The following is a 144179-nucleotide window of genomic DNA, read 5'->3' as shown; positions in this document are numbered from 1 at the left end:
CCTCACGAGGGAGGCGCTTGGGCACCACTTGTAAGCATGCTTCACGGCACGCTTCCCTCAGGAGAGCACGGGGCAAGGAGTGCCCACCACCCAGGAGTTCATCACCAAGACCACCCAAGAGCTACAAGACGCGAGAGCCATGCGCGGCGACAGCCGCTCACCAAGCGCGGCTCACCATCCAGGCGAGGGTGCTGAACTGCGCGTCTGCATCGACATCCTAGGGCTCAAAAGGGCCGCATCTCAGGAACGCTTCTGGCCATCGCGTGCGGGCCGCTGTGAGGGTCCACCACACAGCTACGTTCGCATGCCCTTTGGCTTTCCGAGCGTGGCATCGGCCTATCAGCGCAACGTGCAGCAAGTCCTGGCGGCTCAAGAGGCCAGGTTCCACGCCGTTCTGGAGGAGATGGGGACGATCTTTAGGGAACCTCCTGAGCCCCCAGAGCCTCCCGAGGCTCAGGGCCCCGGTGGCTCATGAGGAGCCATTCCTTCAACATGTGGCTTCAGCTACACCAACTCTACTTCGTCTACAGAACCAGGTGACATCTTCCAAGTTCATTTAAGCTGGGAGCGCCCCTCGGGCTGCATTATTCCCAGGCCACACGGGTCCGTCCCTGTGGCATGTATCCCTTTTGCTTATGTCTTTAGCTTACCTTGTTGGGGGCGCCCCTCGGGCTGCATCATCCCCACGCCACTCGGGCCAGACCCAGTGGCATGTATCTTCCTGCATTTACCTAAGCCGATCTGCTCTTCATGCTTAACCTGCCAACTGCTATCACCTGCTCGATCATCGCCTCCCTCGGGTCCTCTACACAGGCACGGCGCTGGTGCATGGGTCCATCCCTACCACGACCGACAAATCTGAGTGGTCAAGCTCTGGCACGCGGCACGTGCCGTGCACGTCACCTCTCCAGGCCCTCAGTGCTTTCACTTCATCCGGACCAACCAGCGGCAGGCAGGTGGTAGTAACGGCAAACCATGTTTCTTCTTGTGCCTGTCCACAGAGACCCCGCGGGAAGGATAGCAGGCCGCGCCGCGAGTCTCCTTTCTCTCGTGCGATTCTCTTGCGCGTTAAAAGGGGGGCTCCTAAGCATCGCGACTCAAGAGCTCTTACTGGCTCTCCAGCCCTCACCCCCTGGCCTTGACCACGACATCACGACCTGGCATACCAGTGGCGGCTGAGCTCACTCGAGGGCCGGGACCTGAGGACGTAGAGCACTAAGAAGAGCTCGGGAGAAGGAAAACTCATACGGACCGGCCTGGCTATGTCGTGTAAGTTGGCACGCAACCCTGGCGCAACATCAAGAATCACCGCGAAGTCAGCAAGATAAGTCTCACCCTTGGATCGGCTAAATATCTGGGCATAGTAGTCGCTCACACCCTGCCGCAACCCCATTGCGGCCAAGTCATCTTCCTTTCTTTCCTTACCATGGTCGCTTGGGCGCTAAGGGGGACCTCCTGAGCATCGCGCCTCAGGGGTTCTTACTAGACCTCGGGCCGCGCACCTCCTGGCCTTGACCACGGCATCGTGACATGGCATACCAGCGACGACTGTAGCCGCCTTGGGACCGGGACCCGTCAGCGTAGAGCAACAAGCTATCGCGAGGAAAGAAAGGGGGGAACGAGCCTTAACGGGACACACGTTCATCAAATCTTCATAACAAGGAAGATAAGTACAAAGGCATTGCAGATCCTTACATGCCCCCACGGGGTGATTCATGATTCTTCGCAGGAAACAAAAGCTGATGCTAAGGGGAATCCTATCTACATCCTTCCATGGAGGACACCATCATCAATAGTGGGCCACGGGAGGCCAGTGCCAACCCCATCCAGATCAGCGGCGACGGCGGCCGGACGCCGCATCCCTGCTCCGAGCGCGGCGAGAGCTCGGGGGAACATAGCTATCATCGCTCGTCTCCGGAGTCTCGTAGAGCTCAAGAGAGCTGCTGGACTCCCAAGGGCTGCTGCTGCTGGCGTGGTCCGAGCAGAGCGCGCATCATCCTCGCGTTCCTCTCCAGAGCAGCACTCCAGGCGGCGGCCCTCGGTGTTGAAAACCTTGAAGAAAAGTGTGGAGGCGCCGTCGTACTCGAAGTGGATCACGAAGGCGCCCCTCGCACGACAGACCTGTGCGACCTCGCCCCAGCCGCGAGTCATGAAGATCTTGCCGGTGGAGACCGCTTTGGTCTCCGCTCCGGTTGCCGGAGCGCTGCAGTCGGCATGCTGCAGCCAGAGCTCGAGAGGCCCCCTCGATGACATCACGTCAGAGAAGAACCGTGGGAAGCGGATCCAGGAGCTCGGAGGCATCGGCACCCACAGCACTAACTCGCGCGAGGAGTCCGCGGCGTGGACGGCATGCGTCGCCGTGGCGCGGCGACCCCGGATGCGGCGTGGGCGGCGCTGCTCGTCGCTTCGTCCTCCCGAGCCGTCGGCTTGGGCGTACAGGGGAAGCGGATACCCTGGAGGAGGCCGCCCGCACCGAGGCCTCGTCACCACCTGCATCATCGCTTCATCGCGGCAATGGATCAACCTCTTCTTCGGCAGGAGTGGCTCCGGGACATCCCGAGGGGCTTTCCCCTTCTCTTCAGCGGAGAACCTTCTGATAGGCGCCATTGGAGCAAGCAAAGAAGAAGCGGGCAAGCGAGGAAGATATGGGCAACGGGGGCTCTGCCCCCTCCCCATTTATAGCAAGAGAAGGCCAATCGGCGTATCCCACGATCATAGGTAATAATGGTTTCCCTTGCATGTCGCAGGGACTTGTCAAGTCGAGCAGTTGCCGAGGCAGCATGGGGAAGCGGAGACGCTCACGACCTATCAACCGCCACGTGTCAACCGAGGCCGCAGGCTTTCGGGGCCCACGGCGTGGCTGAGCCAGCAGGCCGTACAACCCATCTTCATCAACAAAGCATCCAAGACCCTCGCAAGGGTCCAAGCCTCGTGAGGCGGATGACGCAAGACCTCCTCCCGAGCGGCCTAGTCAGGCAGGCTCGCGAGGGGCAGAGATATCAAGGCGAGGCGAACCTCACCAGGCTCTCATGACGTGAGCCATGACGATCGACACTAGGCGGGTGCCAGGCGGGCCCTAGAGCGCGCAGCGTCCTTGTGTTCCTCTTTGGTGCAAAGGGGGTAGGCGCAGCCGCAGAGTACCGAAGCATCAGGCAAAGGTTGCCATTTCGGTGCAACAAGACCAAGACCATGGACTACAAGACGGAGGCCATCGTGGAGCCCAAGACGGCGTCACCACCAGAGCTTTGTGCAGGCGAAGACCGCTTTTGCCAGGATAGCTTGTACTAGCTGTCCCCCTTCAAATTAGCCCGCCATTGTTGGATCCCTTCCCGCTCAATATTTGGGAAGAGGACCAGGGCCTCTATAAATAGGACTAGCCACCACAGATAGAGGGGGACGAGACTAGAGAGAGAGAGAGAGATCATCTCATCTTAGCTTGAGAGACCCAGAGACACACCACAAGTTCATATGCACAAGAACACCTCAACCTCAGGAGGCTGTTCTTCCCTTGTATGGTTCATCATCAGCCCAAGAGGCAATCCACCACCACCACACTGGAGTAGGGTATTACACCACAACGGTGGCCCGAACCAGTATAAACCCTGTGTCTTTCTGTGTTGTGAGTTCGTCGAGTTCGTCCGCAACATCTTAGCGAGCTTGAGCATAGATCGGTAGGAGGGAAAGACTTCGCGCGCACCCCAGTGCTCAAACCTTAAGGGTTTCCCGGAACCCCACATCCGACAGAGCCTTGTGCTTAGAAAGCCAGCCCATCCCGAGAATTAGATCAATATCTGAGTCACCAAGAACAATTGGTTTAGACAGAAATTTATAGTTGCCCATCTTGATAGAAACATCAGGAACCACCAAACTAGAGCTCAATCATTTACCCAGAGAAATGACAGCCATGGGTTTACCCAAATGTGAAGAAGTGAATTCATGCTTGGCAAAAAACGGTCTTGACATGAAACAATGCGATGCACCAGAATCAAATAAGACTTTTGCAGGAATATCATTAACTGGAAGATTACCCATGATCACTTGAGAAGAATCCTCTGCTTGAGCTCCATTCATCATCTTCACCTTAGCATGCTTGGGATTATGCTTGACCACTGCATTGCTTGAAGATCTCACAGGAGGAGGAGGCGGAAGGCGCCTTTGGTTGAAGCATTTGTTCGCATAGTGACCTTTCTACTGACACTTGTTGTAAGTCACCTCTAAGAGAGGATGATGATAAGGAGCACTTCACCTTTGAGCTTGAGTCTGAGACTTTTTCTGATAGCCTGGGTTGGGTGGGAAGATCCATGGCCACCTTTGTTCTTCTACTGGTAGGGCTAACGAAATGAAGGAGGAGGAAGCCAGAACTTCTGTTGCTTAGCTGCCACTTGTGAGGAAGAAGAAGACTGAACTGCATCCCTGATTCTCTTCTTAGAAGCCTCACACTTGAGCTGAGCACCTTCTTGCTTGAGGGCCATGTTATAGAATTGATCGAACTTAGTCGAATCAAGAAGCACGAGAGCTAACTGTAGATCTTCTCTAAGGCCACCTCTGAAGTGATAGATCATGCTCTTTTCATTAGGAACATCCTGCCTTGCGAAGGGAGCAAGTTTCTGAAACTGGATGTTGTATTGGTACACGGACATGCTTCCTTGCTTGAGATTGCTGAACTCCTCACGCTTGCTCTCAGCAATACTTGTTGGAATATGATGAGCTTTGAAGTCTCGGTAGAAATTATCCCAGGCAATCACACGACCTCCTCTAGAATCTTTGTATTGTTGATACCAATCAACAACTTGGTCCTTGAGTTGAAACGAAGCAAACTTGACATAGTCCTCAGGCCTGACATTGCTACATTCAAAATGCTTGTTGATGTCCACGAGCCAATCATCGGCGTCCGTGGCCTCGGCATAGTAGCCGAAAGACTTCGGCTGATTTGCAAGGAACTGGTTGAGGGTAGCAAACTGAGGCTGATTGTTGAAATTCCCTTGGCCTTGATTCCCTTGGTTGCCTTGACCTTGGTTGCGCTCTTGCAAAAGCATCTGTGCATTGGCGTTGGTGGCTGCCGTGGCAGCTTGCCATGCCTCTGGAGGCGGAGGTGGGGGTGGAGGGTTCACCTGACTCCCTTCATTCCGCTCCGGATTCAGACGCGTTGGAGGAGCCTTCCTGAGGAGAGTGACATCCATTAGAATCTTGATAGACAGATAGACAAGCTGAATTAACGGATAGAAATTGCAACATATAGTCTTCACAATAAACATTCGAACAAGGATGAAAGGATGAATTCCAAAGTTAACATCACATGTCCATTAAGTGGAGAAGCCACTTAGATAAAGGTAGATGAACGGAACAACAAGGTATGATTAGGAACAAATAAGTGGTAAGGATTACCCAGTCACAAACCAAATATCTGCGGGAAGAAAAGCTAGAGCTACTTGAATTCCCAACTATAAACTCCCGAAACTTTCTGGTTATGCAATTTGGTGTTGGGGATACATGGAGGCACAATATATATCACACAACTAACAAGCCCTATGCTCCAACTGTATCCATCCATCAACACATAACCAAAAAAACTCCGGAAATTGTGTACCTCAACCTTCGAAAAGCATCCGTTATACGAGTTATGGCAATACTGCCGAACTCCCGCCCCAGTACTGGGTGGCGTCGAGGTTATCTGACCAACAACTGCATAAAAGAGATTTTTGATATCAGCGAACTCAGGTATTCCAGAACTGCAATGATAAAATTGTGACGACAACACCTCGGAGCTCAACTCCTCGGGACACAGCCACAACCCCTAAATGTCAGGAGGCACCAAGAACAATGTTCTCGTCACAAGAATAGCGGCACGACTCCAAGATACCCGCGTGATACTAATTTTTTTTTGTGAAATTTGAGGAGAGAAAAGTCAAAACATCTATGTTAGGAGGCCTCACCAGAGTGACGAAGGGACTCAGGAGTAAAAATAATCCAACTCTCCGTTATATATAATCCTAAGACTCAAACATTTTTGTTCTAGACTCAACAACGTCAGTGATTCGATCAAGCAGGGGGCTACTAAGTCGAGGATGGCTCTGATTAATTACCAACTTGTAACGCCCACTGAGGGAGTCCTGGATTAGGGGGTCTCCGGACAGCCGGACTATCTCCATTGGCCGGACTGTTAGACTATGAAGATACAAGATTGAAGACTTCGTCTCGTGTCCGGATGGGACTCTACTTGGCGTGGAAGGCAAGCTAGGCAATACGTATATGGATATCTCCTCTTTTGTAACCGACCTTGTGTAACCCTAACCCTCTCCGGTGTCTATATAAACCGAAGGGTTTTAGTCCGTAGGACAACAACCACAACATACAATCATACCATAGGCTAGCTTCTAGGGTTTAGCCTCTCCGATCTCGTGGTAGATCTACTCTTGTACTACCCATATCATCAATATTAATCAAGTAGGACGTAGGGTTTTACCTCCATCAAGAGGGCCCGAACCTGGGTGAAACTTCGTGTCCCCTGCCTCCTATTACCATCCGGCCTAGACGCACAGTTCAGGACCCCCTACCCGAGATCCGCCGGTTTTGACACCGACATTGGTGCTTTCATTGAGAGTTCCGCTATGCCGTCGCCACCAGGAAGGATGTCTCATCTCGTCTTTAAAGACGACACTATCACTGAGGGAGATTTGGCTATCGGCCAAACTCTCCGGCTAGGTGGTTTTCTTACGACCGCCTATTTGGCTGCTGCGCCGACGATGACTTCTCGGGTCATCGAAAGCAATCTTCACGTCAACTCAGAACTCGCCGAGCAGTTAGATCCAATGGAGCTCTCTTCCCTGAACGAGCTCTTGGATCGCATCGCCGCCCTGGGAGTCGCTACAGACTATGATCAGATTGGGCCTAAACCCGATCTGAGAGAAATTAACTCTCCCCAGGTCACCCATCACGTTGCAGTGGTGGAGGAACAATGCGGCAACCCTTCATCTATCCTAAGTACTAGATATGTCCGGATTCCCGATCCCTCCAAGCCGGATACCCGCGGAGGGGAGGACGTCACTCAAGGCCTGAACCTAGAATCAGGCAGCGGGCTAGATTTATCAGAAAACATCCAAGAATCCAAACTTTCGAGTTCGGAAACTCCTTGGCCCCCGAGTCTCAGATCGGGTGAGGATTCAGATTCAATTCCACCCACCCACCCAAACATACGCGATCTATCCCAAATTAGGCAAGAGCCCGAAGAAACAGTACACCATTACTGGGCCAGATTCCTCCTAGTCATGAATAGGATAAAGGACTGCTGCGAGGAAGATGCAATTTCATTCTTTTGCAATAATTGCATGGACAAGGGAATCCTCAATGCCATAAGTCGCCACGAAATTACACGCTTTGCCGACTTGGTGTCCATAGTACGAAAGTACTGTGCGATGGAAAGCGCCTGGAAAACCGAAATAAAATTTTGGGATAATCCGGCCCTGAATACAAACCTAGTCCGAAATAAAAGGGTGCATTATCACAATACACCCGGGTTAACTCCCAAAAAGCAAAAGTCCTCAACGGGGCAAGGAACCATACTGGAGGGATGGCTCAACGGACCCTGCAAAATTCATAGTACAGCGGACGCAATACCAACACACAGCCTTAGAGCATGTTGGATACTCTGGCAGGTGGCCAAAAGTGGTGAGGATCTACCCCTCCCAAAAACCACAGAGCACCATCCCGCGGACAAAAATATGGTGTTAACGGTCTTCAAGACCTTCGCATCAAATAATAGACGCAAGCGAGCACTCCGCAGCATGGCGTAACTCTACCACATAGCAGAAATAAATCCTTGGAGTGACACGGCTATTACCTTCAATGCCAGTGACGAACCCAAATTCCGAACAGCCCGAGCACCAGCCGCACTGGTCCTCAATCCAATCGTGGACGGCTTTCAACTCACCAAGGTACTCATGGACGGCGGCAGCGGATTAAACCTCACCTATGAGGAAACTCTTCAAAAGATGGAAATAGACCGGAGCCGCATTGAGCAAAGCAGCACAACATTTAGAGGAATCATCTCCAGTCGGGAAGCACGCTGTGCTGGAAAAATCACACTAGACGTGGTATTCGGCACGCCGGATAATTACAGGTCTGAAGAAATTACATTCCAAGTGGCCCCGTTCAGCAGCGGATACCACGCTCTATTAGGGCGGGAGGCGTTTACAATCTTCCAAGCCATACCCCATTATGGGTACATGAAGCTCAAAATGCCCAGGCCCAACGGAATCATCACTCTTGCTAGTGATCCGGACATAGCACTCCGCGCCAAAAATAAGACAGCTGCACTGGCCCTCGAGGCACTATCCGAAGCCCTAGCGGCCGAGGAACTAACTGCGCTGCGCTCCACGGTGAACAGGAATGATGTGATACTCGATAAAAGATCCAAGTCCACCTCCTTTAAACCGGCGGTCGAAATAGTCAAAATCCAAGTCCATCCAACGGACCCTACAAAAACAGCTTCCATCGGGGCACAATTAAACCCTGATGTCGATGCCGCACTGCGAGAGTTCCTATGCGAGAACTGGGACATTTTTGCCTGGCACCCTTCAGACATGCCAGGAATCCCACACAGGCTGGCAAAGCACAGCCTAAATATCCTAAAAGGATTCAAGCCAGTCAAGCAGGCTCTTCGACGTTTCTCCGAGCCTAAGAGACAAGCCATGGGAGAGGAACTAGCCAAGCTATTGGAGGCCGGATTCATCAGAGACATAAAACATCCGGACTGGTTAGCAAACCTGGTGATGGTACCAAAGAAGGACAAATCCTGGCGCTTGTGCGTCGATTTTAAGGACCTTAACAAGGCCTGCCCAAAGGATCCCTTCCCCCTCCCCCGCATCGATCAAATCATCGATGCTACCGCAGGACACGATTCACTGTGTTTCCTCGACGCATACTCCGGCTACCATCAAATCAAAATGGCAGAACCAGACCAAGCCGCAACGTTATTCATCACACCATAGGGCCCATTCTACTTCAACACAATGCCCTTCGGGCTAAAAAACACCGGCGCAACATATTAGCGCATGATTCAGACATGTCTGGCAAACCAAATCGGCAAAATAGTGGAGGCATACGTGGATGACGTGGTCGTTAAAACCAAGCATGTCGAAACTCTAGTGGACGACTTGAGGGTCACATTCGACAACCTCCGAACATATGACATCAAGCTCAATCCGGAAAAATGCATTTTCGGCGTACCAGCCGGAAAGCTCCTGGGATTCATCGTCTCCAGTAGAGGCATCGAAGCTAATCCGGCCAAAATCCAAGCATTGTCACAGTTGGCTACCCCAACAGACCTCAAACAAATACAAAAATTGACTGGATGCATGGCGGCTTTAAGCCGCTTTATCTCCCGCTTGGGAGAAAAGTCATTACCCCTTTATCGCCTCCTCCGGCACACCGAAAACTTCGAGTGGATGGACACCGCCATGGCCGGACTGAACGAAATAAAAGCTATATTGGCAACAAACCCAGTCCTGGCCGCGCCAAACATTGGCGAACCAATGCTATTATTCATTGCGGCAACTCATCAAGTAGTAAGCGCAGTGCTCGTCGTCGAGCGAGAAGTGGACGGACACAAATCCCCCCTTCAAAAGCCAGTTTACTATGTGTCCACTGTCCTTACTCCGTGCAAATCATGGTACCAGCATTATCAAAAGATAGCGTAGGCGGTATTTATGGCATCCCGGAAGCTGCGACACTACTTTCAAGAGTGTTCGATAACGGTAGCCTCGGAAGTACCACTTAACGATATTATAAACAACCACGACGCGACGGGCCAGATTGCCAAATGGGCCATTGAGCTCCTCCCGTTCGACATAACTTACAATCCACGGTGAGCTATTAACTCGCAAGTTCTGGCTGACTTCGTCGCTGAATGGACGGAAGCCGAACTCCCTAAAGAGTACGACACATATTCAAACTGGATCATGCACTTCGACGGCTCCAAAATGTTGACTTGCCTTGGGGCTGGCGTCGTTTTGACGTCCCCAACAGGAGATACCATTCAATACGTATTACAGATAATGTATACGGACTCCAACAACGCAGCCGAATATGAGGCCCTTCTACATGGTCTCCGGATGGCAGTATCCATGGGCATTCAACGCCTAGAGGTGCGCGGGGATTCGAACCTCGCGATATCCCAAATAAATGGAGACTTCGACGCCAAGGATCCGAAAATGGCAGCTTATCGCAATGCCGTCCTAAAAATGTCAGCTCAGTTTGAGGGGCTCGAATTTCACCATGTGGTTCGGGAAAACAATCAGGCGGCGGATATCCTCGCCCGCATCGGCGCAAAACGCGACGCGGTACCTCCCAACATATTTCTGGAACGGCTCTTCAAGCCATCCATACCATGGGGAGGGGACACCGGTAACAATATTCCAAACGCGGCCAAAATACCCGAGACCGAACTCTCTGACACAATCGGAGGCTCCGCCACCGAAATAACACAATCAGCCCACGAAATAATGGCCATTGTTGCCCCGTGGACAGAACCATTCCTGGCCTACTTAACTAGACAGGAACTTCCGGAGGACCAAAATGAGGCACGCTGCATAGTGCGGCGATCCAAGGCCTACAGGGTCCATGAGGGAGAATTGTACAAAAAAAGCGCTACCGGAGTCCCTTCAGCGGTGCATCTCCGAAGAGGAAGGGCGAAACCTTTTGGCAGAAATTCATGCCGGACTCGGCGGTCATCACGCCGCAGCCCGGGATCTTGTAAGCAAGGCCTTCCGTACATGATTCTATTGGCCAACGGCCCAGGCAGACGCACAGGACCTGGTCCAACGTTGCACCGGTTGCCAGCTCTTTGCAAATCAAAGCCACATGCCACCCACCGCCCTCCGAACAATCCCCATTACATGGCCCTTCGCGGTCTGGGGGCTTGACATGGTTGGACCCCTTAAAGGGGGAACCCATAAGAAAAAATACTTACTGGTCATGGTGGATAAATTCACCAAATGGATAGAGGCCAAACTGGTTAAAACAGCCGAATCCGTACCGGTGATAGATTTCATATCCGGGGTTGTACACCGTTACGGCGTCCCCCACAGCATCATCACTGATAACGGCATGAACTTCATGGCCGACGAGGTAAAACTCTGGTGTAGCAAAATGGGCATCAAGCTCATTTATGCTTCAGTCTATCACCCACAAACCAACGGTCAAGTCAAACGAGCAAATGGTCTTATAATGAGCGGCATTAAACCCAGATTAGTGCGCTCCTTAACAGAGTCTGACATGCACTGGGTAGAGGAGCTCGACTCCGTACTCTGGGGGCTGCGGACCACGCCGAATCGTAGTACCGGATACACACCATTTTTTATGGTGTACGGCGCAGAGGCAGTCCTGCCCTGTGACATAATTCATGACTCACCTCGAGTGCACATGTATGAAGAAAGAGAAGTCGAGCTCGATCGGCAGGACAATTTGGACACCTTGGAGGAAGAGCGTGACGTAGCCAAAGCCCGTTCCGCATTTTACCAGCAATAGGCTCGCATATACCAAAGCAGAGAAGTACGGGCCAAAACTTATAACGTTGGCGAACTAGTTCTACGGCTGCCGGATAAGAAAAAGAACAAGCTAGAGCCCAAATGGGAAGGTCCCTTCATCATCGACCAAGTTCTGACCGGCGGAGCGTACCGACTGTGGGATGCATCGAATAGTCGCCTCGAGCCGAACCCATGGAACGCAGCCAGGCTCCGAAGATTCTACGCGTAGCACCAGACTTTATTTAGTCCCCTCCCTTTGTCCATTTTCCGCATATGCATCATCTATCTTGTTTCCCTTTCTTTCTTTTATTTTTCTAGGCCTTCAAGGGTCACCTTGTGCCTCACTTGTACATTACAGATGTGCTAGCCGCACTCTTTACACCTGGGGGCTTCTTTCATAGAAGCTTAAGTTATTTACCTGGGCATCACGCCCAACACATGCGTTATACTTCTGCATGTACCTTTTTTCACCATTATATGCATCGATATGACTTAAGTTTTGGCCAAGCTGGGTTGCCTGGCTCTTGTATTTATGCCCTACGTTCCCGTTAATTCAGCTAGGGCATAAGGGGAGCACCTCTGTGATTGTTACCGCCGGGTCAGCCGGACGTGTACCTCAGACTGGGCGAAGCCGAAAGCTAGCGTTCTTAAGAGAATATTCGGTCGGTGAACAAAAGATGACCTTTATTTATTATCCATACCTGCCCCCAGATGTTTTTTCTGCGCTTCTTGTTGCAGTCCGGACATGCACTTTAGGGCATGCCTACCCAGGGAAAGGAACCCTTAATGGAAGTATTCTCTCTGGAAGATGTTTCTTACTACCCATGTAATATAACATAACTAGTTGGGCACTTGTCTGATAAAGCACTAATGACCCCTACGCCTGGTCTCCACGCATGCCCCGGTTCTTACATAACCGAGAGGGTATTCAGATACACTCCGGACTGTCGGGTCCTGAGGTTGAAGCGAAAAGGTTCGCCACGACAAACGATCTACAATCCGGCTAGAAGGCATCATACATGTCACTTTAAAATTACATAGTCAATTTGACTGGTTGAATTCCTCTTCAATGCCATCCAATAGGCTGTCTAGTCTACAGTCCTGTTGGGAATACTTTGCGGCCAATTCTACTTGGCCGTACACTAAACTGACAGGGATCTCCTTGCCATCAGGCCCCACAGGTCCGACTTTGGCCATGTGGTTCGGGTCAGCCTTCGTGTACCCTGTCTTCACCATTGCCCAGGCTTCCCTGGCACCCTGACGGCAGGCCGATATCTTCCATAATCGGAAGCGCCGCCGTGCTCCCTTCAGCCTTTCTGCAAGCTCTCCAAGGCCTTCGGGTATGGAGACGGACAGCCACAAGGCCTGGGCGACGCCTGGCATCACCTGCCGAACTCGTTCGTGCAACTGCGAGAGCTCGGGAAGAAGATCACCCGTCGAACCAGGCATCTCTTAGGCAGGACGACCTGTTAGCATACCTACAGACATAACTCTGTCAACCAGCTTCCTCGCCGAACTCTTTTTTCAAAGTTCGTTCAAGCACTTACTAAATATGCCGCATCGAAGCCGCCGATTCTCCTTAACAGAGTCCGACAGTTGGGCATGAACATCTTTTAGTTCCACGCCCAGCTTGGTGTTGGCATCTTGGAGATCATTATTCTCCTGCCTCACCCTCGTCAGCACGCTCTCACCGGCCTTCAGCTAGCGTATGAGCTGTTGCTTATCCGTATTTACTCCAGCGTCATCTGCAATTTTATCGTCAGATCTGCATATACGCCGCACTCTAATACGATACTTATCATTCGAAGGATATGTTACCAGAGGGGGTCTTTTTGGGTTCCCCCGCTGCGGCTAGTGCGGCCCGCAGTTGGGCTTTGCACTCTTCCAGCTCCTGGGACAGTTGAGTATTCTTTTCTGTAAGAACTTGCATAACAAATGATCCTTAAATCAGTTATCCTAACTGTTTCAAGTCTCAGGGGCTACTGAGATATATAATCATCAAATTTTCTCACCCGTATGTCTTTTACATACTGCTTCGTGGCTCTGGCTAGACCATTTTGAGCGGCACGGAGGTGCGCGTCTCCCGAGTTGAAGGCATCCAATGCCTCTTGGGAGAAACAAGCATCACGAAGAATAGTCCGGCGACGCCTGTGGTTCATGGCACTTTCCACCTCGGAATGGGTGGTGGACAGTTTATCCGCATCCTCTATCGGAGGAGCACCCGGCGCACGCCTTGTATTCGTTCCCGCCTCTGAATCCGGCCTTGGAGCCTGGCTGGTGGAGGCGCGATTGGTAGCCTCTCCGGGTATAGTCCGGCGAGCTCTCTTTTTCCTGAAAAGAAGGCATGGGCATTAATATGCCTCCGCAAATAATGTCTTGCAATAAAGACGGCGCGCCGTACCACTGCGCTGGTGCCTCAATCCGGACTGCAGATCTTTTTAGCCTGCCTAGCCTTACGGCCCCTTGTTGGCTAGTTGCCATAGGCTCGACCTTCTGCCCCGAGGACCTCCCCTGCAAAACACGACTGTTATACGGCAATCAAAAAGCGCAAGGACAGATCCCTTTTTACGTGCTGGGACTTCGGTCTTAGTCACCTGTGAGGCTGGAACTAGCCCAGGGTAATCAGCCATAATGGCCACCAAGGCGTTGTCATTACTCCATTGGTGAAATACCCCGTCGATCAGCTCCACACATATGTCCGGATCCTCCTGGGAGGCCGGGTCAAGGGACCGTCCGGGGTCCTCGGGTTGCGGAGGAGGGCTGTTTATCTCCTTTACTACCTGGCGCAGCTCCTGCGATAAAATCACTAGAATAAATACTTAACTACGGGAATACGAAATGGATGGGCAATAAAAAGTCTCCTCTTACCCAGCCCGAAGGATTGTACAAAGAAAATCCGCCCTGCGGGTTGACACGAAGGAATTCCTCCTATTCTCCCTTGTACAAAGTGGATAAGATCTTTATTAGATCGGCAGCTGATCCTGGCCCTTTGCGGCCATGGCGGGTGGCGTCATCCTCCCCGTTGAAATCCCACATGGGGTGGCCTCTATACTGAAGCGGCTTCACCCCCCGCATGATGCATGTGGCCATGACCTCGATCATGGTCAATCCGGATTGAGCTAAAAAACTTATCTGGATCATCAGGTAAAGAATGTCACTGTCATCTTCCTCCAGGGAGCTCCATGGACGCCAGCTTCGGCGCTTCTTCAAAGGGGCGTTGTCGAACTCCGGAAGGCTGATCCGAATAGGGTCCGGGAGGGGGACATCTTCTATATAAAACCATTCTGAAGGCCAGTCTTCGGACGTCTTCTTTGGGGTTCTGGACAGGTACCCGGTCCCGGCAATACGCCACACTTCGGCTCCGCCCACTTGATATATTGATCCCTTCTTAGAACGGGGCACAAGGCAGAACAACTTCTTCCACAGAGCGAAATGAGCCTCACAGCCCAAAAACAACTCGCAAAGGGCTACGAATCCCGCGATATGCAGCAGGGAGGCAGGCGTAAGGTTGTGCAACTGGAGGCCGTAGAACTCCAGAAGCCCCCGGAGAAACGGATGAATTGGGAATCCGAGCCCTCTTACCAAATAAGGGACAAGGCATACCCGCTCCCCCTTGGATGGGTTGGGACGGCTCTCCACATGCTCTCCGCCATTGTAGGTGGCAAGCCCGGCTCGAACCGGGACCAGGTACGCTGGGGGAAGAAATCCCTTGGATTGGAGCATCACCAATTTGCTGTGCCGGATGGAACATCTCTCCCAATATCCCGGCTTGGAACTAGGGGTGCGAGAGGAGGAGCTGCGTCGACCGGCCATGATGGAATGGATCTCTGTCGGTTGCGCTCCGATGAAGGCTCGCCAAGGGGGGATGGCATGATTTGGATCTGAATCCTTGTCTTTTTAAATAGGCGGCTCATTCACACAGCTAGGGGGGTAAATATGAAAACACCCTGGCTCTTCGCATTCGCTCAACACGTGGAAGGTGGCCATTATTGGGCGAGGAAGCCGAGGAGTACAAACATTCACAAGAAACCGAACATTATTTCGATAGGTACACAGAATTTGGAGAGGAACCCGCCTTGCAATGCCGAAGACAATACTGCGCGCCAGACTCGTCATCATTGAATCCTAGTTCGGGGGCTACTGAGGGAGTCCTGGATTAGGGGGTCTCTGGACAGCCGGACTATCTCCATTGGCCGGAATGTTAGACTATGAAGATACAAGATTGAAGACTTCGTCTCGTGTCTGGATGGGACTCTACTTGACGTGGAAGGCAAGCTAGGTAATACGTATATGGATATCTCCTCTTTTGTAACCGACCTTGTGTAACCCTAACTGTCACGCCCTCGGTGCGGCTATATCTCCCACGTGTTGAAGCATGACTTAGAGTCATAACCGCATTGAAAGCAGTGTCGCAAGTGAGGTAATTTTCACACAACCCATGTAATACATAAGGGAAAGAGATACATAGTTGGCTTACAATCGCCACTTCACACAAATACATGAATAAAGCATTACATCATCCAAATACACTCAAGGTCCGACTACAGAACCAAAATAAAAGAAGAACCCAAAATGCGACAAGGTCCCCGATCGACCCCAACTGGGCTCCACTACTGATCAACTAGAACGAAGCAGCACAAATGACAAGATCTTCATCGAGCTCCTCCTGAGCTTGGTTGCGTCATCTGCACGGTAACATCGGCACCTACAAACTGGTTTTGGAAGTATCTGTGAGCCACGGGGACTCAGCAATCTTGCACCCTCGCGATCAAGACTTTTTAAGCTTATGGGTAAGGTAAAGGTATGAGGTGGAGCTGCAGCAAGCGACTAGCATATATGGCGGCTAACATACGCAAATGAGAGCGAGAAGAGAAGGCAAAGCACGGTCGATAAAAGTATGATCAAGAAGTGATCCTAGAACAACCTACGTCAAGCATAACTCCAACACCGTGTTCACTTCCCGGACTCCGCCGGAAAGAGACCATCACGGTAACACACGCGGTTGGTATATTTTAATTAAGGTCAACTTCAGGTTTTCTACAACCGGACATTAACAAATTCCCATCTGCCCATAACCGCGGGCACGGCTTTCGAAAGTTCAAATCCCTGCAAGGGTGTCCCAACTTAGCCCATGACAAGCTCTCACGGTCAACGAAGGATATACCTTCTCCCGAGACATTCCGATCAGACTCGGTATCCCGGTTCTACAAGACACTTCGACAAGTTAAAACAAATCCAGCAACACCGCCTGAATGTGCCGACAAATCCCGATAGGAGCTGCGCATATCTCGTTCTCAGGGCACACTCAAATGAGACATCCTGCGAGTAAAACCAAACCTCAAGTTGCCCCGAGGTGGCCCCGCAGTCTGCTCGGTCGGACCAACACTCAGAGGAGCACTGGTCCGGGGGGGGGGGGTTAGAATAAAGATGACCCTTGAGTCTGCAGAACCCAAGGGAAGGTGGTAGGTTGTTAGTGCAAATGGTAAAACCAAGGTTGGGCATTGCTGGAGGAGTTTTATTCAAAGTGAACTGTCAAGGGGTTCCCATTATAGACCAACCGCGTAAGGAACGCAAAATCCGGGAACATAACACCGATATGACGGAAACTAGGGCGGCAAGAGTGGAACAAAACACCAGGCATAAGGCCAAGCCTTCCACCCTTTACCAAGTATATAGATGCATTAATTAAATAAGATATATTGTGATATCCCAACAAGTAAACATGTTCCAACAAGGAACAACATCTCCATGTTCCAACAAGGAACAAACTTCAATCTTCACCTACAACTAACAACGCTATAAGAGGGGCTGAGAAAAGCGGTAACATAGCCAAACAACGGTTTGCTAGGACAAGGTGGGTTAGAGGCTTGGTTCAACAATATGGGAGGCATGATAAGCAAGTGGTAGGTATCGTAGCATAGGCATAGCAAAAGAGCGAGCATCTAGCAAGAAAAGATAGAAGTGATTTCGAGGGTATGATCATCTTGCCTGAAAACCCACAAGGAAGAAGAACGAGTCCATGAAGAAGACAAACGGGCGTAGTCGAACGGATCCTCACAACACGACGTTACCAAAAACAACCCGAAGAAGCACACCGGAAAGAAGCAAACAACATAGTAAACAACCAACACATCAACATGGCATGATGCACAACCAAGTATGATGCATGTCCGGTTTAATGAGGCATGGCATGGCAAAGTGCACAAACAATCCTACAAATTAAGTGGAGCTCCATTATGCAACTCCGTTGCATAATGATGAAACACCACAACAATTATTTAGTTCGATCTTGTTTATGTACCCAACAATATTAAATGTTGTTAGCATGACAAAAGGGTGAAGCAAAGTAAAACTACCTATCTAGTCAAGTTTAAATGAGGCCGGAAGCAACGAACAACAATTCCGGAAACTCCTCATATGCATATATTAGGTTTGGTACTGTTCTGCCCTAAACATTATTTTAGAGTTGTTAAACATGCAAGATGATGCCACCATGTTAAACTAGGCAAAATTCTACCCCATTTACATATAAAGTTTGTTAAAAACAGGGCTACGATTAATTAGTTATGAATTATAACATTTTAACATGGCATAGGAGCAAAATAATGCAAACATCATTTTAAACATTTTAACATGGCAAGAAAGTGGCATATTATTAATCTACACATAATTTTAAGCAAGTTTCATATATAAATTATGTTAATATGACGCACGGTTATTAAGTTATTATATGCATGAACAGCAGGGACTTTTCTGTAAAACAGTAATTCGCTGGGTAAATGGACAAATCGTAGATCCGGGAAAAAACAGAGACGGGCTGAAACTGAGCACTCACATTGGGCTTGGCCCGGTTGGGCAGAGAAGGGAGCAGCGGACGGCCTCATCTGGTCGTGGCCCACGCGGGCGCTGGCGCGGAGCTGGGCCTCGCATGGCCCAAGGCCCGTGAAAGCTGGCAGGCTCGTAGAGGGAGCTGGGCCGGAGGAGCGGGCGAAGGGCAGGCTAGATCGAACGAGCAGATGGGGTGGCACGGTCAATGGGTGCAGGCGAGGCGCGTGTTCGTCCTCGAAGCAGAGGACGCAGGCGGCTTGGGCAGCGACGCGGATGCAGAGGAGGCTGGCTTAGGCGCCAGACCGGCGAGGGTAGCGGATTCGGGCGCGGGGAAGGAGGCAGGGGCGCGTGGCTCATCCCCACATCGCAGGATGCAGAGGAACATGAGGCAGAGGCGAGGCAGCACCATGGGACTTGGAGCTCCAGGCATCGGCGTACATGGCGGCTTGGTGCAGCGAGGGCGCAGAGGAGCGGCGGTGCTGGCGGGGGCTCCTCCTGGATCCACGCGACGAGGAGGAAGATGGGGCGCTCGTGCCTGAGCTAGCTAAGCAAGACAGCGGCGGACTGCGTCGATCCGGCCGGGGTCCATGCAATCGGGGCGGAGTGCTCCTCGCTCCCTGCAGCGATGGAGCTTGTGGACTTGGCGTAGTAGGAGTGCTCTGGGACGAACGAGACGCGGGGTGGACGCGGGAGGATGGATCCGTCCGTCTCCCGGTTGGACCTGGTGCAAACGGCGGCGAGGGAGCTGTAGCCACCATGGATGTTCCTGGTACAGAGAGGAAGAGGCAACGGGGCATGAGAGAGAGGTTAGGGATGGGCGAGAAAAGAGACAGGGGCTTCAGGAGAGGATCTCCTTTCCTTGGATCGAGCAGGTGGAGAGCTGCAGCGCCGGTTGGGCAAGGGCACAGATCGAGCAAGGTAGGTGGTACTGCGGGTTGGCTCGGGTGGAGTGGATCGGGAAGGTGGAGGTTGGTTGGGTGGCTGAGGAAATCAAGGAGGATTTGGAATGAGCGGCGGCGGCGAGTGAGGGGATGGATGGGACAGTCGTCCGAGATTTTAGGGTTAGGTTGTTTATATAGGTAGGGGAAATAGGGTAAGGGGGGTATTCGGTCCGTCCGATCGTAATCAAGCGGTCGAGAATTAATTGGTTAGGAAGTCCAATTAACAAAACGGAGACGTTTTGTAGATGTTTGGGGATGATCCGGACCCAACGGCGACGACTGCCCGGGTCGGGTCCGGGGAAGTTCCGGACGCGCACGTGAGGGATTCGAAGCACTATGCAGAGAGGGTTTCGGGGTCTGGCGGTTGTCAGCGGACTGTGCAGAAGCTTTGGGCTGAGAGAAGAGAAGAGAGAGAGAGACCCGGCGACAGTTTCCGGAGACCGAAAACATCCGACGTTAGACCGACTATAATGTCGCTATAGTTATCCGTTGGGCTATCAAACGAACTCCGAATGCGACGGAACTTGACAGGCGGTCTATCTACACTATAATAAGACCACACGTCAACTCTCATCCCATTCCGAGAACATTTTCCGTCCACTTATAAAATAATATTTCGGAAATGCCGCGGGCGCGTGCAAGTGTGTCTGGGCTCAGAACAGACAACGGAGAGAACGAGGAGGCCGGGATGGATGCAAGTTTTGAAAACATGATGATGCAATGCACATGATGACATGATAAGATGCAACACGCAAGCAAATGACATGGCAACGACGGCGAATAACTGGAGGACAACTGGCACATCGGTCTCGGGCGTTACACTAACCCTCTCCGGTGTCTATATAAACCGAAGGGTTTTAGTCCGTAGGACAACAACCACAACATACAATCATACCATAGGCTAGCTTCTAGGGTTTAGCCTCTCCCATCTCGTGGTAGATCTACTCTTGTACTACCCATATAATCAATATTAATCAAGCAGGACGTAGGGTTTTACCTCCATCAAGAGGGCCCGAACCTGGGTAAAACTTCGTGTCCCCTGCCTCCTGTTACCATCCGGCCTAGACACACAGTTTGGGACCCCCTATCCGAGATCCGCTGGTTTTGACACCGACACCCACGATGCGGCTATAGCTCCCATGTGTCGAGGCACGACTTGGAGGCATAACCGCATAGTGGTTTTGTCGCAAGAAGGGTCATCTTCACAAACATCCCATGTAATGAACAAGACAGGGATAAATAGAGTTGGATTACAATCGCCACTTCACACAATACTTAAATAATTCATACATCATCCAAAATACACTCATAGACCGACTACGGTCAAATATGAATAAAAGGAAGATAACCCCAAATGCTAGATCCCCGATCGTCCCAACTGGGCTCCACCACTCATCATCAGGAAACAAAACGTAGTAACAACCAAGGTCCTCGTCGAACTCGCACTTGAGGTCGGTAGAATCGCCTGCACTGGTATCATCGGCACCTGCAACTGTTTGGAAGTATCCGCGAGTCACGAGGACTCAACAATCTCACACCCACGAGATCAAGACTATTTGAGCTTATGGGTAGGATAAGGTAATGAGATGGAGCTGCAGCAAGCGCTAAGCAAATAAGGTGGCTAGCATACACAAATAAGAGTAAGATGAGAAGCTATGGAATGGTCGTGAAGCTAGAAGCGATCAAGAAGTGATCCTGAAACTACTGACATTCATGCATAACCCAAAACCGTGTTGACTTCCCGGACTCCGCCGAAAAGAGACCATCACGGCTACACACGCGGTTGATTCACTTTAATTAAGTTAAGTGTCTAGTTCTCTACAACCAGATATTAACAAATTCCCATCTGCCACATAATCACGGGCACGGCTCTCGAAAGTTTATACCCTGTAGAGGTGTCCCAACTTAGCCCATCACAAGATCTCATGATCAACGAAGGTTATTCCTTTTCCCGGAAAGACCCGATCAGTCTCGGAATCCCGGTTACAAGACATTTCGACAAAGGTAAAACAAGACCAGCAAAGCCGCCCGACTGTGCCGACAAATCCCGATAGGAGCTGCACATATCTCGTTGTCAGGGCACACCGGATAGGTCAAGCTACGAGTAAAACCAACCCTCAAGTTTCCCCGAGGTGGCCCCGTAGGTTGCCCGGTTCGGACCAACACTCAAAGGAGCACTGGCCTGGGGGGTTAAAATAAAGACGACCCTCAGGTCTGCAGAACCCAAGGGAAAAGGCTTAGGTTGGCAAATGTAAAACTAAGGTTGGGCCTTGCTGGAGGAGTTTTATTCAAAGAGAACTGTCAAGGGGGTCCCATAACCTCAGCCACGTAAGGAACACAAAATCAAGGAACATAACACCGGTATGACAGAAACTAGGGAGGCAAGAGTGGAACAAAACACCAGGCATAAGGCCGAGCCTTCCACCCTTTACCAAGTATATAGATGCCTTAATGAAATAAGAGATAAAGTGATACCCAACATAAACATGTTCCAACATGGAACAACCTGCAAGGCACCTGCAACTAGCAACGCTATAAGAGGGGCTGAGCAAAATCGGTAACTTAGCCAAACAACGGTTTGCTAGGAAGGTGGGTTAGAGGCTTGACATGGCAATATGGGAGGCATGTTATAACAAGTGGTAGGTAGCATGGCATAGCATAGAACGAACAACTAGCAAGCAAAGATATAAGTGATATCGAGGGTATGGTCATCTTGCCTGCAATGTTCTCAGAGTTGTCGAAAGCTTGCTCCTCGTTAGCGTACTCAACAGGTTCCTCGTTCACGTACTCATCTCCCGGCTCTACCCAAAGCAAGAACACAAGCAATGGAACAAAAATCAATCACGGTGCAATGCACAAGCAACATGATGCAAGACATGGCATGGAATGCAAGATATGAGGTGCAATGCATATGGGTACTTTGGAAGGAAAAGAATGAACAAGGCATCAACTTGGCAAACCAAGTATGCCGCTGGAATGATGAGGTGTGTCAGTGTCAAAACCGACGGATCTCGGGTAGGGGGTCCCGAACTGTGCGTCTAAGGCGGATGGTAACAGGAGGCAGGGGACACGATGTTTTACCCAGGTTCGGGCCCTCTTGATGGAGGTAAAACCCTACGTCCTGCTTGATTATACTTGATAATATGGGTATTACAAGAGTTGATCTACCACAAGATCGAAGAGGCTAAACCCTAGAAGCTAGCCTATGGTATGATTGTCTGTTGTCCTATGGACTAAAACCCTCCGGTTTATATAGACACCGGAGGGGGCTAGGGTTACACAAGGTCGGTTACAAAGGAGGAGATATACTTATCCATATTGCCTAGCTTGCCTTCCACGCCAAGTAGAGTCCCATACGGACACGGGACGAAGTCTTCAATCTTGTATCTTCATGGTCCAACAGTACGGCCAAAGGATATAATCCGGATGTCCGAATACCCCCTAATCCAGGACTCTCTCAGTAGCCCCCGAACCAGGCTTCAATGACGATGAGTCCGGCGTGCAGTGTTGTCTTCGGCATTGCAAGGCGGGTTCTTCTCCAAATTTCGAACGTTTGTTAAGCAGTGTCCGGTCCCATAAATGTTGAACCTCTTGGCTTCTGCGCCCAATAAGGGCTATCTTCCACGCGTTGAATGAATGCGAGGCGCCAGGGCGTTTTTACATTTGCCCCCCTAGCCAGATAAATAAATTGTCTATTAAAGGGACGGGGATTCTTAGATCCAATCCATACCATCCTCTCCCAACAAGAATCCATCGAAGCGCGCTTCGGAAAGATCCACTCCAGCATGGCCGACCTCCGCAGCTCCTCCTCCCGCCCCCTCAGCCCTAAGCCCGGTGATTGGGAGAGGTGTTCAGTCCCACACAGTCGATTAGTCGAACTGCAGACTAAGGGATTTCTCCCTCCAGCGTATATGGTGCCCGTCCAAGCCGGGCTCGCCACCTACAATGGCGGGGAGCAAGCGGAGAGCTTCCCCAGCCCCTCTACGGGGGAGCGGGTATGCCTTGTTCCTTATTTATTGAGGGGACTCGGATTCCCAATTCATCCGTTCCTCCACGGGCTCCTGGAGTTCTACGGCCTCCAACTACATAATTTTACCCCTGCTTCCCTTTCACATCACCGGCTATGTTGCCCTCTACGAGTTATTCCTGGGCTGCGAGGCTAATTCGGAGCTGTGTAAAAGGTTATTTTGCCTCGTCCCTCGCACACAGAAGGGGTCACTTTATCAGTTGGGCGGAGCCGAAATATGGCGCATCGCCCGAAACCGGATACCTGTCCGGTACTCTGAAGAAGACGTCCGAAGAGTGGCCTTCAGAATGGTTTTATATGGAGGACGCCCCCCCTTCCAGACCCTGTTCAGCGGGGTCTCCCTGAGTTCAGCAACGCTCCTCTAAAGAAACACTGAAGTTGGCGCCCAGGGAGCCCCCAGGAGGAAGACAACGGAGAAGTCCTTTATCTGATGAATCAGATTAAAGCGCTGGCTCAATCAGGATTGACAGTAATCGAGGTTATGTCAATATGCATAATGCGGGGAGTGTAACCACTTCAATATCGAGGGCACCCCTTGTGGTGTTTTAACGGGGAAGATGACGCCACCCGTTGCAGGCGTAAGGGTCCGGACAACGCTGCCGCTTTAGCAAAAATTCTGTCCGAATTGTTCAAGGGAGAGGAAGAGGAGTTCATCCGCATCAAACCACGGGATGGACTCTCCATGTACAACCATCCAAGCTGGGTGAGTTATATCTCCTTACTCCCATTCTTCCCGCATTCTTTGCCGTATGTACTCACCTTGCCATTTTGCGGCAGGAACTGCGAAAAGCCATAAGGGAGGTCAGCAGCCCATCTCCTCAACTAGAGGACCCTGACCGGGCCCTCGGTCCCGGACTCGAAGAAGATCCGTATATATTCGTGGAGCTAATAAACCGGCAGTTCTATCAAATAAGTTGTGATAACGCCATGGTGGCCATTACGGCCGACTATCCCAGACTGCTTCCTGCGTCGCACGTAAGAAAAACCAAAAATCCCAACTCCAAAAACTAGGATCCCCTTTTAGACACTCCACCTACCATTTACATATGGTGTTTTTACAGGGAAGGCATTCGGGACGCCATGCCGAACCCGCAGCAACTCGCCAACAAGAGGCACCGAGGCCGAGCAGGCCAAAAAGGAAGGCGGTCAGGACGGAGACGCCGGCGCAGAGGTAGAAACCCCGCTCCGTGGTTGTCGTCTTTCTTGGAATGTAATGACATCCATGTTTCTTTAACAGAAAAAACGCTCGCCGAATATGTCCGGTGAGGCTGCCGATCACGCTTCCACCAGTCGGGCTCCAGGACCGGACATAGAGGCGGAATCCGACATGGGGCGGACGCCGGATACTCCCCCTACAGAGGATGTAGATAGGCTATGCGCTACAAATTCAGAAGTGGAGAGCGCCATGAATCATAGGCTTCGCCGGGCCGTACTCCGCGACGCTTGCTTCTCCCCAAAGGCATTTGATGCTTTCAATTCTGGAGAGGCGTACCTCCGTGCCGCTCAAAATGGTCTAGCCAGAGCCACAGACCAGTATGTAAAGGATGTACGGGTAAGCAAATATGATGATTATATGTATCAGTAGCCCCTGAGACTTGAAACAGTTAGCAGAACTGATTTAAGGATCATCTTATTGTGCAGGTTCTTACAGAGAAGAATAGTCGACTGTCACAGGAGCTGGAGGAATGCAAGACCCAACTTGGGGCCGCTGTTGCCGCATTGAAGGAACCTCAAAAGTCCCCAACTGGTAACATTTCTTTCAAAGAATGATAGGTACCATATAGCGTGCGGCATGGCTGCAGATCTAATAGTAGATGTTGCAGATGAATCCGGAGAGAATCCGGAGGAGCAGCATGCCGTACGACAGCTAAAGGCTGGTGAACGCATGCTGACTGAGGTCAGGCGGGAGAAAAACAATCTCCAAGACGCCAATACCAAGCTAAGCGTGGAACTGAAAGATGTTCGAGCCCAGCTTGCAGACTCCGAGAAGGAGAATAAGCGGCTTCGACGCGACATTTTCAGTAAGTGCTTGAACGAACCCTTAAAAAAAGGGGTCGGCAGAGATGCTGGCTAACAGAGTTATGTCTGCAGGTATGCTGACGGGTTGTCCCGCGGAGGAGATGCCCGGGTCTGCGGGTGATCTTCTATCCGAGCTATCACAACTGCACGAACAAGTTCGGCATGTGATGCAAGGTGTTTCCCAGGCCTTGTGGCCAGCCGTCTCCCTGCCAGAAGGCATTGGAGAGCTTGCGGAGAAGCTCAAGGGAGCACGGCGACGCTTCCGATTATGGAAGATATCGGCCTGCCGTCAAGGTGCCAGGGAATCCTGGGCCATGGTGAAGACACGGTATACCAAGACTGACCCGAACCACATGGCCGAGGTCGGACCTATGGGGCCCGATGGGAAAGAGATCCCCGTTAGCTTAGTGTATGGGCAAGTGGAATTAGCCGCAAAGTATTCCCAATAGGATTGTAGGCTAGACCGCCTGTTGGATGGTATAGAAGAGGAATTTAGTTAGTCTACATGACTATGTAATTAAAGTGACATGTATAATGCCTTCTAGCCGGATTGTAGATCATTTGTCATGGCGGACCTTTTCGCTTCAACCTCGGGACCCGATAGTCCGGAGTGTATCCGAATACCCGCTTAGTTATATAAGAACTGAGGTATGCGTGGAGACCAGGTGTAGGGGTCATTAGTGCTTGAACAGACAAGTGCCCAACTAGTTATGTTCTATTACATGGGTAGTAAGAAACATCTTCCAGGGAGAATAGTTCCATTAAGGGTTCCTTTCCCTGGGTACGCATGCCCTAAAGTGCATGTCCGGACTGCGAGAGGAAACACAGGAAAAAACATCTGGGGGCACATATGGAAAATAAAAACCATCTTTTGTTCATCGACCGAATATTCTCTTAAGAACGCTAGCTTTCGGCTTCACCCATTCTAAGGTACACATCCGGCTGTCCCGGCAGTAACAATCGCAGAGGTGCTCCCCTTATGCCCTAGCCGAATTAACGGGAACGTAGGGCATAAATACAAGAGCCAGGCAACCCAGCTTGGCCAAAACTTAAGTCATATCGATGCATATAATGGCGAAGAAAAGGTACATGCGGAAGAATAACACATGTGCTGGGCATGAAGCCCAGATAGATAATTAAGCTTCTGTGTAAGAAGCCCCCAGGTAAAATGAGCGCGGTTAGCGCATCTATAGTGTGCAAGTGAGGCACAAGTTGGCCCTTGAAGGCCTTGAGAAAGAATAAAAGAAAGAAAGAGAAAAAAGACGGATAATATATATTCAAAAAATGGACAGAGGAAGGAGACGAACATAGAGTCCGGCGCTAGGCGTAGAATCTTCGAAGCCTGGCTGCGTTCCATGGGTTGGGCTCAAGTCAATTATTCGATGCATCCCGCAGACGGTACGCTCCACCGGTCAGAACTTGGTCGATAATGAAGGGACCTTCCCATTTGGGCTCGAGCTTGGTATTTTTCTTCTCCGGCAGGCATAGAACTAACTCACCAACGTTATAAGTTTTGGCCCGTACTTCTCTGCTTTGGTATCTGCGAGCCTGTTGCTGATAGAATGTGGAACGGGCTTTTGCCACATCGCGCTCCTCCTCCAGGGCGTCCAAACTGTCCTGCCAATCGAGCTCGGCTTCTCTTTCTTCGTACATGTGCACTCGAGGTGAGTCATGAATTATGTCGCAGGGCAGAACTGCCTCTGCGCCGTACACCATAAAGAAGGGTGTATATCCGGTACTACAATTCAGTGTGGTCTGCAGACCTGAGAGTACGGAGTCGAGCTCCTCTACCCAGTGCGTGTTAGACTCCGTTAAGGACCGCACTAATCTGGGTTTAATGCCGCTCATGATAAGACCATTTGCTCGCTCAACTTGGCCGTTGGTTTGTGGGTGATAGACGGAAGCATAATCGAGCTTGATGCCCATGTTGCTACACCAGAGTTTTACCTCGTCGTCCGTGAAGTTCGTCCCGTTGTCAGTGATGATGTTGTGGGGGATGCCATAATGGTGTACAACCCCGGATATGAAGTCTATCACTGGTCCGGATTCGGCTGTTTTAACAGGTTTGGCTTCTATCCATTTGGTGAATTTATCCACCATGACCAGTAAGTATTTTTTCTTATGGGTTCCCCCTTTAAGGGGTCCAACCATGCCAAGCCCCTAGACCACGAAAGGCCATGTAATGGGGATTGTTTGGAGGGCAGTGGGTGGCATATGGCTTTGGTTTGCAAAAGGTTGGCAACCGGCGCAGCGTTGGACCAAGTCCTGTGCATCTGCCCGGGCTGTCGGCCAATAAAAACCTATACGGAAGGCCTTACTTACAAGGGCCCAGGCTGCGGCGTGGTGGCCGCTGAGTCCGGCGTGAATTTCTGCCAAAAGCTTCCGCCCTTCCTCTTCGGAGATGCACCTTTGAAGGACTCCGGTAGTGCTTTTCTTATACAACTCTCCCTCGTGGACCATGTAGGCTTTAGATCGCCGCACTATGCAGCATGCCTCATTTTGGTCCTCGGGAAGTTCCTGCCTAGTTAGGTAGGCCAGGAATGGTTCTGTCCACGGGGCGATGACGGCCATTATTACGTGGGCTGAAGGTGTTATTTCGGTGGCAGAGCCTCCGATTATGTCAGAGTGTTCGGTATCGGGCATTTTGGCTGGGTCTAGACTATTGTTACCGGTGTCCCCTTCCCATACCACCGATGGCTTAAACAACCTCTCCAAAAAGATGATGGGGGGGACCGCGTCGCGTTTTGCACCGATGGGGGTGAGGATATCCGCCGCCTGATTGTTTTCCCGAGCCACGTGGTGAAATTCGAGCCTCTCGAACCGAGCTGACATCTTTAGGATGACGTTTCGGTAGGCCGCCATCTTCAGATCCTTGGCATCAAAGTCTCCATTTATTTGGGATATTGCGAGGTTCGAATCCCCACGCACCTCTAGGCATTGAATGCCCATGGAGATTGCCATCCGAAGACCACGCAACAGGGCTTTGTATTCGGCTAAGTTGTTGGAGTCTATATATAGTATCTGCAGTACGTACTGAACGGTATCTCCGGTTGAGGATGTCAGGACGACGCCAGCCCCCAGACCGGCCAACATTTTTGAGCCGTCGAAGTGCATGATCCAATTGGAGCATGCGCCGTACTCTTTAGGGAGTTCAGCTTCCGTCCATTCGGCGACAAAGTCGGCCAATACTTGCGATTTAATGACTCGCCGAGGTTTGTATGTTATGTCGAATGGGAGGAGCTCAATGGCCCATTTGGCAATCCGGCCCGTAGCGTCGCGGTTGTTTATAATATCATTAAGTGGCACTTCCGAGGCTACTATAATTGAACACTCTTGAAAGTAGTGTCGCAGCTTCCGGGATGCCATGAATACCGCATAGGCTATCTTTTGATAATTTGGGTACTGTGATTTGCATGGAGTGAGGACAGTGGATACATAGTATACTGGCTTTTGAAGAGGGAATTTGTGTCCATCAGCTTCTCGTTTGACGATGAGCACTGCGCTTACAACTTGATGAGTTGCCACAATGTACAACAGCATTGGTTCGCCAATGTTTGGTGCGGCCAGGATTGGGTTGGTTGCTAGTATGGGTTTTATTTCGTCCAATCCGGCTGTGGCGGCGTCCGTCCACTCGAAGTGTTCGGTGCGCCGAAGGAGGCGATAAAGGGGTAATGCCTTTTCCCCTAAGTGGGAGATAAAGCGGCTTAAAGCCGCCACACATCCAGTTAGTTTCTGGATTTGTTTGAGGTCCGTTGGGATAGCCAACTATGAGAGAGCTCAGATTTTGGCCGGATTAGCTTCAATTCCTCTACTGGAGACAATGAAGCCCAGGAGCTTTCTGGCTGGTACGCCAAAAACGCATTTTTCCTGATTGAGCTTGATGTCGTATGTTCGGAGGTTGTCGAATGTGAGCCTCAAGTCGTCTATTAGAGAGTCGACGTGTTTAGTTTTAACGACCATATCATCTACGTATGCCTCTACTGTTTTGCTGATCTGTTTCTCCAAACATGTCTGGCTCATGCGCTAATATGTTGCGCCGGTGTTTTTGAGCCCAAAAGGCATTGTGTTAAAACAGAAGGGGCCGTATGGTGTGATAAATGCCGTTGCGGCTTGGTCGTACTCCACCATCTTAATTTGGTGGTAGCCGGAGTATTCATCGAGGAAACACAATGACTCGTGTCCTGCGGTAGCATCGATAATTTGATCAATGCAGGGGAGGGGGAAGGGATCCTTTGGGCAAGCCTTGTTGAGGTCCTTGAAATCGACACATAGGCGCCAGGATTTGTCCTTCTTTGGTACCATCACCAGGTTTGCTAGCTAGTCCGGGTGTTTTATTTCTCTAATGAATCCGGCCTCCAATAATTTGGCTAGTTACTCTCCCATAGCCTGTCTCTTAGGTTCAGAGAAACACCGAAGAGCCTGCTTGACCGGCTTGAATCCCTTTAGGATATTGAGGCTGTGCTAGGCCAACCTGCGTGGGATTACTGGCATGTCTGAGGGGTGCCAGGCGAATATATCCCAATTCTCGCGCAGGAACTCTCGTAGTGCGCTGTCCACGGCGGGGTTTAACTGTGCCCCGATGGAGGCTGTCTTTGTAGGGTCCGTTGGGTGGACTTGGAATTTGACTATTCCATCCGCTGGTTTAAAAGAGGTGGACTTGGATCTTTTGTCAAGTATCACGTCGTCCCTGTCCACTGTGGAGCGTAGCGCAGTTAATTCCTCGGCCGAAAGGGCTTCGGATAATGCCTCGAGGGCTAATGCGGCTGTTTTGTTTTCGGCGCGGAGTGCTGTGTCCGGATCACTAACGAGAGTGATGATTCCGTTGGGCCTGGGCATTTTGAGCTTCATGTACCCATAATGGGGTGTGGCTTGGAAGATCATGAACGCCTCCCGTCCCAAGAGGGCGTGGTATCCACTACTGAACGGGGCCACTTGGAATGTAATTTCTTTGGACCTATAGTTCTCCGGCGTGCCGAATACCACATCTAGTGTGATTTTCCTAGCACAACGTGCTTCCCGACCGGGGATGATTCCTCTAAAGGTTGTGCTACTTTGCTCAATGCGGTTCCAGTCTATTTCCATTTTTTGAAGAGTTTCCTCGTAGATGAGGTTTAATCCACTACCGCCGTCCATGAGTACTTTAGTGAGTCGAAAGCCGTCCACAATTGGACTGAGGACCAGTGCAGCTGGTGCTCGGGCTGTTTGGAATTTAGGTTCGTCACTGGCATTGAAGGTAATAGCCGTGTCGCTCCATGGATTTATTGCTGCTACGCGGCAGATTTCGGCAATGCTGTGGAGTGTTCACTTACGCCTATTATTTGATGCAAAGGTCTCAAAGACTGTTAATACCGTATTGTTATCACCGGGATGGTGCTCTGTGGCATCTGGGATGAGAAGATCCTCGCCACTTTTGGCCACCTGCCGGAGTATCCAACATGCTCTAAGGCTGTGTGTTGGTGTGATATCCGTTGTACTATGCATTTTGTAGGGTCCGTTGAGCCATCCCTCCAATACAGTTCCACGCCCTGTAGAGGGTTTTTGCTTCTTTGTAATTAACTCGGGTGTCTTATGATAGTGCACCCTTTTACCTCAGACTAGGTGTATATTCGGAGCCGGATTATCCCAAAATTTCGTTTCGGTTTTCCAAGCACTTTCCATCGCACAGTACTTTCGTACTATGGATGCCAAGTCGGCGAAGTGTGATATGTTACGGCGACTTATGGTGTTAAGGATTCCCTTGTCCGTGCAGTTATTGCAGAAAAGTGAGACCGCGTCTTCCTCGCGGCAGTCCTTAACCTTGTTCATCACAAGGAGGAATCTGGCCCAATAATGATGTACTGTTTCATGGGGCTCTTGCCTGATGTGGGAAAGATCGTTTATGTCTGGGTGGGTGGGTGGTTTTGAGTCCGAACCCCTACCCGATCTGAGACCCAGGGGCCAAGGAGTTTCCAATCTTGGAAGTTCGGATTCCGGGATGTTGCCCGATGAGTCTGGCCCGTTGCCTAACTCTAGGTTCAGGGTTTGGGTGATGTCCTCCCGCAAATGGGTATCCGGATCAGAGAGCTCAGGAATCCGGACATAGTTAGTCCTCAAGATAGAGGAAAAATCACCGCATTGTTCCTCCACCACCGCAATATGATGGGTGACCGGTGGAGAGTTAATCTCCCTTTGATCGGGTTTAAGCCCAATCCGATCATAGTCCGTAATGACTCCCAAGGCGGCGATGCGATCTAAGAGCTCGTTTAGGGAAGAGAGCTCCATTGGATCCATCTGTTCGGCGAATTCCGAGCCGACGTGGAGGCTGTTTTCGATGACCCGAGAAGTCATCGTCAGTGCAGCAGCCGAATAAGCGGTCATGACGAAACTGCCTAGCCGGAGAGTTTGGCCGACAACCAGGGCTCCCACAGCGATAATGTTGTTTTTAACAACAAGATGAGGCATCCTTCCTTACGGTGACGACACAGAGGAACTCTTAATGAAAGCACCAATGTCAGTGTCAAAACCGGCGGATCTCGGGTAGGGGGTCCCGAACTGTCCGTCTAAGGCGGATGGTAACAGGAGGCAGGGGACACGATGTTTTACGCAGGTTCGGGCCCTGTTGATGGAGGTAAAACCCTACGTCCTGCTTGATTATACTTGATAATATGGCTATTACAAGAGTTGATCTACCATGAGATCGGAGAGGCTAAACCCTAGAAGCTAGCCTATGGCATGATTGTCTGTTGTCTTACGGACTAAAACCCTCCGGTTTATATAGACACCGGAGGGGGCTAGGGTTACACAAGGTCGGTTACAAAGGAGGAGATATACATATCCGTATTGCCTAGCTTGCCTTCCACGCCAAGTAGAGTCCCATCCGGACACGGGACGAAGTCTTCAATCTTGTATCTTCATGGTCCAATAGTCCGGCCGAAGGATATAATCCGGATGTCCGGATACCCCCTAATCTAGGACTCCCTCAAGGTGACTCCGATCGAAATCGATATAAGGATCATCAGAAACGGATGCACGGTTTGCAAATGACAAGCAAAATAAGAATGATGCAAATATGTGATTAACAACATGATAGCACTTAGAATGCAACAAGTAAGTATGCTACAGAACTCCAACATAGCAACAAAGCATATGGCCATAAAGTACACATGAAGCTTAACAAATCATGAACACTAAGCTACTGCTAGTTCTCAATAGAACAAGCTCAAAATAGCATGGCAAAAATGCAAATGATATCAGCTTCACAGACTTAGAGAAAATACTAAACATGGCAAAAATAGCATCAGGAAGCAATGTTTAGAGCTTGCAAACAACATGCTATAGGAAGATAACATGGCAAAAAAAGGCGTGGAATGCTAGTACAAAACACATAGAACAAAACTCCCTTACTGAACTTTAACCAAAGAGGCATGGAAAATGATGTGGCACCCATGCAAACATGGCAAGTTATATGAACAGTTTCAGACTTGGAAGAAAAACAGAGCATGACAGGAATAGATTCATGATAGCAACTTTACAAGCTCATGCCACTCACTACAAAGCACTACATGGCATAACAAGGTAACCATCATGAAATAGATATATTCAAGTATCTAAGCATGGAAAGAGCAAGTTCATAGGGTACATGCAACGCTAGCAAAACACATGGCAATATTGAATATCATGTTAACAATCTGCCAGGAACAATAGTTAGCAAACATAGAGCAAGGAAATGACATGCTAGAGTACTCTATAATTGCAACCAGAGGCATGAATGGATAGAGAAATACCACATCTACAAAACATGCTTAATGAACTATCTAAAAATGTGCATGGATCTCATGGTAAAAACAAGTTTACATGGCATCAAAATGTAACAGGAAAATGACTTAGCAAAATCACTAAGTTTCTGAAAACAGCAACATTATGAATCCTACTTTGCATGCTTGTGCTAGTCACCACATAGATCACAAAAATATAAGACTTGCACCCCTGTAAAGATGGCATGATGGGGATCATAAAACATGTAGACATCAAGCTCATAGAATGCACACACAAAATGCAATGAAAACGACAGTCACCATGTTCTGTTAACAGACAACAGTTAACATCATATAGCACATTTGCAAAAATGATAATGGCATCAATATGGACATAAACATGCATGCAAATGCAACTAACATTAAGAGCATCACGAGACGAACATTTTGATATATCATATGCATGAAATGGAGCTACGGTCATCGAGATATGCCATGTCAAAGAGGGCATCACAATGTTACGGATCTGGGACTTAGAAAATATGCCCCTTGCGGATCGGATCTAGGGTTTTGGGGCACGCATCCCGAGGCGGCGGCACGAGCTCGCGGAGTTGATGGAGACGGCGGAAGGAGGTGCGGGGGCTCGCCGGAGATGGCGGGGTAGCCAGATCCGGCGGCTCCTCGCCGGGTCGACTGGACGGCGAAGGCGAGGCGCAGTGGCGGCGAGTAACCGGTGAGGCGGCAGAATGGGGTCGGTCGCCAGCTAAGCGGCGAGGAGGCGAGGCACGGGCGCGGCGGAGCACTCGCAGGAGGGCAGCGACGGAGCACGCGCAGGGGCGTGGGAGGCCGGACAGCGGCGATGGGCTCGGCGGGCCGGATGCGGGCTCGCTGGGCTGCGGCGGTGGGCGGAGTGCCACGTGGCACACACTCACTGGTGCGGGCGGTGGCGTGAATTTGTCCGGCGGTGCGCAGACATGTCCGCCGGGCGAGAGGGAGGTTTTAAGGGTTTCGAGACCCGGATTTTCAGGGGAGGGGCATATTTATAGGTAGAGGGAGCTAGGAGAGTCCAAATGAGGTCCGGTTTTTGCCCACACAATCGTGATCCAACGACAGAGAGCATGGAGGGGGTTTAGATGGGTTATTGGGCTGTTTTGGAGGGGTGTTGAGCTGCAATGAAAGAGAGGCTTTACGGTTACCCGGTTAACCATTGGGGTGTCAAACGACCTCCAAATGAAACGAAATTTGACAGGCGGCCTACCGGTGATGTACCAAGGCCACTCGACAAATCTCGACCCATTCCGAGAATATTTTTCTCCTGCTCACGAAACGAGATTAAAGGGGTGCAACGGGGTACGAGAGAGCGTCGGATTGCGAAATGGACAACGGGGAAAATGACCGGATGCATGAGACGAACACAAATGCAAATGAGATGCACATGATGACATGAGATGAAATGCATGACATGTACAAAATGCAAAACGAAGACAAAACCCAACCACGAAGGGAATATCATATCAGATAGCCGAAAATGGCAAGAGTCGGAGTTACAAATATGGAAAGTTACATCCGGGGTGTTACACCCTACAATCACTAGCTGGTTGGCTGCTCCGAGATAAACTGACACTTGTCATTAAGAGCATCCCATCATCCGAGGACTTTGAGCGAAAATCATCAAGTGAGGAAAACCCAAACCCAAACACCTACAAACCCAAAGTGATTGAACATCACTGAAGAGATTGTTCCTGTGTGGAACCGACGCTTGTTACCTTTGAGGACTATGCATCCTCCAGATGGTTAGGCATGATGGTCTAGAGCATCCAAGAGGAAATTGTGGATCGCCGAGTGACCGAGTCTGTGAAGGTTTGGAAGTCACCTGAAGACTTACCACGAGTGATTGGGCAAGGCCTGTGTGACCTTTGCTCAAGGAGAATACGGTGAGGACTGTGTGTCCTCAGGTTTAAATACCTATCCGCTCCAACCAGACGTATGACTGTCATAGCAGTTGGAACTGGTCTACCAAATCACTGTCTTCACCAACCTACTGGTTCTATTTCCTCAACCCTTCAATTTCCTAATTCATATACTGTTGTACTTGATCGTTACTGTTTGAAGACTTTGACTGAAGACTTTCTCAATTCCCTCATTCCTATTTCTTCAGTCACTTTGTCTTTAGCCTGCTATCCTATGTTTACGCTACTTGCACTCTATGCTTGTTTTCATTTCATCATGATGACTGTGCTACTGCTATGGTATGCTTACATTTGAGTACTTATTCCGCTGCTAAGTAGTTCGTTGCTTCGGAATTTCCTTAGTGTGAAATTCCTCAATGACGAATTTGTAAAAATCTCCTATTCACCCCCCTCTAGTCGATATAACGCACTTTCAATTGGTATCAGAGCAAGATACTCCCTTGCTCTATGTGATTTTGTTTTAGCCACCTGGAGTTTTAGTTATGTCGACCGCAAGAATGAAGAAAGTGACATGCCCCATCTTTGATGGTCATGATTATCCCAAGTGGAAGGCCATGATGAAGAAGCGCCTCATGGCGATGAACAGCAAACTGTGGACCATTACTGAGATTGGTCTTACCGATCTATGCATGATGGCTGAGGCTGATGATATTCGCAAGTACACTCTACTTAACCTCACGGCGAAGGACATCATCTGCTCTTGTTTGTCGCAAAACCAGTTCAGGAATATTATGCATCTCAGCCATGTGAAGCTTATCTAGGACCAACTCTCTGAGGTCTATTAAGGTCATCAAACTCATCATGATCCCTGGTTTGAGGATTTCAAGGAATCTCTCAAGACGATGACTTTCGACCCGGAACCATCATCCTCTGCATCATGCCTTATGGCAAAAGGTGCCAAGGTAGCTGAATGCTACCTATCTGAGTCTAGTGATGATGAATCTGGTGATGAATTTGGACCCAGCTATACCAAACTTGCTTCCCTTGCCACTAAACAACAAAGAGTTTTGGAAAAAGTTCAAAACATGCTAGATGAAAATGATGATATGTTGGGTGAAGAAATGGATCGTACTCAAACTTTGACTGAAAATCTTCAGAGACTTCAGTATAAGTTTGACAACCTTCAAAGTCATCATAACACTCTCTTATCTGATCATGATAAGCTTTCTTATGAATTTCTTCAAAGAAAGCAAGATCTTGAGCAGCTAAGGGTGAGTTATGAAGATCTCCAGAAGGAACGTGATTCATTGCTAGCTCAACAGATCAGTTCCTCTTAGGACGAATTCATTCCACCATGTTTGAAATGCATTGAACGTGAATCTGCTAATTCTTCACCTGAAAGTTCAAATGCTTCTATTGTTGCAAATTCTTCAACTGTCTCTGCTATCACAAATTCCTCATCTGAGGATGCTACTAGTATCACTGACAATGCATGGCTAAAGGAACTGTATGTGACAGGCATGTACAAAAGCCTCAAAGGGCATCGGGCTCTTTGTGATGTGCTTAAAAAGCAGATCCTCAACAGGATCCCTAGGAAAGAGGGTATTGCTTTTGAGAGGAAACTCATTGTTGATGGGACTTACTAGAAACCTGAGCAATATCCCAAAACCTTATGGGTTGTTGCAAAGGGACCTCTAGTAGATCCATCCACTTTATCTGGCTTTACATGTGAATCTTCATATTCTTCTAATGAGTCATTCGACTCCAACTATAAACTGTTCAAAAATCAGAATGGTGAAGTATTTGCTAGATATGTTGGCACTAACTGCAAGAACGACCCCCTATGAAGAAAATCTGGGTTCCCAAAAGGTGCCTTGTAAGTCTTCAGGTGAATGCCATCATGATACCACCTGTGAAGAATAGGAACCCCAGATAAAATTCTTCATATGGACCAAAGTCTTCATATGGATCCAAGTCCTCATATGGACCAATTTCCTCACGTGAATCAAAATCCTCACATGAACATCATCGTGCTAACACTTCTGTTTCGCAGGGAAAGACTCAGGGCTATGAATATGTGCATTATTCTTCAAATCATTATGTTCATAAGTCCTCGAAGAATTTCTCTGCTTATTCATATGCTTACTCTAACCCCTCTTCTGTGAAACAAAGTGGATTGGCTTCTATGCCACCTTTCTCTTATGGAGCTCGCAGAATGATGAACTCTTTGCCACCCCTCTAGATGTGGGTGGTGAAGAAAAAGAACTAATCTCTTTTGCAGGGTCAGGTCTCCAGACAAACATAAACGTCTGAAGAATTTGCTGGAGACCTGAATATGTTTTAAAGGATGCAAGCTAATCATGAAGAAATGAATTTTCATTTCTCACGTCCTCATACTGCTATATCTGCTGAATTGTTTGATGAAATTGATCTGATGAACTTGATGTCATATTCTTCATTGATGAAGTATATGAGTCTGTAAGATGCACTAATTCATCTGCAAGATGATCAACCAAAATCTACTGAGTGGGTCCTTGACAGTGGATGTACAAATCACATGACTGGTGAAAGGAACTTATTGATGGACACTGCCTTATCTCCATCACATCAGAAGCATATCACCTACGCTGAGAAAGGCAAAATCAAGGTATTGGGTCTAGGTAAGGTTGCGATCTCAAAGGATCGACACATGGACAAAGTCATGCTTGTCGAGTCCTTAGGATTCAACGTCATGTCTATCTCAATGCTTTGTGATCTTGATATGGTTGTTGTCTTTGGCAAGTATTGTTGTGTTGTGATCATGGAAGCTTACCATTCCAAAGTCTTCGAAGGCTTTAAGAGAGGAGACTTGTATATTCTTGATTTCTCTATAGGACCACAACCTGCTACATGTCTACTTGCAAAAGCTTCAGAAGGATGGCTATGGCATTGACAACTTGGTCATGCTGGAATGAGGAACTTGCACACACTCGCGAAGAAGAAGCATGTCATTGGCATCGAGGGTGTCAAATTCCTCAAGGATCACCTGTGTGGAGGTTGTGAAGCTGGAAAGATGACCAAGGCCAAGCATCCCTCAAAGACTATCATGACTACCACTCGTCCATTTTAATTGCTTCACATGGATCTCTTTGGCCCTACTCATTATGCCACATTCACTAATGTTGCATCTTTATATGGATTTTTTAATTGTTGATGACTATTCTCGTTACACATGGGTGCATATCATCACTTACAAAACTGAAGTGCAGGAAGTCTTCAAACGTTTTTCCTCGAGGGCTTCAACCAACTTTGGTGTGAAGATCAAGCACATCAGAAGTGACAATGGCACCAAGTTCAAGAATACTGGTCTTGAGGACTATCTTGATAACTTGGTATTACTCACGAGTTATCTGCTCCTTATACTCCTTAGCAGAATGGCGTCGTGGAGCACAAGAATACGACTCTTGTTGAGATGACTTGCACTATGCTTGATGAATACAAGACGCCTCCTCGCTTCTGGCCTGAGGCGATTGATACTGCATGCCACATCATCAATAGGGTATATCTTCACAAATTCTTCAAAAAGACCTCATATGAACTCCTCACAGACAAGAAACCCAATGTGAGTTATTTCAAAGTCTTCGGTGGTAAATTTTGGATTAGAGATCCTCATCACAATTCTAAATTTGCACTGAAAGCACATGAAGGTTTTATGCTTGGTTATGGAAAGGACTCGCAAACCTACAGAGTCTTCAACACCTATCACCACAAGGTTGTTGAAACTATAGATGCGCGGTTCGATGAAACTAATGTCTCGCAAAGAGAGCACCTACCTCCTGTGCTAGATGAAATGTCACCTGAGGAATCCATTAAGTTCAAAGCTACTGAGGATGTCATTCCTACCGAAGAATCTGCCGAAGAAGTCATTCCAGAACATGAAGAACATGCTGGTGCACTTGAGGAAAATGGCTCTGAAGAAAATGCTGAGCCCACTCAACGTCGTTAACCTGCTCATCCTCGTGTTGTTAATGAAGTGCAGATTGAGAGAATCATCAACGACATCAAAGCACCAGGTCCTCTCACATGCTCAAAGGCTTCACATTTGTCTATATTTTGTGGGCACTTTGCTTTTGTCTCTATCACAGAGCCCACCAAAGTAGATGAGGCATTTCTGGAGCCTAAGTGGATTCAAGCAATGCAAGAGGAATTACATCAATTCGAGGTCAACAATGTCTGGGAACTTGTCAAGCGACCAGACCCACACAAGCACAATATCATCGGCACCAAATGGATCTATCGCAACAAGCAAGATGAAAATGGTCTTGTGGTGAGGAATAAGGCATGGCTTGTAGATCAAGGCTACACACAGGATGAAGGAATTGATTTCGATGAAACTTTTGCACCTGTTGCAAGACTTGAGGCTATTCGCATATTGCTTGCTTATGCTAACCATCATAATATCATCTTATATCAAATGGATGTGAAAAGTGCATTCCTCAATGGTAAGCTTTAGGAAGAAGTATATGTTGCTCAACCCCTAGTTTTTGAAGATCCAAAGCATCCTGACCAAGTCTTCAAACTCAATAAGGCCCTCTATGGCCTCAAGCAGGCCCCTCGGGCGTGGTATGATACTTTGAAGGAATTCCTCATGAAGAAAGGCTTCAAACCCAGTTCACTTGACCCAACTCTTTTCACCAAAACCTATGATGATGAATTATTCGTGTGCCAAATATATGTTGATGATATTATCTTCGGCTGTACTAACCAACATTACAGTGACAAATTTGCATATATGATGAGTGAGGAATATCAAATGTCTATGATGGGAGTATTGAAATTCTTCTTAGGTCTTCAAATTCGTCAACAGTGCAATGACATCTTCATTTCTCAGGAGAAATACCTCAAGGATGTGTTGAGGAAATTCGGCATGCAAAATTGCAAAGGCGTCAAAATCCCTATGCCCACAAATGGCCATCTATGCACTGATGAAAATGGTATTGACTTCGATCAAAAGGTATACCGCTCCATGATTGGCTCCTTATTGTATCTATGTGGATCTAGGACGGATATTATGCTTAGTGTTTGCATGTGTGCCCGTTTTCAAGCTACACCGAAGAAATCACACCATGAGGCCGTGAAGCATATTCTTTGATATCTAGCTCACACTCCAACACTTGGATTACGGTATCCCAAGGGCTCGACTTTTGATCTCACTGGATATTCCGACTCTGACTATGTTGGTGATCATGTGGACCGCAAGTCAACATCAGGAACATGCCATTTCCTCGGACGATCCTTGGTATGTTGGTCCTCGAAGAAGCAGAACTGCGTATCACTCTCTACTGCTGAAGCTAAGTACATTGCTGCTGGTTCGTGCTGTGCTCAATTACTATGGATGAAGCAAACCCACAAGGACTACGGTATCAATGTGAAGAATGTGCCACTCTTATGTGACAATGAGAGTGCCATCAAGATTGCTCATAACCCAGTTCAGCACTTGAAGACAAAGCACATACAGATTCATCATCATTTTCTTCGTGATCATGTGTTGAAGGGCGACATCTCTATCGAGCACGTGAAGACTGAAGAACAGCTAGCCGATATCTTCACAAAGCCCTTGGATGAGAAGAGATTTAGCAAGTTGCGGTGTGAGCTAAATATCTTAGAATCTTTGAATGTTCTTTGAAAAGGACACACATCCTAACACTTATGCAAATTGATGACTTAGATGTGCAACACACAAAGTAACGTTTTCTTCAATCAATGAAGACTAACCCTCTAAGTGTGAAGAAATTAACGAAGAATCTGATTCTCAGAGCCCTAAGACAATTGTACGCGGCATCTGAAATCATCATTCTTATACGGTGGGTCACGCCACCAACAAAAGTTGTAAATCTTCAATTCGAGTTTTTCTTCGTTTTTTTAAATTCCCCAGTTGTTCAAATTCTTCAACTTTGCATAGTCTTCACTCTTTCCGACCGTGTTCTTCATTGACTATATATATTTGAGTTTTCAGTCCTCTACAGCATTCACTTATTGCTAATTCTTCAACTTGACTTTTCTGCTAAGTGAATGTGATCGGACCCTCCCCCCTCTATGCTAAACTCAACCCAGTCTATTCACAAATTCTTCATGTGCGTTCTATTTTGAAACCCGTTCAAAATCTTCACTGTGTCCTTGTCAGCTGAAGAATTTGCGAATGAAACTTTAAAACATTCTTATCTGAATGGTCGGCTTTTGCCGCTCAAACCATTCTACATCCCTCGATAAGGTTAAAATATTCACCCACGATCTCACACGATCTCCACCTCACTGTACGTGGGCGACACATGTCGTTAGGATGAGAAGCGTCAGATGCACGTTTGCTCATTTTCTTCGGGCGAGCGGTTTTTCACCTCGGTTATAAATACCCCTCACCCTCCTCACACTGCATTTACCCCGCTCGACCTCACTTCCCCTCGCTCGAGCTCTCAGACCTAGCACCGCTGCTACTTCCATCATCGCTGGTGAGGAAGGGCTTCACTGCCTCGACCTCGTCGCTGGTGAGGAAGGGCTTCACTGCCTCGACCTCGTCGTCGTACTCATGCCGGCCCCGGAAATCTCCACTCCGCCACCGTAGCTGTCTTCCGCCACCAAGTTAGGGCATGGAAGATCTGGACAGATGAACTTCTCAACTTCTACTCCCAGTTCTCGTGTTCTTCATCAAGGGTAAATAAAATCTATTTTTACTGCCCTTGTTGATTCTGATGATTTTTACAAAATCTTCAAAAGGTGTTTATTCTTCAACTTCCCCACTAGTTAAACACCTCACATGCATCTGTTCTTGATCTATTTCTCTAAGCAATGTTTTTCCTCAAGATTCCTCAATTATGTGGATTTTTCAATCTATACAACTCTGGAACCTAAGTCAAAGACCGCTTAGTGAAATTCCTCAAGACACTCCTGGTCAAATTTCCCAAACTTGTTTCTTTTGAAGAACTTCTAAGAACGCATGTGACCTCTCCAAATTCTTCGCACCTATACTCTATTCATAGGTACACATGTCCGTTGCTGAATCACTAGCTTCTCATCAACTTAACTCATTTGCAGCATTCCTCAAAGACAAATTGCATACCTCTTCAGAGAATTCTATTATTCAAATTCCTCAGCTGAAGAAAATGGCTGATGGCAAGAGATCTCAGAAGGGAGGGAAGAAATTGGAAGTAAACACTACCTTTGAGATTCCAGATGACACCTATGAGGAATATTGCACTCCTGATGAAGCCTAACATGGCAAGGAGAACAAGAATCAGCGCAAGGTGTGCATGTAGAGGATCGAAAGGAGATGGGCACGGGAATGGAGGGAATACAAATATGTAACTCCAAAGTACACGAAGAAATTTACCCTACACCCTCCTTGCCCAAGACCTCCATTGGCACCTGGCCAAGAAGCTGATCCCACTAGCCTCAAGCGCGGTGAGGACTATCCAAATGAATGGGCCAAACGGCAAGCCAAGTTGGCCAAAATGTCCAAAGAAGCAGTGAGGAAATTCAACGAAGATTCAGCTGCTGCCGCTGCTGAGGCCTCTGCTAGCAAGCCTAAAAAGGCTATGCCCAAGAAGCCTGCGCACAAGCCCAGTTCCTCAGAAATGCCCTCACGGCCAAGCTCATCAAAGCCCTCACAACATATTCCTCAAGAAGCTCCAGTTCCTACTGTTCCAAGACCTTCAGTTGCTGCTAGAAAGTCCTCGACACCTGCGCATCTCACCTCTTGCCAAAGGACCACTGGTATCTCTATTGCTTTAGGAGCATCTACAAGTTCTTCAGCTCCCGCACAGTCCTCAATTGGCCCAACTTTCCTGAAGACAAAGGCCACTGCTAGACGAGGCTGATACGTCTCCAATGTATCTATTTTTCCAAACACTTTTTGCCCTTGTTTTGGACTCTAACTTGAATGATTTGAATGGAACTAACCTGGACTGACGCTGTTTTCAGCAGAATTGCCATGGTGTTATTTTTGTGCATAAATAAAAGTTCTTGGAATGACCTGAAAATCAACGGAGATTATTTTTGGAATATATAAAAAATACTGGCGAAAGAATCAAGGCCAGGGGCCCACACCCTGTCCATGAGGGTGGGGGCGCGCCTACCCCATGGATGCGCCCCCTGCCTCGTGGGCCCCCTGGTGCTCCTACGACCTCAACTCCAACTCTATATATTTTTGTTCAAAGATCAAAAACCAGAGAGAAGGATTCATCGCGTTTTACGATACGGAGCCGCCACCAAGCCCTAAAGTCTCTCAGGAGGGCTGATCTAGAGTCCGTTCGGGGCTCCGGAGAGGGGAATCCGTCGCCATCGTCATCATCAACCTTCCTCCATCACCAATTTCATGATGCTCACCACCGTGCGTGAGTAATTCCATCGTAGGCTTGCTGGACGGTGATGGGTTGGATGAGATTTATCATGTAATTGGGTTAGTTTTGTTAGGGTTTGATCCCTAGTATCCATTATGTTCTGAGATTGATGTTGCTATGACTTTGCTATGCTTAATGCTTGTCACTAGGGCTCGAGTGCCATGATTTCAGATCTGAACCTATTATGTTTTCATGAATATATGTGAGTTCTTGATCCTATCTTGCAAGTCTATAGTCACCTATTATGTGTTATGATCCATTAACCCCTAAGTGACAATAATCGGGATACTTACCGATGATGACCGTAGTTTGAGGAGTTCATGTATTCACTATGTGTTAATTCTTTGGTCCGGTACTCTATTAAAAGGAGGCCTTAATATACCTTAGTTTCCAATAGGACTCCGCTGCCACGGGAGGGTAGGACAAAAGATGGCATGCAAGTTCTTTTCCATAAGCACGTATGACTATATTCGGAATACATGCCTACATTACATTGATGAACTGGAGCTAGTTCTATGTCACCCTATGTTATAACTATTGCATGAGGAATCGCATCCGACATAATTATCCATCACTAATCCATTGCGTACGAGCTTTTCATATATTGTTCTTCGCTTATTTACTTTTTCGTTGCTACTATGACAATCACTATAAAACCAAAAATGCTACCGTTACTTTTGCCACCATTACCACTACCATCATATTACTTTGCTACAAAATACTTTGTTGCAGATATTAAGTTTTCAGGTGTGGTTGAATTGACAACTCAGCTACTAATACTTGAGAATATTCTTTGGCTCCCCTTGTGTCGAATCAATAAATTTGGGTTGAATACTCTACCCTCGAAAATTGTTGGGATCCCCTATACTTGTGGGTTATCAAGACTATTTTATGGCGCCGTTGCCGAGGAGCATAGCTCTATTCTTTGAGTCACTTGGGATTTATATCTGCTGGTCACTATGAAGAACTTGAAAGATCAAAGAACCAAGATTTTCCCCTCAACTATGAGGGAAGGTAAGGAACTGCCATCAAGCTCTGCACTTGATTCACCTTCTGTTTTGAGTAAACTTGCGACACCTACACCTACTATTCATTCTGATATGTCGCAGGTTATTGATGATGCCACTTCTGCTTTGCATGATACTTATGATGAAACTACTTCTATGCTTGATAATACTGTGCCACTAGGTGAATTTCTGGATGAGCAACTTGCTAGGGTTAGAGAGAATGAAATTATTGAAACTGATAATATTGATGAAAGTGATGATGAAGATTCTCCCCCTAGATATCAATTGCCTGTTGTTCCTGAGGGTTATGTTATGGATGAAGAAACTGCTAGAGACTTTCTTGCTTGCAATGATAGATCTGATCTTAAGAAATTATTAGCTAAGCTTAAAGAAAAGTCTTTGAATGCTAGAATGAAATATGACCCTACTTTTGCTACTTCACGTATCTTTACTACTGATAAGGATTATGATTTCTCTATCGATCATGAGTTAATTACTTTGGTTGAATCTGATCCTTTTTATGGCTATGAATCTGAAACTGTTGTGGCACATCTTACTAAATTAAATGATATAGCCACCCTGTTTACTCATGATGAGAAAACTCGCTATTACTTTATCCTTAAGTTTTTTCCGTTCTCATTAAAGGGTGATGCTAAAACATGGTTTAATTCTCTTGATCCTGGTTGTGTGCGTAGTCCCCAGGATATGATTTGTTACTTCTCTGCTAAATATTTCCCCACTCATAAGAAACAAGCTACCTTAAGGGAAATATATAATTTTATGAAAATTGAAGAAGAGAGTCTCCCACAAGCTTGGGGGAGGCTTCTCCAATTACTTAATGCTTTTCCTGATCATCCTCTCAAGAAAAATGAAATACTTGATATCTTTTATAATGGAATAACCGATGCTTCCAGAGATTACCTGGATAGTTGTGTTGGTTGTGTTTTCAGGGAAATAACTGTTGATCAAGCTGAATTGCTATTGAATAATATGTTGAGTAATGAAAATGATTGGACACTTCCTGAACCAACTCCTAAGATAACTCTGAAGAAAAGGGGTATTCTATTTATTAGTCCTAAAGATATGCAAGAGGCAAAGAAATCTATGAAAGAAAAAGGTATTAAAGCTGAAGATGTTAAGAATTTACCACCTATTGAAGAAATACATGGTCTTGATAACCCGGCACAGGTAGTAAAGGTAAATTCTCTCTATAGATTTGATGAAGGTGATATTCCTTGTTATAAGTCTGCTAGCCAATGCTTAGATGAGTTTGATAATTTTATTGTTAAACAAGAAAACTTTAATGCTTATGTTGGTAGACAATTGAAACGCAATGCTGATATGCTTGAACACTTGAGTGATTATATGTCTAGAGTTAAAGGTGAACTTAAACTTATTAGTAAACATGCTTCTATGGTTACCACTCAAGTAGAACAAGTACTTAAGGCTCAGAATGATTTGCTCAATGAATTAAATAATAAGAAAAATGATAATGCTGTTAGAGTTATGACTAGAGGGGGTAAAATGACTCAGGAACCTTTGTATCCTGAGGGCAACCCTAAGAGAATTGAGCAAGATTCTCATAGAACCACTGTTGATGCACCCAGTTCTTCTAAGAAGAAGAAGAAAAATGATAGGACTTTGCATGCTTCTAGTGAACCTGTTGTTGACACACCTAAGAATCCCAATTGTTGGGGATATAACTATTAGGTATGACCCGCCGAGGAGGGGTCGGGTCATCCCTATGACAATTCATCTCAATGAAGCCCAAGTGCTTACAGCGGTTCATAGATAGGCTTAATAGAGGGCCCAGACCAGGAGGCGGCTTAAGGCCCATGAGTATAAACCGCCATGTATGTAAACTTGTATTGTAAGGCATATGTGAAAGGTCACCAAGCCGGATACGTTGTATAAGCCGGCCGGGACTCTGAGGACCGCAGGGCGTCAACCCGTGTATATAAGGGGACGACCTAGCGGCGGCTTAGGACAAGAAACAACAAATCGAGAGCCAGGTCAAGCGTATTCGCTCCCTGCTCATTGAAACCCTAGCAATACCAACTACAAACTGGACTAGGCTTCTACCTTCATCGTAAGGGGCCGAACCAGTATAAACTCCTCATGTCCTTTGTCCTGATTAACCCCTTTAAGCTAACCTCAACGCGATGGATCCACGACTAAGTCCTCACACTAGGACATCTGCCATGACAATTCCACGACAGTTGGCACCCACCGTGGGGCTATCGCATGATGGTTTCGAGTTCTTAAAGGGAAACTTCGAAGGGATCAAGGGATATGCCGTGGGCTGGATGACCAAGAGTCACCGCGGCAAGCTCTACATCGATGACGCAGGCTGGGGCCCTGAGGCCAGCTCAATTGAGTACGGATACCGAGTCCCCTTTCAGCGGAATTCACGTCTTCATCGGCAAGGTCGGCGAACCGGGCCCTGAGCCGGACATCTGCACCGACATCACCGAGACGGTTAAGCGTGCGAGACCCGCCCGGGTTCGGCCCACCATGAATCGTGCCTTCGTGGGATGTATCCATGGAGCGGAACCTGAGGATAGATCGGCATCTGGTGGTGAGACCGTCGTTTATTCTGATGACGAGTCATCTACTGGTGAGACCGAATTGTTGTATCAACTGCAAGAGGGCTGGCTTTGGGGCTGTTCTGATGGCGACAGTATTACGGACCCCTGTGAGCCGCCGAATCGAGTTGCAATTTTCATGGATGGTACACAGCCCGTGCAACACTCATCAACTGCGGTGGAGCTGGTTTCCGGGCCAGGGGCGGCAGCGGCTGCCGGGGAAGGAGGCCCTGAGCGCCCGCCGGCTCAGGCTTTAACTGATTTGCTGGATAAATTGACGACACTGTTCACAACGGTGGTTAACCCGACAGATCAAGATCAACATAACACGGCGATCACAAGATTACGCGATGAGATAGCACAGGCTAAGGAGGAGCTAAATGCAGAAAGTGCTAAGATGACTGAAGAATGGGCTGCTTTGGACACCCAATCACAACAGATTCAGGCGGAGTCTTACTGGCTCATGTTGGATCAGAATGCTTCAAATGATGTCATGAGGAGGAGGCATCAGACCCGTCTGCCGTCGGTTTATGAAGCAAGAAATCTTTTTAACACGCCAGGAGCGGGAACTAGTAACCCGACAGGGGTAAACCAAGTCAAAGCACCTGGGACGGGTACGCCGGTTCAACCGCGCGTGATGGATCCACCTCGTCAGAACAATAACCCGCCACAGCATGTGCCGACGCCACCGGGTCATTACTCCAACCCTTTGGATAACCTGATCGCTGCGGCATCTCGATTGGCAGCTATCCCGGTTGAAGGTGAATAGCCAGTGGCAGTCGAGACACGGAGGGCTAGAGATCTTCTTCAGACAGCGCTGGTTCAACAGTAGGCTTATTCTTATAGCCGTGATCGAGTTCATTCTACCCCTCGTCCGAGCTGGAGTTACAGCAGGCATCTTGATGAGCCGGCTGATTCAAGCAGTGGGCGGAATCATAACCCGCCCCGTGGGCATGACCCGACGGGCGGTGGTGCAAATGCTCAAAACATGGTGGATCAAGGTAGAGCTCGTCGAGAGGCCGAGCTGGCGGCTCAGTATGCGGATCGTCAGCCAACTCCGGTTCGTCCAACCACCTCTATGGAGCTGGGTGTAACCTTTAGAAACTTGGGTGTGCCATGCTTAGTACCAAATCTACGTAATGAGCACCTGCCCAAGGATTTCAAGGGCCCTCGCAAGGTGCCTAACTATATGGCCGATTTAAGTCCCGAGGCATCGATTGAGAGCTATGAGATGGCCATGGAGTTACTGGATGTCAGCGAGTTTGCGTGTGCTAAGTATTTTCCCCTAATGTTAGAAGGGACGCCCCACACTTGGTTGAAGGGGCTATCTGCCAATTCCATCGGGTCATGGGCAGAGTTGAAAGCCCGGTTCATCCAGAACTTCAAAGATACATGTAAACATCCCATGTCGATTGTGGAATTAGCCTCCTATGTGCAAGAAGAAGGTGAATCAACAACCCATCGGGTGCACCGGGTCTCAACAATCGTACACTCGTCGGATCACATCAATGCCGACTCAACGGTGTTGATGTTGGAGAACAACTGCCATTTCACGCCCTTGAAGCAGAAATTAGGGCGGCTCAAACGCCACTACAATGACATGGGGACACTCATGGCGGCTCTGGTTAAATATGCTGACTCTGATAGTACCAAAGACCCTGAGTCTGATGACGACAAAGCGGGGAAGGGGAAGAGGAGCAGCAACGCTAAGGGGCAGCAGTATAACCCGGGAGGCAACGGTAAGCGCAAAGCTGATAACAGTTTTGACTTTGTGGCTAACACCAATGCATAGAATAATGGTCAGCATCATAAGGGTAAGCCGCCCCCACAAACCAGTGGATCCGGTATCAATCTTGAGCGTATGTTGAATCAGCCCTGCCCAGGACATGGTACGAAAGAAAGACCATCCGGGCATCTATGGAAGGATTGTCACATCATGAAGGAGTACAAGAATTCAAATCTTTTCCATGACAGCCATGGGCCAGGTGCGGTTCTGGGCCCGGCTCTCATGGTCTGGGTTATGGCGGTGGCGGTTCTAACTTTGGTTTCCAAGGAGATCAATGTAATCACAACAACCAGGGTGGTTACAACCAGCAGAGTAATCAAGGGGGTCAGCAACAACAACAGTCTGGTTACTAGAGCAACTCAAAGCGGTTGAATAGTGGGCAGTATCATGTGTTTACCACTAGCTTGTGTAAGCGTGACCAGAAGCTTCATAAGAGATTAGTCAATGTTGTTGAGCCGGCAGTTCCTCGCTATCTACGTTGGTCTGAGCAGCCCATCGTGTGGAGTCGGGAAGATCATCCACCTCGGGTGGATAATCCGGGTCATTTGGCTTTGGTGGTTGCACCACAGGTCGGAGGCTATAAGTTTACCAAAGTACTCATGGACGGAGGGAGCAACATCAATATCCTATATTATGAAACTTTTTGTCTCATGGGGTTGACTGATAAAAATCTTAAGCCGTCAAACACTGTTTTCCATGGCGTGGTGCCTGGTAAGTCGGCATATCTAGTCGGTAAGATAGCTCTGGAAGTTGTTTTTGGAGATGATCATGACTCTAGGTCAGAAACATTGACCTTTGAAGTGGTCAAGATCCACAACCCATATCACGCTCTGTTTGGACGGCCGGCTTATGCCAAGTTCATGGCGCGGCCGTGTTACGTGTATCTGCAGCTCAAGATGCCGGGTCACAAAGGAACCATTACAGTGCAGTGCATGGGAGCTGTAAGATAGCTCTAGAGTATGAAGAGGGGGATGCGGCTTATGCTGAGTCAGTTTGTGCAATGGAGGAGTTGAAATTTTACAAGGACAATGTTGACCCGACAGATATGACGTCTTTGAAAAAGCCAACCACAGAGCATGATCCGGTGTTAAAGTTTAAGTCGGTAGATGATACCAAGATGGTTGATTTTGTTCCTGGCGACTCATCCAAGCAGTTCAGCATCAATGCTAATCTGGATCCGAAATAGGAAAGCACGCTCATCGAGTTCGTCCGTGAGAACCGGGACATCTTTGCATGGAAGCCTTCAGACATGCCGGGTGTATCGAGAGAACTCACTGAGCACACTCTTATTGATCCAAAGTTTAAGCCGGTCAAACAGTTTCTTCGCCGTTTTAATGAGGAGAGACGGAAGGCCATTGGAGAGGAAGTAGCCCGGCTCTTGGCAGCTGGGTTTATCATTGAAGTTTTCCATCCTGAGTGGTTGGCTAACCCGGTGTCGGTACTTCAGAAAAACGGCACTTGGCGTATGTGTGTGGACTACATGGATTTAAACAAGGCTTGTTTGGCTGATCCTTTTGCTCTCCCTCGTATTGAGCAGATCATTGATGCTATGGCGGGTTGTGAGCGTTTGAGTTTTTTGGATGCTTATTTTGGTTATCATCAGATCAAGATGGCAGATAAGGACCAGGAGAAGGCGGCTTTCATAACTCCCTTTGGAGCCTTATGTTATGTATCTATGCCTTTTGGGCTCAACAATGCCCAGGCGACTTATCAGAGGTGTGTGCAGAATTGCCTTCATAACCAAATTGGGCGTAATGTTCATGCCTATGTGGATGATATTGTGGTGAAATCCAAAGAGAAAGATATACTGATAGATGATTTGAAGGAAACCTTTGATAATCTCTGGGTTTACAAGATGATGCTTAACCCGACGAAGTGTGTTTTTGGTGTGCCGGCAGGCAAGCTCCTGGGTTTTTTGGTGTCTAACAGAGGAATTGAAGCTAATCTGGAGAAGATCAAAGCTATCACCTCTCAGGCTAATCCGGCATGTATCAATGATGTGCAGCGTCTAGCGGGTCATATTGTAGCATTAAGCCGGTTCATAAGCCGGTTGGGGGATAAGGCTATCCCTCTGTATCAAATGATGAAAAAGATAGATAACTTTGTCTGGAGTGATGCTGCTGATGCAGTGTTCGAGGATTTAAAGAAGCAGCTGGTTGAGCCGCCAGTACTCACTGCCCCTATTGATAAGGAGCCTTTGTTGTTATATGTGGCTGCTAATAGCCGGGCCGTCAGTGTTGCTATTGTGGTAGAAAGAAAGGAGGCAGGAAAGGAATATCCGGTTCAAGGGCCGGTTTACTATATTAGTGAAGTGCTTATTGAGTCCAAGCAGAGGTATCCACACTGGCAGAAGCTTGTATATGGGGTGTTCTTGGCCAGCCGAAAGGTTAAACACTATTTTCTGGGTCATCTCATCACTATGGTTAGCTCTGCTCCTTTGGGAGATATCATCCAAAACAGGGAGGCAACTAGCCGGGTTGCTAAGTGGGCCATTGAGCTTGGACCTCACGGGTTAAAATATGTGCCTCGCACGGCCATCAAGTCTCAAGCACTGGTGGACTTCATCAACAATTGGACAGAGCTACAGATGCTTGAGGAAAAGCCGGATAACACTTATTGGACTATTCACTTTGATGAGTCCAGGCAATTGGAGGGCTCGGGGGCTAGAGTTATTCTTGCTTCCCCTCGAGGTGATAAATTTTGCTATGTTCTTCGTTTGATGTTTCCTTGTACTAACAATGCAGCTGAGTATGAGGCCTTACTCCACGGTCTTCGGATGGCTAAGGAAATGAACTTAAGTCGAGTTAGATGCTTCGGCGACTCAGATTTGGTGGCTCAGCAAGTCTTTGGTACATGGGATTCAAATGATCCACTCATGGCGGCTTATCGGCGAGAGGTGGACGTTATTGCTGGTCACTTCAAAGGTTATCAAGTTGAGCATGTTGATCGGAGGAAAAACGAAGCGGCAGATGCTTTAAGCCGGCTGGGCTCTCAATGTAAGCCGGTGCCGCCTAATGTCTTTCTTGATGTCTTGCATAACCCGTCGATTAAGATCCCTACAGAGGAGGATTTGGCTATTCCTAACCCAGAGGCTTAGTTGGTCGTGGCTCTTCATGTAATCCCGGATTGGATAGTCCCTTACTTGGCCTATATGACCTGGGGCGAGTTACCTGAGGATGAAACCTTAGCTAGGTAGATAACCCAATGGTCTAAGTCAATGACGATTGTCAATGGAGAGTTACATCATCGCAATGTCACAGGGGCGTTTCAACATTGTGTTTCTCCAGAAGAGGGCTGTGAGATCTTACGAGAAATTCATGAAGGAGATTGTGGTCATCATGCCAGTTCAAAGTCCCTTGTGGCTAAAGCTTTCCGTCATGCTGACGCAGAGGACCTTGTCAGCAGGTGTGATGGATGTCAAAAATTTGCACGTCGAGCCCATGTGCCGTCTCAACAATTGAGGATGATTCCAATTACTTGGCCGTTTACAGTTTGGGGGCTCGATACGATTGGGCCTTTCAAAAGATCCAAGGATAAGAAGACCCACCTTTTGGTGGCGGTTGATAAGTTCACTAAGTGGGTAGAGGCAGAGCCGGTCAGTAAGTGTGATGCAGCAATGGCGGTTCAATTCATGAAGAAGGTGATCTTCCGTTTTGGCTTTCCACACAACATTATAACAGACAATGGCACTAATCTCTCTAAGGGTGCTATGGAAGAATTTTGTCAACGTGAGCATATCTGGCTTGATGTATCATTAGTATCTCACCCTCAATCCAACGGTCAAGCTGAGAGAGCAAACCAAGAGATCTTGAAAGGCATCAAACCCCGGCTTATGGTTCCCCTGCAGAGGACGCCGGTTTGTTGGGTGGAGGAGTTACCTTCCGTGTTATGGAGCATCAATACCACCCCAAACAGATCTACGGGATACACACCTTTTTTCATGGTTTATGGAGAAGAGGTAGTTCTCCCTAGTGACATCCGTCATGACTCGCCTCGTGTGGCGGCTTATGTTGAAGCTAACAATGAAAGAGCACGTCAAAAAACACTTGATCTATTGGATGAGGAGCGTGACATAGCAGCAGCTCGTTTGGCAATTTACCAGCAAGATCTGCCCCGTTATCATAGTCTCCGGGTTAAAACCAGAACTTTTCAAGAAGGCGACCTGGTGCTCCGGCTTATCCAGGATCAGACTGATATGCACAAGTTATCCCCACCTTGGGAAGGACCCTTTGTCTTCAGCAAGAATCTAAACAACAGGTCATATTACCTTATCGATGTTCGAGACCACAAGGACTCACACACGTCAGAGGAGGAGACCCACCAGCCCTGGAATATTGCTCAGCTTAGGCCGTACTACACCTGAGCCACTGGCTCATCCAATGTACATATTTTGACGATGTATATATTATGATCAAAATGATAAAGCCGGCACCCCTGCTAAAGCAGGGCCTCTGTCATTTTTTCCTCTCTAAATTAATGAGTCTTCGTTTACATGGGGGCTTCTGCTTTATACAACGAAGTTATAATTACCCTTTGATCCGGCCCATAGGTCACATAAAAACTTGGGGCCAAAGAGAGTCTGTGGCAAAAGCACGACTCAAACATAGGTACCCCCTGAGCACAACTCAAAATATCACTTCCGGGCTTTTTTGTTCTAAAGAACGTAGAGTTCATAACCTTGTGATAGGCTATAAAAGCCAGGCTTGGAAGCTAGGTGTATTAACCTAAAACCCCGGGTTATCCTGCCTGTATGCCAGATGCTTCTCCATCAGGTAATCCTGATTGACCCGCCAAACTCTTAACGGTCAATATTTTAAACAAGACCCTGAACTCGTTAAGGTTAAAACGCCGGTTTGTCATGAGAGGGAAGGTTTACGGATAGCAAGGAGAAGCTCAGGCTGTAAAGCCGCCTTCCTTGAAACATGGATAAATCGGCATGTGATGCACGATGCTACTCTAACCCCGCGTACTCCTGATAAGTCTATCTTTAAATAATAACTGAACTTATCCGGGTTAAAATGTCGATTGGGTCAATGAGGGTCAGCTCACGGAAAGTGCGTACCTTCCAGTGGCTAATGCTAGTTTCATTGAAGAAGATATCTTGGCTTGGCGGCCTATGAAAGCCTCGAATTTTTTCTGTTGTTTTGATTTGAATGTCTTTTTGAGATTTTTTTCTTTTGTGACATAGTAATACATGGTTGAAAAACAATAAGGCTTATAATGCCTTCTGAGTCATATATGACATTAATCGGTGTTTATTAACCTGGCCTGGTCTTCGACTATAAGTTGCCAGTATAAAATAAAGGTAAATATCCGGTGTTTATTAACCAGGTCCGGGTTTGTTCATAAGCCGGCAATCTCTGATAACTACAAGCATCCAAAGTCTTGGGTTATCACCCTTACTACACTGGCTTAGTAAAATCAACAAGTGTGATCAAATATCGCAGGTATGATATTTTTTTTTCATATATGATTATTATTTTGACCATCCTTGGTTATAAATCATGATAAGTTCATGTTGGGGCATTATAACCCGTCCAGCGGTAAACCGCCAGGACACTCTTTATCTGTTGTATGCAGGAACAGATTCAAAATTGTTAATATCACAAGGGATATATATCATATCTTCACATAACGGATAAATAAGTGTTATAAGCAGCACAATATGCACGATGGCATAGCAGAGCAAGAAGTTTAAAGCTAGCCTATTACAAGGCACTTGGAGCCCAAAATGATAAACTGTTTTCAGTCTCCCATGCAGCAGATGATAAACCGGAGCCGATTCGTGAGTCTTGGCCTGGCTGACTTGATGGTTGCGCCTCATCCCTTGCCAGTTCCTCCTCCTCCACCGTCTGGAAGTTGACTTTGGACCAGTCAAAGCCATGAAGGGCGACGAATTCAGCCTCATCATCAATCAGACCAGACGGGTCAATCTCAGGGGCGAAAGTGTGCTTACGAATTGGTAGGATTAAGTCCATCACTTTATATGAAGGAGTCGCCATCTTCTTATTGTCTACATCAAAACCCGTCTGATACTTGGTGAGCTTGGTTTATTCACCAATGATGGTAGCATGAGGGCGAATTTATTTTATGCATGCAGCAAAGTCTTCTTGATCAAAAGGAGTTCCATCTTCCTTAAGGTTGGGATACCCACTGGCTACGTCCGCTGGGTCTAACTCCGGTACCCAAGCTTTGGAGCGGCTCAAAGCTGTCACGGGGCCGGCTCTAACTTCGGTACCCAGGCTTTGGAGTGGCTCAAAGCTGTCATGATGCCGGCTCTAGCACAAGATCACTTGATTTCTTGGAACCTAGCGGGCAAGATAGACGGCTTCTTCAAAACATCTCTTAATAAGTTTGGTCCTTGATTCACGGGGGAGATAATGGCAAGAGTCCGTTGAGCTCCAGTATACAATTGCTCCACAAGCGTGTAAACTTCCTTGAGCTTTACCGGTGTATCTCGGCTCAGATTGCTACTCCTGGGACCTGTAAAGTTTACACAATGGGTTAAGTGGCGGCTTATAATGGAAAATACTCACTTTGAGTACGTAACAAGGTGACTTACCGATGATTGCAGAAACCATCTGAGACACATGGTTCTTTAAACCGGTGAGTTCAACGGTAACCTCTTCCAGAGCCGCCTCAGCCTTCTCCGCACGCTGCGTCAAGGCAGTCTTCTCATTGGCCCAAGCCTCTTTCTCCACAGTAAAGCTGCTCTTCAATTTTTCTTCAGTTTTTCTGTTTCAGACACACTCAACTGGAATTTGGATTTAGCTTTATTTGTTTCAATCTATTGAGTCGCCAGCCGGGTCTTGGCCTCAGACAATTGGGATTCCAGTTCTGCGGTCGCAGCCTGCATACAACATAAGGTTGTTTAGTTTCATGCCAGATTATAAAAAAACAAGTCCCAAGTGCTTTTCAAGTAATAACACTTGGCACTTGGGGGCTAATGTCTGTCAGCGCAAATTTTTCAAAGGAAACGACTCTTTCTAAAAGTTCCAAGTGTTTTGCAGGCAACAACACTTGGCACTTGGGGGCTAATGCATATTGCTTGACTTTTTTTCTACAAATGAGTCAGATAAGTTGTCAATAGTCTCAGCCGGCTCATGAAGGCTATATGGTTCAGTTCTATGCAATGACTAGTAGGACCGGCTCATTCATACTGATTAAACCGACCCTTGGGGGCTACACATGCAAATTGAAATACTATCAGCATCCGGTTTAGTTATAAACCGGACTTGGAGGGAGTCTAAGGCAAAGGCTTATAAGTCTTTTAAAGTCTACATATCATTCAATCTTATCATAATCAGAAGACTTGGAGGCTGGCAGGGTATATAACTTATATAAACCGGAGAATGTACCTCATATTTTTGGTGCATCTATTTGACCATCTCAATTTCTGAATCACGGCTGGAATGCACTTGACTGAGATAACCAGATAGCACTTCACTAATACTTAGATGAGCATAGTGGGAAATGTAAAACCTTACTTTCTTCCTTTCCATAACTTCCTGTTTGGCAGAGTGTCTTGCTAGAATAGTTGGATTCCCCGGTTCGACAAATCTGGTACCAGTGATTAAAACATCATCGCCGTGAGTCTCTGGCGGGTTGGCTGATCTTGACGGTTCAATAGTTGATGGATCTAGAATGGTTTCTTCAACAGACGGCTCATGTAAATCCGGTCGAGCGTTGACAGTAGGATCTTCCGGAGCTTCACAGTGTTCCGGTACAAGGATTGGCTGCTCCGGTTCAGCAGTTTTTGGATCCTCGGCCGGCTTTGTCACCTTTGCTTTTTTGGGATTTGCTTGGCCACTAAAGGAATTTGAATGAGTCAGTATAATGATGCGAATATAAAGGTACAGAAGAAGGACAATTATCTTTACCCGAGGGCGGTCTTGAAAGTCGACAATTGAGTTTGTGATGAATCACCAGAGGAGGAACGAGAAATCTCGTGCAAAGAGTGGAATCAAAATTGAGTGATTGATAAAAGTAACTCGTTGGTAAATATAAAGGGTTAAAGTTAAAACGAACCCCATTTTTGGCGTTTCCGAGGAGTATTCGGTAAGCCAGAGGGTAAATCGTCATCTCCACCGGTCCGGATCTGGCGGCGGTTCTCATGTTGCTGTCATTTCAAAAGAAAATGAGGATCTAAATAAGCCAAGGGGTGTGAAAACCTTACTTTTTGGGTTACCAGCCGAAGTTTCTGCCTTTGTAAAGGTTCTGAGTAGGAGGAAATAATAGTTACCTCTTCTTCGACTGCCTGGATGGTACTCGTGTCATCCTGACAATAGTCAGTGTCAATAAGATTATTAAAAAACAGGCCAAGAGAGTCAAGGGCTACCTCGGACTCAGAGATGTCATCCAGCTTGAATAAATCAGAGGCAGTCGGTTTCTTCTTAGATTTTCTGACGGTCTTCTTGGCGGCTATCGCAGCAGCTCTAGCTTTTTTGGCAGCCTCATGGTCATATTTGACTTTCCAAAAGTCAGATTTAGTCTTTGGAAAGATAACATGTTGAAATTCACGCAAATACTTAACTGCTGAGGAAAAAGAAGTCAAGAAGATTTACCTCTGTTGCCGGGTTAAGCTTGCAGAAAGGATTCAACCCTACTATGCTGCAGTCTTTATACTTGCTATTGACAAAGTGGTTGCCATTTCAACAATGGCTTCTTCGGTCAGACGCAGGGAGCTATGACGTAATGGATCATCTGTTCCTCCGGTATAGTTACACATCAAACCGGGTCGGCGGCTCAGAGGGATGATCCGCCATGCAACCCAATAGCGGATCAAGTCAACTCTAGTTAAGCCATTTCCCAGCAAAGCTTGAACTTTTTTGATTGTGGGGACAAGTTTCTTGCGTTCGACGGTTGTAAGTTTATCAGGGAGTTGGTATTTGGCGTCAAGACGATCAGCGTGGTAACCCGACATTGGATTTTCATCAGACGGCGAGGTATCCTTGCAATAAAACCATGTTTGATTCCAGTCCTTAGGATGGCTTGGCAGAACTACAAGAGGGAAGATGGCATCTCGTCTCCGTTGAATTGAAATCCCGCCAAGTTCCAAGCTAGGACCATTGGTATATTGTAAGTGCATCTAGTGCCCCTTAGTGATTTTGGTGTATTGAAGACTTATAGGTTAAGGGACTAATGTGTTTTTGAGTGTACACATGTCTATAAGTCTATGAGGAGTTTGATAATTACAGAGAAAGTCGACCCCTAAAAATGAAGTTCTTCGACTAAAGACTTTGAATTTCTAAAGACTTTTTGAAGACTTTGAAAGTGAAGAAATTGGTGTGACCTTGAAGACTTGGCATTCATTCGAGGAACATGAAGCGTGGAGACTTTTGTTTTCATAGTTTCATTTTCTCTTTCTTGAGTCATAGGAAACACCGTACTGTTAAAGGGGGTCGAGGAAATACTAAGGAAAAATTTCCATGTGATGCTCAACTCAAAATCCTACACCTACCAATCCCTTCGAGTGAAGCCATTGGAAATCTCATACAGTTCAGTCATATTCTTCAGTGACAGAGACGAAGTTCTTTCGGTCTATGAGGAATTTGTTCTGACTGAGGAGTTAGGAATTCACCAGTGCAGATTGCCTACATAGTGAGGAACCTGATAGCCATGAGGAATTTGATTCTCACAATTCCGGCCGTTGCTGTGCTATGCGCCAGCTATCCCAAAATATCTACCCGCCTAACAGTCATATAATTGAAGGGAATTTATGTCTTATCATGTCGGGCTGCTCCCAAGGCAATAAATAGCCGCCCCCTACAACCACTAGCTGGTTGGCTGCTCCGAGAGAAACTGACACTTGTCATTTGAGAGCATCCCATCCTCCGAGGACTTTGAGCGAAAATCATCAAGTGAGGAAAACCCAAACCCAAACACCTACAAACCCCAAGTGATTGAGCATCACTGAAGAGATTGATCCTGCGTGGATCCGATGCTTGTTACCTTTGAAGACTGTGCTTCTTCCAGACGGTTAGGCGTCAAGGTCTAGAGCATCCAAGAGGAATTGTGGATCACCGAGTGACCAAGTTTGTGAAGGTTCAGAAGTCACCTGAAGACTTACCACGAGTGATTGGGCGAGGTCTGTGTTATCTTAGCTCAAGGAGAATAAGGTGAGGACTGTGTGTCCGGGACTGTGCGTCCTCAGGTTTAAATACCTAGCCGCTCCAACCAGATGTACAACTGAGACAACAGTTGGAACTGGTCTACCAAATCATTGTCTTCACCAAGCTCACTGGTTCTATTTCCTCAACTCTTTCATTTCCTCATAACTGTGTTGAGTGCTTGTTCATATCTGTGTTTGAAGACTTTGACTGAATACTTTCTCAATTTCCTCAGTTCAATTTCTTCAGTCTATTTGTCTTCATCCTGTGTTATCCTGTGCTCACGCTTCCTGTACTCTATGCTTGTCTTCATTTCATCATGATGACTATGCTTGTGTTCTGTTATGTTTACTTTTGAGTACTTATTCCGCTGCTAGTAGTTCTTCACTAAGGAATTTCCTCACCTGCAAATTCCTTAGTGAAGAATTCATAAAAATCGCCTATTCACCCCCCTCTAGTCGATATAACGCACTTTCAATTGGTATCAGAGCTTGGTACTCCCTTGTTCTGTGTGATTTTGGTTTAACCGCCTGGAGTTTTAGTTATGTCGACCACAGGTATGATCAAGGTCTCTGCTGGGTGTCCTACCTTCGATGGGATGGACTACCCCTACTAGAAGAATAAGATGCGAATGCATCTTGAGGCAATTGATAATGATCTCTGGTATGTTGTGGAAAATGGTGTTCCCTCAGTCACACCTTCTCTGAATGCTACTGATGTGAAGAGATTCAAGCAACTCGATTCTCAAGCGAAGAATATCATATGTGGCCATCTGAGCAAAGGACAGTATGGAAGAGTGAGTGCTTTGGAAACTGCTAAGCTTATCTGGGATAGGCTGTCCAAGGTGAATGAAGGAGTCTCAACATAGCGTGACTCTCGAGTTGATGTTCTTCACAATATCTTCAACCGCTTCAAAAGACTCGACAATGAAAATGTTCAACAAACCTTCGATCGCCTCACTGACATCTCAAATGAGCTTCAAGCACTTGGTGCCACTGACATCACCGACCATGAGGTGGTGAAGAAATTGCTGAGATCGCTTGATTCCTCATTTGATACTCTATCATTGATGATACAAGAACGTGCTGATTACAAGTCACTTGATCCCGCTGATATCCTCGAGAGGCTAAATACTCATGAGTTCCAGCTTGCTGAAAAGAGAGATCTCTATGGTTCGAGCTATGGGAGATCACGTGCACTAAAGGCCAAGGCAATATCTGAGTCCGAAGATGAAGACTCGGGTAGCAGCCTTGGTGATCCTGAAGAACTAAGCCATGAGCTATCACTGCTCGTGAAGAAATTCCAGAAGTTCTCAAGACGTGCTCGCTTTGGAAGACCCTCAAGGAGCAATGATTCCTCATCCAGTGACTACAACAAGAGGCTTTGTCACAAATGCAAGAAACCTGGACATTACATTCAAGATTGTCCTCAGTGGGAAAAGGAATCAAAGAATAAGAAATACAAGGATTACAGTTCTGATGATGCGAAGAAAAAGAAGAAATCCTCAAAATCTTCATCATCAAAATCCTCAAAGTCTTCATCTCACAAGAAGAGCAGCTCCAAGAAGGCTCGGGCATTCATTGGCAAGGAAATGGACTCTGAGGCTAAATCTGAAGAAAATGAGGAAGAGGAGGCATCTGAGGAGTCCGAATCTGGTGTGGCGAGCCTAGCCCTCACTACTGCTTTCGTCAGCATGTCTATCTTCAACACTAAATAAAATGACCTCACCAACAAGGCTGATGAAGGCAATGATGACTACGCTCCCACCTATTGCTTCATGGCAAAGGGTGCCAAGGTACTCAAATATACCTCCTCTGAATCAAGTGAGAATGAATCTGATGAAAACCTCAAGCCCAACTATTCTAAACTTGCTAAGATTGCTGTAAAACAACAAAGGGCTTTTGAAAAGGTTCAAAACATGCTAGACAAAAGTGATGATATGTTGGGTGAAGAAATGGATCGCACTAAAGCCTTGACTGAAAATCTTCAGAGACTTCAGACCAGGTTTGACAACCTTCAAGGTCATCATAACACTCTCTTATCTGATCATGAGAAGCTTTCTTATGAATTTCTTCAAAGAAAGCAAGCTCTTGAAAAGCTAAGAGTGAGTTACGAAGATCTTCAGAAGGAGCGCGATTCATTACTTGCTCAACAAATCAGCGTTCTCAGGAAGAATTTGTTCCTCCATGCTTGAAGTGCATTGAACGTGAATCTGCTAATTCTTCACCTGAATGTTCAAATGCTGTTAATGTTTCAAATTCTTCATCTGCCTCCGCTATCACTAATTCCTCATCTGAGGACACTTCTAGTATCACTGACGATGCAGGGCTGAAGGAATTGTACATGACAAGCATGTACAAAAGCTTCAAAGGGCATCAGACTCTTTGTGATGTGCTTAAAAAGCAGATCCTCAATAGGAACCCTAGGAAAGAGGGTATTGCCTTTGAGAGGAAACTCAATGCTGATGGTACATATTGGAAGCCTGAGCAGTACGCCAAAACCTCATTGGTTGCTGCAAAGGGACCTCCAGTTGATCCATCTAACTTATCTGGTTTTGCATGTGAATCTCCTCATTCTGATGATGAGTCATTTGACTCCAACTATAAACTGTTCAAAAATCAGAATGGTGAAATATTTGCTAGATATGTTGGCACTAACTGTAGGAACAGTCCTCCTATGAAGAAAATCTGGGTTCCCAAAAGGTGCCCTGAAAGTCTTCAGGTGAATGTCCTCAGGACACCACCTGTGAAGAATAGGAACCCCAGATCAAATTCTTCATATGGACCAAATTCCTTAAAAGGATCAAAGTCCGCATATGAATATCATCGCGCTAACAACTCTGTTTCGCAGGGAAGAGCTAAGGGCTATGAATATGGGCATTATTCTTCTAATCATTATGTTCATAAGTCCTCGAAGAATTTCTCTGCTTATTCATATGCTTATCCTAACCCCTCTTATGTGAAACGAAATGGACTAGCTTCTATGCCACCTTTCTCGTATGGATCTCGTAGAATGATGAACTCTTTCCCACCCCTTCAGATGTGGGTGGTGAAGAAAAAGAACTAATCTCTTCTGCAGGGTCAGGTCTCCAAACGTACGTAATTGTTTGAAGAATTTGCTGGAGACCTGAGTGTGCCTGATAGGACGCAGGCTAACCATGAAGAAATGAACTTTCATTTCTCACGTCCTCATACTGTTTTATCTATTCTATTGTTTGATGAAATTGATCTGATGAATTGATGTCATATTCTTCACTGATGAAGTATATGAGTTTGTAAGATGCACTAATTCATCTGCAGGATGATCAACCCAAAGCCACTGAGTGGGTCCTCAATAGTGGATGTACAAATCACATGACTGGTGACAAGAATCTATTGATGGATGCTCCATTATCTCCGTCGCATCTGAAGCATATCATCTTTGCTGACAAAGGCAAAAGTTAGGTATTGGGTCTAGGTAAGGTTGCGATCACAAAGGATCGACACATGGACAAAGTCATGCTTGTCGAGTCCTTAGGATACAACCTCATGTCTGTCTCAATGCTTTGCAATCTTGATATGGTTGTTGTCTTTGGCAAGTACCATTCTGTTGTAGTTATGGAAGCTGACAATTCCAAAGTCTTCGAAGGATTTAGGAGAGGAGGCATGTATATTGTTGATTTCTCTACACGACCACAACCAGCCGTGTGCCTACTTGCAAAAGCTTCAGAAGGCTGGCTCTGGCATCGACGACTTGGTTATGCAGGCATGAGGAATTTGCACACGCTTGTGAACAAGAAGCATGTCATTGGCATCGAGAATGTCAAATTCCTCAAGGATCACTTATGCGGAGCCTGTGAAGCTGGGAGGATGACAAAGGCTAAGCATCTAGCAAAGACTATCATGACCACCACTCGTCCATTTGAATTGCTTCACATGGATCTCTTCGGTCCTAACCATTATTCTACAGTATCAAATGAGGCATCTCAATATGGCTTTGTTATTGTTGATGATTACTCTTGATACACATGGGTACACATTGTTACTTACAAACATGAAGTGCAGGAAGTCTTCAAACGATTTTCCTCGAGGGCTTCAACCAACTTTGGTGTGAAGATGAAGCACATCAGAAGTGACAATGGAACTGAGTTCAAGAATTATGGTCTTGATGACTATCTTGATGAACTTGGTATTAGTCATGAGTTATCTGCTCCTTACACTCCTTAGTAGAACAGCATTGTGGAGCGCAAGAACATGACTCTTGCTGAGATGGCTCGCACTATGCTTGATGAATACAAAACGCCTCGTCGTTTCTGGATTGAGGCAATTGATACTGCGTGCCACATCATCAACAGAGTATATCTTCACAAATTCTTCAAGAAGACTGCCTATGAACTCCTCACTGATAAGAAACCTAATGTAAGTTATTTCAAAGTCTTCGGTGCTAAATGTTGGATTAGAGATCCTCATCACAACTCAAAATTTGCACCGAAAGCACATGAAGGTTTTATGCTTGGTTACGGAAAGGACTCGCACACCTACAGAGTCTTCAACAATGCTCTTCACAAGGTTGTTGAAACTGTAGATGTGCGGTTCGATGAAACTAATGGCTCGCAAAGGGAGCACCTACCTACTGTCATAGATGAACCAGCACCTGAGGAAACTATCAAGTTCAAGGCTACCGAGGATGTCATTCCTACCGAAGAATCTGCTAAAGAATTCATTCCAGAACATGAAGAACGTCGAGCTAATGCACCTGAAAAAATACTGAAGAAAATGGTGCTGAAGAAAATGCTGATCAAATTCATCAACGACAACCAGCTCATCCTCGCATTGCAAAAGAAGTGCAAGTTGAAAAGATCATCAATGACATTAAAGCGCCAGGTCCTCTCACACGCTCAAAAGCTTCACATTTATCTAACTTTTGTGGGCGCTATGCTTTTGTCTCTATCACATAGCCCAGTAAGGTAGATGAAGCATTTTTGGAGCCTGAGTGGATTCATGCCATGCAAGAAGAATTACATCAGTTCAAGCTCAACAACGTCTAGGAACTGGTCAAACGTCCAGATCCTCGCAAGCACAATATCATTGGCACAAAGTGGATCTATCGCAACAAGCAAGACAAAAATGGCCTTGTGGTAAGGAATAAGGCATGACTTGTAGCTCAAGGCTACACACAGGTTGAAGGAATTGATTTCGATGAAACTTTTGCACCTGTTGCTAGACTTGAGGCTATTCGCATATTACTTGCTTATGCTAACCATCATGATATCACTTTATATCAAATGGATGTGAAAAGTGCATTCCTCAATGATAAGCTTGAGGAATAAGTATATGTTGCTCAACCCCAGGTTTTGAAGATCCAAAGAATCCTGACAAAGTCTTCAGACTCAATAAGGCCCTCTATGGCCTCAAGCAGGCCCCACGGGCGTGGTATGATACTTTGAAGGAATTCCTTATGAAGAAAGGCTTCAAACCCGGTTCACTCGACCCTACTCTTTTCACTAAATCTTATGATGGTGAATTGTTTGTGTGCCAAATATATGTTGATGATATTATCTTTGGCTGTACTGACCAACGTTATAGTGATGAATTTGCCTATATGATGAGTGAAGAATATCAAATGTCTATGATGGGAGAATTGAAATTCTTCTTAGGTCTTCAAATTCATCAACAATGCAATGGCATATTCATATCTCAGGAGAAATACCTCAAGGATGTACTGAGGAAATTCGGCATGCAAGATTGCAAAGGTGTCAAAATTCCTATGCCCACAAATGGCCATCTATGCACTGATGAAAATGGTATTGACTTTAATCATAAGGTATACCGCTCCATGATTGGTTCTTTCTTGTACTTATGTGCACCTAGGCCAGATATAATGCTTAGTGTTTGCATGTGTGCCCGATTTCAAGCTACACCGAAGGAATCACACCTAAGGTTGTGAAGCATATTCTTCGATATCTAGCTCACACACCAACACTTGGATTATGGTACCCCAAGGGCTCGGCTTTTGATCTCATTGGATATTCTGACTCTGACTATGCTGGTGATCGTGTGGACCGCAAGTCAACATCTGGTACATGTCAATTCCTCGGATGATCTTTGGTCTGTTGGTCCGCGAAGAAACAGAACTGTGTATCACTATCTACTGCTGAAGCTGAGTACATTGCCGCTGGTTCTTGCTGTGCTCAATTGCTATGGATGAAGCAAACTCTCAAGGACTACGGCGTCAACATGAAGAATGTGCCTCTCTTCTGTGACAATGAGAGTGCCATCAAGATTGCTCACAACCCAGTTCAGCACTCAAAGACAAAGCACATTCAGATTCGTGATCATTTTCTTCGTGATCATGTGTTGAAGGGCGACATTTCTATTGAGTATGTGAAGACTGAAGAACAGCTAGCCGATATCTTCACAAAACCCTTGGATGAGAAGAGATTTAGCAAGTTGCGGTGTGAGCTAAATATCCTAGAATCTTCGAATGTTCTCTGAAAAGGACACCCATCCTAACACTTATGCAAAATTGATGACTTAGATGTGCAACACATGAAGAAACGTTTTTCTTCAATCAATGAAGAATAACACTCTAAGTGTGATGAAATTAACGAAGAATTTGATTTTCAGAACCCTACGACAATTGTACGCGGTGTCTGAAATCATTATTCTTATACGGTGGGTCACGCCACCACTAAAAGTTGAAATTCCTCAGTTGTTCAAATTCTTCAACTTTGCATTGTCTTCACTGTTTCCGTCGTTTTTCTTCATTAGCTATATATATATATATATATATATATGAGTTTATGTCCTCTACAACATTCACTTATGGCTATTTCTTCAAGTTGGTTTTTCTGCTAAGTGAATGTGATCGGACCCTTCCCCCTCTATGCTATACTCAACCCAATCTGTTCACAAATTCTTCATGTGCATTCTATTTGAAACTCGTTCAAAATCTTCACTGTATCCTTGTCACCTGAAGAATTTGCGAACGGAAAGTTAAAACTTATCTTATCCAAATTTTCGGCTTTGCCGCTCAAACCGTTTCGCATCCCATGATATACTTATCTATTCACCCACGATCTAACACGATCTCCACTTCTCAGTACGTGGGTGACACATGTCATGCGAATGAGAAGGGTCAGAGGCACATTCGTCCAAATTCTTCGGGCGAACAGTTTTTCACCGTGGCTATAAATACCCCCTCTCCCCTACCTCACTTCCTTTACTCCGCTCGACCTCCTTCTCCAGCTCGAGCTTCTCAAACCCTAGCGCCGCCGCTACTTCATCGTCGCCGGTGAGGAAGAGCTTCACTGCCTCGACCTCGTCACCGCCGTACTCGCGCCGGCCGCGGAAATCTTCACTCCGCCGCCGCCATAGCCGTCTTCCTCTGCTGAGTTAGGGCGTGGAAGATCTGCACAGACAAACTTCACTTCTCCACCTCACAGTTCATCATGTTCTTCGTTCAGGGTAATTAAAAGATACTTTTACTGCCCTTTGTGATTCAAATGATTATCCACAAAATCTTCAAAGGTGTTTTTCTTCAAATCTTCACACACTAAACACCTCACATGTCATCTGTTCTTGATTCATTTCTCTAAGCTGCAAATTTCTCTTCAAGATTCCTCAATTGTGCGGATTTCTGATCTGTACAACTCTGGGACCTAAGACTAAGAACGCTCAGTGAAATTCTTCAAGACTCGCCTGGTCAAATTCCTCAAACTTGTTATTTTTACAAAACCTTCTGAGAACGCATATGACCTCTCCAAATTCCTCGCAACTATACTCTGTTCACAGGTACTCATGTCCGCTGCTGAATCACTAGGTTCTCATCAACTTAACTCATTTGCAGCGTTCCTCGAAGAAAAATTGCATACTTCTTCAGAGAATTCAATTGTTCAAATTCCTCAACTGAAGTAAATGGATGACGGTAAGAAGCCACAGAAAGGAGGAAAGAGGCCTGAAATCAATACTGCCTTTGAAATCCCTGATGACATATACAAAGATTGTTGCACTCCTGATGAGGCCAAGTTCGGAAAAGAGGACAAAAATCAGCGCAAGGTGCGCATATAGAGGATAGAGAGGAGATGGGCAAGAGAGTGGAGGGAGTACATATATGTTACTCCCAAATACATGAAGAAATTCACACTCGATCCTCCATGCCCAAGACCTCCATTGGCACCTGGCCAAATAGCTGATCCCACCAGCCTCAAGCGTGGTGAGGACTATCCTGATGAATGGGCCAAGAGCTAGGCCAAGTTGGCTAGAAAAGATAGAGAAGCTGTGAAGAAATTCAACAAAGACTCTGCTGCTGCTGCTGCTGCTGCCGCTTAGGCCTCTGTCAAGCCTAAGAAGGCCATGTCAAAGAAGCCTGCGCACAAGCCAAGTGCTTCGCCTTCAGTGCCCTCAAGGCCAAGTACCTCAGCAATGCCCTCACGACCAGAATCTTCGAAGCCCTCAAGGCCAATTCCTCATGCTGCTCCTCCTCCATCCAAATCCTCAGCTCCTCAAAAGTCCTCAGCTGCTCCGATAAAGTCCTCTGCACCTATGCATCTTGCCACGTGCCAAAGGACTACAGGCGTCTCTATTGCCTCAGGAGCTTCAGCTAGTTCCTCAGCTGCACCCAATTCTTCAACGGGACCCTCTCTGCTGAAGACAAAGGCCACTGCTGGACGAGGTCCTCGCCCTAGTCCTCAGAAGAAGCAGGTCGCCTTCCAAGTGCCGTCTGAAGAAGACGAAGCTGATGATGAAGAACTTGCTGAGATCATCAGAGATAGGCAAGTCAAGGCCGCTAGAGCCAAAGGCACAAATGTGCCACTGCTTTTGGATCCAAGTTTGATTCTTGACTATATTGATCTCTGGCACAAGGACCCAAACGCTCCTATGCCTAATTTCAAGTTGACTCCTGGCCAAAGTCACATGCTGACCCATTTCATCCAAGAAGAAAAATGGAAATATGAGAAGGCTAGGCAGATCAAGAAAGTGCAATATAAGAATGAGAAATTTCCGAAGAACAACGTTGTCACTATGACAACTGATGAACTTGTAAAAATCCAGTCTGAAATCAAAACCCTCAGCGATGACTTCAAAGCCTACTATGCTGATTGGCAAGGAGCCAAGGTCAGGTTTGTTAAATTGACTGAGAAGTTCACCTCACATGTTGCAGCTCCATTGCAACAGGAAATTCCTCAGGCTGAAGCATCTGCTCAGCCAATTGAAGAACATGCCAGCACCGCTGATGACTTTCAGGCTGCTGAAGAAAATATGAGTTCCAGGGCTGATGACTACATTCCAGCCGCTGAAGAAATTGCCAGGGCATCCACTAGTGGTGAGCCTGAAGAAAATGAAGAAGTTAGGGCAACTGCATCAGTTGTGCCTGAAGAAAATCAACCAGATTCCTCTGCTCCTCATGCGCCTACACCAACTCCGATCCTTCCATCTGCATTAGATGTGAAGAAGACCAAGGCTGCAGAGCGTGCATCAGTGAAGAAAAGGAAGGCATCAACTTCATCAAATTCTTCAGCCCCGAAGAAGATGAAGCCACTGACAAGCTCGTTTGCAAACCCAATTGATGTTGTTCCTATCTCAACCATGCCATCAAAGGACCTTGTTCCTTTTGATGAAGAATATGTGATTCCAATTGAATCCGATGAAGAGAATCCCTCTGCTGCTTTGTCAGAGCAGATGGATGAAGAAATTGAAGCGGATCAGATCCCCTCAACACCAGTTGTTTCTTCGCCTATGCCTCAGTTCACAGCTGAAGAGGCCGGTGTTGAAGAAATGGGAGATGAAGATGTGGACATTGGTTGTACCACACCCGTGCTAAGTGATGACTTTTGGGAAAGTCAGCATCCCAACTCTCCACTGTTCACACCTTTACAGCAAATACCTCAGTCCCCTGCACAAACTGTTCAAATGGGCTCTGAAGAAACTCACCCCACTTCATCTGTACGTGAAGAAATTCCAGCCACTAGTGTTGAAGAAACTGCTGCTACTGAACATCTGAAGACACAGACTGCCACTGAAGAGGAACCAGAAATTCCTCAGCCTGAAGGACCTGAGATTGTGATTCCTGAGGTTGTGATGCAACTCACTGACACTCCTCTACCCAAGCCAAAGGATCCATTCTCTAGGAAGCAAAAATTCAAGGCTGATGATTTCTTCGGCGAGCACGTATTCTTCACAAACTACAACCCCTATGACTCTGCTCGCATTAGGAAGAGGCATTTCTGGACTGCCAGCCAGGATAATTTCTATTCCTCAGTGCTGTTCAACAAAGACAAAATCTTCTACCATGAGCACATTCCCCACGTGGATATGGAATCTCTGTCGTGCTTCGTGCCAGTTCTCAGTGTTCTTCATGACGCTGGACTGTTAAATTTCTGCACTGACATCTATGATTGGAATGAAGAACTCATTCTTCAATTTTATGCGACACTGCACATCACAGGAGATTCTGAAGATGTGAATTCATGGGTGCTGGACTGGATGTCTAAAAACACTCACTACACGGCACCAACTACTGAATTGCTTCGTGCTTTACCACTCAGTCCTCCCCTTGAAGCTACTCGTTGCATCTATAGTGAACCTGAGCTTACAAATCACTACATGCAAGTTCTGATGAAGCCTTTGAAGCCAGGTCAGGCCCCACAAACCAAATTCCTCATGAAGGATTTACTCTATGTGCCCAGAACCGTCTATCGCATTCTGATGAGGAAAATGAGTCCCATCAAAGGCCAGGACTCATCTGATGAGGAAATTGTCGGCATCATGAAGAATCTGGTTTTCAACATCATTCATGGCATTCCTGTCAATTATCATGATTTCTTCATGAGGACTCTGGCAAATGTTGCACTTTCACCATTTGAGCTGAAGCCTTATGGACCATGGATCATGAGATTCCTCAGGACAAGGTCTTCACTCAACTACAAAGCTGATTTTCATAATCACCTCAACTACTTGCCCCCGATTGAAGTCCTCAAGCGGAACTATTCCTCAGCTGATGAAAAGGGCAAGGCTCCGGCTGTTATTGAGGAAGGCATTCGTCCATTGGATGGTCAGTTTTGCAAGGCTAGATCTTATTCCACCAATGATGACTCTGCCACACATGACTCTGCCACACATGACTCTGCTGCCAATGCACCCAAGTCTACTCCCCAAGCCACTGCTCCTCGTGTGATGACTGACCGTGAGCTTCTGCTTAGTCTTCACCAGAAGGTGGATCGAAACCATAAATGAGTTAAGCGTCAGTTTGGTTCACTTCTTCACAACATGACTGCTACACACAATGCAGTGAAGAAAAACCATTACTACCTCCATGAAGTTTTCGGGTCGCACCTGGGCCATTCTGTCACATCTATATGGTGAAGAAGATCTCAAGAAAATGGGTCTCAAGGAGGATTTTGACTGGTCTGCACCTCCACCAAAGAAATATAAGAAGGTCAAGGTTCCTCCTTTGGTGTCCAACTCCTATTCTTCATCGCGCGACACCGACGAGCATGAAGACGTGGACGACAGTGCAGCAGGCCCTTCCACGACAAACGACCCCAACAACGCTGGTGCTCCTTCATCAACTTGATATTCTTCAGGGGCGTTAGTCCTCATTTTTGATCCTTTTGGTCATTCGATGACAAAGGGGGAGAATTTTGAGTTAGTATTCGAGCGGGTCTGTCTATATGGGCGTTTTTTTGCTAAGTTACAACTCTTGTTCTTCTGAAACTTTATTGGATCGAGTTGTAAAATTAAACCCGATGGTGCTCTGATACTTTTGATGTGTCTTTCTGCATGCTTATTCCTCATATATGTTAATGCACGCATGCTGAATTACATCAGTCACCATATTTCATCATGCATTTCAAATTCCTCGTTATGATATGTTAAATGCGTGTATGAATTACAAGATATAGGGGGAGATCTCCATGATTCTACTCTTCAAGTGTGCAATGCTTCAAAAGCAAATTCCTCATCATGCACATCTTCAGGGGGAGTTCTTCTATATCTTGCAATCAAATTCCTCAATATCAGTATTTACACTTCATATGTTTATCCCCGTTGAAAACTTAACCTATATTGTCATCAATCACCAAAAAGGGGGAGATTGTAAGTGCATCTAGTGCCCCTTAGTGATTTTGATGTATTGAAGACTTATAGGTTAAGGGACTAATGTGTTTTTGAGTGTACACAGGTCTATAAGTCTATGAGGAGTTTGATAATTACACAGAAAGTCGACCCCTAAAAATGAAGTTCTTCGACTGAAGACTTTGCATTTCTAAAAACTTTTTGAAGACTTTGAAAGTGAAGAAATTGGTGTGACCTTGAAGACTTGGCATTCATTCGAGGAACATGAAGCGTGAAGACTTTTGTTTTCGTAGTTTCATTTTCTCTTTCTTCAGTCATAGGAAACACTGTACTGTTAAAGGGGGTCGAGGAAATACTAAGGAAAAATTTCCATGTCATGCTCAACTCAAAATCCTACACCTACCAATCCCTTCGAGTGAAGCCATTGGAAATCTCATACAGTTCAGTCATATTCTTCAGTGACAGAGATGAAGTTCTTCTGGTCTTTGAGGAATTTGTTCTGACTGAGGAGTTAGGAATTCGCCAGTGCATATTGCCTACATAGTGAGGAACCTGATAGCCCTGAGGAATTTGATTCTCACAATTCTGACCATTGCTGTGCTATGCGCCAGCTGTCCCAAAATATCTACCCGCCTAACGGTCATATCATTGAAGGGCATTTATGTCTTATCATGTCGGGCTGCTCCCTAGGCTATAAATAGCCGCCCCCTACAACCACTAGCTGGTTGGCTGCTCCGAGAGAAACTGACACTTGTCATTTGAGAGCATCCCATCCTCTGAGGACTTTGAGAAAAAAATCATCAAGTGAGGAAAACCCAAACCCAAACACCTATAAACCCCAAGTGATTGAGCATCACTGAAGAGATTGATCCTGCGTGGATCCGACGCTTGTTACCTTTGAAGAGTATGCTTCTTCCAGACGGTTAGGCGTCAAGGTCTAGAGCATCCAAGAGGAATTGTGGATCGCCGAGTGACCAAGTTTGTGAAGGTTCGGAAGTCACCTGAAGACTTACCACGAGTAATTGGGCGAGGTGTGTGTGACCTTAGCTCAAGGAGAATACGGTGAGGACTGTGTGTCCGGGACTGTGTGTCCTCGGGTTTAAATACCTAGCCGCTCCAACCAGATGTACAACTGAGACAACAGTTGGAACTGGTCTACCAAATCATTGTCTTTACCAAGCTCACTGGTTCTATTTCCTCAACTCTTTCATTTCCTCATAACTGTGTTGAGTGCTTGTTCATATCAGTGTTAGAAGACTTTGACTGAAGACTTTCTCAATTTCCTTAGTTCAATTTCTTCAGTCTGTTTGTCTTCATCCTGTGTTATCCTGTGCTTACGCTTCCTGTACTCTGTGCTTGTCTTCATTTCATCATGATGACTATGCTTGTGTTCTGTTATGTTTACTTTTGAGTACTTATTCCGCTGCTAGTAGTTCTTTGCTAAGGAATTTCCTCACCTGCAAATTCCTTAGTGAAGAATTCATAAAAATCGCCTATTCACCCCCCCTCTAGTCGATATAACGCACTTTCAATTGGTATCAGAGCTTGGTACTCCCTTGTTCTGTGTTATCTTAGCTCAAGGAGAATAAGGTGAGGACTGTGTGTCTGGGACTGTGTGTCCTCAGGTTTAAATACCTAGCCGCTCCAACCAGATGTACAATTGAGACAACAGTTGGAACTGGTCTACCAAATCATTGTCTTCACCAAGCTCACTGGTTCTATTTCCTCAACTCTTTCATTTCCTCATAACTGTGTTGAGTGCTTGTTCATATCTGTGTTTGAACACTTTGACTAAATACTTTCTCAATTTCCTCAGTTCAATTTCTTCAGTCTATTTGTCTTCATCCTATGTTATCCTGTGCTTACGCTTCCTGTACTCTGTGCTTGTCTTCATTTCATCATGATGACTATGCTTGTGTTCTGTTATGTTTACTTTTGAGTTGTTATTCCGCTGCTAGTAGTTCTTCGCTAAGGAATTTCCTCACCTGTAAATTCCTCCATGAAGAATTCATAAAAATTGCCTATTCACCCCCCTCTAGTCGATATAACGCACTTTCATATATTCATTCTGGCGGTTCAAGTAGAAGTATTCTCTAAAAAGTTCAACAGTAGGTTCTTCTTCAAGATAAACCTCACAAAAAACTTGGAAGTTACAGATATTTGATATGGAATTGGGTCCGATATCTTGCGGGTGAAGTTTGAAAAAATGCAGAACATCTCTAAAGAATTTTGAGCCAGGTGGCGAGAAGCCCTGGTTCATATGATCGGTGAAGACAATAATTTCACCGTCCTTCGGCTGAGGTCTCTATTCAGACGGGTCAGGAGCGTGATAAGACATGACACTTTTTCCGGTAAATATCCAACATTGACAAAGTCTTTCAAGGTTCTTTCGGTGACTATGGAAGGGACCCAGTTGCAAGTTGTCATCATCTTTGGAGGCATGGTGAAAGGACGATCTGAAAGGAAATAATTTGCTGGATCAAGTTATTTGGTGGGATTGCAAATCAACAATTATAGTGCATGTTTATAATGGCGGCTTAAGAGAGGGCTAATGACATATGAAGTAAAGGTAAGCCGGCGGAGTAAGACACCATAACTAAGATATTCAAGAGTGGCCAAAAACAAAATTGGCTAAGTACTGAGACAAACAAGTTCCCCAGATCAAGGTTACAAATTTGGATCTACCACTGTTCGGAAAAAGGGAATAAATTCATCTACAAAGGTGACACTGGAAAAGCAGAGGATCCCTAGAGGAGATCTGTCGCAGTGGGATATAACCTAGTACGAAAACAAGTACTAAAACTACTACCGCGCAAGTTCCCTGTGTTTTTTTGGATCTAAACTATGGATCTAAACAAAGAAAAAGGCAGGGCAGTGATGAACACGGATGAACACCAGCAAACCCTAATGACGGATCCATGACAAGGGACGGAGGACTTACTGATGTTGTTCGGACAGTGGGGTAGCGCCGCAGTTCTCTGGTCCACTCAGGGCGATGCAGCGGCCGGAGTCGAGGACGAGGACGGAGGTCGACGGCGGCAAAGGTTCGTGTGGGATGATGCATTCGGAGGAGGAATAAAGGAGAAGGATAAGAATGAGAGGTGGCCTTATGGCCCTATTTATAAGGAGACAGGAAAACAGGCAGGCGCGAAAGACGAGGAGGCCGAATGAGGGTTATCCAGCTAATTGGACGCCTCAATTTTTGAGACATTAAGATAAAGATCCAATAAAGATGATGTCGTGGTGGGTTTCCGAAATTCTTGGAGATGACGTCATGGCAGGTTACAAAAGTTGTTGAAGTGGATATGGAAGGATTTTTCTAAGTCTTGGAGATTGACATGAACAAAGTTCAAATCAACCTAGGCCTAATGTTGGGGATATAACTATTAGGTATGACCCGTCCAGGAGGGGCCGGGTCATCCCTATGACAATTCATCTCAATGAAGCCCAAGAGCTTACGACGGTTTATAGATAGGCTTAATAGAGGGCCTAGACCCGAAGGCGGCTTAAGGCCCATGAGTATAAACCGCCATGTATGTAAACTTGTATTGAAAGGCATATGTGAAAGGTCACCGAGCCGGATATGTTGTATAAGCCGACCGGGACTCTGAGGACCGCAGGGCGTTAACCCATGTATATAAGGGGACGACCTAGCGGCGGCTTAGGACAAGAAACAACAGATCAAGAGTCAGGTCAAGCGTATTCGCTCCCTGCTCATCAAAACCCTAGCAATACCAACTACAAACTGGACTAGGCTTTTACCTTCATCCTAAGGGGCCGAACCAGTATATACTCCTTGTGTCCTTTTGTCCTGATTAACCCCTTTAAGCTAACCTCAATGCGATGGCTCCACGACTAAGTCTCACAATAGGACATCTGCCATGAAAATTCCACGACACCAATGATACTTCTATTTCTGATGCTGAAACACAATTTGGTAATGAACATGAACCTAGTGATAATGTTAATGATGTTGTTCATGTTGATGCTCAACCTAGCAATGACAATGATGTAGAGATTGAGCCTGCTGTTGATCTTGATAACCCACAATCAAAGAATCAACGTTATTATAACAGAGACTTCGTTGTTAGGAAGCACGGTAAGGAAAGAGAACCATGGGTTCAGAAACCCATGCCTTTTCCTCCTAAACCATCCAAGAAAAAGGATGATGAGGATTTTGAGCGCTTTGCTGAAAGATTAGACCTATCTTTTTGCGTATTGTGACATCCTGATTTTTGGCCCTTTCTTTTTCTTTTGTTTTTCTAAGGTTTTTTGCTTGAGTTTTCTTTTTCCGTGGCTTTGTGGTCTGGAAAGTGAAGAAGGTGAACTCTTCTTTGCTTCCAGAGTGGCTTGTCATACCCAAATCCTTCCCTGGACCCTTTCATTTTCATCCTAGCCCAAATCCCAATATTCTTTTTATTGGGAATATTCCTTTTCTATTAAAGGAATAACTCAAATTGCCCTAGGTTGTGAAGAAACCTTTATTTCCATCACTCCTAAATTTCCCAAATAATTCTCATAAATTTTTTGGGTCATATCTTTCTCAAATATGGAAAAATATTTTATTTGTCATGTTTATCATCATGCTCAAATAATTCATTTCCTATTCTGCCCTAAATGGCACATTGTGAAGCAAGTGCTATTTGCCTTTTCCCAATTGACCTCAAACTCTTTGGACACCTTTTCCTGTCCATATCATTGCCACATGCCAAAATGCAACCTCATTTGCCTAGTAATTATCCAATTATGATTTTCCAAAGTTTCTATCCAGAAAGAAGCTTTGTGAAGGAGGTGCAAGCTAGGCATATCCAAATGAGTTGCCATTTTGCATGATCCCTCATATCATCATATAATAGCCCTCCACCAAAGTTGATCTCATGTCATGCCTCTATGTGAGCTCATCTTCAATTCTTTGATTTTGTCCAAAACTTCAGTTTGTGAAGCAAGTATATTTTATCTTGCTCCATTATGGCTGTAAATTTTTCTAGGCCTTCTATTATCCATATAACCTACCTCCACCCATTTTGGGCATGGTTCATCAAGCCATTATTTCTCTAGAATGTTTCCAAGATTCTGGACAGAAATGATGTTTGTAAAGCAAGTACCATTTTGGATGGTCCATTTGGTATGAGCTTTTTACAGAATCTTTATAAGTCCATATCATGAGGATTTGCCAAGTTGCATCACATTCCATAACTCCATGTGAGTGCATCATCCAAATCAAGTTTCTAGACCAAAAATGCAGTTGCAAAGCAACTACATTAAATCTTGATCCTAATCTTCTCCAAGTTACTAGGATGAAAGTCATTCTTACCCTAAACCTACCAGACAACTCCTTTGCTTCCAAACCCCTTCCTATTGATCAACTGTGCTTGGTCAAGTTTACTGCAGTAAACTCCAGAGCTCACTTACCATCTAACCACTACATCTTTAACCAAGTTACCACCTCAGTTGCAACCTACCCAGGAAGGACTCCACCCCAAACATCGTTTGGCATCGCTTGTGACACTGTGTGCACCAGTGCGCACGGTGATCACCTCTCTGGCATGCCATGGACGCGAGCTGGATGGTTTCTTGCTCAGGCCCCTCCCCCTCTCGTCGGCTTCGTGCGCGTGAGCGTGTCCAGCAGATAGCCCTCGTCGTAGCCCACTCCCTGGACCCCTCTCCCCCTCCGTCCTCTTGCTCACCGACGCTCGCCGCCGCGTGACCACGGGCGAACAGTGGGCATTTGGCTCTGTTCGTCACCGTCTTCTTCCTCCCCGTGCTCCGTGGGCTCCCTCTGCCTCGTGGACTCCTCCCTGCGTCTCCCCGTCGCCTTCCCCCGAGCTCGAGCGCACACAGACGTGTCCGCGGTGCCGGCCACTCGTCCGCAGCGACGCCAGTGCGACAGCCCCTCGGCCGGCTATAAATAGCCATCCCCGGCCTCATTCGAGCTCACCACCAGCCTCGCCTCGCTCCTCTAGTCCTCCCTAGTGCCTTGCACGAGCTCGAGCCGCTCTCCTCGACCCCCATCGCCACCATGGCCGCCGCGAACTCCCTCCTAAATTAGCTCTAGCCCGAGCCCCCTCTCCATCTTTCCACTTCCAGTAGACAGCCCGAAGCATCCTGAACCTCCCCACATCTTCTCCTCCTCCTCGGGTGGCCTGGAGTGCCAAGTCCACATCGCCCGTAGCCATCGTCCGCCGTCCTCGAACTGCCCTCGCCTCGGTGCTCCTCGGTGGCCGTGCCCTACGCCATCAGATGCACCGCTTCCTCCCGAGCACGCCGGTGAGCCGAGTTCCGCGGGAGATGGCCGGAGTCGGCGGGACTCGCCGTCGAGGCGACCGGCCTCGCCTCTGCCTCTCTCGAGTGCGGGAGGAAGAAGAAGGAACGAGGGAGGAGAGAGAGTCAACAACGGGCCCCACCTGTAAGTGACCCAGGAGCCCAGCCCCGCTGCTGATGACGTGCATAAGTGGAAGCGCCCCGGGTGAGTGCGTTTTCATTTGCCCAAAGGCGTATTTCCAGTTGTGCGCTTTCATCGAACGAAAGCGTACTTCCTTCTTTCATCAGCCCAAAATACGTTTTCCTGGTCAGAAAGCATATTTCTAATTTTGCGCCTCTGCCTTTGCTACCTCTTGAGCACTTGCATTGGTTTTCCCTTGAAGAGGAAAGGGTGGTGCAGCAAAGTAGCATAACTATTTCCCTCAGTTTTTGAGAACCAAGGTATCAATCCAGTAGGAGGCTACGCGCGAGTCCCTTGCACCTACACAAAACAAATAAATCCTCGCAACCAACACGATAAGGGGTTGTCAATCCCTACACGGTCACTTACGAGTGTGAGATCTGATAGATATGATAAGATAATATTTTTGGTATTTTTATGATAAAGATGCAAAGTAAAATAAAAGCAATGAAAATAACTAAGTATTGGAAGATTTAATATGATGAAGATAGACCCGGGGGCCATAGGTTACACTAGTGGCTTCTCTCAAGAGCGTAAGTATTTTACGGTGGGTGAACAAATTACTGTTGAGCAATTGACAGAATTGAGCATAGTTATGAGAATATTTAGGTATGATCATGTATATAGGCATCACATCCGAGACAAGTAGACCGACTCCTGCTTGCATCTACTACTATTACTCCACACATCGACCGCTATCCAGCATGCATCTAGAGTATTAAGTTCATAAGAACAGAGTAACGCCTTAAGCAAGATTGCATGATGTAGAGGGATAAACTCATGCAATATGATGAAAACCCCATCTTGTTATCCTCGATGGCAAAAATACAATATGTGCCTTGCAGCCCCTACTATCACTAGGAAAGGACACCGCAAGATTGAACCCAAAGCTAAGCACTTCTCCCATTGCAAGAAAGATCAATCTAGTAGGCCAAACCAAACTAATATTTCGAAGAGACTTTCAAAGATAACCAATCATACATACAAGAATTCAGAGAAGATTCAAATATTTTTCATAGATAAACTTGATCATAAACCCACAATTCATCAGTCTCAACAAACACACCGCAAAAGAAGATTACATCGAATAGATCTCCACAAGAGAGGGGGAGAACTTTGTATTGAGATCCAAAAAGAGAGAAGAAGCCATCTAGCTAATAAATATGGACCCGAAGGTCTGAGGTAAACTACTCACACTTCATCGGAAGTGCTATGGTGTTGATGTAGAAGCCCTCCGTGATCGATGCTCCCTCCGACAGAGCTCTGGAACAGGCCCCAAGATGGGATCTCGTCGATACAGAAAGTTACGGCGGTGGAATTAGGGTTTTGGATCCGTATCTGATCGTTTGGGGGTACGTAGGTATATATAGGAGGAAGAAGTACGTCGGTGGAGCAATAGGGGGCCCACGAGGGTGGAGGCCGCGCTGGGGGGGGGGGGGGGTAGGCGCGCCCCTACCTTGTGGCCTCCCTGTTGGTTACCTGGCGTAGGGTCCAAGTCTCCTGGACCTTATTCGTTCCAAAAATCACGTTCCCAAAGGTTTCATTCCGTTTGGACTCCGTTTGATATTCCTTTTCTTCGAAACCCTAAAATAGGCAAAAAAAAACAACAATTCTGGGCTGGGCCTCCGGTTAATAGGTTAGTCCCAAAAATAATATAAAAGTGGATAATAAAGCCCAATAATGTCCAAAACAGAAGATAATATAGCATGTAGCAATAAAAAATTATAGATACGTTGGAGACGTATGAGCCTTATCCACTCAGGGACCCGGCTGTGAATATTATTTTTACAGAAAAGTCCCTGATCTTCTACACCTCATAACTCCTCAACCGTAACTCTGTTTGAGGTGATTCCAAAGCCCATTTCTTTGTATCGTCGAGCCCGTTTTGTTGGTCACACTTTCACCATGTGTTAATATTCTGAAAATGACCCTTTTACCCTTGCACGTAAACAGCCCCTCCGGGAGAGAATTGTTTCCGGCAAATCTTTTCGCGGCTTCACCGCACTTCTTCCCGGTGTCTTCTTCACCCCCAGGCAAGCCACAATACCCGCTTGCATGATAGTCATGCAGTAGCCATGGTTTTCAACTTGAATATTTATTAAATGATTGCTTGTTTAAAATATGGTTATCGTTGTTTCGGTAATGCTTCTGGGTTAGTGCTTACTTACTTGCTATGTGGTTATGCACCTGGTTATCATGCCCTGCCAGTTGCTAGCATTACTTTCATATTTCCATGCTTGATAGTAGTACATGTTGGGTTGGTCATGTTCTTCGGTGCATGACTAACGTCGGTTACAAAGTACTGTTAATATGTGTTGTTCCTTTGATGTTAGTTGGTTAAGTGTTACTCGGTAATGTTATTGATGAGTTCTTGCATGGTATTTATGGTTGATGCTAGTGGTCATGTTATGCTATGAGTAGTTTGATATCATGCTCATGCTTTGTAAATGCATCATGTTATTTTATAATGGCTCAGCATATTGCATTCAATTTTAACTGGATTAAATTGAACTTGAACAACTGTTGGCTGAGTCATGGTGCCACCATATCGAACTGACCAGTGCAACCACGCTTACCTTTATGGGAAGGTCCTAATTGGGTCTATTGTCGTGCCTCTCGCCGGTGCCTCCAACTAGGGAAGGTTATGGGCGCACACTATCCTGATCAGGTAGGCAGACATAACCTTGTGTGCCAGTTGTTGTTATTATGGATCCGGTCCCCGTGAGGGACATTGGCCACGACGGTGGTCGTTGTGTCTTTGGTAGACACGGGGACACCCAGGACTAGCCCAGTTGGGAGTGTGTCGGAGTGGCCGGGAGAGTGTCATAGCAGTAGATCGGTTTTTTCAGAACGCCATTGGTCCATCCGAATGGGAGTGCGAGGCCATGGGGTCCGTAGTGTGGGTACAGTGTGCTAACCTCTGTGGAGTGTATACTAAACCTATCGATAGCCGCACTCGCGGATAAGGGCCCAGTTCGTGTCGGTCACACTATGAGTCAACAGTAATAATAATAATGTGCTTAATAACAACCACGGCTCAATGAGGAGATAAGTTGGTTGTGATCGCCAGAAAGATCACCGTTTGAGACACTACAAAAAAAATACACTTCCGTGATGATACATGTTTGTCACAGTAGGTCGCATTTTCTGTCATACCTGTGCTGTCGTAGAAGTGTTCCATGACATTACCAAAATTATCATCATGGAAGTGTCCACTTCCAGGACGATAAATCCCGCGTCACAGAAGTGCTTTCGTCAAGGGTGACCGACACGTGACATCCACCTTAACGGAACGCCGTTAAGCTATCGGGTTGGGTTTTGGATCCGATAACCCATTAACAGTCCCGACCAATGGGGATTTTCCACGTGTAAAATCATCATTGGCTGGAGGAAACACGTGTCAGCTCATCATTGGGATAGATGTCATCCACTCATTGGACAGAAGGCGCCTATGATACGTCGACACGTGGCATGGCCCAATAGAGGCCCATTCCTGTGAAAAGGCCGGCCCGTTTGACTTGGTCAAAAGGTGGCGGGCCGGCCCATGTAAAGCCTGTTAATGGCCTGTTCGCATATAGCCCATTTACAGCCTGGTAACCCAAGGCCCGTCACGCCCTATCCAAATTAGGCCCAGTAGCGTCATCTAGGCCACCCAATATGATTCCAGCCCATTTTCACATCTGGCCCATGTATAGCCCATGACGTCTTTCGGCCCATATGAGGCCCTATGTAACTCTTGGCCTATTAACAGCCCATGGTGAAACTGACCCGTAATGAATAGTGTATCACTTTACACCCATTAACGGCCCGTGGTGAAACTAGCCCGTAATGAATAGTGTATCACTTTATACCCATTAACGGCCTATTATTCCGTTGGGCTGTTTCCAGCCCATGTTATCTTTCGGCCTTCTCGGAGCCCATTTATTCTTGGGCTCATTTCCAGCATTCGTTTACTTACAGCCCGTTACTATCATTTTCTGCTTGTGGGCCAAATTCAACCTGTGGTTACAGTCGGCCCGTTTGTGGTCCGTTAATACGTTGGGCCATTTTCATAGCGTCATCAAATACGGCCTATTAACGTTGGCCTATTATGGTCGGCCCATGAACGGACGATTCCAACTCTAGCCCGTTTACGGCCATAATGCGGTCTATTTGGCCCATGTTTGGCCAATCGATCATATGGCCCATATAAGGCCCATTGATGATACGGCCCGCAGAAGGCCCATTGTTTCTACGGCTCGTAGAAGGCCCACTGTTTCTACGGCCCATAGAAGGCCCACTGTTTCTATGGCCCGTAGAAGGCCCACTATTTCTAAGGCCAATAGGAGGCCCAGTGTCACTACAGTAAATATTATCCCATGGTTATTGTGGCCTAGTTTTAAAAATAGGTTATTGCAGCCACTAGCTAACCGTGGAAAAAGAACTACAATGACTACAAGCAAACAAATAAACAAGATAACAAGGAAATAAATAAGCAAGCAACTAATGCTAGGCTATCACGGCTATTACACATATTACATCCACTGGGCATCAAAGTTCGCCACCAGTGCAAATATAGGGAAAAAAGCAGCATATCATATACACTAGGTATCAAAGTTGGCGACCAGCACAAATAAATGCCGCAGCAAAACAAATCCAGAACTGAAACCACTTTAGAAGATCTCAAGAAACAATATCCTGGGTACCCATAATGCTGGCAAGATGCTTAGCAAGCTTATTAACTTTCTCTTGTTTGGCACTTAAATCCTCCAGCGCTTGCTGTTGCACCAGAAAATATGCATCTGAATTCTGCAGGGACTTCCTCAGTCCTTCAGCTTCCTGTCGCAGCACATCTGATCGATGTCTTTCAACTTGAAGTTGAGACTCAAGAAGACGAACTGATTCAGACAGCGAATTCAAAGAGCTTGTGCCAACAGTAGTGGCCAGTAACTCGAACACTACATCAACACAGGACTTTTGGGTTCCCTCACTGTTGTCAAGATAGTTTTTATCAGCTTTCTTGTAGACCAACAGGGATGTCTCACTATCTTGAACCTTATCTGCATTACTTCCTTTACCATTGGATAACGCGGTACTGTTCTCCAATATTTTGTCTGCATTCTAAAAGAGAAACAAGCAGACACATCACATGTTTACCATGTTGTATATGAAACTCATTTTGGTAAATGAGTTCAGTAGTAAAGTGGACAGGATAACATCATGAAACAAACATATATCTGTGTACCATGGTCACTTTATGGTCTATATCATTCTAGTTTTTGTTGCCAAATCAAGATAGAGACACAGTTCAAATAATATTTGTTCAAGACAAAGCAGAATAGACATAATATAAGTGTGGGTAACTATAGAGCAATAACAACACTTGTAATGTGCATGACATGAGAACATAACTGTTTATTCAATTGAAACTGAAATCAAGATAGAGGAGGTTACAACAGAAAACCAGTTAAAGAAACAGGTTTAAAACATACCTGTTGCACCATTGGAGTTTCAATTCCATCCTTCAAATTTGAAAATAGTTGGTATGAGTAAATACAGTAATGCAAGAGCAAAGGAGTATGAACCATAGCTACAGAACCTAACCTAAGAACAAATCTTCTTCTCCTTTAAGCGTTGAGTTGGGATTCGGAGTGGCGGTCCTCATGCTTTGGGCACTGCAGTTCCCTTACTAACTGCTCGTGTTTGGGTGCTCTGTGGTGGAGACGGTGCTGTGTCAACTGGAGCTGGGTTACTATCTGCCGGGGTTGGGGTTAGAAGGGGTGTAGCTGGTTCTCTGTCCAACTAGGTAGGGGTACAATCTACGAGAGTCTAGGTTATGTGTGGTGGATCTGGTCCTTGGGCAAGTACAACCGTGGTTCTATCTGCATCAACTGGTAGCACTATCTTTTCTGAAGACCGTGTTGTTACTCCCTTAGATACTGCAATCACGCTCTCCAATTCAAATGGCTGATAAACAAGAAAAGTAATTGAAAGTATAGACATTGTATGATAGACAGGTGCAATGGATAGTGGGGAATAAAAGAGGGCATGAAATAATTCGTATTTATGTTGTCTAACCAAACATGATAGCATGACACAATTTCACATATATGATGGCTAACTAAACAGGATAGCATGACACAATTTCACATTATGATGGCTAACTAAAAAACATGGAAAGACATAGTTCAAAATATGAGACTATGTAAACAGGATGACATGACATAACTATATAATGTGTTTATTAAATAGGCTGGCATGCCATAATTCACATACATTCACGGATAGAATGACATAATTCAAAATATGATGACTGTAAACACTAAACAGGATGAGATGATATAACTATATGATGTCTTTACTAAATGGGTTGCCATGCCATAATTCAGATAGATGATGTGTATGTACTATGTAAACATGATGGCATGATATAATTCAAATATATGATTTATATAGTAAGCAAGTAAGCAGATGGCAATCCATATATGATGTAAAGACTAAGCAATGCAAGACAACATGCATGACATGGGTAATATAACCCTGCCAAGTTTGAGCATAGACCTTAGGGGGGAAATAGGACTGGTCATCAGTCTCTGAATCCTCCTCTGAGGAGCTCTCTCTAACCAGCAAGATGTCTGCTTTAGCAGGTAGCATTGTCTGCTCTGAATACCTTGTTTTCACTCCAGGTACTTCCATCACCGCTTCAAATGGCTGATGCATAGGAAGAGTAGTTGAATATATAAACATTGTCGACAAATGGAGCACGTAATACAAAAATTGATAGCATGATATAATTCACATACATGATGATTGGCTAAACAGCATGGCATTGCATAATTCACATATATAATGCCTTTGCAACAAGATAGCATTGTATAATTCACATATATAATGTCTTGCAACAAGATGGCAATGCATAATTCACATATATGGTAATTAGACATTGAACAGGTGGCATTCACACAAAGCATGTCTAAACTAATCAAATGACATAGCAATGCGAGACACCATACGCACGATATGAGCAACATAACCCTGCCAAGTTAGAGCATACACCTCGGCGGGGGGGGGGGGGATAGGACTGGTCATCTGTCTCTGAATCCTCCTCTGAGGAGCTATCCGTAACCAGCGAGATATGCGCTTCGTCAGATAGCATAGTCTGCTCTGAAGACCTTGTTTTCACTCCAGAATTTGCCATCACCGTGTCAAATGGCTGATGCACACGAAGAGCAGTTGAATGTACTAACATTGTTGACAAATGTAATATATAACAAAAAAAGGATGGCCTGATATAATTTACATATAAGATGACTGGCTAAGCAGGATGGCATTGCAAAATTCACATATATGATGCCTGGCTAAACAAGATGGTGTTGCATAATTCACATAAACAATGAATAAACTAAACAGATGGCATTCACACAAAGGATGTCTGAACTAAGCAGATGACATATTTGATGTATAAAGTAAGCAATGCAAGACACCATATGCATGATATAACCAACATCAACATGCCAAGTTAGAGCGAAGACCTCAGGGGGTAAATAGGAGTTGTCTTCTCCTTCTGAATCCCCCTCAGAACAGATATCTTCCTCTCGATTACAATACGAAATGCGTGGAGGGGGGATTGCCTTTGCGCCTACCATGGAGCGACGTCTGCATGAAATTTTATTGCCACGCAGGGCTCGTCTCTTTTGCTCTACATGTTCAGTTCCATTGTTTACAATAACTGTCATGCATAGGAATAAAACATAGTGAGATTATGTAAGGAGTGCATGCAGAAATCCAGAGTGATGGTAGCAACCTGTGGATAGACGCAAAACCAATAATAGCAGGCAGATAATGGCTTCAGTTAAAAAATACAGATAATGGCTTCTTTACTGTTTGTTTCCCACCCAACATGAAACTCATAGTAGACACCGGAGATTAACCAGACAGTAGATAGATACTATTGATAGCGGCCCCGATATGTACCCCACAACCATTTAAAAACTCAAGTTTGACCATTAGTTTGGAGCTGACTCACAGTCTAATCGGTGAATAGGACGATAAAGTAGCATGTAATATTAAGCGATGCATAACGTAAGTAGACACGAAAGAGTTCGACCTCTCTTGCGGGCCCGTGTAGTCCTCGAGGTCATCTGCTCGATTGATGATGGTAATGCAGTTTTCATGGCTGCCAGCGGCGGGGAAGAAGATCTGAGGCGGTGAAAGACAGTCTGGAGGCTGGATCCCTGCTGTGCTGGACCCTTCTCTCGTTGGAGCAGCTGAGCTGGGGTGGACGACGGTGCAGCAGGAGCGGGACAAACCACACAAGGTTTTCTTTGACAACTATCTGTAAGAGAAGTAATTCTGTAAGGGCTCGTTTGAATTGGAGGATTCCAACAATGCAGGGATAGGAAATAGATAGGAATAGGATTGGAATGCACGTGCAAAACAGAGAATTTAAAAACACAGGATTTTTGCCAATCTGGGTGTTTGATTCACAACAATCGGAAGATCACAGGATGCAAAGAAGCATGGTGAGATTAAGTCAAACCACAAGAAAATGTATGGTTATAATGCTATTATGCTACTATCTCTTAGTCTTGTGCTTTATGAATAGGAATTTGAAAAGGAGGACAAGTGAAAATTAAATTTCCTACGTTTTTTCTTTCAAGGAGACACTAAAGGAACAAATCCGTGTGCTCAGTGGACAATATATATAACATGTAGAGTAAAAAAGAGATGCAACAAGTGTACAACCTCTTTGACGAAGCCATGTCGATCTCAGCGTGATTGGGTTGGCCGGTGAGGATGCTCCGTCTGACTTTGCTGTCGGAGGAGGGGAAGAAGATCTTAGGCGTCTGGAGATGGAGCCTGAGGTACTGCTCCGCTGATGGAGGGTTTCGTCGTTGGAGCAGCTCCGGTGAGTTGTACGACGCCGAGGCTGAAGTAGGACAAGAGAGACAACGAACAACGTTAACCTGAGTGGAATTCTAATAGAATCTCCAATACATGACATAAAATAAATAACCACAAAGCGCTAGATGCAAAATACATCAGTCGCTCATCTCTGAACTTAACTGTCGAAACTGAACTTAACTGTCGAAACTGAACTTAACTATCGAAACTGAATTTTGCTGCCGAAACTGAATTTTGTTGTCAAAACTGAATGCACTAGCAAGGTGAGGCTACACGTCGGTCGACTGACTTTTTCATCTCTGGTGAGTCGATTTTGCAGCCGTTGGATACGAAATCAAGGTCCCGCGGTTCATCTTCAACCACCACCCCCCTGAGCCGCCAGCCACCACCGGCCAAACAGCAGCCCCCCGCCGCCCGCGACAGGCGGTGCGCCGCCCCGCCCGCCCCGAAAACACTCCCCACCGCCGGTCCGCTGCCGCCCCGGCCATCCCTCTAGGCCCCCCCGTGCCGAGATTTTTCTCCGGCGATCCCCACGCCGCCGCCCCGCCAACGCCCCGCCATCGCCGGCGACCACCGTCCCCATCCTGAACCCTAAGATAGATAGTGGGGTACCTCTCCGACGAGCCCCCCTCCCCGCTGCGGCTGGTTCTTCCTTCACCCCGGCGAGCCCCCCCCCCACCCCCTGAAAATCGACTGACCCAAAAGTCAATTCAGTCGAATGAAGTGTAGCTAAATCGGAGCAGCATCGCAAGCAAGAGAAAGAGTGAGAGCAGCAGCGCGAGCAAGAGCAATAGCAAGAGCAGACCAGGCAGGGGACCGAGAGCAAGAGCAGAGCAGCAACGCGAGTGAGAGCTAAAGCAGCAGTAGCTCCTACTGATGTGGACGCCGCCGCCGAGGGAGCGACATCGTGGAGGAAGTGGCCGGCGATGCCGCCATGGATGGAGCCGCGCCGTGTCGGCTCGGGACCGAGCGCCGGCAGCACCGTGAGATCGAATCAAGAAGAAAATGCGGCGATTAGTGTACAACATTTTTGGTGGCGCCGATTAGGCCGCAGCTTCATCTGAGGAAACGGTGATGATGATGCTCTTCCGATGGTGCAGGTGAAGACGGCGGTGTGGGAATGGAGGTGGCACGAAAGACGAGGGGAACATCGGGGCAGCTCCTTGGAGGTGGAGGACGGGGTGGGTGAACCGGCGGGACAATGAGATCGACGATGGATCCTCATCCGGTACGGTGGATGAGGGACGTCGAGGTGTTGCTGTGGACGACGTCGTCGGGGAAGAGGCTCCGGCTGGGTGGCGGACGGAGCAGGGTGTGGGGTTTTGTCACGGGTTTTCGCGGCCTCGGTGTACAAATGGGTGGGCGGATGGGATGGCAGTGGGGAACCATGGCTTAGAGACTCGCTTGTCCGAAATATGGGGTAAGTTACAAAAGTACCCTCACCGATTTGAGGCGGTTCTTTCGGTTCAGGGGTACCACGGGCATTTCGCGTGTCGGGATTTCACAGGAGGTGGGAGTTTTCGCGCGCGTTGTAATTTCGGAGTAGCAAGGCGTGGGTTGAGATGGAGGGAGTTGTCGGAGCACAATGAGACAAAGATATATCTTAAATATTTCGGGCTAACAAGGCGCGGGTTGAAATTTTCGGACAATCCTAACGTGTATTGTACAAAATCAATGCGCACTACAAATGTCATTCAAAACTTTGAATTCATGTTATGTTCAATTAAAATATTTCGCTACGTGTATAATGCATACAACCTACTACTCAAATGAACGTTTTAGTGCATTCCAAACGTATATACTACCGCTTCAATATGAACTAAATTTGAATTCGTTTCTCTATTTGAATAAGATCTACAATAATGATTGTTGTGAAGTCAAAGCATTTGAATTCGTTTCTCTGTTTTAATAAGATCTACAATCATCATTATTGTCAAGTTAAACCATCGTTTGTGTATTATCTTCACAGCACACCACATGATTAGTCTCGAGTTACATATGAACTATGTGTACTATATGAACTCGAACTAGATTTTTTGAATCCACTTTATTTTGATTTCAAATCACATTACATTTCTAGCTCTAGCTAGATCTTCATAATATAAACCATGTCTCATATGTATAATGTGTTTATCACATTATGTATGGTGCCCCGCCCCCTACGCCTACAAGTATTTAGTTGTGAGTTGCAAACACCACACATTACCACAAATTCAAATAAAATGCGAGAATGTTCGATATATAGTATTGTTTAGATTGTTCGATATTTAGTTGTAAGCTGCAAACGCCACACATTATCACAAATTCAAATAAAATGTGAGATTGTTTGATGTATAGTATGGTTTAGATTGTTCGGCATTTAGCCGTGAGTTGCAAACGCCATGCATTATCACATTATGGTATAACATGTCCACAACACGTGTATCACCGCTATATTCATGCATGCAATGTTTAAAACAATATGATCTCCTATTCAAATATATGAATCCGCTTTCATATCAAATTATGATCTTTGTTAGTCTCTTACACCCACACAATCCTCTAACCTTTTTAGCTACCACTAACTTTCTCTCATGCATGCACATGCCCTCCTCGCCCTCCCCCTCCCTCGGCATTCTATACACCGGGCACATTCATTTTTTTTCTTTAGGTCGTTCTCCCAGAGTCTCCACAACTCCTTTCTGACACACACCGATCGATAAACCTCTCTAGCGATGCCTGCCTACAACATACACACACACCTTCAATATCCTCCTTTATGTGTCCTTGCCTCGTGTCTCTCATACGGTCAGACACAAGTGTAAACTCTCACCCCTCTTTTCATCGATCTCACAACCGCACACTCCTCCCCCTATCTAGCTAGTAGTTGGGCCTCTCGCACCACCTCCTAGCTCCATTCTCTCTGTCTATCGTCTCGCTAGGCCTTATTTGCCTCTAACAAATGGGCGTACACCGACCGATCTCTCGCTATACATATAGCTAGCTAGGTCCTTATAACTCGTTTTTACCCACACGTCAATCGATCTACCTCATTAGTTGTGTCTCTCCCTTCCTCCAACAAACAACAATTGATCTACCGACCTAGTTAGCTTTGCTTACCAAACACATGGTTCCCCTTCATCATCCATGGATGCGTCCCGACAGATCTATCACGCACAGGCACACACAGAAACACATCCCCACTCTTATTGATAACATTGCAGTTCCACCCTCAGTTTGTCCAGTAGGCCTCTCCCACCATCTTGGAGAAGCAACTCCATCACCCATCCAGCACTCTACCCCTCTCCCTCCCTCCCTCTCCCTCCCTCTCTCTCTCCTCTCTCTCTCTGTCCCATCATATTTCCCGTCCTTCAGTTATGTATGGATGTCGACCGATCTCCCTCAAGACATAGCTGGGTCTCTCCTTCTCAATACATATACGAGTCGTTCTACCTCTATAGTTAGGCCTCTGCCTACCCCTCCCCCCCACACACACCGATACATCGAGCGCTCTAGTCATGTCTCCCCGCCACACACAAACTTGACATGTGCCCTCTAACGTTCCGGTAGGCCAGTCGCCCTATATATTTGACTTGCACACACACACAATTTCGATGGCTCTCTTCATCGATCTCGCACCCACCCACTTGATCCTCTATTCAACTCTATCGATAGCTATGACCCCTCCCTCTCTTCTCGTGGATTGCCCGACCCTCTATGTATAATATGGATAGGCCTCCATTTCACACACATTGCATGAAAAATTTTGTTTGAGATGTCATCGACACATATTCCCACAAATAATTCACGAAATCACCCCCACCCCAAAACAAAAAACACTCACGAACGCGGTTTGTATCTCTCACACACACCCACGTAGGTGAGGGACGTGCACGAAGAGAAGAGGTGCATGCACGGCGCACGTACTCCCGTCTCTTTCCCAACCACACCCGCGCGGGTACACGGTGGAGCTCATTTCTATACGAAAAAGGCATCCCACGTGGTAATTTGGCACGTGTACTGGTTGTCCACTTGGTGGAGGGAGGATTGTCTACCACGGGTGAACAAACAAATTGTGACTTGACGTGTTATGTTAAAAAAAGAGGCAAACCATGTGGGGCCTACATTAGAGGCATGGCTCTATACACTGGAGTACTTTTGATGTGTCCTGTCAACTCACAGAACGAGGAGAAGCTTGCTTAGTGCGCCGTCTCCCCCGTTCCTAAATATAAGTCTTTGTAGAGATTTCACCATGAACCACATGCGGATGTATATAGATGCATTTTAAGTGTAGATTCATTCATTTTGTTCCGTATGTAGTGGAATCTCTACAAAGACTTATCTACTAGTAATAGCTAGCCCCCACTACTAGGAATTCTCTATCCTCTCCTTGAGCCACATCATCAAAATTGATGTAGCCGTTAGATGAAGTAAATCAGTCCATAATAGCCGTCTGATCTAGACGTTGAGAGGCTCCGCACTAAGCCACATGCAAGCATGCAGAAATACCGTGGCACATGCATGTGAGTGGGTTTTAAATCACATCAACATGTCTGCATGCAAGCATGCGCTGGTAGCATGCATGTAAGTGAGCTTTTAAGTCCCATTAACATGTCAAAAAGAACAATATAATCCCATTATGCAGTAGGAGTTGGCTGATCTTTTTTCCTTACGTGGGATGATCTAAATGATGATGGGAGTTTACTTAGTTTGGCTACCACATTGGTCATGCTGTTATAGGGTTTTTTTAGTTCTATGAAATCGATAATTTTGCGCAGAGAGATATACCGCTGTTCCGCGGCAACGCGCGGGGACTCATCTAGTAATATTTAGGAACGTAGGGAGTACTATGTAAAGAGTTAGGTGTCGCACGGTGATAGTGTGAGGTGGGCCATGTAATCACTGAGCCTGCGTGTTTTCACTGCTCTTGCACGCCTCCGCTGTAAGAATGGAGAAAATTGTAATCTACTAGTAGTACCTCCTTTCGCCAAAAGTGTGGGACATCTAGCAGTCCTACCACCTCAGTAATAAAGACCAATGAGCCGTCAAATCACATAGACCCAGCAGTAAGTTGGACGGACGAAGCAACCATCACTCTTGCGCCAGTGAGAGGTCGCATCCGCTCTGCTCGGGCATGAATGCGACACCGATTCTTTGGAGCGGCGCTGACCGTTTTGGGGGGGAAGCACGCGCGGGCGATGGAGGGGCTTTGGGTGGGCCAGGCTGGTTAGGAGCGGGTGCGGCAGCTGTCCGCATGTCCCTACCGGACACGCCTGGAAATGAGAGGATGCACCTACTCTCGCGGCTAAAATCGTACACTACACAACATCTCTCTGTAGGAGTAGGTCGATCTGTCGCTCTCTCTAACACACACATGCTGTTAAACACAAACACACACACACACGCACACGCACACACCTTGGTCCCGTTGCACCTTCTAACATGACTTATTACACCCAGATGGAGGGAGTAGTAAGTATACGAGATATGGTGGCACACTGACTTAAGTCGAATACAAGTGCCCAAAATTTGTGTGCATGTTATAATAAGGATTCACTTAAAATAGTACGTGAGCGAACAGAGGGATCAATTGGACAGTGTTCCCGAGCAGTAGCGAGATGTGTGAGGTAAGAAACACCGCTGGCGCTTTTAATTTTTCTTATTAATTTGTTTGTTTCATCCTTTGACTGGTGGGACCCAACGTACTACGTGGAGAGAGGTAAGGTGACTAAGGCTGCATTATTTCTGCACCACTGTGGATAGTCTTCCCACCAAAGCCACATGACACGATTATGATTGAAATCCCAATGACTCCCACACACACAAAAAAACACGGCATGCTTGTCACATGAATGCAGGAATGTATAAAAGGTTATTTCCCTCCCGTTGAACATAACGGGAGGGTTGTGTAGCTGGTTAGCCTGTTCGCTCATCAAACTTGAGGTCTCGGGTTCAATAACTACACTTGAGCATAATTTGTGCCAGGAGGATTCTTTGACTGGTCAAAATGTTTTCTAGGGTTTGCACGCTTCACACTCTCTCTCCAGTATATATATATATACACGCTGGAGCCTCAGCGCTTGTAGTTGCTCTCTTCACACTCTCTCTCCCTCTCCCGCTGGATCCTCAGTGCTTGTAGTTGCTCTCTTCACACTCTCTCGCCCTCTCCAGATCTAAACAAGACTTCGTTGGCCTCTCTCTCCCTCATTGCTTCTCAAAGAGCCGACAGGATCCGTCCACCGGGAAGGAAAGGAGGCTTAACGCTGTCGCCGTCGGCGAGGGACTACCGACGCAGCTGTTCACTTTCCACCCAGCAGCGGCGCGGGAGGGCCTCCGACCCCTTCTTCTTCACCGCCGTCCCGTCGCCCACCGAACCACGCCCAAGAACCTTAAGGTATAATTTACTTACTCCATATGCATTGCTCTAGCTGCATGTATAACATGAATCTAGGACGTGGTTCAAAGAGGAAAGGAGTGGGGGAAAGTAGTGGGAAAAGTTGTATATAACATGAATCTAGGACGTGGTTCAAAGAGGAAATGAAGGGGGAAAGTTGTATAGCACGAATCTATGACATGGTTCAAAGAGGAAAGGAATGGGGGAAAGTAGTGGGGAAAGTTGTATCACATAAATCTAGGACGTGGTTCAAAGAGGAAAGGAAGGGGCAAAAGTACTAGTTCAAAAAGGAAAGGAAGGGACAAGGCTGTAGAGTTTGAGAAGGACTAGATTTGCTGCGCTCACATAGGGAAAGGTGTCTAAAGATAACAAAACTGGGACCAACACAAATATGCTCCTTGGTTGTTTGTTCTTTGTTGCAACAGACTATGCATGACCACAGTACATCGGTAGATGCACATGGTGCTGCTGCGTCCATTGTCCCGTGCAACTCATTAGCTATTGTTAATCTAAGGCCCTGTTTGGTTAAAAAATCCCTAGTCCCTACCTGCTTGGTTCCAGGGACTAAACATGGACTAGAGGTTATTAACTGACATGCTAAAAGACCATGTTACCCCTAGTAATGAACTAATAGAGACAAGGTGCGATGCATGGTAGGGGCACCTGTTGGAAAAAGTCCCAAAAAGACTCCCTCGGGGTCTTCTTTCTTTAGTCCCAAATGCCCACTTTTAGTCCCTAAAAGCCCCTCCTGTTTGGTTTAGATGGGACTAACACGGAGTTTTCTTAGTCCCTTGATAACCCACAATTATAGGGGATCAATTGTAGCCTCTTTCGATAAGTAAGAGTGTCGAACCCAACGAGGAGCTAAAGGTAGAACAAATATTCCCTCAAGTTCTATCGACCACCGATACAGCTCTACGCACGCTTGACGTTCGCTTTACCTACAACAAGTATGAAACTAGAAGTACTTTGTAGGTGTTTTTCGGTAAGCTTGCAAGAAAGTAAAGAACACGAAAATAAAAGCTAGGGGCTGTTTAGATAAAGACACAACTAAATTAGTTTTAGTAGAGATCTTTTGTCAACAAGAAAGTTATTTGTCCCTAGGCAATCGATAACTAGACCGATAATCATTATTGCAATTTTATTTGAGGGAGAGGCATAAGCTAACATACTTTCTCTACTTGGATCATATGCACTTATGATTGGAACTCTAGGAAGCATCCGCAACTACTAAAGATTCATTAAGGTAAAACCCAACCATAGCATTAAAGTATCAAGTCCCCTTTATCCCATACGCAAACAACCTACTTACTCGGGTCTGTGCTTCTGTCACTCACGCCACCCACCATAAGCAAATCATAAGCATATTGCAAACTCTACAGCGGGAATCCCTAACGCTTGCACGACACGGAGAGCACCATAGGACAGCACCAACAATAAAACATACAACTCAAACCAATCACAATCATCAAATAGCCATTAGGACAAAATAGATCTACTCAAAGATCATAGGGTAGCCATACATCATTGGGAAATAATATATAGCATTGAGCACCATGTTTAAGTAGAGATTACAGCGGGTAAGAGAGAGGTTACACCGCTGCATAGAGGGGGGAAGAGTTGGTGATGATGGTGGTGAAGTTGTTGGTGAAGATGGCGGTGATGATGATGGCCCCGGCAGCGCTCCGGCGCCACCAGAAGCAAGGGGGAGAGGGCCCCCCTTCTTCTTATTCTTGTTCTTCTTCTTCCTTGACCTCCTCCCTAGAAGGGAGAAGGGTTTCCCCTCTGGTCCTTGGCTCCCATGGCGTGGGAGGGGCGAGAGCCCCTCCGAGATTGGATCTATCTCTCTGTCTCTGTCTGTTTCTGCGTTCTCCTCTGGCTCTGTTTCACCGTTTCGTATATATATGGAGATCCGTAACTCCGATAGGCCTGAAACCTTCACCGTGATTTTTTTCTTCCGAATATTAGCTTTCTTGCGGCAAAAGAAGAGTGTCAACCGCCTTACGGTGGGCTCACGAGGGTAGGGGCGCGCCCTAAGGGGGGGGGCGCCCCCCAGCCTCGTGACACCTCGGACACTGGTTCGCGTTGATTTTCCTTCCGAATTTTCCATATTTTCCAAAAATAAGCTCAATCCGTTTTTATCCCATTTGGACTCCGTTTGATATGGATATTCTGTGAAACCAAAAACATGCAACAGACAGGGGCACTGGATCAATATGTTAGTCCCAAAAATAGTATAAAAAGTTGCCAAAAGTATATGAAAGTTGAATAATATTGGCATGGAACAATCAAAAATTATAGATACGACGGAAACGTATGAGCATCCCCAAACTTAGTTCCTGCTCGTCCTCGAGTAGGTAAATGATAAAAAAGATAATTTTTGATGTGGAATGCTACCTAGCATAATCTTGATCACATATCTAATCATGGCATGAATATTAAGACACAAGTGATTCAAAGCAATAATCTATCCTTTGACATAAAGATAATAATACTTCAAGCATACCAACCAAGCAATTATGTCTTATTGAAATAACATAGCCAAAGAAAGCTCATCCCTACAAAATCATATAGTCTGGCTATGCTCCATCTTCACCACACAAAGCATTCACATCATGCACAACCCCGATGACAAGCCAAGCAATTGTTTCGTACTTTTGACGTTCTCAAACCTTTTCAACTTTCACGCAATACATGAGCGTGAGCCATGGACATAGCACTATAGGTGGAATAGAATATGATGGTGGAGAAGACAAAAAGGAGAAGATAGTCTCACATCAACTAGGCGTATCAACGGGCTATGGAGATGCCCATCAATAGATATCAATGTGAGTGAGTTGGGATTGCCATGCAACGGATGCACTAGAGCTATAAGTGTATGAAAGCTCAAACTGAAACTAAGCGGGTGTGCATCCAACTTGCTTGCTCATGAAGACCTAGGGCATTTGAGGAAGCCCATCGTTGGAATATACAAGCCAAGTTCTATAATGAAAATTCCCACTAGTATATGCAAGTGATAACTCAAGAGACTCTCTATATGAAGAACATGGTGCTACTTTGAAGCACAAGTGTGGTAAAAGGATAGTAACATTGCCCCTTTTTATTTTTATTTTCTTTTTTTGCGGGCTTCTTTGCCCCCTTTTTTTATTTAGGCTTCTTTGGCCTCTCTTTTTTTGGGCAATGCTCTAATAATGATGATCATCACACTTTTATTTACTTACAACTCAATATTACAACTCGATACTAGAATAAAGATATGACTCTATATGAATGCCTCTGGCGGTGTACCGGGATGTGCAATGATCTAGCGTAGCAATGACATCAAAAAACGGACAAGCCATGAAAACATCATGCTAGCTATCTTACGATCATGCTAAGCAATATGACAATAAATGCTCAAGTCATGTATATGACGATGATGGAAGTTGCATGGCAATATATCTACGAATGGCTATGGAAATGCCATGATAGGTAGGTATGGTGGCTGTTTTGAGGAAGGTATATGGTGGGTTTATGGTACCGGCGAAAGTTGCGCGATACTAGAGAGGCTAGCAATGATGGAAGGGTGAGAGTGCGTATAATCCATGGACTCAACATTAGTCATAAAGAACTCACATACTTATTGCAAAAATCTATTAGTCATCGAAACAAAGTACTACGCACATGCTCCTAGGGGATAGATTGGTAGGAAAAGACCATCGCTCGTCCCGACCGCCACTCATAAGGAAGACAATCAATAAACACCTCATGCTCCGACTTTGTTACATAACGGTTCACCATGCGTGCATGCTACGGGACTTGCAAACCTCAACACAAGTATTTCTCAATTTCACAATTACTCGACTAGCATGACTCTAATATCACCACCTTTATATCGCAAAACTATTGCAAGGAATCAAACATATCATATTCAATGATCTACAAGTTTTATGTAGGATTTTATGACTAACCATGTGAATGACCAGTTCCTATCATCTCTCTAAATAGATATAAGTGAAGCAAGAGAGTTCAATTCTTTCTACAAAAGATATGCCCGTGCTCTAACAAATCTAAGTGAAGCAAAAGAGCATTCTACAAATGGCGGTTTTCTAAGTAAATAGAAACATGCAATCCAAAATTCAAATGATATAAGTGAAGCACATGAAGCATTCTATAAAGCCATACTAAAAAAATATAAGTGAAGTGCAAAGAGCATTCTATAAAGCCATACTCAAAAGATACAAGTGAAGTTCAAAGAGCATTATATAAATCAACCAAGGACTATCTCATACCAGCATGGTGCATAAAAAGAAAAATAAAAACCTAAATGCAAAAGACGCTCCAAGACTTGCACATATCGCATGAACGAAACGAATCCGAAAACATACCTATATTTGTTGAAGAAAGAGGGGATGCCTCCCCAGCATCCCCAAGCTTAGACGCTTGAGTCTCCTTGAATATTTACTTGGGGTGACTCGGGCATCCCCAAGCTTGAGCTCTTGCCTCTCTTCCTTCTTCTCACATCGAGACCTTCTCAATCATCGAACACTTCATCCACACATAACTTCAACAGAAAACTCGGTAAGATCTATTAGTATAATAAAGCGAATCACTACTCTAAGTACTGTTGCAAACCAATTCATATTTTGTTTTTTCATTGTGTCTACTGTAATATAACTTTTTCATGGCTTAATCCACTGATATAAATTGATAGTTTCATCAAAACAAGCAAACTATGCATCAAAAACAGAATCTGTCTAAAACAGAACAGTCTGTAGCAATCTGAACATTCACCATACTTATGATACTTGAAAAATTCTGCCAGAATTAAGAAAAATAAACAATTTGTATAGGAAGACAGTACAAAAAGAATCAGAACCATTTGACGTTCCAGGTAAAAATGTAAAATCACGTACTACAGCCAAAGTTTCTGTCCTGCACCGTACAAACCATCAAGCAAATGTAAACATCCTAAAGGCAAACCTTGGCACATTATTTTTATAATACAATGGAATTGTACAAGGGGATAATTATTTTTGTTGAAAAGTTTCTGTAATCAAGATTCACAAAGTTGCCGTGAGCATGAACAAAGTTCAAGGCTAGCTCCCACTTCAACAATGGTTGTCTCTATCACTTTCACTTTCCTTTTTGAAAAAGTTTTGGGTTCCCCTCTTTATTTTTGTTGTTTTTAGACTATATAAAAGCACTCAACAGAAATAAATGACTCTCTTAAACTTCCGGGTTGTCTCCCTGGCAGCGCTTTCTTTAAAGCCATTAAGCTAGGCATATAGTGCTCAAGTAGTGAATCCACCCGGATCCCAAGGTATATCAAAGACAATTTTAGTTAGCAATTATTTGTAATTTAGTAATGAGCACAAAGCAACATATATCATGTAATGACGAAGTCTAACTCTCTTCCTATGCATCGGCATGTCATAAAAGAACAATTCATGCACACATAGTAAAGGCCAATGCATAGTATAAATAGTTTCTTGCAATTTTGTCATATTGGAAACATAGAGAGGTGGAGATATAATTAGTCTCTCATAATAATTGCAAGTAGGAGCAGCAAGCACATGCATATTATATTCATCAAAATGATCATGTGCAACGATAAAAGGCAGCCCATCAATATAATCCTTAATAAGTGCAAACTGTAGTTTGGAGAATTCAAAAAGATAATAGGACTATCATGCGTGGGTGCAATAGCAACAATTTCATGTTTAACATAAGGAACTATAGCAAGTTCATCTCCATAAGCATAATTCATATTGGCATCTTGGCCACAAGTATAGCAAGCATCATCAAAAAGGGATATTTCAAAAGAATCATAGGGATCATAACAGTCATCATAGCAATCATCCTTCGGTAAGCACGAAGGGGGATTAAACAATGTAGGAGTTGAAGAGTTACTCTCATTAGAAGGTGGGCACGGGTGATCAACCCGCTCTTCCTCCTTTTGTTCTTCGCTCTCCTCATCATCTTTTTCATCCAATGAGCTCACAGTTTCATCAATTTCTTCTTCCATAGACTCCTGCAAAATATTAGTCTCTTCTTGGACAGCTGCATATTCCTCAATATATTTTTTAACATAGGTATTAGAAGCATAATTATCATAGCAATATTTAAGTATAGGAAAATTTTCAGATTTGTGAAAAGTAGCATCATACTTTTCAATCAAAGAAGCAATTTCATAAGCACCCTCAAAAGCAACAAATTCTTCAATTTGTTGAACATCATAGTAATTGTAAACACCCTTAGCATGCGAAGATACGATTCCAATATCACTAAACTCACATTGATAGGGAAGGTGTTTCTTAGGGTTTTCAGAACAACAAGTAAAATCATATATTTCACATAAATTCCAAGCATAGCATTGCAAACATTGAATTTGACCCCATAATAGTTTCCCTTTTTCAGATATACGGTGTCGCACATAACAAGCATGCTCATTTAAAGATTTTCCCTCAACTAAGCTAGTTGGGGTTTCGGCACGAGCACAAAGGGATCGAAGATGATCCAAGTAAAAAGCTTCAGCAGTGTGATAGATTTTGAGTGGTTCTTCAACCATTGGTTCAGTAGGTGCAACTAATTTTTTTAGTATTTTGCGTTTTCTACCCATAACTAAAGATAGAAAACAACTAAGAACAGCAAATAAAAATTACTTAGTGATAAAGCAAACAAGCACACACGAGAATATTCACCCCACGCTATTGCTCCTCGGCAACGGCGCCAGAAAAAGGTCTTGATAACCCACAAGTATAGGGGATCAAATGTAGCCTCTGTCGATAAGTAAGAGTGTAAAATCCAACGAGGAGCTAAAGGTACAACAAATATTCCCTCAAGTTCTATCGACCACCGATACAACTCTACGCACGCTTGACGTTCGCTTTACCTAGAACAAGTATGAAACTAGAAGTACTTTGTAGGTGTTTTTGGGTAAGCTTGCAAGAAAGTAAAGAACACGAAAATAAAAGCTAGGGGCTGTTTAGATAAAGACACAACTAAATTAGTTTTAGTAGAGAGCTTTTGTCAACAAGAAAGTTATTTGTCCCTAGGCAATCAATAACTAGACCGGTAATCATTATTGCAATTTTATTTGAGGGAGAGGCATAAGCTAACATACTTTCTCTACTTGGATCATATGCACTTATGATTGGAACTCTAGCAAGCACTCGCAACTACTAAAGATTCATTAAGGTAAAACCCAACCATAGCATTAAAGTATCAAGTCCCCTTTATCCCATACGCATACAACCTACTTACTCTGGTCTGTGCTTCTGTCACTCACGCCACCCACCATAAGCAAATCATAAGCATATTGCAAACCCTACAGCGGGAATCCCTCACGCTTGCGCGACACGGAGAGCACCATAGGACAACACCAACAATAAACATACAACTCAAACCAATCACGATCATCAAATAGCCATTAGGACAAAACAGATCTACTCAAAGATCATAGGATAGCCATAAATCATTGGGAAATAATATATAGCGTTGAGCACCATGTTTAAGTAGAGATTACAGCGGGTAAGAGAGAGGTTACACCACTTCATAGAGGGGGGAATTGTTGGTGATGATGGCGGTGAAGTTGTTGGTGAAGATGGCGGTGATGATGATGGCCCCAGCAGCGCTCCGGCGCCACCGGAAGCAATGGGGAGAGGGCCCCCCTTCTTCTTCTTCTTCTTCCTTGACCTCCCCCCTAGATGGCAGAAGGGTTTCCCCTCTGGTCCATGGCTCCCATGGCGTGGGAGGGCGCGAGAGTCCCTCCAAGATTGGATCTATCTCTCTGTCTCTATCTGTTTCTGCGTTCTCCTCTGGCTCTGTTTCACCGGTTCATATATATATGGAGATCAGTAACTCCGATTGGCCTGAAACCTTCGCCGTGATTTTTTCCCCAAATATTAGCTTTCTTGCGGCAAAAGAAGAGCGTCAACAGCCTTACGGTGGGCTCACGAGGGTAGGGGCGCGCCCTAGGGGGGGCCTACCTCGTGACCACCTCGGGCACTGGTTCGCGTTGACTTTCCTTCCGAATTTTCCATATTTCCCAAAAATAAGCTCCGTCCGTTTTTATCCCGTTTGGACTCCGTTTGACATGGATATTCTGCGAAACCAAAAACATGCAACAGACAGGAACTGGCACTATGCACTGGATCAATATGTTAGTCCCAAAAATAGTATAAAAAGTTGCCAAAAGTATATGAAAGTTGTATTATATTGGCATGGAACAATTAAAAATTATAGATACGACGGAGACGTATCATCCCTACACCAAAATGTTCCTGTAAGCAAACACCCTCTAATAATGCCGCTGGAAAATTGATGCAATGCCATAGTTAAAAGCAAATTACATGTTTAACGAATTTTATTGTTAATATAATCTCTATGTTAATATTAATCAATGCCACCGTTTGAGAAATTCTACTATCTTGCTTTCTTTCCCATTTAGATAAGGTAGATGCTTCTTTTTGTTGGCTTCTGTGTCATCCACCATTATTGACCACTAATTGTTTCCTTTGCACCTCTGTGTAAACAGGGTTATCTACTTCACCTTGTTGCCATTGTGACCTTTTGTTGCACTGCACAAAACACTTTTGTTTTAAGAGTGTTTTGTGCAGTTCAACCAAAATGTCACACCGACAACGTTGCTTGATTGCTTGATCTTAGTGGAACTGCACAAGAGGAGATCTTACTTCCTATCCATTAAGGCGAATTTGGTTCAGATCTTCTTCTTGTGAGTTGTTTGAATTCCGCATCATGAGAGGTCAGTACTAGCCTTCTTTCACATGATTCTGCAGTGTGCTTTCATATGTTGTGCTACTTGTATGATAATGTTGCTTGATTTTAGTGAATTGCACAAATGGAGACAAGACTTCCAATTTGTATGTGCACCGTAATATCCCATTGAGGTAAGATAAGGATATTTCACAACTGCTGGCCTGTATTTTGCCACTTTCATCAGAAAATTAAGTTTAGTACTATACTTGTGCTCCCTAATTGACATGCCAAATCTTACATTGAAGGCAAAGCTTGTCTGTTATTGAACCAAGTGATGAAGGGGAAGAACAAGCGGAAGAAAAACAAAAATCAACTCCCGGTGCTGTAATGAAGCACTGGAACTGTGATGACACAAGTAATGATATGGTTTTGCATCTTAATTTATTGCTATGGCTGGAATGAGCAATTGTTTTGCCACTTATTTGATGCCACTCTTAATGTAATATGTAATTATCTCAACTTGTGCAAACAGGGATCTTCTTTGAAGATACCATATATTTTAGTGGAACTACACAAGAAGATGTTGGAAACATTAAACTAATCGAGGAGTATATAGTAAGCATAGCCACCACCGTAGATAGCAACAGATGGTTCCGGAGAAGTGCTTCATCTGTATGCTCTACACAATAAGCCTCCTGACGAAGGTTGGTACTCGCCCACTGATTTCATCCATATGATTGAGCTTTGTCATCTCTATTGGTGTTGTGCTACTATTTAGATACTGTCATGAAAAAGTGGTATTGTCCTTGAGAAGTGCTTCATCTATGCTATTTTAAATATTTCCTTTCCTTTTTTTCGAGAAAATAGGGATGCTAGCATTTAGTAGTCCTCTTGTCTTTGCACAACAGGATCATCTTCCTCTGAAGAAGAATATGGAGTACGTGAAGTGACTAGTTCCGATTATGCCAGGATGAAGAAGCCCTGTCTATCTTCTCATCAGAAGGAGCAGTTGAAGGATGGTTACATTACTCCCCACAAGACCAAACTAACTTCAGCTCAGAAGGACTGACAAATCTCCACTTTTTTGCTGTGATGCACGAGTACAATGTTGTTCTAGGATTCTTTCTGGTGAGTTCCATTTTTCTAAAAGTGTGCTCTACATGGACCATGTATGTGCCTGTTGAAACTGTCAATTCATAGTACAGTTTGCTTTATACTAATCACTTTTTTGTATTTGTGCAAACAGGGGTGCTCGGCTTGATTTCAATGGGAACTGCACAAAATGTTCGTGAATACATCGGATCATTCATTTCCACCACAAGAAAGGAGGTGCCGATAAGTTCAAGGCGTAGCAACATATAAGGGCGAAATCATACAAGCTACACGCGAATTTGGTTGATTTTGGTGGAACTGCACAAAAAGAACAGCTGGTTTATTTAGCACGAGGTGCCATGTCAATGTCCGAACTAATGGCAAACCCTGCCCATTCCACAATCGTAGGCATTCGATATTTTGGAATGGGACAACCTTGTCAAATTTTGCTCATTGATTTTAGCAAGACATGCGTTTGATATTTTCAAATGGGACGCCCTTTGCTGTCAGCAGCGTCGATCAATTTTTTCTTTATTCTTTAGTTGTGAAATAAATATTGCCTCTGACATGTGAGTCGCTGAGATGCATAATCATCGATTGTTTTGAATGTTCTCTATGAATTGCCAGGCCTGTGTGTTTGATTGCAATGTACAGAAACGCTAAAAAGCTGCTCAAACTCTTTGTACTCCTTCTGTTCCTTTTTACTTCGCACATTGTGAAAGTGCATAATTTTTTGTATAAGATTGGTCAAAGTAGAGATACTTTGACTGCAGACAAAACTTGTATGCAGACTAGAAAGGACCGGAGGGAGTACATGTGAAACTGCTGCAAACAAGGTGATCACCCTGGGAATAATGCTAGTACGTATTGTTTTGCATGTTCATCCAATGCCAGTGATACATGAATTCGAACTAATCGAAATAAATTCATTCATACACAGTCGGATTTCATATAAACATGCCGGATTTCATTACATTTCATACATTCTTCAACTAAAGGGGGGTGCGTTGGAGGTATAATTAATTAACTGAAGCTACCCACCTGTGTCCCGCTGAGCCGAACAGAAGCTTCAGTGACTTAACTACAAGTGCAGTTGCGCAACTGACATGTGGACTATTGGGCCCACATGTCAGTGAGCCAACTACACCAGCAGTTAAGTAGAAGCAGCGTTCTTCTCCAGGGCAGCTCTCCGACTCCACGTCGCCGCCAAGAAGCTAACCGGCCATCAATGGTCAACCCTCCTAGCTTGGCTTCAACAGGAGGGTAGCAGCGGTGGCCTTACTTGGACCCGAGCGGCGCCGACCTACCGTGTTCTACTCTTCCTTGTTTTCTGTGTGGCGCAGCCTCGTTGGCAGCGGGGCGGGGCCTCGGCCGAGCCGGCGGTGTCCTCTGTCTCGTTGCCGGTAGGGTGGGGCCTTGGCTGAGTCGGCGATGTCCTCTGGCTTGTTGTTGGCGGGGCGGGGCCTCGGCAGAGTCGGCGGTGTCCTCTGCCTCGTTGTTGGCGCTGTGGGGCCTCGGCGGAGCAGGGCCTCATCAACGCCAGTGGAGCGGGGACTCGTCGGAGCTGGCATTGTCCTCTGCCTCATCCTCGGTCTCGCCAAATAGCGCCTCGCCCGCTTCATCGCCCTCTTTGCTAGCCTCTTTGTAGGCGGCTGCAGCCTCCGCCACCTACATGCGGTACCGCCAGCACTCGAGGCGGCCCTTGCGGGCGGAGCGGTATGAGTCGAGCAGCGCCTCCTGCTCCGCCCACTCCGCGGCGATCTGATCCTCCGCCTGCAGGTGCTCCTGGAGGAGATGGTGGTTGTAGGAGGCGTCGGCCTGTGCCTCCCGGAATTGCTCCTCACGCATCTGCCTCACCCTGTCCATATATTGGGCACGGGTCTCGCCGATGGTCATGGTGCAATGCACCGGCGAGGATGGCACGGAGGAGGGGGTTGGCGCCGGATCGTCGACTACCATGTTCTCCATTGGGACATCGTCGTCCTCCGGCTGCCTGCCGGCCAGCCGGTCGGTAGCAATGGCTGCCATCTCCTTGTGGTCCGTCGTCCGCCCGTCCCGAAGAGCGCTGGAGCGCGAGGAAGCCATGGTGGGCAGTAGTGGTGTGGACAGGAGAAAGGGAACGGATGCGGATGACTGCGGCTATGGCCGGCGCATCAGTTTATATAGCAATGATGGGCGGGCGGAAGGACGGACGTGTGGCGCCGGAGTAGCCGCCTCTAGAACCACGTATCATTAATGTGGGCGGCAAATGGACGGATGGACGGCACTTGTGTTGTTTTAAGGCGGAGCAATCGCCTGCACCGGGAAGCGGGGCGGGCGGCGCTGACTGTTTCGGGTGGAAAGCGCGCGCTGGCGAGGAGATGACTGTACTTGGAGAGGATGACAATGGGGACCCACCAGGTCCATAGCCTCATGTACGCAAGTGCCTCCTTATTTTATATATATATATATATAACTATAATTTATTTTGCTTCCTCCTGGTTTCCTGACATCATGGTCCCACACCATTGTCAACCTATGTAGTACTCCCTCCTTTCCGGTTTATCGGGCTTATCTCAAAATTTTAGTTTTTCCATTTTATAAGGCTCAATTTGGTTGTTCCCCATCACATGTTCAGACTTCCAGGTGCATTAAATCATTGCATGCAAGTATTAAGAGAAAACTGACCAATGCATGCACTTTATGCATGCATGCATTGCAATTAATGCATTCGTAAACATAATTTTTTGAGGAAAACAAGAGCATTAATTGGGTGCTTTTGCAAACTACAAAAAATATTCCACCACTCATCATCTACCTTGGTTGGTGAGATTTTTGAATTGACCCTTATAAACCGAAAAGGAGGGAGTAGTCAATAAACGAGAGAATTGCACAAGAAGCGGTCGACAGCTGGGACCAAGCAGCTCGAGCAGTATTTGTGTTTTTGAGGTGTGAGCACTGCAGAGTTTTTTGATGTTTAGCCTAGATATTATTTTTTCTCCTATGAACAACAATGAAAACATCGCTGCAGGTATTAACTGGGCGGGCTGTGGCCAGTCTAGCCCAGGCCAGATATCCAGCCTAGATATTAATTTTTTTCAAGCTGAAAATGGCTAGCCCAGCTATACTTTTTTTAGGAATACCCAGGCAAGGTCAAGTTGTTATTCTCCGCCCTGCTGGGCTGCAAATCTTTCCTAGGAGGGATGCATTAGGCTTAACAAGAAAATGGGCTTTAAGAATTAATAAATGGGATGTAATTATAAAAACTGGGCAGTAACTATAAAAAAATGCACCAAACATGTGATTACTTTATAAAATATTGTTTTTGGATATTGAAAATTTTAATTTCATTAATTGTTGCAAGCGCAATGTTTCGTTGGATTTCTACGTAATATAAATTTATATTGAAATTGTATTTAATCTTACTAGAAATTTCGGGATAAAAATATTTCGGATCCCATCAAAATGTGGGAAATTTTATTGAATTCTGTTTTGAATGGTTGGTTGAAATGGGCTGTACTTTTAACAAACTGTAAATGGGCTGTAGTAAATTCCATTAGAATTCAAAAATGGGCTACACATTCTTTCAAATCTCAAATGGGCTATAAGTTCTCTACCACACACTTCTGGCCGTATTAAGTTGACGCGTCCCCTAAAAAACAGAGTTGATGCGTATGCAAGGCTTTGTCAACTTATAGTCAACACACGGTTCTAGCAGCAGTGGCCGTTGGATGTCCATCCAACGGATGCCATGCTTCTTCTTCAATCTCGGATATTCTAGCTTCACCCACCCAAAAAATGATCCCTCCCCCTGACATCTGGGGTGCACCATTTTGGAAGTTAACCTGTGGGCCTACTAAGTTGACATACCAAGGGCTTTGTCAACTTAGTCAATATAAACGATTCTATCTACAGTGACCGTACGATGTCCATCCAACGGCCGTCGTTCTTCTTCAACCTCTGGTCTTCTTGCTCCAGCCGCCCAAAGCAGCGCCGGTCGTGCCGCCTACTCCTGCCTCCCGTGGTCGGCTGTGCTGCTGCGGAGGCCTCACCTCCCCTACTACTCCCACCGCTGGCCAGGCCATCCCTCCACTCACCCACACCCCCTGTTATTCTGCGGTGACAGTAGCGCAGCCGAACCAGTGAACCCTCGTACTCCTCTCCGCGTGTGCATCCACTGTCGCGTCTTCCCCGGCTCCGCATCGTCCCCTTCCTAGGCCTCGTCGTCGTCTACCGCCCTGGTGCTCTCGGCGCGGCGTGGTCAACGTGGTCAAGGAACGACTTCCATCAGACGTGGACTGTACGTGGATAGGCTGACAGCTGGGTCCACGGCAGCTGCAAGGAAGTGCATCCTTATTACGCGCAAAATAATTATTCCTCCACCTGACAGCGGGGACCCATCGGACGGGCCATCGTATTTCGCGAAAAAAATGATTCACCCCCTGTCTGCTGGGACCCACGAGCTACATCTTTGCATGCAAGGAAGTGCGTCCGAAAAAACGATTTGCCCCCTGACTGCTGGGAACCACCAGCTACATCTTCGCACGCAAGGAAGTGCGTCTGAAAAAAAAGATTCACCCCCCGACTGCTGGGACCCACCAGCTACACCTTCGCATGTAAGGAAGTGCATCCGGGAAAAAAATGATTCGCCCCCCTGACTTCTGGGACCCAGCAGCTACACCTTCGCACGGAAGGAAGTGCGTTCGGGCAAAACAAAAAAAATGATTCGCCCCCCTAACTGTTGGGACCCACCAGCTACATCTTCGCAGGCAAGGAAGTGCCTGACAGTCGGGACCCACCTGGTCGAAGCGTACGTAGCGTTGTCATTCTGGTCGCGAACGTGTACGTACATACTGGTCGATGTAGAGGCACGCACATGTCGTAGTAGAGGCGCGCACGTAGCATGTACACATACGTACAGCGGCCAGGGTGCAAGAAAGAAAATACGGCCATGTATGTGTACATACGGGCAGGGTCTCGAACGCCTACTCGCGCATACGTACGGCCAGGGCTCGTGTACATGGCTTGTTCGGAACGGAGAAACAACGTCGTCGTCGTGTTCATGGGGAGGCAACGGAATGCGCCATGTTCATGGGGAGGCAACGGAATGCGTCGTGTTCATCGGGAGGCAACGGAATGCGTTGTGTTCATCGGGAGGCAACGAAACGCTTGGGAGCCAACCGACTGGGTCGGAACGGAATGCGTGGTCGTGTTCATCGGGAGGGCTTGGACGGAACAGGCGATGAAAACGAGGCCTGTCGTACCGCAGAACGGAGGAAACAGACCTCTAATGGTCGAAACGGGGGTCCTGTTGATCAGGAGGGGCGTGGCGTACCACAAAACGGACGAAACGACCTCCTACAGTCGAAAGGGGGTCCTGTTCATCGGGAGGGGTGTGACGTACCGCAAAACGGGACTTCACGGGATACTGTTCATCTTCACCGTCGGCCTCCTCCAGGCTCCACGGGCTACCGTCGACCTCCTCCAGCCTCCACGTGCTCCTGTCCATCCAGCCCCCAGCGCGCGCTACTCCACCGGCTACTGTTCAACCACCCCTCCACCGTCTACTGTTCATCCAGCCCTCCACACCACGGGGTCCTGTTCAACCACCCCTCCACCGTCTACTGTTCATCCAGCCCTCCACACCACGGGGTCCTGTTCATCTAGAGGCAACGCCACCGCTCACTGTTCATCCAACCCCCCTCCCCCCGCAATGCTCACTGTTCATCCAATCGATCGGCTTCAGTTAGCAGCAGTAGCGAAGGAATCGCTCGATCGGGTTCAGTTAACAGCCATCGATCGATCGCTCGGGTTCAGTAACGCATAGCCTGCAGTGCAATCGCTCGGGTTCAGTTAGAGCCCAACGCTTCGCTCGGGTTCAGTTAGAGCCAACGCCTCGCACACACGCGTGTACGTGTATGAGAGAAACGCGCATCGCTCGGCCCCCGACCTCCCACCGTAACCGGGAACTCCCTGAAATTTTCCTTGCCCTCACTTCTACCACGGTTTTTTCCGTCATGGACGGCCCAAAGAATGTCATGCAGCTGCGTCTCTGGCCCGCCCAGGACGAAAAGCCCATTTTCTGTCATGATTTTTTGTCATAGAAGTAGGAGCCCACCACATCTATGATGATATCGGGTTTTGTCACAATTATCGTCATAGAAGTGTCATATGTATGATAGAAAAAAAATTGTTCGGCCCAAAATGTCACGGATGTGTCTTTTTTTGTAGTGAGACCAAGTGTTGGTCATGGTTGTGATCGCCGGAATGATCACCGTGGTATCGAGGATACCGAGTTGTTGGATATTCGTGATGCTGTGCGAGAATCATGGGTAAAGATCAAGCTCCTTGTGGTCATTTGATGATTACTACGGTATTGTTTATACCAAGCTTGATTTGATCCTGATATGATCGTGTAATGTCCGAGGTTGGTAAGTGATGCATGTGATGGCTACGAGGTAACCCGAGCAGAATAAATGGTGCATATAGTGTCATCATGTCGCATGCTAGTATCATCAGATTTATATGTTCATGCCATGATCATATTGTTCTAGCGATATTATGTTCATGTTATGTTATCCTGATGATCTCATGATAATTCCTGATTAACCTGTAATTGCCATGCTGTTGTTTGTCTTGAATGCTTCTGGTTATTGTGAGCTTGCAAGTACATTCAATGTACTGACCTGGCATGTCATGCCAGTTGCAGGTCGTGCCTGGATTGCTTGCTTGTTTGGTGTTGTTCCCGTTCGTGCGAGCTAGGATCAGCGTTCCAGCCAGAGTCCCTACGGAGTGGAGTTCACCACCGTCGTAGTTGTTCCGCTGCTAGATGTTTTTCCGCTGCTTCGAGTTGTTCTGCTGCTTGCATAGAGCAACTGAGGATGGCGTAGTGTCACCATGCCGATGTTATCCATTGTAATATCGGAGACCCTGTATTCATATTCGTGTAATAATAGAAAGCTGGTTTGTTCTATGCTAAGCAGTGCCGTATTCCAGAGGACTTCTCCTCGATCTCTGGGCTGGAATACGGGGCATTCTGGTTTCTCTGAGCCGGGGTGCCACACGTATGCGTCTGACTGATATGCTTAAAATGAATCCTTATGCTAAGTACGTGAAAGATATTGTTACTAATAAAAGAAAGATACCGGAAGCTGAAATTTTCACCATGCATGCTAATCACACTCTTAAGGGTGGAATACCAAAGAAACTTGGAGATCCAGGAGTACCAACTATACCATGCTCCATTAAAAGAAACTATGTTAAAATTGCTTTATGTGATCTTGCAGCCGGTGTTAGTGTTATGCCTCTCTATTTATATCGTAGACTTGATTTGAATATGTTGACACCTACTGAAATATCTTTGCAAATGGATGATAAATCAACTGCTATACATGTCGGTATTTGTGAGGATATGCCGGTTGTGGTTGCAAACGTTACTATTTTAACGGACTTTGTTATTCTTGATATTCCCGAGGACGATAGTATGTCGATTATCCTTGGTAGACCCTTTTTGAATACTGCAGGGGCTGTTATTGATTGCAACAAAGGCAATGTCACTTTTCATGTTAATGGTAATGAGCATACGGTACATTTTCCGAGGAAACAACCTCAAGTCCACAGTATCAATTCTATTGGAAAAATTACAACAATCACTATTGGAGGTTTTGAATTTCCTCTTCCTACTGTCAAGAAGAAATAAGATATTCTTATTGTTGGGGATGTGCATATCCCTGTTGAGGTAACCTAGTGTTATTCGAAATTTCTCCGGTTTCATGTTATTCGAAATGAGTTTGTTAACAAGACCTGATCAACCTTGTTAGTGGATTCCTTTTGATGAGCATGAGATGGATGAAGTTAGAAAGCACAACCTTCTGTACCCTCCTTTTACTTTCTGTTATTTATATTAAATAAAGCAAAAATAGTATTTTCTGTCTGTTTTCTGAATTGTCCTTGCAATAAAAATACCCCAAAAATAAAAGTTCTCCAAATGCCCTGAAAATGAAATATGATTTTTTAGAATATTTAAGAATTATTGGCACTAAGAACACACCAGGGGGACCCACCATGTGCCCACGAGGGTGGAGGGCACGCCCACCCCCTGGGCATGCCTCCTGCCTTGTGGACCCCACGTGGGTCCCCTCCACTTATCCTTGCACCCACACAATTCGTCTTGCTCCAGAAAAAATGATCCACTAGCTCAAACCCGTGTTCTAGCTCATCTTGCTGCCATTTTCGATCTCCTTGCTCAAAGCTCCATTCGCAAAACTGCTTTGGGGGATTGTTCTTCGGTATGTGACTCCTCCAATGGTCCAATTAGTTATTGTTCTAGTGCTTTATTTATTGCAATTTTTTGCTGCTTAGGTGACCCTATTCTTGAGCTTGCATGTCAAATTTATGTGGTCAAAAGTAGTTTTAATGCATGATATAGCCTCTAGACAATTGTAGGAGTAGTTGCTATCAATTTTGTTGAGTTTGGTTCACTTTTATTTTGAGTCACTAAAAATTTCAGAAATTTTTCATAGGAAGAAATATGTATAGGAAAATGTACCAAGGTGGTTCCTCAAGGAAGCAAGGCCCAAGGCCCGCAATACGCGAGTCGGACAATGAACTACCAAGGGAGGCTCAAGTGCGGCCTTGTGAATGGCCGTCAGAGGATTTCATGGTTCGGGCAGGCATCAAGGAAGAATTTGACGCATATGTGCGTAACATTGATCTGGAGAGCTTCGATGCAGATAAGTGCCAGCAATACCTTTATTTAACGGATTCATTTGTGAGAAGGTTTAAATTTACATCCTTGCGCAATTCTCACACTGTCCTATTTGACCTTTATGACAAATCTTATACTATGGACTTAGAAGATCTTAATACTGCTTGTAAACTCCCGCAGTGGGGTAGTGCTAGTGAACCTCACAAATCTGAATTTAAAGAATTTCTTGCTAGTATCACTATGGGGGAATCTAGAGAAATCACGGAAGCTACCATAGGAAGCATTCATTTTCCTGCCATACATTATTTTACTCTCTTTATTGGTAGATGCATTAATGGTAAGGATGAGGCTTGTCACATGCGTGTTCCAGATCTTAGTGTCCTCAGGAGTGCTGTATTAGGTGATAAACAATATAACTTGGGGCCATTGTTGCACGCAGGTTGCATAATAATAGTATTAATGGAGATTTCTTTGGTGGAATTTATGCAACTCGTGTAGCTAACTTTCTTGTTATACCCATACGTGGGGTTGATATTGAGTTGCCTCCTGCTTATCTAGATTATAATGCTATGGTTTGTCATCAGTTTGTTGAGAGGAATGATCAGTTCCTCCAGTACCGACTAATCTTTGACAGACGGCGCACCTTCCATGTTGCTCTCCCTGCTCCTGCTTTCTTTGACTTTCAGACAAAAGGGAGATATGTTATAACCAGGGAGGAGGCGAGCGAGTACAAGAGGAGGATGGAGGCAGCTCGCCTCCAAGCTGAAGCTCATGAGGCAATTGCCCCTGCCTCTCAGTACGACCCCAACTACAACTTTGATCCATGGGCATAGACCAACTTAGGCCAAAATCCTAAGATTGGGGGAGTACGTATTTCCCACTGACATTACATTCATGTTCACACATTCATTCCAGTTGCCGGTGCTCATACTTTTTCATTATATCATCCGTGCTAGTTTATTTTCTTTTTAAGCTTTCTTCTTGTGTGTTTGAAAAACCTTAAGAAAAACCAAAAAAATAGTTGTAGCTTTTAGCTAGTTTACTTTTCATGCCTGTAGTAGTAGTAATTAAAAAGAAAACCCAAAAATATTTTTTGTTCTTCTTCCGCTTGTTGGGAGCATTCCCGTGTAAATAGTTTTGTTCCTTTCATTTCTTTGGGGGTCGAGAGGAGATGACCACGATGAAAATTTTGAGTGGCTCTCATATGCATTATTGTTGATCTAACAAAGAGCCCATATTACTTTGTCTTCCCTCCTGAGTTGAATGCTTGCAGATTCCATCTTAGTCAAATGCACATGCACTATTATTATTATCCACACTATTCGGTCGTGCAAGTGAAAGGCAATAATGATGATATATGATGAACTGATTGAGATGAGAAAAGCTGGTATGAACTCGACCTCTCTTGTTTTTTTAAATATGATTAGTTCATCATTCCTGATTACGCCTATTATGAATGAAACATGTGTGCAATGACAATTAGAGATTATAGTTTCTCATGCCATGCTTAATTTGCTAGGAGTTTATAATAGTTTACCTTGCGTGCCAACATGCTATTAAAATGGTTGTGATGTGGTATGATAGGGTGGTATCCTCCTTTGAACGATTTGAGTGGCTTGACTTGGCACATGTTCACGCATGTAGTTGAAACAAAATCAACATAGCCGCCACGATATTTATGTTCATGGTGAATTATATCCTACTCATGCTTGCATTCAGTGTTGATTAATTTTAATGCATGTTCATGTCTGTTGTCGCTCTCTAGCTGGTCACTTCCCAGTCTCTTTCTAGCCTTCACTTGTACTAAGCGGGAATAATGCTTGTGCATCCAACTCCATAAACCCCAAATTTATTCCATATGAGTCCACCATACCTTCCTATATACGGTATCTACCTGCTGTTCCAAGTAAATTTGTATGCGCCAAACTCTAAACCTTCAAATAAACATTCTGTCTTGTATGCTCGAATAGCTCATGTATCAACTGGGGCTGTCTGTATCTTCCACGCCAGGCGGGTTATTCTCAAGGGGAGTGGACTCCGCTCCTCACTCATGAGAAAATGGTTGGTCACCGGGATGCCCAGTCCCATGCTCAAATCAAACCAAAATAATTGCAAACAAAACTCCCCTAGGATTGTTGTTATTTGGAGGCACCCGTTGTTTCGGGCAAGCCATGGATTGATGCTTGTTGGTGGTGGGGTGTATAAACTTTACCATTTTGCTTGGGAACAGCCTATAATGTGTGTAGCATGGAAGATATCGAGATCTCTCGGTTGTTATGTTGACAATGAAAGTATACAACTCAAAATATTATTCATCTCTATTTCAAAACCGAGCTCTGGCACCGCAACAAATCCCTGATTCCCTATGCGAAGGGCCTATCCATTTACTTTTATGTTGAGTCATCATCCTCTTATTAAAAAGCACTAGTTGGAGAGCATCGCTGTCATTTGCATGTATTATTGTTAGTTTACATTGAGTATAACTTGACTGGATCTCTTTTACCATGAATTACAATTTCCAGTCTGCCCTTGATCTTCAGGGGTGCTCTGCATTTATGTTTTGCGGTCTCAGAAAGGGCTAGCGAGATACCATCTTGTTATATCATATTATGATTGTTTTGAGAAAGTATTGTCATCCGAGATTTATTATTATTGCTCACTAGTTGATTATGCCATTGATATGAGTAAACATGAGGCCTAAATGTTATTGTGAATATGGTTAGTTCATAATCTTTGCTGAAAACTTGAATGCTGGCTTTACATATTTACAACAGCAAGAGCAAACAGAGTTTGTAAAAGTCTTTCTTTATCACTTTCAGTTTGTCAACTGAATTGGTTGAGGACAAGAAAAGGTTTAAGCTTGGGGGAGTTGATACGTCTCCAACGTATCTACTTTTCCAAACACTTTCGCCCTTGTTTTGGACTCTAACTTGCATGATTTGAATGGAACTAACCCGGACTGACGCTATTTTCAACAGAATTGCCATGGTGTTATTTTTGTGTAGAAATAAAAGTTCTTCGAATGACCTAAAAATCAATGGAGATTATTTTTGGAATATACAAAAAATACTGGCGAAAGAATCAAGGCCATGGGCTCCACACCCTGTCCACGAGGGTGGGGGCGCGCTTACCCCCTGGGCGCGCGCCCTACCTCGTGGGCCCCTTGGTTCTCCTCTGGCCTCAACTCCAACTCTATATATTCGTGTTCGGAGAGCAAAAACCAGAGAGAAGGACTCATCATGTTTTACGATACGGAGCCGCCGCCAAGCCCTAAACTCTCTCGAGAGGGCTGATCTGGAGTCCGTTTGGGGCTCCGGAGAGGGGAATCCGTCGCCATCGTCATCATCAACCTTCCTCCATCACCAATTTCATGATGCTCACCGCCGTGCATGAGTAATTCCATCATAGGCTTGCTGGACGGTGATGGGTTGGATGAGATTTATCATGTAATCGAGTTAGTTTTGTTAGGGTTTGATCCCTAGTATCCATTATGTCTGAGATTGATGTTCCTATGACTTTGCTATGCTTAATGCTTGTCACTAGGGCTCGAGTGCCATGATTTCAGATCTGAACCTATTATGTTTTCATGAATATATGTGAGTTCTTGATCCTATCTTGCAAGTCTATAGTCACCTATTATCTGTTATGATCCGTTAGCCCCGAAGTGACAATAATCAGGATACTTACTAGTGATGACCGTAGTTTGAGGAGTTCATGTATTCACTATGTGTTAATGCTTTGGTCCGGTACTCTATTAAAAGGAGGCCTTAATATCCCTTAGTTTCCGATAGGACCCCGCTGCCACGGGAGGGTAGGACAAAAGATGTCATGCAAGTTCTTTTCCATAAGCACGTATGACTATATTCGGAATACATGCCTACATTACATTGATGAACTGGAGCTAGTTCTGTGTCACCCTATGTTATAACTATTGCACGAGGAATCGCATCCGACATAATTATCCATCACTGATCCATTTCCTACAAGCTTTTCATATATTGTTCTTCACTTATTTACTTTTCCGTTGCTACTGTTACAATCACTATAAAACCAAAACTGCTACCGTTACTTTTGCCACCGTTACCACTACTATCATATTACTTTGCTACTAAATACTTTGCTGTAGATATTAAGTTTCTAGCTGTGGTTGAATTGACAACTCAGCTGCTAATACTTGAGAATATTCTTTGGCTCCGCTTGTGTCGAATCAATAAATTTGGGTTGAATACTCTACCCTCGAAAACTATTGTGATCCCCTATACTTGTGGGTTATCAGAGGCACAAGACCAAGTCCTCACAAGAAGCAGGTTGCCTTCCATGTGCCGTCTAGTGAAGACGAAACTGATGACGAGGAATTATCAGAAATCATCAGAGGCAAACAGCAAAGGGCCGCTAGAGCCAAAGGCAACAATGTGCCTCTTCTGCTAGATCCCAAGTTGATCCTAAACTTCATCAACCTCTGGCATAAGGATCCCAACACTCCTCTGCCTGAGCTAAACCTCACTCCCGGCCAAAGTCATGTGTTGACTGTCTTAATTAATGAGGAAAATGGAAATTTGAACAGGGGAGGAGGGTGAAGAAAGCTTAGTGCAAGAAAGAGCGCTTTCTGAAGAACAATGTTCTGACGCTATCACGTGATGAACTTGTATCTCTGCAAACAGAGATCAAGGGTCTAAGTAATGAATTTGACCGATACTATGCTGACTGGCTGGGAGCCAAAGTCAGATTCGTCAAGCTGACCAAGGGATTCACCTTAAATGTTGCAGCCTCAACGCAACATGAAATTCCTCAGGCTGAAGCATCTGCTCAGCCTACTGAAGAACATGCCAGCACCGCTGATGAAAATCAGGCTGCTGAAGAAAATGAGAGCACCAAGGCTGATGAAGATATTCCAGCCGCTGAAGCAATTTCCAGGGCAACCTCTAGTGTTGCGCCTAAAGATCAAGCCAGGCCAGTTGAAGCATCTGCTACTACACTTGAAGAAACTGAACATGCCAGGGAAATTGCATCAGTTGTGCCTGAAGAAATTGCATAAATTTCCTCTACTCCTCCTGCACAAACGGCAAGTCCTATACTTCCTTATGCATCATAAGCAAAGGAAACCAAAGCTACGGAGCGAGTTGTTGTGAAGAAAAGAAAAGCATTTTCTTCCTCAGGGTCTTCAGCTCCGAAGAAAGTGAAGCCTTTGACGAGATCCTATGAAAATCCCATAGATGTTGTTCCTGTATCAAGCATGCCATCAAAGGAGATTGTTCCCTTTGGTGAGGAATATGTGATTCCAAGTGAATCTGATGAAGAAGATCCTTCTTCTGCTACGTCAGAGCAGATTGATGAAGAAATTTAAGTGGACAACATCACTTCAATTCCACTGGTCTCATTGCTCATGCCTCAGTTCACAGCTGAAGAGGCCAGCGTTGAGGAAATTGATGAGGAAGGTGATGATGTGGATATTGGGTGTTCAACGCCAATTCTGAATGATGAATACTGGGAAAGTCATCACCTCAATTCACCACTTTACACCCCACCGTAACAAATTCCTCAGTCCCTAGTCCAAACTGAAGAAATTCACATGGGCTCTGAAGAACATCAGGCATCTCTCCTCAATATTCCTGAAGAAGTTCCAACCACTAGTGCTGATGAAAATGTTGCTGAAGAAATTGCCACTGAAATTCCTCAGCCTATGGCTCTAGAGGCTATGATTCAAGAGGACGTGAAGACATCAACTGTGAATCTTCAGCCCAAGCCACAAAATCCTCACTCCAAGAAGCAGAAGTTCAAGGCTGATGACTTCTTTGTTGAGCACATTTTCTTCATGGATTACAATCCATATGACTCTACAAGACTTAGACGCAAGCGCTTCTAGATAGCGAGTCAAATGAACTTCTATTCCTCACCGCTGTTTGATAAATACAAGATCTTTGACCATGAGCAAATTCCTCATGTTGATATGGAGTCATTGCCATGCTTCACCCCAGCCCTTAATGCTCTTCATGACACTGGGCTGCTCAACTTCTGCACTAACATCTACGACTGGAATGAAGAACCCATTCTTCAGTTTTATGCCACGTTGAACATCACTGGCAACATTGAAGATGTCAATTCATGGGTATTGGACTAGATGACAGAAAATACTCACTACAAAGCACCGGCCTATGAATTGCTTCATGCCGTCCCAGTCAGTCCTCCCATTGAAGGTGCACGGCACATCTAGGATGAACCTGAGCTCTCCGATCATCTGATGCAAGTGCTGATGAAACCTTCGAAGCCAGGCCAAGCTCCAAGAATCAAATTCCTCATCAAGGAATTGCTCTATGTGCCAAGAACCATATACAGGATATTGACCAAAACCCTCAGTCCGATCAAGGGCCACAACTCTGATGATGAAGAAGTTGTTGGCATCATGCAGAATCTTCTTTTCAACATCATACATGGTATTCCTATCAACTACCATGATTTCATCATGAGGACTTTGGCCAATGTCGCTCTATCACCATTTGAATTGAAGTCTTACGCTCCCTGGATCATGAGATTCATCAGATCAAGGTCTTCAATTCATTACAAGGTTGATTTTCAAAATCACCTCAGCTACTTGCCGCCTATTGAAGTCCTCAAATGGACTATTTCCTCAGTTGATGAGAAAGGCAAGGCTGCTGTAATTGATGAAGGCACTCGTCCATTGGATGGACAGTTTCGCAAAGCTGCATCTTATTCCACCAATGATGACTCTGCCACACATGACACTGCCGCAAATGCTTCAAAGGAATTTCCTCAAGCCACTGCTCCAAGGGTGATGACTGATCGTGAGCTTCTCCTTAGTCTTCATCAGAAGGTGGATCATAATCACAAGTGGGTCAAGCGACAATTTGGTTCAATTCTTCAGAACATGACAATCATGCAAAACACTGTGACGAAGAACCACTACTACTTGCATGAAGTTTTTGACCGCACTTGGGGTGTTCTGTCTCACCTCTACGATGATGAAGATCTCAAGCAAATGGGCTTCAAGTAGGACTTTGACTGGTCTCAGCCGCCTTTGAAGAAATTCAAGAAGGTCAAAGTTCCTTACTTGGTGGCCTGCTCATATTCTTCATCGCTCGAGACTGATGAACATGAAGATTTGAACCACACTATGGCAGGCCCTAGTCCAAGGGACGACCCCAACAATGCGGGCGCTCCTCCATCGACTTCATGATGATATTCTTCACGGGCGTTAGTCCTCATTTTCGTCCCGTTTTTGGTCATTCAATGACAAAGGGGGCGAAATTTGAGTTAGTCTTCAAGCGGGTCTCATTATATGGGCGTTTTTTTGCTAAGTTGCAACTCTCGTTCTTCTGAAGTATTTGTTTGATTGAGTTGTAAACTTAAGTCCGATGGTAGTCCGATACTTTTGCTCTGTTTTTCTACATGCTTTTTCCTCATATATGTTAATGCACGCATGCTGAATTACATCAGACACCATATTTCATCATGCATTTCAAATTATTCACTTCATATGTTAAATGCGTGTATGAATTACAAGATATAGGGGGAGATGTCCATGATTCCACTCTACAATGTGCATTTGCTATTCAAAGCAAATTCCTCGCATATGCACATCTTCAGGGGGAGTTCTTCTATATCTTGCAATCAAATTCCTCAATATCAGTATTCACACTTCATATGTTTATCCCCGTTGAAAACTTAACCTATATTGTCATTAGTTACCAAAAAGGGGGAGATTGTAAGTGCATCTAGTGCCCCTTAGTGATTTTGGTGTATTGAAGACTTATAGGTTAAGGGACTAATGAGTTTGTGAGTGTACACAGGTCTATAAGTCTATCGATGGCTTAGCAAGCTCTTGTTTCGGTCACCCATCTTTTTTGTATTATAGAGATCATAGTGCTTGTTCTCATGAAACCATTCAGGACCCTCATCCAAAATGTCAAGCACTTTTGCTCTGCACTTGCAAACATGCCAACACTTATGCCTAACCACGCCAAGCTCAACTGTAACCACCTCATACGAGGTGACCCATACATCAGTCAAAGCCAGGTAGGAGTAGGGTATTACCTTCACCGTTCTAGTACTTCTGGTCAAAACAACTGCCTATTACCGCCAGGATCGCCATCACCATCGTTCCTTCCCTCCTCCACCGTGGGAGGACGCTACTGGCTAAGCCCGACGGCCCACGACAATGGCGGGGATTCTCCTCCCTGGCTCGGATAGGAGTGGCTGGGGCGGGACCTCCTCACGCGAGATGGCGAGGCCATGATCTGATCCATGGCAGTGCGACGACGTGCTCCAGACGGCGGCCCTGGGTGGTGGCTGATACGTCTCCGTCGTATCTATAATTTTTGATTGTTCCATGCCAATATTCTACAACTTTCATATACTTTTGGCAACTTTTTATACTATCTTTTGGACTAACATATTGATCCAGTGCCCAGTGCCAGTTCCTGTTTGTTGCATGTTTTTTGTTTCGCAGAAAATCCATATCAAACGGAGTCCAAACGGGATAAAAACGGACGAAGATTTTTTTGGAATATATGTGATTTTTGGGAAGTGAAATCAATGCGAGACGATGCTCGAGGGGCCCACGAGGCAGGGGGGCGCGCCCGAGGGGGGAAGGCGCGCCCCTGACCCTTGTGGCCACCCCGTAGGGCAGTTGATGCCCTTCTTTTGCCGCAAGAAGGCTAATATCCGGATAGAGATCGTGTTAAAATTTCAGCCCAATCGGAGTTACGGATCTCCGGGAATATAAGAAACGGTGAAAGGGAAGAATTTGAGAACGCAGAAACAGAGAGGGACAGAGAGACATCCAATCTCGGAGGGGCTCTCGCCCCTCCCATGCCATGGAGGCCAAGGACCAGAGGGGAAACCCTTCTCCCATCTAGGGAGGAGGTCAAGGAATAAGAAGACGAAGGGGCCCCCTCTCCCCTTCTCTTTCGGTGGCGCCGGAACGCTGCTGTGGCCATCATCATCATCACCGCGATCTACACCAACACCTCTGCCATCTTCACCAACATATCCATCACCTTCCCCCTCTATCTACAGTGGTCCACTCTCCCTCAACCTGCTGTACCCTCTACTTGAACATGGTGCTTTATGCTTCATATTATTATCCAATGATGTGTTGCCATCCTATGATGTCTGAGTAGATTTTCGTTGTCCTATCCGTGGTTGATGAATTGCTATGATTGATTTAATTTGCTTGTTGTTATGTTGCTGTCCTTTAGTGCCCATCATATGATTGCGCGCGTGGATCACACCCTAGGGTTAGTTGTATGTTGATAGGACTATGTATTGGAGGGCTAGAGTGACAGAAGCTTCAACCTAGCATAGAAATTGATGCATACGGGATTGAAGGGGGACCAATATATCTTAATGCTATGGTTGGGTTTTACCTTAATGAACGTTAGTAGTTGCGGATGCTTGCTAATAGTTCCAATCATAAGTGCATAGAATTCCAAGTCAGGGATGACATGCTAGCAGTGGCCTCTCCCACATAATACTTGCTATCGGTCTAGTAAAGTAGTCAATTTCTTAGGGGCAATTTCACAACTCCTACCACTACTTTCCACACTCGCTATATTTACTTTATTGCTTCTTTACTTACAACAGCCTCTACTTTTTATTTACTTGCTCTTTATTACCTTGCAAACCTATCCAACAACACCTACAAAGTACTTCTAGTTTCATACTTGTTCTAGGTAAAGCGAACATCAAGCGTGCGTAGAGTTGTATCGGTTGTCGATAGAACTTGAGGGAATATTTGTTCTGCCTTTAGCTCCTCGTTGGGTTCGACACTCTTACTTATCGAAAGCTGTTGCGATCCCCTATACTTGTGGGTTATCAAGACCTTTTTCTGGCGCCGATGCCGGGGAGCAACAGCGTGGGGGTGAATATTCTCGTGTGTGCTTGTTTGCTTTATCACTAAGTAATTTTTATTTGTTGTTCTTAGTTGTTTTCTATCTTTAGTTATGGGTAGGAAACGCAAAACACCAAAAAAATTAGTTGTACCTACTGAACCAGTGGTTGAAGAACCACTCAAAATCTATCACACTCCTGAAGCTTTTTACTTGGATCATCTTCAATCCCTATGTGCTCGTGCTGAAACCCTAACTAGATTAGTTGAGGGCAAATCTTTAGATGAGCATGCTTGTTATGTGCGACACCGAATATCTGAAAAAGGGAAAATTTTACTGGGTCAAATTCATCGTTTGCAATGCTATGCTTGGAATTTATGCGAAATATATGATTTTACTTGTTGTTCTGAAAACGCTAAGAAACACCTTCCCTATCAATGTGAGTTTAGTGATAATGGAATTGTATCTTCGTATGCTAAGGGTGTTTATAATTACTATGATGTTCAACAAATTGAAGAATTTGTTGCTTTTAAGGGTGCTTATGAAATTGCTTATTTGATTGAAAAGTATGATGCTACTCTTTACAAATCTGAAAATTTTGCCATACTTAAATATTGCTATGATAATTATGCTTCTAATGCCTATGTTGAACCATATATTGAGGAATACTCCGCTGTCCAAGAAGAGACTAATATTTTGCAGGAGTCTATGGAAGAAGAAATTGATGAAACTGTGAGCTCATTGGATGAAAAAGATGATGAGGAGAGCGAAGAACAAAAGGAGGAAGGGCGGATTAGCTACCCGTGCCCACCTTCTAATGAGAGTAACTCTTCAACTCATACATTGTTTAATTTCCCTTCGTGCTTACCGAAGGGTGATTGCTATGATGACTATTATGATCCCGTTGATTCTCTTGAAAGATCCCTTTTTTATGATGCTTGTGGCCAAGATGCCAATAAGAATTATGCTTATGGAGATGAACTTGCTATAGTTCCTTATGTTAAACATGAAATTGTTGCTATTCCACCCACACATGATAGTCCTATTATCTTTTTGAATTCTCCAAACTACACTATATCGGAGAAGTTTGTGCTTATTAAGGATTATATTCATGGGTTGCCTTTTACCATTGCACATGATGATTTTTATGAATATAATATGCATGTGCTTACTGCTCCTACTTGCAATTATTATGAGAGAGGAACTATATCTCCACCTCTCTATGTTTCCAATATGATAGAATTGCAAGAAACTGTCTATACCATGCATTGGCCTTTACTATGTGTGCATGAATTGTTCTTTTATGACATGCCGATGCATAGGAAGAGAGTTAGACTTTGTCATTACTTGATATATGTTGCTTTGTGCTCACTACTAAATTCCAAATCATTGCTAATTAAAATTGGCTTTGATATACGTTGGGATCCGGGTGGATTCACTACTTGAGCACTATATGCCTAGCTTAATGGCTTTAAAGAAAGCGCTGCCAGGGAGACAACCCAGAAGTTCTAGAGAGTCATTTATTTCTGTTGTGTGCTTTTATAAGGTTTAAAAATAAAAATAATGTGCCAAGATTTGCCTTTAGGATGGTTACAATGCTTGTTGCTTTGTACGGTGCAGGACAGAAACTTTGGCTATAGTGTGCGATTTTACATTTTTAGCTGGAACGTCAAATGGTTCTGATTATTTTTTCACTGTCTTTCTATACAAATTGTCTATTTTTCCTAATTTTGGCAGAATTTTTAAAGTATCACAAGTATGGTGAATGTTCAGATTATTACAGACTGTTCTGTTTTAGACAGATTCTGTTTTTGATGCATAGTTTGCTTGTTTTGATGAAACTATCAATTTATATTAGTGGATTGAGCCATGAAAAAGTTATACTACAGTAGACACAATGCAAAAACAAAATACGAATTGGTTTTCACCAGTACTTAGAGTAGCTAACGGATCTTACCGAGTTTTCTTTTGAAGTTTTGTGTGGATGAATTGTTTGATGATCGAGAAGGTCTCAATGTGAGAAGAAGGAAGAGAGGCAAGAGCTCAAGCTTGGGGATGCCCAAGGCACCCCAAGTAAATATTCAAGGAGACTCAAGAGTCTAAGCTTGGGGATGCCCCGGAAGGCATCCCCTCTTTCTTCAACAAGTATCGGTATGTTTTCAGATTCGTTTCGTTCATGTGATATGTGCAATCTTGGAGCGTCTTTTGCATTTAGTTTTCATTTTTTATTTTATGCACCATGCTGGTATCAAATAGTCCTTGGTTGATTTATAGAATTCTCTACGCACTTCACTTATATCTTTTGAGTATGGCTTTATAGAATGCTTCATGTGCTTCACTTATATCATTTGAAGTTTGGATTGCCTGTTTCTCTTCACTTAGACAACCACCATTTGTAGAATGCTCTTTTGCTTCACTTATAACTGTTAGAGCGTGGGCATATCTTTTGTAGAAAGAATTAAACTCTCTTGCTTCACTTATATCTATTTAGAGAGATGACAGGAATTGGTCATTCACATGGTTAGTCATAAAATCCACATAAAACTTGTAGATCACTGAATATGATGTGTTTGATTCCTTGCAATAGTTTTGTGATATAAAGATGGTGATATTAGAGTCATGCTAGTGGGTAGTTGTGGATTGTAGAAATACTTGTGTTGAGGTTTGTGATTCCCGTAGCATGCACGTATGGTGAACCGTTATGTAATGAAGTTGGAGCATGATTTATTTATTGATTGTCTTCCTTATGAGTGGCGGTCGGGGACGAGCGATGGTCTTTTCCTACCAATCTATCCCCCTAGGAGCATGCGCGTAGTACTTTATGTTGATGACTAATAGATTTTTGCAATAAGTATGTGAGTTCTTTATGACTAATGTTGAGTCCATGGATTATACGCACTCTCACCCTTCCATCATTGCTAGCCTCTTCGGTACTGCGCATTGCCCTTTCTCACCTCGAGAGTTGGTGCAAACTTCGCCGGTGCATCCAAACCCCGTGATATGATACACTCTGTCACGCATAAACCTCGTTATATCTTCCTCAAAACAGCCACCATACCTACCTATCATGGCACTTCCATAGCCATTCCGAGATAAATTGCCATGCAACTTCCATCATCATCATATACATGACTTGAGCATTTATTGTCATATTGCTTTGCATGATCGCAAGATAGCTAGCATGATGTTTTCATGGCTTGTCCATTTTTTTGATGCCATTGCTACGCTAGATTACTACACATCTCGGTACACCGCCGGAGGCATTCATATAGAGTCATATCTTTGTTCTAGTATCGAGTTGTAATATTGAGTTCTAAGTAAATAAAAGCGTGATGATCATCATTATTAGAGCATTGCCCCAGTGAGGAAAGGATTATGGAGACTATGATTCCCCCACAAGTCAGGATGAGACTCCGGATGAAAAAAAGAAGAGAAAGGCCAAAAAAAGAGAAGGCCCAAAAAAACAAAAAAATTGAGAGAAAAAGAGAGAAGGGGCAATGTTACTATCCTTTTACCACACTTGTGCTTCAGAGTAGCACCATGAGAGTCTCTTGAGTTATCATTTTCATATACTAGTGGGAATTTTCATTATAGAACTTGGTTTGTATATTCCAACGATGGGCTTCCTAAAATGCCCTAGGTCTTCATTAGCAAGCAAGTTGGATGCACACCCACTTAGTTTCAGTTTGAGCTTTCATACACTTATAGCTCTTAGTGCATGTGCATGGCAATCCCTACTCCTCATATTGACATCAACTGATGGGCATCTTCATAGCCCGTTGATACGCCTAGTTGATGTGAGACTATCTTCTCTTTTTTGTCTTCTCCACATAACCTCCACCATCATATTCTATTCCACCTATAGTGCTATGTCCATGGCTCACGCTCATGTATTGTGTGAAAGTTTAAAAGGTTTGAGAATGTCAAAAGTATGAAACAATTGCTTGGCTCGTCATCGGGGTTGTGCATGATGTGAATATTTTGTGTGAAGAAGATGGAGCATAGCCAGAGTATATGATTTTGTAGGGATAACTTTTCTTTGGCCATGTTATTTTGAAAAGACATGATTGCTTTATTAGTAGGCTTGAAGTATTATTGTTTTTATGTCAAATGATAGACTATTGCTTTGAATCACTCGTGTCTTAATATTCATGCCATGATTAAACATATGATCAAGATTATGCTAGGTAGCATTCCACATCAATTTTTTTTATCATTTACCTACTCGAGGACGAGCAGGAATTAAGCTTGGGGATGCTGATACGTCTCCGTCGTATCTATAATGTTTGATTGTTCCATGCCAATATTCTACAACTTTCATATACTTTTGTCAACTTTTTATACTATTTTTGGGACTAACATATTGATCCAGTGCCCAGTGCAAGTTCCTGTTTGTTGCATGTTTTTTGTTTCGCAGAAAATCCATATCAAGCGGAGTCCAAACGGGATAAAAACGGACGGAGATTTTTTTGGAATATATGTAATTTTTGGGAAGTGAAATCAACGCGAGACGATGCTCGAGGGGCGCACGAGGCAGGGGGCACGCGCGCCCCTGACCCTCGTGGCCACCCCGTAAGGCGGTTGATGCCCTTCTTTCACCGCAAGAAAGCTAATATCCGGATAGAGATTGTGTTAAAATTTCAGCCCAATTGGAGTTACGGATCTCCGGGAATATAAGAAACGGTGAAAGGGAAGAATATGAGAACGCAGAAACAGAGAGAGACAGATCCAATCTCGGAGGTGCTCCCGCCCCTCCCATGCCATGGAGGCCAAGGACCAGAGGGGAAACCATTCTCCCATTGTAACACCCCGGATGTAACCTACCTTATTTGTACTCCAACTCTTGCCGTTTCCGGCACTAAGTTATTTTATTTCCTCGTTGTCGGGTTTTTATCTCCGTGTGTTTTTTCTTTGTCATGCATCTCATATCATGTCATCATGTGCATTGCATTTGCATACGTGTTCGTCTCATGCATCTGAGCATTTTCCCCGTTGTCCGTTTTGCATTCCAACGCTCCTATGTCCTCCGGTGTCCCTTTCTACCTCTTTTTCGTGTGCGGGTGTTAAACGGTTTCGGATTGGACCAAGACTTGCCATGCGGCCTTGGTTTACTACCGGTAGACCGCCTGTCAAGTTTCGTACCATTTGGACTTCGTTTGATACTCCAACGGTTAACCGAGGGACTGAAAAGGCCTCGTGTGTGTTGCAGCCCAACACACCTCCAAAGTGGCCCAAAACCCACCTAAACCTACCCCCATCATCTAGATCGTTAGATCATGATCGCGTGGCTGCAAACCGTGCTTAATTTGGAGCCTCCTAGCTAGCTCCTTCTACCTCTATAAATAGATCATTCCATGAAAATCCCGGGTCTCCTCTCCCCCCTAACCCTAGCTTTCCACCTCGCGCGCCGCCGGACATGTCCAAAAACGCGCCGGACAGTACCCCGCCGCCAACCGCTGAGTGACACGTGGCGGGTGCGCCCACATCGCCGCCGCGGCCCGCGCGGGGCCCTCCCGGGCCCGCGTGGCCACCGCCACCCGGCTCCCTTCGCCTCCCGCGCCGGTGCGCGCCGCTCCGCCACCTTCTTCCCGCCGGCGAGCTCCGCCACGCGCCATCGCCGGGACCTCGCCGCCCACCGGTCCGGCGACCCCGCGCCTCCTCACCTCCCCGCGGTGGCCGGAGCTGCACCCGCGGTCGTTGACCACGCCGCCGCCTTCCTCTCCGTCCCTGGCCTAGGGAACCAAGTCCGGCGACCCCCTCCGACGTTCCCAGACGTCTCCGGCGACCTCGGACTCCCCCGGTGAACCTCGGGCGCCGCATCGCTACAGTAACCACGAGCCAGATCCTGATCCAGATCCGGTTGACTTTCCCCCGAAACCCTAATCCCAGTTATATTTTTGCATACTTTGACGCATCATAACTTCCTCATCGTGCGAGTAGCATATCAAAATGTTCACCTCGATGAGTACATCGTTTCATCTCATTGCATAATTTTCATTTGAGCTCATTTTGATGCCCTAAATGCTGTTGGAAGAGGGCTATGTGATGATAGTTTCAGATCTGTTTCAGCAAATGCACTTTTGTCATTTTTGCCATGATTAATGTGTGCATGCTATGATCCTGAGCTCTACATGTGTTTTGAAGTATGCCATGCCATCTTTACAGGGGTGTTTGCCATGTATTTTTGTGATCTTTGTGGTGAACAGCACAAGCATGCAAAGTAGCTTACTCAATGATGCTGATTTCAGGGACTTAGAATTTTAGTCCTTGCCCTGTCATTATTTTTATGCCATATGTTCATGTTGTTTCCTAGTGATCCGTTCCTCTTTTGAGCATGATCAGTAAGGATGTTTTGTAGATAATGTTGTGCTCCATCCATCCATTCCTTTGTTTGAAATTATGGAGCACCCTAGCTTGAGTCAATCGAGCTCTACTTTTGTTATAAAATGTTCCTGGCAGATTGTTAACATGTTTAGCAATTTTGTCGAGCTTGTTGTTGTTGATCCATGCATGGTATGTTGTTGTTCTTGCCATGTATAGCTTCTATGCCATGTCTATTTGCTAGGTGTATGCTTAGTTTGTCATGCAATGCTTTGTAGTGAGTGCATCGAGTTCGTAAACATGCCTACTTGATATATGTTTTGCCATGCTCCAGTCTGAAACCTGTAATCTTTTGCACTTTTGCCATGCTTGTTTGAACCTGCTATTGAGCGAACTAGCTGTAGCTCAGTGTTCATCTTTTGTCAAGCATCATGAGTGGATCTCTGCCATGTATTTTGTTGTCATGTTGGAGTGCTGTAGCATGTTGTTCTTGATGCATTTAGAAGGCTACTTGTTGTTAATCGCACACCGGTGCTATATTTGTTTTGCTTGCCATTTCCAAACCGTGCATCCGATTGCGGTGATCTTTATATCGATTTCGAACGAAATCACCTCACCTTTCCAGTGGTACTCTTCAATTTCCAAGTTGAGGCCAGGTTCTATATATTTCTTTGCAAATCATGCATATGCATCACATACCGCATCCCGCATATCATACCATGTTAGCATCATGTTGCTTGAGCATTGCACGTGGTTTATTGTGTTCCCTTTTGCTTGTTGTTCTTGTTTGGGTAGAGCCGGAAGACGAGTACATGATCGAGGAGCCCGCTGAGTACGCTTATGAGGATCAAGGCAACTCTGAGAACTTTGCAGGCAAGATGACCATACCCTCGAAATCACTTCTATCTTTGCTTGCTAGATGCTCGCTCTTTTGCTATGCCCATGCTATGATACCTACCACTTGCTTATCATGCCTCCCAAATTGCCATGTCAAACCTCTAACCCACCTTGTCCTAGCAAACCGTTGTTTGGCTATGTTACCGCTTTACTCAGCCCCTCTTATAGCGTTGCTAGTTGAAGGTGAAGATTGGAGATCGTTCCTTGTTGGAACTTGGTTATTGTTGGGATATCACCATATTATATTGTTTATCTTAATGCACCTATATACTTGGTAAAGGGTGGAAGGCTCGGCCTTATTCCTGGTGTTTTGTTCCACTCTTGCCGCCCTAGTTTCCGTCATATCGGTGTTATGTTCCCAGATTTTGCGTTCCTTACACGGTTGGGTTATAATGGGAACCCCTTGACAGTTCGCCTTGAATAAAACTCATCCAGCAATGCCCAACATTGGTTTTACCATTTGCCACCTAGCCTCTTTTTCCCTTGGGTTTCCAGAGCCCGAGGGTCATCTTTATTTAAACCCCCCGGGCCAGTGCTCCTCTGAGTGTTGGTCCAAACTAGAGCCCTTTGCAGCGCCCCCTCGGGGAAACTCGAGGTTTGGTTTTAGTTGTACGGAGCGCTCATCTGAGTGTGCCCTGAGAACGAGATATGTGCAGCTCCTATCGGGATTTGTCGGCACATTCAGGTGGTGTTGCTGGACTTGTTTTACCATTGTCGAGATGTCTTGTAACCGGGATGCCGAGTCTGATCGGAATGTCTTGGGAGAAGGAATATCCTTCGTTGACCGTGAGAGCTTGTGATGGGCTAAGTTGGGACTCCCCTGCAGGGATTTGAACTTTCGAAATCCGTGCCCGCGGTTATGGGCAGATGGGAATTTGTTAATGCCTGGTTGTGGATAACCTGAAACTTAACTTAATTAAAATGCACCAACCGCGTGTGTAACCGTGATGGTCTCTTCTCGGCGGAGTCCGGGAAGCGAACACGGTGTTGGAGTAAGGCTTGACGTAGGAGGTTCTAGGATCCTTCTGGATCATAGTTGTTCGACCGTGCCTTTGCCTTCTCTTCTCACTCTCATTTGCGTATGTTTAGCCACCATATATGCTAGTCGCTTGCTGCAGCTCCACATCATACCTTTTACCATACCTATAAGCTTAAATAGTCTTGATCGCGAGGGTGTGAGATTGCTGAGTCCCCGTGACTCACAGATTACTTCCAAAACCAGATGCAGGGACCGATGATACCGCTCCAGGTGATTCAACTGAGCTCAAGTGGCAGTTTGATGAGGATTGAGGATGATACTACATGTCTTTCCCAGATGATCAGTAGTGGTGCCCAGTTGGGGAGATCGGGGACTATGTTGCGTTTGGGGTTTATCTTCATTTTGGTTCCGTAGTTGGATCTTGAGTGTATCAGGATGAATGTAATGTTGTTCATGTTATTTGTGTGATGTGGCGAGTGTAAGCCAACTATGTATCTTTTCCCTTATTGTATTACATGGGTTGTTTGCGGAGATTACCTCACTTGCGACATTGCTTTCAATGCGGTTATGCCTCTAAGTCATGCTTCGACACGTGGGAGATATAGCCGCATCGAGGGCATTACACCCATCTAGGGAGGAGGTCAAGGAACAAGAAGACAAAGGGGCTCCCTCTCCCCTTCTCTTCTGGTGGCGCCGGAATGCTGCCGTGGCCATCATCATCATCACCGCGATCTACACCAACACCTCCGCCATCTTCACCAACATCTCCATCACCTTCCCCCCTCTATCTACAGTGGTCCACTCTCCCGCAACCCGCTGTACCCTCTACTTGAACATGGTGCTTTATGCTTCATATTATTATCCAATGATGTGTTGTCATCCTATGATGTCCGACTAGATTTTCGTTGTCCTATCGGTGGTTGATGAATTGCTATGATTGATTTAATTTGCTTGTGGTTATGTTGCTGTCCTTTGGTGCCCATCATATGATTGCGCGCGTGGATCACACCCTAGGGTTAGTTGTATGTTGATAGGACTATGTATTGGAGGGCTAGAGTGACAGAAGCTTCAACCTAGCATAGAAATTGATGCATACGGGATTGAAGGGGGCCCAATATATGTTAATGCTATGGTTGGGGTTTACCTTAATGCACGTTAGTAGTTGCGGATGCCTGCTAATAGTTCCAATCATAAGTGCATAGAATTCCAAGTCAGGGATGACATGCTAGCAGTGGCCTCTCCCACATAATACTTGCTATCGGTCTAGTAAAATAGTCAATTGCGTAGGGGCAATTTCACAACTCCTACCACCACTTTTCCACACTCGCTATATTTACTTTATTGCTTCTTTACTTACAACAGCCCCTACTTTTTATTTACTTGCTCTTTATTACCTTGCAAACCTATCCAACAACACCTACAAAGTACTTCTAGTTTCATAGTTGTTCTAGGTAAAGCAAACATCAAGCGTGCATAGAGTTGTATCGGTTGTCGATAGAACTTGAGGGAATATTTGTTCTGCCTTTAGCTCCTCCTTGGGTTCGACACTCTTACTTATCGAAAACTGTTGCGATCCCCTATACTTGTCGGTTATCAGTGGCGTGGTGGGCCGATGGTGGCGGCATGGAGAGGACATCGTGGAGGACCTAATTGGGTAGATCGGGCCGGGTGCATGCAGGGGTGGACTCCGGTCATGGCATGGCCAGTGTGTGTGCCTTGCTGCGCAACGGCGAATACCTGGGCAGCTGCCCCAGGCGGTGGAGACCAGTGAGGCCAAGGTCGTTCTCACTGCATGGCATGGTGGTACCCATGGCCAAGGCGGACCAGCTCTGGCGGTCCGGCGGCTTCGACCCCGGTTCCCTTTCAGTACAGAGACGGTGAAGAGTGAGCTTGGGATCCTTCCAAACAGCTCTTCTGGCATGGCACGGTGGGGTGCCAACCCCCTCTCCATGCTCTAGTGGTGGCGCCCTTCGGCGGTGGCCGAAGCTTCAGGGTCCACTACGGTGGTAGGGCGACTGTGGAAGGTCGCCTAATCTGGGCGGCCAGATCTGGGGCTTTGAAGGTGGTCTGGCAAATGCACAGTTGTCAATTGGAGGCTCGTGCGACAGATCCGGGTGAAGATCTTGTCTTTGGAGCTGGTCGGAGCCGGTGATGGCGACGCAATGGCACCATTTCCTTCTTGAAGGCATCACCAAGGTGAAGCTCACAACTCCTCCTGCTACCTCTAGGGGAAACCCAAGATCAGTCAATTGGATGATGGCAACCCTCTTGTTAGTGTCGTTTCCTCATTGGGGGCATCAGTCTTGGAGGGGTTCATCGGCTAGAGGGACCAATGGACAATTATAGCGGTGGAGCGACTTGGCATCTGACGCGTAGACATCGACGGGGCATGGCGGCATGGGGCGGTGGGGTCTCGGTGATGGCCGCATGTTGATGGACGCGCGTAGGAGGGTGGCGTTGTCTAGCATCGGCCTCGATGATAGTTGGGCTTGGCAAGGCATATGCAATGTCTCTTCAGAAGATGGGACAGAGAAAGATGGCGGCGGCGGATTCTTCAGTGTGCGCATGGTGCTCTAGGCTCGCCAGATAGCCTAGGGTGGCCACTGGATTAGATGGTGTTTGTGTGGATGCGCCAGGGCACTCCATGAAACTTATAGGTGTAGCGATTGTGGTCGCTAGGAAGGTGGATTGATCCATGTATCTACTTTGTTGGACTCTATTTAATAATTAATAAAGATGGCTGCGTGCATCGCTGGATGAAGAGGCCGTGGGTAATCCTCCTTTTCAAAAAAAGAACAACTACCTATTTTTCGTACTGACATAAATTGCATGATCTAGCTTTTTTGCGAGGAGAGAGTATTTATATTAGCTAACAATAGAGATACAATCAGAGTTCATGGTAGCGACAATTTCTGGGGGCAAATTTGTTGGGGAACGTAGCATGCAATTTCAAAAAAAATTCCTACGACCACGCAAGATCTATCTAGGAGATGCATAGCAATGAGAGGGGGAGAGTGTGTCCACGTACCCTTGTAGACCGAAAGCGGAAGCATTAGGTTAACGCGGTTGATGTAGTCGAACGTCTTCACGATCCAACCGATCCAAGTACCGAACGTAAGGCACCTCGGTGTTCAGCACACGTTTAGCTCGATGACGTCCCTCGAGCTCTTGATCCAGTAGAGGGTAAACTGTGGAGGGGGCCACCACACACGGCTAAGAGAAATCTTGGTGTCCCTTTGGGGTGCCCCCCCGCCCCCATATATAAAGGAGGGGGGAGGAGGTGGCTGGCCAGGGGTGGCGCACCATGAGGGGGGAGTCCTACTAGGACTCTGTTCCTAGTAGGATTCGGCCCCCTTTCCTTCCAACAGAGAGGGGGAAAGGGGAAAGGAGGGAGAGGGAGAAGGAAATAGGGGGGGCGCCTCCTCCCTTGGCCTCCCTCCTCTCCTCCACTATGGCCCACTAGGCCCATTAACTTTCCCGGGGGGTTCCGATAGCCTCCCGGTACTCCAAAAAATCCCTGAACCTTATCGGAACCATTCCGGTGTTCGTATATAACCTTCCAATATATGAATCTTTACCACTCGACCATTTAGAGACTCCTCGTCATGTTCGTGATCTCATCCGGGACTCCAAACAAACTTCGGTCACCAAAACACATAACTCATAATACAAATCATCATCGAACGTTAAGCGTGCGGACCCTACGGGTTCGAGAACTATGTAGACATGACCGAGACTCATCTCCGGTCAATAACCAATAGCGGAACCTGGATGCTCATATTGTTTCCTACATATTCTACGAAGATCTTTATCGGTCAAATCGCATAACAACATACGTCATTCCCTTTGTCATCGGTATGTTACTTACCCGATATTCGATCGTCGGTATCCTCATACCTAGTTCAATCTCATTACCGGCAAGTCTCTTTACCCATTCTGTAATGCATCATCTCGCAACTAACTCATCAGTCACATTGCTTGCAAGGCTTATAGTGATGTGCATTATCGAGAGGGCCCAGAGATACCTCACCGATACTCGGAGTGACAAATCCTAATCTTGATCTATGCCAACTCAACAAACACATTCGGAGACACCTATAGAGCATCTTTAAAATCACCCAGTTATGTTGTGATGTTTGATAGCACATAACGTGTTCCTCCGATATTCGGGAGTTGCATAATCTCATAGTCAGAGGAATATGTATAAGTCATGAAGAAAGCAATATTAATAAAACTAAACGATCATTATGCTAAGCTCGCGGATGGGTCTTGTCCATCACATCATTTTCTAATGATGTGACCCCGTTCATCAAATGACAACACATGTCTATGGTCAGGAAACTTAACCATCTTTGATTAATGAGCTAGTCAAGTAGAGGCATACTAGGGACACTCTGTTTTGTCTATGTATTCACACATGTACTAAGTTTCCGGTTAATACAAATTTTAGCATGAATAACAAACATTTATCATGATATAAGGAAATATAAATAACAACTTTATTATTGCCTCTAGGGAATATTTCCTTCAGTATTGTAAATGCATCTAATGCCCCCTAGTGATTTTGGTGTATTGAAGACTTATAGGTTAAGTGACTAATGCGTTTGTGAGTGTACACAGGTCTATAAGTCTACGAGGACTTTGATATTTACTGTGAAAGTCGACCGCTAAAAATGAATGTCTTCAACTGAAGACTTTGGCTTTCTGAAGACTTTGAAAGTGAAGAATTTGGTGTGACCCTGAAGACTTGATATTCATGCGAGGAATATGAAGCGTGAAGACTTTTGTTTTTGTAGTTTCATTTTTCTCTTTCTTGAGTCATAGGAGGTAAAACTAAGGAAAAGTTTCCAAGTGATGCTCATCTCAAAATCCTACACCTATGAATCCAGGCGAGGCGAGGCGAACCTCACGAGGCGAGGCGAACCTCACGAGGCTCTCGTGACGTGAGCCATGACGATCGACACCAGGCGGGCGCCAGCGCACGCAGCGTCCTTGTTTCCTCTTTGGTGCAAAGGGGGCGAGTGCAGCCGCGGAGTACCGAGGCCTCAGGCAGAGGTTTCCATTTTGGTGCAACAAGACCAAGACCATGGACTGCAAGACGGAGGTCATCGTGGAGCCCAGAACAGCGTCACCACCAGAACTTTGTGTAGGCGAAGACTACTTTTGTCAGGATAGCTTGTACTAGTTGTCCCCCTTCAAATTAGCCTGCCATTGTTGGCTCCCTTCCCGCTCGATATTTGGGAAGAGGACCAGGGCCTCTATAAATAGGACTAGCCACCACCTTAGAAGGGGGAGAGAGAGGGAGAGAGGGTGAGAGAGAGAGACCAACCCCCCCCCCCACACACACAAGCTCACCGAGCTCAAGAGCACCTCAACCTCAGGAGGCTGTTCTTCCCTTGTATTGTTCATCAGCCCAAGAGGCAATCCACCACCACCACACTTGAGTAGGGTATTACACCACAACGGTGGCCCAAACCACTATAAACCCCATGTCTTTCTGTGTTGTGAGTTCGTCGAGTTCGTCCGCACGATCCTAGTGAGCTATAGCGTAGATCAGTTGGAGGGAAAGACTTCGCGCGCACCCCAGTGTTCGAACCTTAAGGGTTTTCCGGAACCCCACATCCCAACATTTGGCGCGCCAGGTAGGGGTGCACCGTAGCTTCCCTTCCGACAGTTCGTCGCTCCGTCGTCTCCATGTCGGACGCTCGCCGCGCTCGAGCTGACCGTCGGGCCGCCCTCGCTGCCCGCGTCGCTCAGACGGCTCCCGTCAGTGGGCCGCCTCGTCGTTCTCTGTCACCCGCCGCCAACGCTGCCACTGGCCTGGTGGGAAATGAGCAGCAGGCGTCCTCGCAACATCCTTCGGTGCGGCAGGACGGCCGCACCACTACTCCATCACTCACCCATGCTGGTTCTCCGTCTCACGCGCACCGCGCTCCCAAGGAGGCACGGGCCACGCTCATCGCGGCGAACGAGCTCCTGCGTTACCGCCCCGTCGACGACGTCTATGAGGAGTGGCTCGACCGCATCGCCGAGCTCGTCCGTGCCGCGGGGGGCTCACTGGCGCCGTCCCACTCTCTGCCTCCTCCTCAGCAGACCGCGGGCGACGGGGTTCATGGCGTGCCTCCACCGCCTCGACCCCAAGACGGTGCCTTGGCGCCAAGGTGCGTGCCTCTGCGGCGTGATCCGCCGCACGTGAAGAAAGGAGCTGCCAAGAAATCTCGTGGCCGCGAGAAGCTGCACCAGCGCTCCCCGCGGCACCTCGTCAAGACCGCGCGCCGCCTGCAATGGCACAGCGCAGACCTCGCCAAGACCAAGCTCTGCCTCCGAAGCGGGCCCCGGCAACCACGGCAGGCTGCCGCACCTTCACCCCTGAGCTGCGTAGCGTTGCCTGGCCAGGCAAGTTCAAGCCAGATCTGCCCCCTCGGTACGACGGCACCGCCGACCCCGCAGAGTTCCTGCAGCTCTATGAGTTGAGCATCGAAGCGGCCAACGGCGACGAAAAAGTCATGGCGAACTGGTTTCCCATGGCTCTCAAGGATGGGGCCCGCTCCTGGCTCCTGAACCTGCAGCGTGACTCAATCTCCTCCTGGGATGATATGCGTGACCGCTTCGTCGCCAACTTCTAGGGCACACGTGACCGCCCACCGGTCGCGGGCGACCTACGCCGCATCAAGCAACAGCCAGGAGAGACCCTCCAGAAGTACATCCAGTGCTTCAACAGCACCCGCCTCAAGATCCCCAAGGTCACGGACGAGGCCATCATCTTCGCGAATTCCGACGGCGTCCGCGACGTCAAGATGAAGGAAGAGTTGGCTATCCATGAGGAGCTTTCCACATCTCAGGAGCTATTCAACCTGGCAACCAGGTGCGCAAGAGCTGAGGAGGGGCGCCTCTCTCTCCTTGAGCTGCCAGCTGCGGGAGTGGAGGAAAAGAAGGCCAAGGCCAAGTACGTGAAGCGCAAAGAGGCAGTAGTGCTCGCAGCAGAGCCCGACACCAAGCGAGGCAGAGATCAGCCCGAGTCATCCAAGAACGGCCGCCCATTCTGCGCATTCCATAACCTGAACACCCACAACACCGGCGACTGTCAAGAGCTCAGAGCCATTCGGGAAGGACGCTTCGGCCGACGCCCCGAGCGCAACGACCGAGGCTACAGCCGCGGAGGAGGACGCGGAGGCGGACACTGGGACGACCGTGGCCCGCGCCAGGAGTGGCGTGACCGGCCTCGTGAGGACTGCTGGTAGGACCAACCTCGTGAGGTCGCCTGGAGGGACCCGCCTCACGAGGATCGCCCCCAGGGCAACGCCGGTCTTCCCCCATTGCCGCTGCCAAGGAGGAACGATGACCACCACCAGGACGAGGGTGCTGGGGGCTTCGAGGAGCCACGCGTAGGCGCTTGCATCTTGGGTGGCGCTCAGGCCCCAGCCTCTCAGCGCATCTTCAAACAGTTCGCTCGTGAGGTGAACGCGGCGCTCCCCAAGCTCGAGGCCACGCGCCCGCTCCAGTGGTCCGAATGCGCCATCACCTTCAGCTCGGCCGACCAGCTCAAGTGTGCAGCCACCGCTGGCACACTCCCTATGCGGTGCTCCCCAGTCATCAGCAATGTGTAAGTCACCAAGACTCTCATCGACGGTGGCGCAGGGCTCAACATCCTATCCGCCGACACGTTCAACAACCTCCAAGTGCCCTATGAGCAGCTCCAGCCAACCAAGCCTTTCTCAGGAGTGACCGACGGTTCCACCACACCAATAGGGCAAGTCCACCCGCCTGTCACCTTCGGGGAGCGCAAGAATTACCGCACCGAGCTCATCGACTTTGACGTCGCGTACATCTGCCTGCCATACAAGGCCATCCTCGGGTATCCATCCCTGGCCAAGTTCATGGCAGTCACTCACCATGGCTCCAACGTTCTCAAGATGCCAGGAAGCGATGGGATCATCACGGTCCCATGTGAAGAAAGGGATGCGGTGTGCTCCCTAGAGCGCGCCTTCCAAGCCGCGGCAATCGACAACCCTGACAACAGAAGTGAAGGCCCTCCGGAGACCATCCCCAAGAAGAAGCTACCGCACCATGCAGGACCCCGAGAAAATGGCGTCACATCAGGAGCCTCGTCAGGGTCAGCGCCCGCTCCAGGGGCGCTCCCCTCCACCGCATAGGAAAGCGCGCCCGGTGCCCTCCTCAGGCAATGCTCAGGGGCTCTCTTCTGGAGGGCCTCAGACCTTGCCAATCTCACGAGGGAGGCGCTTGGGCACCACTTGGAAGCGTGCTTCACGGCACGTGTTCCTCAAGAGAGCATGGGGCAAGGAATGCCCACCACCCAGGAGTTCATTACCAAGACCACCCAAGAGCTACAAGATGCAAGAGCCATGCATGGCAACAGCCGCTCACAGAGTGTGGCTCACCACCTAGGCGAGGGTGCTGAGCTGCGGGCCTGCGTCAACATCCCAGGGCTCAACAGGGCCGCATCTCAGGAATGCTTCTGGCCATCACGCGCGAGCCTCTATGAGGGTCCACCACACAGCTTCGTTCGCATGCCCTTCGGCTTGCCTAGCGTGGCGTCGGCCCATAAGCGCAATGTGCGGCAAGTCCTGGCGGCTCAGGAGGCCAGGTTCCACGCCGTTCTGGAGGAGATGGCGACGGTCTTCAGGAAACCTCCTGAGCTCCCAGAGCCTCCTGAGGCTCATGGTCCCGGTGGCTCATGAGGAGTCATTCCTTCACGCGTGGCTTCAGCTGCACCAGCTCTACTTCGTCTACGGAACCAGGTGACATCTTCCAACTTCATTTAAGCTGGGAGCTCCCCTCGGGCTGCACTATTCCCAGGCCACGTGGGTCTGTCCCTGTGGCAGGTATCCCTTCTGCTTATGTCTCTAGCTTACCTTGTTGGGGGCACCCCTCAGGCTGCATCATCCCCACGCCGCTCGGGCATGACCCAGTGGCATGTATCTTCTTGCATTTATCCCAGTCGATCTGCTCTTCATGCTTAACCTGCCAACTGCTATCACATGCTCGATCATCGCCTCCCTCGGGGCCAACACAGGCACGGCACCGGTGCATGGGTCCGTCCCTGCCACGACCGACAAATCTGAGTGGTCGAGCTCTGGCTCGCGGCACGCGCCGCGCACGTCACCTCACCAGGCCCTCAGTGCCTTCACTTCATCAGAACCAACTAGCGGCAGGCATGCGGCAGTGACGGCAAACCACATTTCTTCTTGTGCCTGTCCACAGGAACCCTGCGGGAAGGACAGTAGGTGGCACCGCGAGCCTCCTTTCCTCTCATGCGATTTGCTTGCGCGTTAAAAGGTGGGCTCCTCGGCATCCCGACTCAGGAGTTCTTACTGGCTCTCCAGCCCTCACCCCTTGGCCTTGACCACGACATCACGACCTGGCATACCAGCGGCGGCTGAGCTCGCTCGAGGTCCAGGACCTAAGGACGTAGAGCATTAAGAAGATCTCAAGAGAGGGAAAACTCGTACGGACTGGCCTAGCTATGCCGCATAAGTTGGCGCGTAGCCCTAGTGCAAGATCAGGAATCATCGTGAAGTCATGAAGATAAGTCTCGCCCTCAGATCGGCTAAATATTTGGGCTTAATAGTCGCTCGCATCATGCCGCAACCCCGCTGCGGCCAAGTCATCCTCCTTTCTTCCCTTACCATGGCCGCTTGGGCGCTAAGAAGGACCTCCTGAGCATCACGCCTCAGGGGCTCTTACTGGACCTCGGGCTGTGCACCTGCTGGCCTTGACCACGGCATCGCGACCTAGCATACCAGCGATGGCTGTAGCCGCCTTGGGACCGGGACCCATCAGCGTAGAGCAACAAGCTATCACGAGGAAAGAAAGGGGAGGCCGAGCCTTAACGGGACGCGCGTTCATCAAATCTTCATAACAAGGAAAATAAGTACAAAGGCATCGCAGATCCTTACATGCCCCCACGGGGTGACTCATGATTCTTCACAGGAAACAAAAGCTAATGCTAAGGGGGATCCTATCTACATCCTCCCGTGGCGGACGCCATCATCAACAGTGGGCCATGGAAGGCCGGCGCCAAACCCATCCAGATCAGTGGTGGCGGCGGCTGGATGCCGCAGCCCTGCTCCGAGCACGACGAGAGCTCGGGGGGACGTAGCTATCATCGCTCGTCTCCGGAGTCTCGTAGAGCTTGGGAGAGCTGCTGGACTCCCAAGGGCTGCTGCCGCTGGAGTGGTCGCGAGCGGAGCACGCATCAGCCTCGCACTCCTCTCTAGAGCAGCACTCCAGGCAGTGGCCCTCGGTGTCGAAGACTTTGAAGAGAAGCCTGGAGGCACCATCGTAATCGAAGTGGATCGCGAGGGTGCCCCTCGCGCGACAGATCCATACGATCTCGCCCCAGCCGCAAGTCATGAAGATCTTGCCGATGGGGACCGCTTCGATCTTTGCTCTGATCGCCAGAGCGCCGCAATCAGCATGCTGTAGCCAGAGCTCGAGAGGCCCCCTCGGCAGCATCACGTCGGAGAAGAACCATGGGAAGCGGATCCAGGAGTTCGGAGGCGTCAGCGCCCACAGCACCAGCTCGCGCAAGGAGTCCGCGGCGTGGATGGCCCTCGCCACCGTGGCGCGGCGAACCTAGGTGCCGCGTGGGTGACGCTGCTCGCCACTTCGTCCTCCCGAGCCTACGGCTTGGGCGTACAGGGGTAGTGGGTACCCCGGTGGAGGCCGCTCACACAAAGGCCTCGCCACCACCTGCATCCTCGCTTCATCATGGCGATGGATCGACCTCTTCTTTGGCGGGAGTGGCTCCAGGGCCTCCTGGGGGGCTTTCCCCTTCTCCTCTGCGGAGAACCTTCTGATGGGTGCCATTGGAGCAAGCAGTGGAGCAAGAAGGAGGAAGCAAGCAAGGAAGAGATGGGCAACAGGGGCTCCGCCCCTCCCCGTTTATAGCAAGAGAAGGCCAACCGGCGTTCCCACGATAGCAGGTAATGATGGTTTCCTTTGCATGTCGCAAGGACTTGTCAAGTCGTGCAGTTGCCGAAACAACATGGGGAAGCGGAGACGCCCACGTCCAATCAACCGCCACGCGTCAACCGAGGCCGCAGGCTTTTGGGGGCCCGTGGTGCTCCGAACATGACCCTTGGCTTCGCCGTGACGCCAAGCCCGAGCGCACATTGGGCTCGGGGGCTACTGTCGGCGTTCTGGGAACGGGGGTCCCCAGACTTTCCTGCCTGCGGCCCGTGGCGTGGCTGAGCCAGCAGGCCGTACGGCCCATCTTCACCAACAAAGCACCCAAGACCCTCGCAAGGCGGACGATGCAAGACCTCCTCTGGAGTGGCCTAGCTAGGCAGGCTCACGAGGATCAGAGATATCAAGGCGAGGCGAACCTCACGAGGCTCTCGTGACGTGAGCCATGACGATCGACACCAGGCGGGCGCCAGCGCGCGCAGCGTCCTTGTTTCCTCTTTGGTACAAAGGGGGCGAGCGCACCCACGGAGTACCGAGGCCTCAGGCAGAGGTTGCCATTTCGGTGCAACAAGACCAAGACCACGGACTGCAAGACGGAGGTCATCGTGGAGCCCAGAACAGCGTCACCACCAGAACTTTGTGCAGGCCAAGACTACTTTTGTCAGGATAGCTTGTACTAGCTGCCCCCCTTCAAATTAGCCCGCCATTGTTGGCTCCCTTCCCGCTCGATATTTGGGAAGAGGACCAGGGCCTCTATAAATAGGACTAGCCACCACCTTAGAAGGGGGAGAGAGAGATAGAGAGAGACCAACCCCCACACACATAAGCTAACCGAGCTCAAGAACACCTCAACCTCAGGAGGTAGTTCTTCCCTTGTATTGTTCATCAGCCCAAGAGGCAATCCATCACCACCACACTGGAGTAGGGTATTACACCACAATGGTGGCCCGAACCAGTATAAACCCCGTGTCTTTCTGTGTTGTGAGTTCGTCGAGTTCGTCAGCAAGATCCTAGTGAGCTAGAGCGTAGATCAGTTGGAGGGAAAGACTTCACGCGCACCCCAGTGTTCGAACCTTAAGGGTTTGAACCCCACATCCCGACATACGACACCTCCGTGATATGCACATGTTCAGCTCGGTGACGTCCCATGAACTCACGGTCCAGCAGAGTGTCGCGGGAGAGCTTCGTCAGCACGACGGCATGTTGACGGTGATGATGATGCTACCGGAACAGGGCTTCGCCTAAGCACCGCTACGATATGAATGAGGTGGATTATGGTGGAGGGGGCACCACACACGGCTAAGAGATCAATGATCAACTTGTGTGTCTATGGGGTGCCCCTGGCCACGTATATAAAGGATGGAGGGAGGAGGAGTCCGGCCCTCATAGGGCGCGCCCAAAGTGTGGAGTCCTACTAGGACTCCCTAGTCCTAGTAGGATTTCAACTCCTACATGGAATAGGAAAAAGAAGGGGGCGCCGCCTTTCCCTAGTCCAATTCGGACCAGTCCATGGGGAAGGGGCGCGCCCACCCTTGAGGCCTTTCTCTCCTTTCTCGTATGGCCCATTAAGGCCCAATACGAATTCCCGTAACTCTCCGGTACTCCGAAATATACCCGAATCACTCGGAACCTTTCCGATGTCCGAATATAGCCTTGCAATATATCAATCTTTATGTCTCGACCATTTCGAGACTCCTCGTCATGTCCCCGATCACATCGGGGACTCCGAACAAACTTCGGTCATCAAATCACATAACTCATAATACAAATCGTCACAGAACGTTAAGCGTGCAGACCCTACAGGTTCGAGAACTATGTAGACATGACCGAAACACATCTCCGGTCAATTACCAATAGCGGAACCTAGATGTTCATATTGGCTCCTACATATTCTACGAAGATCTTTATCGGTTAAACCGCATAACAACATACATTGTTCCCTTTGTCATCGGTATGTTACTTGCCCGAGATTCGATCGTCGGTATCTCAATACCTAGTTCAATCTTGTTACCGTCAAGTCTCTTTACTCGTTCTGTAATGCAACATCCCGTAACTAACTCATTAGTCGCATTGCTTGCAAGGCTTATAGTGATGTGCATTACTGAGAGGGCCCAGAGATACCTCTCCGATACACAGAGTGTGAAATCCTAATCTCCATCTATGCCAACTCAACAAACACCATCGGAGACACCTGTAGAGCATCTTTATAATCACCCAGTTACGTTGTGACATTTGATAGCAGACAAGGTGTTCCTCCGGTATTCGGGAGTTGCATAATCTCATAGTTAGAGGAACATGTATAAGTTATGAAGAAAGTAGTAGAAATAAAACTGAACTATCATTATGCTAAGCTAACGGATGGGTCTTGTCCATCACATCATTCTCTAATGATGTGATTCCGTTCATCAAATGACAACACATGTCCATGGCTAGGAAACTTAACCATCTTTGATTAACGAGCTAGTCAAGTAGATGCATACTAGGGACACTTTGTTTGTCTATGTATTCACACATGTACTAAGTTTCCGGTTAATACAATTCTAGCATGAATAATAAACATTTATCATCATATAGGGAAATATAAATAACAACTTTATTATTGCCTCTAAGGCGTATTTCCTTCAGTCTCAATAATCTAGTTCACATCGTCATGTGATTTAACACCAATAGTTCACATCTTTATGTGATTAGTTCACATCTCCATTTGACTAACACCCAAAGGGTTTACTAGAGTCAATAATCCAGTCCACATCTATGTGATTAACACCCAAAGAGTGATCATGTTTTGCTTGTGAGAGAAATTTAGTCAACGGGCCTGCCACATTCAGAGCCGTATGCATTTTTCAAATTTTCTATGTCTACAATGCTTTGCATGGAGCTACTCTAGCTAATTGCTCCCACTTTCGATATGTATCTTGATCGAGACTTAGAGTCATCCAGATCAGTGTCAAAGCTTGCATCGATGTAACTCTTTATGATGAACTCTTTGTCACCTCCATAACTGAGAAACATTTCCTTATTCCACTAAGGATATTTTTGACCGCTATCCAGTGGTCCACTCCTGGATCACTATTGTACCCTCTTGCCAAACTTATGGTGAGGTACACAATAGTTCTGGTACACAGCATGGCATACTTTATAGAACCTATGACTGAGGCATAGGGAATGACTTTTCATTCTCTTTCTATTTTCTGCCATGGTCGGGTTTTGAGTCTTTACTCAACTTCACACCTTACAACACAGGAAAGAACTCCTTCTTTGACTTTTCCATTTTGAACTACTTCAAAATCTTGTCAAGGTATGTACTTGATACGTCTCCAACGTATCTATAATTTATGAAGTATTCATGCTATTATATTATCAACCTTGGATGTTTTATATGCATTTATATGGTTTTTGGGACTAACCTATTAACCTAGAGCCCAGTGCCAGTTTCTGTTTTTTCCTTGTTTTTGAGTTTTATAGAAAAGGAATATCAAAGGGAGTCCAATTGACGTGCCAATTTTTGACGAATTTTTATGGACCAAAAGAAGACCCCGGAGTAAAAGAGTTGGGCCAGAAGAGTCTCGGGATGTCCACGAGGGTGGGGGGCGCCCAGCCCCCTAGGCGTGGGCCCCTACCTCGTGGATGCCTCGGTCACCTCGTTGACGTGAGACTGACGCCAAAAATTCCTATAAATATAGAAACCTCAGAAAATTAACCTAGATCGGGAGTTCCGCCGCGAGAAGCCTCCGTAGCCACTGAAAACCAATCTAGGCCCTCTGTGGCACCCTGCCGGAGGGGGCCATCATCACCGAAGGGCATGGAGGAGGATCCCGGAGGGGCCATCATCACCATGAAGGCCAAGGACCAAAGGGAGAACCTCTCCCCATCTAGGGGGGAGGCCATGGAGGAGGAAGCACAAGGGGGAGAACCTCTCCTCCTCTATCTCGGTGGCACCGGAGTGCCATCGGGAGGGGAATCATCATCACGGTGATCGTCTTCATCACCATCACCATCATCATCATCACCCTCATCTCTTTTACGCGGTCCACTCTCCCGCACCCCGTTGTAATCCATACTTGAACATGGTGCTTTATGCCACATATTATGATCCAATGATGTGTTGCCATCCTATGATGTTTTGAGTAGATATCTTTT

General features: G+C 46.5%; 1 pseudogene; it reads left to right on the top strand.

Annotated features, from left to right (window-relative positions):
• The first annotated feature begins 59383 nt into the window (after window positions 1-59383).
• On the top strand, window positions 59384-116103 carry LOC147964629 (uncharacterized; annotated as a pseudogene).
• The last annotated feature ends 28076 nt before the right edge of the window (window positions 116104-144179 follow it).

The sequence above is a fragment of the Triticum urartu genome, chromosome 6A, assembly GCF_056163025.1.
Source record: "Triticum urartu cultivar PI428250 chromosome 6A, HENAU_Tu73, whole genome shotgun sequence".
Taxonomy (NCBI): Eukaryota; Viridiplantae; Streptophyta; class Magnoliopsida; order Poales; family Poaceae; genus Triticum; species Triticum urartu.
Note: the sequence above shows the minus strand (reverse complement) of the source record. Positions and strands in the feature narration are given on the sequence as shown.